This window comes from Netta rufina (genome assembly GCF_964035555.1).
Source record: "Netta rufina genome assembly, chromosome: 4".
Classification (NCBI taxonomy): Eukaryota; Metazoa; Chordata; class Aves; order Anseriformes; family Anatidae; genus Netta; species Netta rufina.
The window spans coordinates 48261055-48404762 of NC_140127.1; the positions used below are offsets into that span (position 1 = coordinate 48261055).

Genomic DNA, 143708 nt, shown 5'->3' on the forward strand with positions numbered 1-143708 from the left:
CATCTAACACAGACTCATGCTCATGTCCAGGACTGCCCCAACCCAGGTGCAGCACCTTGCACTTAGACTTGCTGAACCTCATTAGGTTCACATGGGCCCACTTCTCAAGCTTGGCCAGGTCCCTTTGGACGGCATCCCTTCCTTCTGCACCACTCAGCTGGGTGTCACCTGCAAACTTGCTGACCAAAACATATCCTCACAGCAGAACCCCTGCATTGCATTCCTTCAGAGTATCTGATGGATGTCAGTGTCACATGAACACTAGTAATTTATCACAACTAAACATATTCCCAACATCCCTTCCTGTCCCTCTGTTGGTGACTGATTCAAACAAAGGCCATATAGTGGAGCTGAATGCCATATGACAGCTCTTTAGGTCACTTCTTTGCAAAAGGCAGCTCTATCTTTGGCCACTACATGAGGGAATGCCTGGAAAGGACTTCTGTTACGGTTCTACAGGACCTTTTAGGACTTTATAATGTGTTTTTACATCACGTCCACTCTGTATCACCCGAGAAAGGATTTCACAGGCACTATCATAAAATATAAAGCTGTCTTTACAGCTCTTTATAACATCTTGTGGGTTTGTACCTAATTTCCCTCCACTGTTCTTCTAATAAGGGAAACATGTGTCTTGGAAACTCTGCCAAAGCACATTTCTTTAGAAAGAGCCCAAAGTAATTTATAGTGTATGCAAAACATGTTGAATGTTTCTTATGCCAAGGCAAGATAGTTGTACTTAAAGGATGTGACAATTGCTTAACTTCACAAGCATCAGTACAGGCCAACTGAATAGCAAAGACATTTTAGGTTTGTAGTATTTAACTCTCCAGGTATGAACATAGTCAGCAGACCCAGATTTGAACATTTTAACTTAAACATATCTACTTATAATTCTGCACATTTCACTACTTATTTTCCACACTTTTACTACGTATAATTCCACACATACCAAACAGGTCATCCAAATTAAAACTCCTATTACTCTTCACTAATTATTAAGTTTCCAAGTGACCACAGTATTTCACCATAAAAAAAACAGTACTAATGAATTCTCTCAGGTTAAAATATGTTTTATATGTGGAAGTATATCAGTTTATTGTCATATAGATTTTTTTTCCAAATTACACAGTAACTCCTGATATTTCATACATCATTCTCTCTTTCGAACTTTACAGAGCTTCTTCAGAAATAGTTTTGTGATTGTATTTGTTGTCTGTTGAAGACATTGTCCAGTTTTTAATAGATGGACTGAGATAGCATTGACAACATGACATCTGAAATTAGCAAAGAATTGTAAATCTGAACTACATTATGAAAGACATGGGAGTTGCAGATATAGGAAGTATGGATAAGCTGGGCAAATAATTAATAATTAAATAGGAGAATAATGAAATTGTCCTCAGGGACTCAGACTATTTAGCTGTCAGTGAAACTTATGGTACTAACGGAGACATCACTACCAATGAAATTATCTGATCATTTTTGATTAATCAGACAGAGCATCACTAAACTGCTGAAATAAAAAGTGAATAGTTCTTAAAATTGATATTAAAAAGTTATGCCTGCTATGCGGTATGCCTGTCACACAGCATTCTAAGTGTTTTCTGTAATAGGCAGGAAAATTCAGTTTAATTTAGTAGGGTAGCATGCCCTGAGGGGAGCAAAAGTATTTTCAACAAAGAGAAAACAGCTGCAAAGACACTTATTTATAGAGGCATGTGAGAAACAGACTCATGTGCTCATGAAGTTAAAAAGGAATAACATTCTTTCCTGATGAATTAACAAAGTTACCATGTATCAAGATTTAATTAATCTCAGTTTTAGGATTTCTTATTTATATATTTGTTCTTTTTTTTTTTTTTTTTTTTTTTTTTTTTTTTTTTTTTACTTCTGTATGTCAACTTTCTCAGTGCTGTAACACAATTCAGGCTGCTTTTTGCATTTCCAGGACAAGTAAACTAAGTTTCATTAACAAGGAGACTTTCTTCAGTGTAGCACTTTTCAATCAAATGTTACAAAGGTTATCGTTAGAATAATCTAGGCTGTCAGAGGAATGAAAATCAACAAATTGCTTTTTTTTTTATTTATTTTTCTTATGTAAGTATGATGGCTGAGATCCAGTTCTCCAACTCTGAAAGCTACTCCAAGTCAACAAAGCAGTAGACAGCAGAAGTTACAACAAACTACAAATATAAATTCTTATTGATGCTTTTTCTGCCTCACAAGAAGGTTCTGGTTTAAAATTTTTTCACCAAAATTACTGCAGAAAACGACTTGTGAAACTAGAATATGAATGAAACATGCTTTTTCCTTTGACCTTTTTGGACATCAAATATGCTGTCAGAAGGCAACTGACTAAGCAACTAGCAGGGTCAGAAATGTTTGCAGAGAGAACATTTAGAATTGTAGGTAGGAAAATAAGAATTCAGTAAAAAGAAGATTAATAATTCTTAGTCTCAAAAAACATTTATTTTCATATGTTTTTGGACTTTGGCTAAGGGATGTTTCTCAAGGAAACTGCAACCCTCATACTGGTATATTTAAAACTCAAAAGTTGAACTCCAGCTCAGTGCCTTGCACTGGTACAGACGCTGAGCCTGAAAAGGGGCATCTGTCCCCCATGACTGTATAGCAGAGAGTTACTGGATATGAACTCCCACTCATCTTCCAAGTTTAACAATGAATTCAAACTGACTCTTATGCAATCACTAAAAGCTCTTTTAGTCATGTTTTTTCAGCCATATTTTAGTTATGCTACAGCATTGGTGAACACAAATCACTCGACAGGTAAATAAGGTGAGGTTTGTTGGACAAGTACTATTTCTGCAAGACCACCTGATGTAGCTGGGGAAAAAAGAGCACACAATTATTTGTTCAGCTTTAGAATAGAAACAAACTTCAGGATTTGAACAAATTGTTCCCAGTTTATCTTACTTTGGTTTATTTCATTTTATTTTATTATATTTGTTTTAATTAGGTGATTTGAAAGAAAAAGAAGTTCCCCTTTGGCAAGGCAGAGCCATTGTCGTTAACAGGGCAAAGAATGACACAGAGACAGTACTGCTACTGGTAATATAGCTGTTCTTGTGAAAGACTGTGATGATGTCAAAATGATTAAAGATCTTAAAAAAAATAATAAAGCATTATTATTATGCATGGAATTCAAATGTCATCAGGGGAAAAAAAAAGGAAAAAAAGATTACTGATTCCAAACAAAAAACAAAAACTACCAAGAGAAATAATTTTCTTGATAATTCCAGATGAAAAAGTGATACACTAATACTAAAGAACTGTACAATAGTAAAGCCCTGAAACCACTCAGTAAATCAGTCAACAGTTTGACAGATAGCATCAGGAAGTATTTGTAAAAAGTTCCTCCACCCCAAGACTCAGTCTGAGATAATAAAAAATGTCTGCAAGCTTTATTTGTTGTAAATATGATTAAATCTCAAATTGTTCAAACTTTTTATACATTTTAACTTTACAGCTTGTAATCTTATTTTCTTACTTATTTTTCCCAGACTTCAGTAGTAGATTGTACAGCCAACTAAAGGACCAGGCACGTGAAGAAAAGTGTGCAGTAAGGGACATAAGTAATTCATGAGGTAATCTCTGATCCTCTCCTCAATTAGCATCAGAGTGATATTTCTATTAGAATACTGTTTCAGAAAGCAGCATTCTTCATATGAAAAATTCTTGCTCTAACTTCCATGAGTTTTAATGAGTTTTTGGAAGAGGTGTCCGTTGCAATGCCAAGAATTGAATCTCATGTCAAGATTTTTTTTTTTTTTGCCTCTCAAGGCATTGCACTGGAATACCGATTAGACTTGTTCTTCCTGTCCTAACAAGTCACACTGTGGCAGGTTTTTTCCATCCAAGAGTGGGGGCAAAAAACCTCCTGTGCTTCACAAATTATTTACTAAGTATATTTGAGATGAAAGGTACATACAAAATGCAAGATGAATATACATCTCAAAGGAATAATAAAAAGAAGTGCAACTTCAAGAGAGTAACGTCAAGAGTTTCCAATATGTACTGATATGATACAAGCATAACCAAAGTCCTAGCAATGTCTTCAAAGACTGAGGTCATACCAACACAATTCCAGAAAGTCCTTTTGCCCTATTGCTGAAAGGTGTACAATGGGATTCTTTACAGCAAATAACGTATGAGTTGAACAGGGAGATTTCTTATTTGAAGGAATGTGCCTCAGATATTTTGAGATACAGAGATTTATGATCCAAACATTATCAAAGTCAACAGAAATCTCTCTGGTCTTTTTATAAGAACCATTCTACCTATTATGTGATATAATTTAAATACATTTTGCAACAGATATTCTGCATGGTAAATATTACTTTTATTACTCTGTAACGGCAGAATTGTTTAATGTTGCTCTTCCCAATGTTATGAAGAGGGAATATGCTAATGCCATTTGATATCTTCTGGTTTTGAAAGCATTTAGTACTAACAAGTGCTGTGCTAAAGCAGCAAGCAACAGCAAAACAGCACAAAAATCAGGAAGGACTCTTGCCCAACATCTCACTTTGTTTCCACCGTGTACTCATCTTATAATGCAAACTGTGACTGCAGATATATTTTGTTGTCATAAACAACTTTCATTTAATTGACATGAAATTTTTTTCTGTAATTATTCTCTTCCCACAGAGCTTCTCTGACAGCCATTGGTCTAGTACTAAAATTATTCCACTGAAACCACATTATCGAGGCATAAGCAAAAGGGCCAGAAAGTGTACCTTTGCACAGAGGCTTTGGACTTCTGGATAATGCATTCTAGCTTTCTACAGCCCTTAGGGAAATTTGTGAATAGGCTTTTTTTTATATGGGAAGCCATTGCACAAAGGAGCTCACTCAGTGAGCCAAAACTTACGAGCTCCTACATCTGAGGATGTAGGATCATCCTACATCTGAATGCTTTTTGAGAATACCTAGCTCTAGGCTTTACTCATATGAGCAAAGCTAATAGTAAATTAGATAAAATAGCTTTGCTCATTTACTTTGCCTTCTTTGAGGGATAGCTTAACTATGATAACTATTTTATCGTGATAAAATATGTTTATGCTTTATAGATTATATATTAATAAGATTTCTTACTACAAGTATAGAATACATATTCATATTATTTAAACACTACACAAATCAGATTATTTCCCTTACTGAAAGCAGGTTAGATGTACTGTAAGGTTTTCATAAAACACCAGGGATATACCTCAACATCTTAATTCTTCTCTTTATTCTCTTCCAATTCTTCTCTGAAATGCTCTTGCATAATATTCTTCTACTTGCCATCATTCTTTTTTTTTTTCTTAATTATACATTTTCAGCTTGTACATCTCTGTGTAATTGACATACTGGTTGCTAATACATACTTACTAATTTGGCAGGGATGGACAGAGTTGCATTTTATAAGCTCCTTGAAAGCTGTGGGTGAATGACCCAGTCATTCGTCAAAGACCTATACTTCTTTTGGCATCAGCTCTAATCATAACTTGCTGGATAGGTTTCCAACAGGCAGAATGAATTCACATTGCAGAGATCACCCTGAAATTTGCACTTAGTAGTTTCCATATAATACATGCTGGAGTAGACATGAGTAGACGTGGTGAAAATAGCTTACTCATTTGGCACTAAAAGATATGATAACACCATTCATCAGAAAAACGTACAGATGGCTTTGGATTGTCTCGGCAAGGGTTCATATTGTGTATTCTTTCCTTCAGGAAGAGTTGTCTTGATTGTTTTTCATGGTGATTCACCTGATGCTGCCTAGTGGGCAACTACAGTGCTAAAAGCCTAGCGAGGACAGTGAATAAAGCTTAGCAAGCATTCCAGTACTTCTCTGATGTCCAAGTTTTTACTTTGAGTTAAGGCTAACACATTTCCAAATATATTCTTGCCTATTCTTTCTTTCCTGAGACCTCTGTGACATCTTTCAATCTACTGTCATCTGGAAACATTTTATGCTTCTGTTTGAACATCAGTTCATGAATCTCTTTTGAAAGAAGGATCATTCTGAAAGCAATCCTTGAATTCACTATATCCAGTCTCTGGCTTTGTGTATGTTCGGTATGTGATCTGTAAGACTGACTGACTGACAAATTCTACCTAATTAGTACTCACCACATTTAGCCAGGCTTCTTCAGCACTTCAAGCAATGTTCTACTAACGTATTATCTTTCTTGCTTTTCTAATTATAAATACCTGAAGATTTGCATGAGTCAAAGAGAATTATTCAATAGTATTATGTATCTCACCAAGTTTAAAGTTTCAAGCCTGCAATGAAAAAGGAATGTGATATAAACTGTAAAAAAAACTAAGCATGAGGTAAGAAAGAATGGATGTGCAAGAATATTATGGAATATAGTTTTCATTCCAGATGTTACCTCGGAAGAAAAACAGTCTTTGAAAGATTATTACCCATTAAAAAAAAATCTACCACACCATACAAATAAATGTCCTATTTAAGAGGTATTCACTTCAAAAGTGGCATTGGAGAAATTCTACAAACAAACAAACACATTTACAGAGACTTTTTCCCAGTGAGTTCCACCAAGAGACTTCCTCCATAAAACAGAGATACTTGCAAACAAAAATATTTTAATACACTACATCTCCAAGTTATGCAGCAAATACAAGATGTACCTGTACCTACTAACGACCCCTCCAATGTAGTATTGCTTATCAAACATACATAACCACATTGTATTTGTTATGGTTAAGACAAACTGAGCCACAAAAATGGCTTGTCCCATACAGTATAGGAGACCTACAGGAAAGGCAGGAATAAAACCATTTTCTTGTAGGCCCCCGTTTTAACCGTATCATCCCACATAGGAATTCCCTGCAGTAATTTGTTCTGATACAGATCTTTTTTTCTTTTCCAAAAGAAGCTCTGAAGTGAGACCAACACTGCTCTCTGATTTTTTTTTTTTTTTTTTTTTAAGTGTTTTCATATTTATGCTGGCCTGAATGTGAGCAGAAGTTGCCCTATAAGTTTTAGAAATACTTGGCTAGACACCAAACACTGCACTTATATAAGGCCATACAATCACCTGACACTTGTAGCTGCCTTGCCTATTCTCCAAGAATTTTAATCCTCTTTTCTTGAAACTATCCCTTTAGTGAGCAAATATTTTTAATCTCTTATTTAAATGGTTATTTTGGAAACAAATTGTTTGATTTATCAAACAAGATAATATTTTCCACTCCCAAACATCAGAAGTCAAAAGAAATTTATTTGTACAGCAAAGTACAAAGTGCAGCTTGTCACATAAGAGGGCCCATTCCTCAAGTGAGCACTCCCAGGCTGCTTCTACGCATTTAAAAGCCTTTCTACAGAATAATAATGAAGCTTCACAGCTCTTCCTTACTGCCAAACAGATGGATCATCATGCCAGCGAGTAATGCACATAGTTGGTGCACAGCAATTACTACACCATGCAAAAAGCAGATCAGAGATAGATGCTTGATGTTTGGAGGTAGCAGTAATGTGAACTTCCCATTATCACAGGTTTCGCTTTTATAACGTGCTTAAATATACAACTAGCCTATTCAATTTGCTTTAGTTCATATTTTGTAGCAGATAGAAAATTAAATGGTTCAAATCCCTACCCTCCTGAAGTAAATGGAAGTTTTAACTACAGACTTCAAAGAAACAAAAATCTGTCTCATCGGTACTCAAAATTGATCTATTCACTGACTACACAACTGGAGCTATTTATTAGTAATGATTTTTGGTGTCTGTTTTTTTTGCATGTGTAATTTACACTTACAACCCTTGTAATAATTAAGGGTCACTAATGTGACAACAGAGTATATTAAGAAGGCTGTGAACCACACACTGCAGGAGGTCAGAACAATACACTACAGAATTACCACTTTGTGTGCAGTCTTCCGCTTTAAAAACGATTACTGCATGCTCCTCTTACAATAACAGAATTGTTGAGATTGGAAGGTGCCACTGGAGGTCTCTGGTCCTCCCCCTGCTCAAAGCATCAGCTACATCAGGTTGCTCAGGGCCATGCCCTCTCAGGTTTTTATTAGTTTCAAGGATGGAGACTACACAACCTCTCTGGGCAACCTGTCCCAAGGTATGAGCACCCTTACAAGTAAAAGATTTTTCTTATATTTAAGTATTTCAGTTTGTGCCTATTGCCTCTTGTCCTGTCACTTCTTTGCAGTGCTGTTACATGCATTGTGGGAATATCTGGAGATCTCCACTGTTGCAAATCCACCAGTCTAACTCTACTTCAGCTGTACAGAAGATCATTCAAAACATCATTCACTATCAATCACTAGCATGTCAAAGCAAATTTAAATTCCTACTATACTCCTACATAAGCACTTCCTACTACTAATTGTGCAAGCATTTTTTTTTTCTCTCAAAACCAGCATTATTGTCTCTATACCTTTTGAGGTTCCAGAAAGGGCTTGTCATACAGAAGGGATGGAGGCTGGGTGAGGAAATTAGCTATGCACAGAAAGCAAGTGCAAATTTTTTAGAAAAAAGTTTTATTTGTGTAGCAGCATGATCCATTAAGTAGGATGAAAACAGATAAAAGTATGAAATTAGTGTTTGGGAAGTCACACATGAGTCTTCTAGCAACTATTGGTTTGTGCTCTCCGACGCTTTCCTGCCTTATCATCAGCAAAGCAGCAAGAGGAGGGGGCAGCACGGTGCACACAGTCTTGCAACTCCAGCACAGATCACAGAACCATAGAATCATCTAGGTTGGAAAAGTCCTTCAAGACCACCAAGTCCAACCTGACCTACCAAGTCCCATCACTCAACTGTGTCCTTTAGTGCAATGTCCACAGCTCTCTAACACCTGCAGGGATGGGGACTCCGGCACTTCCCTGAGCAGCCTATTCCAATGCTTGACCACCCTCTCCGTGAAGAAATTCTTCTTAATGCCCAATCTAAACCTCCCCTGGCACAACTTGAGGTTGTTTGCTTGTTTCCTATCACTTGTCACCAGAGGAAGGAAACTGACACCCACTTTGCTGCAACCTCCTTTCAGGGAGTTGTAGAGAGCGGGGAGGTCTCCCCCCAGCCTCCTCTTCTCCAGACCAAACAACCCCAGTTCCCTCAGCCACTCCCCATAACTCATTTTCAATTCCCTTTACCAGCTTCATTGCTCTTCTCTGCATACACTCGAGCAACTCAGTATCCTGTAGTGATGGGCCCCAAACTGAACACAGTAGTCAAGGTGTGGTCTCACCAGTGGATGAACAACAGGACAATCTCTTACCCAGTCCTGCTGGCCACACTCCTGCTGATGCAGGCCAGGATGCTGTCAGCCATCCTGACCACCTGGCCACTGCTGGCTTACATTCAGCTGCCTGCTGACCAGCACCCCAAGGTCCTTTTCTGCTGGGCAGCTTTCCAGCCACTTTTTCCCAAGCCTACATTGCTGCATGGGGTTCTCATGACCCAAGTGACAGCAACTGCTCCTAGCAGGCTCATACATATCCTTGGCATCTGCTTACTTTGCCTATGCCCAAAGACAGCCTTCAGTGGCAATTTCTCTAGTATAAAACCCACTGGGAGTTTGTGGCTATACCAGGCACTGCCTTGTTCTAGCACTGGTGCAGATATACCAGCTGAGGTAAGAGGAAAGCAAAAAGATCTAAACAAAGCAAAGGGACTCCTGTTGCTACCTCATTCCATGTGTTCCCAACACAACACTACTGTAGGCTCCCAAAGGATGGAACATGTAAGGACAAAAGTCAATCACTAAAAAGCAAGTACAACCCCAGGTACGCTCCTCTGGATGAGCGCAGAAGTATCTATACTCTTGCCTATTGGCTGACATGTCCACACCAACAAACCTTTGGTGACCCACAACTCAGCTGCCTTCCATGGGGATTATGCAGCTTAAGAAGGGGAACGATCCTGTGGTACGCATGAAATTCAAACTCTGACAACAGACCAAAAGGAATGAACTTATAGCTGCAGTTACTTGTTAAAATTTGTGATGGAATGAAAGGTTTAAAATTATTTTCCGTTATTAAATTATTTTTTGGTATTTTCAATAACTACACTGTTCCACTGAAAACCAAATCCCATCAATAAAAAAATGTAGTTGTTAAGAACATTACTATTGAACTTATGGTAAATTATTTGAATTGTTGGCAGTAGTCTCCATATTTGTCTTGATCTTCATTTTCCTAAAAGTGCAGTTCTTTTACATCCAAACATATATTGCTTATGGGATGCATTAAGTATGATAGGAAGTAATTAGAAAACTGCTTAAGATCTTAGACCATCAGTTTCATGAAAATAGAGCTGACTTCAGTTCCTTGCTTGAAAGAGTTTTTGACATATAATGCAGTTTGTTAAATGTCAGTTTTCTAATGGGAAAACTAAATAATTTTAAACTATATTTTGATTTCTTCATCTCAACTGAAACATTTCAAACTAATTTATTAACCATTGAATGTATGCATCTCCATGTCAGCACAGTTACTAATTTAAATTGGAATTCAAACCTCCATTCCTTCTAAGAGCCAAGTCTGCAGGAAAACATCTGCCTGGAGATCTGTGAATTTTCCTCAGCATCGTGGGAAGTAATTTCTGGCCAGAGAATGCAGCCTGTACAGCAGAATGGGCACATCGAGCCCCTCTAAAATTCCCATGTGGTACTGACCCAAAATGGAAAATGCTGAGAGATAAATTTACAGGAAAATAAAGTATGATTGTTTAAAAAAAAAAATAATATATATATATATATATATACAATTTTATGGATAGGTGTGTGTCTATTTGTATCCATCTCCACTGAGTGGGGAAAAATTAAACTTTAAAAGTAAAATAAAAAACACTTTTATCCTATTTAGGATGAAAGAAAAAAAAAAAAAAACAACTTTGGATATTGCTTTAGGAAAAAAAAATCCTTCTATTTAGGAAAAAAAAAAAAAAGCCTCCTATTTTCACTTAAGACTACCTGCCACCTTCCATCAATTTATTTCTATCACAAAATTTGCTTCACAATTTTAGCTGCTCTTGAACATCTTCAGAGACTTCAGCCTGCTCCCAACTCAAAGGTGTAAGCAGAATTTAGTAGTTCCACTACAGCACCGTGTTTCTACTATAGTAGAAATAGCAGTTTCTCAAAGCAATACACAAGATTTGATAGAGCAGTGCTGGCAGTTTACAGTACGGAGTAAAGCAGAAATACAGGCATGCACGGTAAGGCTTAGAAATGAAACTAATGCTGATTTCTTTGGAGGGAAGCTCAAACATGTTATAAACAGTTTTAAAGACCTATTTATTTCCTTTAGCATGTATTAAGCTGCAGTGATCCTGACCAGATGACCACTGTGCAGTGAGGAGCTGGCGATTCGCACAGCAGTTCCCCTGTGCTGCAGTCTGGCCTTCAGGCCTGTGCTGTGCTGCACGTATGCCTTGGCCGCGGGACAAGCTTAGCCAGCTCACTGCAACAGGCAGCTCCCACTGGTACCAGCGATTACACCACCTGTGTGGCCTTGCCTTTATCTAAAAGTGCAGCAAGGCACTCTCATGCGAACATCCTTCCTGCTTGACAGTAGAAATGATTAATTGAGCTGTTTACATGTAAGAAAAGCCCGTAATAGCTCAAATGACCAAATGAGCTAACTTTTTCTGAGACAGGACCCGCGCAGCACATTGATCACAGGGAAGATAAACTAGTGAAATTTTTGGAATGCGGAAAAGCACACTACCACTTTTACAGACAGAATTAGGAACAGGGACAAAAGTAGTGATTTTTTTTTTTTTTAAACATTCAGTAATATGCATTACTCTTTATTTAAAACTACCTCTACGTGTTTCAGCAAACACCAAGCCTTACAAAAGCTAATGCAAAACTGTTTTTAAAAGGGCTGTGAATACTTTGTTCACAGGTGTGTATATACGTATTCACAATTAAATATTTAATTTTAGTGGTTATGCTAATGATATAGGAATTGTAGGAATGAAGCATGCAGTAGAAACAACAGTGGAGCCTAAGGTAAAACCCAGTATTCTGGAAAACAAACTTTTCAAACAAATCAACTGACTAGACAGTCTAGACAATGACATTGTACAAATGCTTATTAAAAACAATGAGCAATCATTCTGTAGTCATTATTTATTACATGAAGCGAGATTTTTAAAAATAGTCATTCTGGGGAGAAACTGTGATTTGCAGTAAGAACTGATAAAAGCATCGTGACTTTGTATTGAGATCTGTGGAAATCTATCATCAGCTTAAAATGAAGAATTATCACGACTGGAGACCTGCTTCAGATTTACTACAGCACATTTTTATTCATATTCCTCTGTTTGGAGCAGGAGAGGAAGGATCAGAAATTCCTTCCCCGTTCCGCTGTGCTCCCAAAACTCTGTGGACACAGGGAAATCTGAGCTTTGGTACAATCTGAATACAGCCTGTATTTTGCTTCAGGTGACACCAGTAAGTGGGGAAGTAGCCACTTTATGCCATCTGGAAAGAGGTGATTTCAGTGAGAAGAGGCCACCTCAGACCCACTGGTATATTTAGGAAATCCTCTTATCATGTAACATAAAACACAACTATCGTTCCCTTTTGCTTCCATCCTCTTCCCAATAAGATTTATTCTACCTAAACTTCACTCTTAAAATACCTGATATTTCTCTCAAAACCTAAGCTTTTTTTCCAGTAAGAAAGCCATCCAGATAAAAGACAGCAGGTTACCGCCTTCTCTGCTCACATTTCACCACTCTTGACATGCGAACTCTGATATACTGTTATACATCAGCATAAAGCTTTTTCAGAAACCTTTCATTCTGATGTGTTATGGTTTACATAACCAAAATGATCTACTTAATTCAGGTATTCTGCCTGAGATAAGAATCAGCCCTAGAATCAGCATAAGCTGCTTTTGTGCCTGGAATCAATTAATGACCTGACTATTAATTTTGTTAACAATGCAGAACTTATGAATTCTGAAAGTCTGTTAGGCCCCAGGCATTAGAAATGTATATATCAGAGTATTCTGTTCACAACTTTTATCAAGGTGATAATGGCATCACCTCAGAAAATATTTTAAAATAAATATTTAAATAAAGAAAATGTTGCACCTTTTATTTATACAATTAAGAATTAGTACTTACATCTAGTCTACATAGTTGACGTTTGGCTTAGATTTGTGGCTGTGTGTTAAAGCAGTACCAGTGGGAAGAAGAAATATTACAGGAATGATGAAAGCTGACACAGTGCACCCTACATCAAGTCTTCACAACTGAGAGCCGCAAAACACAACCCAGTACTTCATAATAAGTACTTCATAATAAGATGACACGGCAATGTGTCACAAAGGAAAACGATGACAACAGCTTGTCAGGTTTTCACCTCTTCAGTGAAGAACAGGAACAAACTGGACATGAGGTAGTGCACTCAGGTGATCTAACACCACCCGCCCTAGCTGGCTTAGTCTCTCCCTCAGCTGAGGAATCAGAGCATGCAGTAAGATCCTGCGTCAGCACAGTTCCGCTGCCAGACGTGAGATTCTACCTTTTAATGCATATGTCAGCAGTTCAAATCAAATGTTATTGCTAAATTTACTGTGTAGCATCAAAAATAAAAATCAGCTGATCTCTACAAACTTCAGTTTATCCATTTATGAAACGTACAACAATTGGTAACTTACCTAAGTGCTGAGAAAACTAATGTGCTTTTTGATATTCTAATAAAGAATCTAATGTAGAACAAGGAACAGATTCAATGATCAAATGCGAGAACTTGGCTGTATTTAACTGCTTTAATTGAAAACAGTTTTTACAGGAGGACTGAAACCTCAGTCCTGTTCCTACATTCATCACTACGGTACTATATTTATGTATTGTCAATTCCTTGTTGTCTAGGCATCAACCATAGTACATTTTAAATGAGATGGAAAATTCTTTTATTTTCTGTGTATCCTGGTCCTCAGAAGGCATAGAGAGAACACCAGTGTGCTACAATTAAGTCTTACAAAGACTGCCTTGTTTAAACCATCACTACCTGAGATATTTCTATGCCACTTTGCCATCTAAGCCCTTGCTCTTCGCTCTCCTGCTGGCATGCACCAATAGTCTAGCATATAGTTAGTTTGCATACTACGTGTTTTTGCATTTCCTGAATTATCCCACTATTTCCAGATAACTGAAACCTGAATATATTTGCTATTAAACATGTAGTTAATTTAATGAAACCAGAATGACAATATGTTAGAGACATTAAATACTATCAGCCAGATATTACCCTTCTTATGACCTACAGCAAAGATAACCTGATTGCATGTCATATTAGGAGAGGTACATTAGAAATACTGAGTGATGGAAGAGCTGCATAGAGATAACATACTATTTGGTTTTAAATTGCTTCAATAGACAAAACGAGTATCTCACCTCTCATTCAAAAATACAAAACTATTCATATCTTGGGGATACTGTTTTAATTCAGTTACTTTAACACACAATTAATTCTATGAAATATAAGCCAAGTAACTAACTGGCATTCAAATATTTTAAGAAGGATCTTCAAATCCTTTTGAATTACCATTTGCATAGACACATTGCTGCTAATTAGTGTTGCCTGGATAGAGTGTGAGACCTTCTTTGAAATCCATATATACAAGGATGAAAAAGATTCTGAAAATTGTTTTTCATTCAGGCAGTACTTACCTGTGCAAACTGATCTGAACTTCCCATGTGTCAACTAAAAGTACTTAAATGATCCAAGCTTTTCTGACTGGACTCCCAAAACTTTAGAAGAATAAGAATATAACTTTTAAAATTCCTATTAAAAAAAAAAAAAAACACCTTTCTTGCTTTCTCTCCTTTTCTCCATTCATATATGGCATACAAAATCAACTGTCCAAAAGAAACATCGCAAAAGCACACAAAGAAAACAGAAATTTTACTTCTGCAGGGGAGCAGGGAGAAAAACCACAGTCCTGTTCAATTTTAGGCATTTGAAAACCTGTAATGTAACTCTTCATTCTTTTTACTGCTGCACTTCTCTCCTTTATGATCTAGTACTCTGCTGAAAAAAAAAAAACACTAATGATCTCTGAATTCCAACCTGCCACCAGCTGTCTTTGGCAGAAGTGATATAAAAGTGCACTTTCCCTGCATTGTGCTTGTAGGAAAAGGCTGAAAAGATGTGGGTGTGATAACCCACAGTGCACAGTGTGCTGTATGATGCTTCTCATCTTCGAGAAGGAAGGAGGACATAAGTAACAGCAAAGGGCTACAAGCCAAAGTAGAAAGGGGATATTGAACAACCAAAATAAACTACAAAATTCATCTTGCCATTAAGAGGTAAACTGCTGCCAGCTAGGCCATTTAATTGAATAAATGTTTTCTGCCACTATAATTAAGGTCAAAGTAATCCCTTTTCATCCAGCTCATTTTCTTCACATAACACTACATTTAGTAACAACTACTGCTCATAGTCTTTGAAGAGGATTCACATATTGTCTGTTCTCATTGACCGGAAATAGTTGCCCAGTGTTACAAAACCTCTGAAGGAGGGGCACTCATTAGATAAAGAAAAAGCAGATATACATGCAAATTCTATAAACTTCTATGCTTGAGAAATACCTGTCAAGGAGCAATTGCTCCTCTGATCCTAAAGAGTTAATCTAAGAAGAGTAAGTAAATCCAAGTTTTGTAACTGTGTCAACTCCTTTTCAGTTTTTCAGACTAGTAGCTTTATCATTAAACACCTGGAAACTCAATAACTTTTGTAGTACTAGGAGCACTGATGTACACTGTCTGATTGTAGGCATAGGTATTGACAGTCCAAGTTGATAGTATTATACCTCATTCCAGCCTGAATACAGTAGTAACAAATCAAAAATGTGTTGTTTTTTTTTTCACCACTTACTACTGTGAGTAGGTTGCAAAGTATTTTCTGATTTCTATTGTAGTATATAATAAAATTGATTTTAGGAATTTTTTAGATTAACTGACAAACTCTGAGTTTAATTCCGTATTTATTATTGACTACCCAAAAATGAAAGATTATTTTCTAGAGCTGGTTATCAAGTATATCAACCTTTCTTTTTTCCTTTTCCTTTAAGATTTTTTTTTTTTTACCATATTGGCTTATTTTTAATGCAAATATGATATAATGACTAAGTTGTTTTTTCTTTAATTGTGTAAGAATGAACAGCGATAATCATTAGAAATTAAAACAGTACTCTCCTATTTGAGAGAATATACTCAAAAATAAATACATGCAATATAATTTATCTCATGGGATGATCATAAGTAGATGCAAAACACCCATCTTGATACCAAGGGATATTACAAAGAGAGAACAAGGAACATATTAGAGTATTTAAACAGACACCAGAATAAACTGTTGTTTAAGTATCAAATTGTAGCACAGAACAAAAAATCCTAATCGTTATCTACAGCTTTGCTCTACATTCTTTTTACAAATAACCGTCTTGTCCTTTTTCTTTGATGTGAACTCCTAACATCCAGAAAACAAAAAATCTATAGTATATGCAATCCAGTCATTAGCCAGCAACTTTCACCTAAAAGGAAGCACCCTGATAAACTGAAAATAAATGCCGTCTGACTTGCTTTTCTTGAACTCTCTTAGTGAGCAATTTTTATTAAATGCATTCCTTTGTTAATGTAAAACCTTTTTTAGTACTACTTTAACTATTCTGCCTTTTGCTCATTCTTTAGTTACAGTTCTGCGTTACAGCAATTTAACTTCAAGAATCAATATACCTGATTATTCAATGCTCTGCATCTCTCTAAATTTAGTATTTAAAGCTATAAGTGCATTGATATTTGAATCATTGCAACATACATTGATAGGAACAAAAATGAGCTTTTCCACTGATATTTAGTTATTTTGTAAATCTGTTGATTTTGTGCGACTCTCCTACCGGACAACAATGGCAGAAGGAAGAAGTCCCATCAGTCCAAGGATTCTCTTCCTAAAGAGAAGACAAAGATGACTCATCACATCTGGAGCTAAATTAGTTCTTTAAACTGGAGAAGCTTAAAATAAAACCTTCTTGATCACATTTAGAAGTGTGCTGTCCTGCACATTCAGCTATCTTTTGGAATGCGCAACCTTACATAATCAAATATGGGGAAAAACAAACAAACAGGAGAACAGGGCAATGAGTGACTCAGATTGGTATCTTCAGGACAGACAATGTATTTTCACAATTCCAAAGTATATTCATCAGATTACTGAACCCCACTCATTAACAGCAGTTAATATCAATATACACATAAACTAATATATATATAGCTGAACACATCAGTATTAAGCGTGACAACTGTATCATTTTCAAATGAGATACATTTAACACTGGTACAAGCAAAGGAATGAGTTACCTTGGCACACAAAAAGTATGCGATTGCAAACTGTTTTTCCATTTTCTCTTCCCAGCAAAGGATCTAGGAGACCACATGAGACACCCAGCTATGCTACGCAGTTATGTACGATGAGGTTTGGTACCACCCTGAGGCATCACAGCATCTAATGCTAGTCTGCAGGAGATGCAGCAGGATTGTTACAAATCCTTAGAAATTTAGGCCAAGACAGTGATGCCTCAGAGTGCTTGTAATTCACAGCCCACAGCCCTCTCTTAAAAGCATGATCCAACTACCAGCCTGTTTAAGAAATGTAGCAGGACTTGCTGTATTCTGTTAAATCATAGCCAGGGTAACAGAAGGAAGCAAGAAAACAAACACCTCATAGAGCAACCTATTGTTGTTCTGTGTCCCCGTTAAACCAAAAAGATTCAAATCAGTGTGTGGCAGAAAAGCGATCCTACCCAACAAGAGACAGGGCTACCGAAAACAAAGATGACTGCTCCGTTTCTGTTAAAGCTGTTGCTACTGTGAAGAAAATAACTCAGTCTGTAGGGACAGAAATGATGTGTGAGGTTTACCCCAAGGAATACGGCATTCAGCAAGGAGTGACATCCTCATCTCTAATTCATGCTCCCAAGACAACTTAAACTCATGCAGTCACCCTTTAAGAGAAGTTGCTTGAAGAGATGATTTTTAATATTCTTGGACAGAATCAAACTGAATCTTCCATTCACGTCAGTAATCTAAAAGGTTGTTAAATAAAAGGTTTTTCCGTTCCCCCAACGTTCAGGTGCATCCTAAAAGCAATCAGGTACACCAAACTAAGAATCTCCGCGTACGATTGAGTGCTTGGCATGGCCTGAAAATACTGACAGAGCAGAGCCACTTGGACACAACTGGGAGCCTGCAATGGGCTGGATGGTAAATAGGTGCTACACTGCTCAAGCTGCTGCACATGGTGCACAGAAGTAAAATCCCTACACTGCAGAGATGCATATTAAAATCAAGTCTTCTGATTTTAAGCATCTTCTGGATTAGGCAGGAGCTGTGGGATATTTCTTATATCACGTTTTTGGACTTTGGAACCTGAATTCTTCCTACATCTCACTTTGGGTATGCAAGTCTTTCCTTGGCTTTTGCCAATAAACAGGCTTTCTCTCTGTCTTTATCTGGTATTTTAGATCCTTTAATGTTTTGACTCCCTTTTATTTTTAATGAGATCTTTATCTCTCTAACATGTAGTTAACCATTTATCCCATGTGTAGTTGCTTTTCTGTATTCACTACTGCATATGTAATTAAATAATTTAGTAAGGGACCTATTGCAGCTGTACAGAGAACCCCAGCTCCTTTCCTCAAAGGGAGTTAAGATTCCTCGACAAACCCACAGCCGAGCCACATGCAGCTCACCTTTGCTAACTTTTGAGACCAAGCTGAGAATCTTTATGGCATCTCATGCCTAAAAAAGGTGTTCAAGAGCAACTTTTGTCCAACACTATTACCCAAAGGCTTCTGGATTTGTTTTCCTGCAGTGATGCTGAACATTTTTCCAATGCAAGTCTGCCTGCTGGAGCTACCTCACTAAAGCCCCCAAAAGTCTACCGAGCACAAAGAATAGACTGAAACAAAACCAACCCAACTGGACTCTGAGGTTTCGTTACTCCTTAGCCACAGTAAAGTGACTCAGACATCACTGGCTAAGATCTTCAAAAGCTATGCCATTCAATACTTTTCTTTTTACAAAGATAGTCTGAGATACTCATTACCTTTTTTTTTTCTTTTTCTTAAGAAAAGGCATTAATAGTTGCTTAGAACATTTAGTTCTTAGGAACAGTAAGTTTTAAAAATAAAGTACAAATATTATTTGCCTAATCTAATTTCTCCAATGTATTTTATTTTCCCTTTGCTGCATGTATCTTGGCAAAAAAACAACAGCTGGACAGCTCACTAGCTACCTTTAAAGAAACAGAAGGGAAAACAGCCAGAAAGCCATTACACATTTCTCAAGGAATATGACTGCTTTCCCTTGGGATGTGTGCCAAGACAGGCTGTAAAAATGGGGCTCAGCTCCAGATTTCCAGTATGCAGGTATTAGTTTTTAGGTTCACTGCCTGCCACTCCCTGTTCCCTGAGCCTGGATTGCTTTTGCTTCATTTTGTTTATACTGCTGTTTATTTCTGAATGTTTTGAATCAGGATAATTTTGTATAATTTACCTGAAGCACAGTCAAATACAATTTGAAACACTATTTCTTTGTCAATTTGTGTTTAACTGGGTTGCACACAGTGTTTGTACAAGGAATTGCTTACAGAAACATCAGATCACCAACTTACAAAGCATAAGGAACTGCTACCTGACCATACAGAGGTCACAATGCTTTGTCTGAATGAGGACTACCAAGACTTGCCCAAGGAGTTTTAAAATACTACAGACAGAAGGGGAAGGACAATCCCTGGAGTTTTCCTTAGAAAGACCCAGGCAAACTGCAGGGATTGGTGGTGGTAGTGTTTTAACGTAGCGTTCATCTGGCCCTACAACAGGAAAAAACTTTTTTGTGTGTGTGTTATTTATAATCAAGCAGTGGTGGAGCTGTGTGTTATCTAAGCTCTTACATAACTATCATATCCTGATGGTAACCCAGCAAAATACTAGAAAATTGAGTTTTTTCTTGTTTAGTTAAATATGCCAGGAGTCAAATACTGCACCAAAACCCAAGCTTGATGAAATAACCATAGCTTAAAGATAAAAGAATGACCACACTGGGCAATACCAAGGTTCAACTAGGCCCAGTATCCTGCTTCCAACAGTGATCAAAAATGAATGTGTAAAAAATTAGGACAAGGTGAACATACAGTCAAATTTGTCCTCAATCTGTCAGGTTCCAGAGCCTTGTGTCTCAGGCATTTCCTGCTACAAAAGTGATTAATTTTACATAAGGGATTCTTTCCTATGAACTTCTCCTAACATATCTTGAGCCCATCCCAAGCGTGCCACGCTCTGAAATTACTCGATATCCAGAGGATTCCCTACCTCCATATGCCCACAGCATACCACTGCCATAGTTAAGAACATTATTTGAAGTCTTTATCTTTAATCTAATGAAATGCTTCAGTGTCTTTCTACAACCACACAGAGCATACATTAAAAAACACATTGTCTAAACCTACAGTATTTTTGGATGCCTGAAGTCCTGAGTTTCCAAGAGAAACAAGGACAGCTATGAACGTGGAGAACAGCACATGTCACAAGCATTAGCAGACAGTAGATGCTTACAGTGACAGTGAGCACTGCTCACACAAAGAGCAAGCTCTGAAGAAAGGTACTAAAGAGATTTCTAAAACTGGTGGGAATAGTATAAAATGTCAGGCTCCCTACCCAACCAGTCATCCACCCTATCAAAACTCTCTTCTTTCACTGTTTTCAATTGTTTTGAAATGAAGGATAATGGGAAAAACCTCAACTCTTCTGCTCCAAGACACCCCAGTTGGGAAAGCCACGAGTACTTCATTCCTGTACACTCAGAGTTCTGAAAAAATAGCTGGTTGCATCTGACAATGTTGTTTGAAGCATCAGTATGAATGTTAACGTGTGAACTTTTAAAAGGTTCATTGGACATGGCAGTTTTGGAAAGGAAGGGGTTCTCATTTCTACTCATTTCTAATTGTTCCTGCAGAGGACAATCTCATCATCCTAGCTGCAGTTTTTCAAGGAAGTTCCACAACCCCCTGAACATCACCCTGCTTTTATTTCCTTTTCTGCAGATAATCTAATCTGAAAGGAAAAACAAACTACTGCTCTCTTTGGTGATGGTCACAATACTTTGAGTTTTACTTCTGTCCAAAACCTCTGCTCATCTCCGTGGCACTTTGTCAGCTCATACTTGCCATGCCTAAAATAGAATCTGTAACCTACCGAAACCATTTGTAACAATTCAAACCCTTTTACCTTATCCCACCACCATTCAAGTTCATGGTACAAGCCTCTTTCACTTTGCTTCTTCCTTAGCTGTTGCTTCCTAACTGATGCTGACTATTTTTAATGAATAACTTCTCAGACTCATCTCTTCACATTTAACATATATGCATGTTCTCCCCTGCTATATCAATTACCATCTTTTTTTTTTATTTATTTGGCTTTAGGAAGTTGAAAGGCACTGTAAGTGCAAAGGATGAGTTCTAGAGGGGATGAGTTCAGACAAAACGCCTGGGAGTAATTCCAGATGCGTTTGGTTGTTTGTGATCACGGCATCTTTGCCTCTAGACTTAACAGCCCTCAGTATCCTCCTCCAGCCCGTAACACATGAAATACAGCAGAAGACAAGCGCAGCTTTGTGCCTTTCACAATTCCTTATCCTGATGTGAGAGTCTTGCCTGGGAGGTTTTAGAGGAACTGCTACATTTCTCTGAGATTCTTTTTTTAATTAGAGGACTGTCATAAATTGAGAAAGAAAAAAGCATTGTAGCTACCGTGAACGGATAGCAGCTATGCAACGGACTTCAGGCTTTCTTTAGAGAAAGATGTGTGATTGGAAAAGCTAACCATTCCCCCATGAAAGTGCGGTGATGACTTCCCCAAAGCCCCGGACTTACTATTCCACGCTCCCGGCGAGCCTGCCGCCCGCTGCCCCGCCAGGCTGTCAGGGCACAGCGCTGCCACCACCGGGAGCAGCAGCCCCATCCCGCCGGGCGTTACCCCGTGAGGCGGCGGCACTCGATTAAAGGCACAAACAAGTTTCTGCTAGCCCTGCGGCTCCCACCCTGACGAGAACTAACACCTGAGGGGACCACCGCGAGCAGCAGCCGCCGGGGGGCTGCGGGCAGAGCCCCGAGGACCCCCAGACCCCCGTCCCCAGCCCCCACGGGTGGCTCCGTGCCCCTCCAGCCCGGGGCTCCCCTCAGGGCAGGCGGGGGGGGGGGGGGGGGGGGGGGGGGGGCGGGGCGCTGAGGGGCGCTAACGGCCGCGCGCGCGCTCCCCAACCGCCGGCCGGGCCCTTCCCGCGCGAGCCCGCCCCCGCGTGACTCACGCCCTGGCCGCGCGCGGCGCCAGCCCCGCCCTCGTGGCGAACACACATACACACAGAGCGGGCGGGGCGCTTTTAACCCCTCCCCGCGCCCCTTTTCCACCAATAGCAAAGCGCCGGCAGGGTCAGCTGATCGGCGGCGCTTTATGTAAAGGAGGGCGGGGCGGGGCGGCGGGAGATCACGTGCCCCGCCCTGTCAGGTGCCGTGCGCAGAGCCCGGCCGGGCGCCGCCACAGCCACACCCCCTCGGCGCGGCCGGGCAGCCCATGGCGTCCTCCGCTCCCCAGGGCTCCTCCGGGGCGCTGCCGCCGGAGCCGGGAGGCAGCGGGTGGCCGGCCGGGCAGGAGGGGAAGGAGGAGGGGAAGGAGAAGGAGAAGGGCGAGGCGGCGCCGGCCCGGCTGAAGGAAGCGGCGGGCGCCTCGCTGGCGTCGCTGTGCCTCGGCCCGCCGGGCGGCCGCCTGCTGGAGTGCCTGCTGCTCAACTACCGCCTGCGCCTGGGGCTGGCCCGCGGCCGCGCCGCCACCGCGGAGGGCTCGGGGGCTGCCGAGGGGCCGCTGCGCTGCTGCGGCTGCCGCCGCTTCCTGGGCGAGCCGGTGACGGTGCCGTGCGGGCACACCTACTGCCGCCGCTGCCTGCGCAGGGAGCTGCGGGCGCGCTGCCGCCGCTGCCGGGCTCGGCTGGTGCCGGGGGCCCCGGCGCGGCCCAGCGTGGTGCTGAGCCAGCTGGCCGAGAAGTGGTTCCCGGCGGAGTGCGAGCGGGCCCGGGCCGGCAGGCGGCTGGAGGAGCTGCTGGCGCAGGGCCGCTTCCGAGAGGCGCTGGGCGCCGCCGGGCAGGCGCTGCGGGCAGGTAAGGCCGGGGCACGGCTCGGGGCGGAGGACGGAGCCCCCCCCCCTTCCCCTGCTCTCCCCGGGGCTCGGCGAGGCGTGCCGGGGGCCGGTTGCATAACGGGCGGGCGCGGAGGGGCCGCGTTGTGTAACGGGGCTGACATCACGCGGGCGCGGCTCGGCACCACCTGCGGCAGCGGGGAGCGGCGGCACCGGGACGCTGGGGATGGGGGGGGGGGTGGTGGTGGTGGTGGTGGTGCCCCGGTCGGCTGTGGGGTGGGGACGGGGCGAGGAAGCTTGCGTAAGGCTAATCCTTCCGATCCGGCTCTCGGTCTAGCTCCTGAATAAGCTGTTTCGGCACGGTGGGGTGACATCTCCCGGCCCTTCTGCCTTTGGGGAGCTTCCTCTGTGCGCTTCGGTGCGCTCAGCCGTGGTCTTCAGTGCTGTGTTGGTGGCCAGAGCGTTGGCAAAGCGTAGGGATGTGGCCAAGCAGAGCCCGAACTGTTCTGAGTATCAGAACTATCAGGAAGACTTCTGTTTGCTCTGTGTATTCTGAAGTACAGCACTGGCTCGTGCGGCTCATAAAGAAATAGAGCTCAGAATACAAACCAAGGACTCCGGTATTAATCACAAATGCTTATAGTGATCTCTCTTCAATAGATCAAGACCCATTTTTGAAAAAATAAAAGATAACAATAACTAACACTAATTCTCTAGGCTCTAGTTAATCTTCTGTGCGTTTAGCGACACCATAGGACTTTGTATAGCTACGCTGAAAGAATTTTGATTCCTTTTTTTATTGTGAAGCTACATCTTAAAGTTTGGTTTTCAGAACGGTATTAGAATCTGAGGATAGTTACGAGCTGTGATGCTTATCCATAACTATTACCCGAATTCAGTGCGTGTATTAGAAGCTCCATGTAAGATCTTTATGTAACTATTTCCTGTCCTTCCAGTCCTGAGAACGAGCGACATTCCAAGTATATCCGAAGCATTCTGCTAATGTTAGTAAAGAGCTTCATGAATCAGAGGGCAGAGACACATGAAATGTGAATTTAGAGAGCTGACTCGCAGCTACAGATTGAAGGTGCTTTCAGGCCAGTAGAGAAATGGTTAATAGCTGCCGGTACAGTTTCTGGTTCTCTCCAGAATGAGAGATTTTGCAAACATTTAAAGAGGTGAAGAAGACACAGTGTAAGAAATGTACTCTTAGTCAAAATCATTATGGCTCTGTTTTAGCTTCCTCACTGCTAGTTCATCTCTTTCTTTTCTCACTAGTCCAGATACAGAGTTAAAAATTGTGATAAACATAGACCTAATGCCCTAAATAAAAGTGTTTGACACTAAAGCTTTACTCAAACAGCATTTCGTCATAACCTTCTTACACTTCTTGTAAAATAAATTACTGCTGTTTGTCACGGTGTAGAAGTTACTTTTGAAAGACAGGAGGAATGTTAACATTCACATGGATAATACGTGCCTTGCAGGGGTTGGAATGAAATAGCTTATTTAAAGGAAGTCTGTTGAATTAAAATCCAAGTACAGCATGTCATTAATCCCGAAACATGCGGCTGATAGACATGGTTGGGTGCAATCGGACTCCCCCCTGCTGGAGGGGGCCTGAGGAAGTCTGCTGACCAGTCTTCGGTTTGGAGCAGAATAAACAACAAGCTCAGAGCAGTTTGCTTAAGGCTTTTGTCCAGCTGGGTAATGAAAACGTGCAGGGATGAAGATTCCACTGCCTCTCAGGGCAACCTGTTCAAAGGTTAATTGCCCTCATAGTGATTAATTTTCTACTTAAAGGCAAAACTACGCTTGTTTCAGTTTATAACCACTGTCTCTTGTTTGTTCCCTGAGCACTTAAGTATGGAGTCTGTTTGTCTGCTGGGTAGCTGCTTCTTGAATTCTGGAAGGCCGTAAGGTTCTCTTGATGCCTTTGGTGTTTTCTCATTAAACGAGACCAGTTATCTCAGCCTCTTCCCTTATGTTCCAACCCCTGATGATCAGAATGCCCCTGTATTACTGCATTCACAAATACTGTGCAATACAGTTTTTCTGCACACTAGTACAGAAAAGGTGTACGAACTACATTTTTTTTTTTTTAGAAGAACTTGATGTATTTTAAATAACCAAGTAAAAAGGTTCTTAAACCTTTTTAAGGACTGGGCCAAGGATGGTCCATTTGTTGGTATGCTCATGCTGAGAGTAGCCAGGAGCAGATGCTTTGAAAGTACATTAAAAAAAAATAAAAGCGTACTAAGTGCTTTTTGCATAAATCTTTGTACAGTTCCCAGTTAATGATACCTGATACACACGGTTCTGCACTGAAAGTATTCAGTATGTTTTTTATTAAAACAATTTCTCTTTGAATATGTTAGAACTGAGTGATTTCAGTATGTAACAGGTTGTTAAAATTGAAAACTCAAGCACAAATTACTTCTGCTTTGTTTAGCCTGGGGTCTAAGGAATTGAAACAGTTTTACATCCTCCTGCTAGGTGGCAAACAAAATGCGTTCTGAAATGTTGCAAAACAGAGTTAGCATAATTACAAAACCCAGCAACTAAATTCATGCTACTAAATTGCATATGTAAATTTGCGTCTTCCTGTCTTGAAAATAGAGACAGTTTATAATCTGTATTGATCATTCAGGCACTGGAACAGGCTCCCCAGGGCAGTGGTTATGGCACCGAGCCTGCCAGAATTCAAGCAGCATTTGGACAACGCTCTCAGGCACACGTCTGTTTTTTGGGTGGTCCTGTGTGGAGCCAGGAGTTGGATTCGATGATCCTTGAGTCCTCCTTCCTACTTGGGATATTCAGGGATCTTGTGATTCATTGGTGGTGCTGGTGTAGCAGCACAACACAGTCAGGAGTTGGGGTCCTAATTAAGCTGTTTAGTTTAGCTCTTTGTTTGGTACCAGTTCCATTGAAACCATACTTTTCTTCTTTGTAAAACAACCAAACTGTCCACCTGCTCTAGACTTGAACACACATCTTCATCTTCAAACTGTCTGTCACCACCACTCCTAGAAAAGAAGCTCGGAGCTCCTCAGGTCATTGCTTGACATTTGAAAGTCTGAAAAAGCTGAGCTCACTCTGATCATGTGCATATGGGTGGCTTCTTGTAGATCAAAGACCTACACTCACTGCTGTCCACAAGGAAAAGAATTTGGGTTGGTATTGACTCTGCTGGACATTGGAGTAAAATACAGCAGAGAACTGATCTGAGCTCCTGCCTTACTGGGCTGTAGTAGTCACATAACTCCAAGCCCCAGGAAAGCAGATGTTAGAAGACTTACACTTGCAGAATTCCATGTTTAAGTTAGACAAAGACAGTTTCACAGACTTCTGCTAAACATCTGAAATAGAAGAGAAGATGTGGGAGTATTTGGTTTTGAAGGGAAACTGTCAAAACGTAAACAAATCAGAAAGAGCTTCAGTTACAGCCATGAAATCCATTGTGGGTTTTGATTTCCTTAACCTTTTCTGTTAAGGTCTTCTACCTGTAGTGTTGCCTAAACACAAAGCAGTTGGTACTTAGAGAGGTCTGGCTTTCTGCTGAAGTAGATTTGAATGTAAAACAAGCTAATGCTGGAAATAATGAAAATGTAAACAAGGCATTGAGGTAGAATATTCATTTAAAATGATTCCTCCACATCCCTCCAAGGAGATCCTGTTGAAGCAAGCTTAGAGAACTTAATTTGAAAGTTGTTTACAATAGACCAATGTTTAACTTGTTTATTTCTTTCAGTGAAAAGCACAGGTGTATTTAAAAAAGTCAACAACAAAGCCATGTACTGGCACTTTTCCAAGTAATGACTGCAATTATTTGCATTATGAAAATCACAGGTTAAATGGCACGGAGATGGGTGTGCTTCCGATTCAGAGGTTACTCTGCTGAGAATCCAAAGTGCTGTATTTTGGAGACGAAAGCTTGTCTTTACACAGTTCTCCCTTTACAGAGGTTTTTCTAGTACAGCTCCTTACAGCAGTGCTGCCAGCTGGTGTTACTGGCTTTCTGGTAGCAGCCATCTCTTCACTCCACGTGGGGAGAAAGAGTACTTCTGGTACCAGATGGTACTGTCATGGGCGTGCTGGGACTGTATCTCTAGCTATAGCTGGTGGTGGGTGGATGTTACAAAAACAAAGGACAGGCTAAATAAACACTTGAATGTTTGAAAGCAGACGTCTTATTGCTTAGACTTTTTTAATCCTTGGAATTTACCGCACTTGTAAAAATCTCAGATTTGTGTGTTTTTGAATGGGTGTACTGTGAAACTAAAATCTACATAGTCCTCTACTTCTGTTGTCACAGCAGTACTGAACAATACTTTGTTTTCAGTATCAGTGGTAGGTCTCTTTAAAATGTATTTTCTTGTTGCTGCATGATGCATTAGAGGGTTCGAAAGTTAATCTTTATCTTGAAAGGTGTAAGCTCGGAATTATTGCTGCTTTTATTTTTTTTAACCGAATACTGGGAGGAAGGTGGGAGGAAATCTACTCCAGGTATTTTAAAATTTACAGAAGTGTATTTTCAACTAGTGTGGTTTAGACATACCTCTATAAGAACATCTATTTAAAAAAGTAAAAATTATTAAAAATGCTATTTGATTTTGTTTTCAGATTCCAGTAACCTGATGCTAAGAATTTATAGAGCTGAGTCGTATGCTGGCCTCCAAGAGTATAAAACAGCCATAGAAGATCTAAATTTTGTTATTTCTAAAATGCCAAGTTGGCCAGAGGTATGTTGATATAAACTCTGTATCTTTCAAAGTCTGTGTTTATCTATAAAATCCATGTGTTCTGCATTATACTTGCATCAAATTCTGAACTGAGATCAGATGCCTGAAACACTTGATTTCCTTGTCTTACCTCACTGGACATGCAAACTGCTAAAAGGTATCTTTAAGAAGTTATTTATATGAGACTGCAGTGCTCACCCATAGCCAGGTTAGAATAGGCTGAAGAATCCAGTCAGAACTGTTAATTTAGCCTTCATCAAAACCTTTGGATATTTTTACTTCCTCTCGCAATATGAGAGAGTGATTCTGGATGAAGGGTTAAATGGAGCAGAACTGACTTCTTGGCATGTATTGTGAAGAACTTCTGTGCTGTTTACAGTTACTTGTTAGAACAACACTTCTATGTGTTCTCTTAAGAAATTTTTTTCTTTTTTTTTTTTTTTAATGAACTTAACTTCAGCTGAATGTTATGTGACTGGGTGGCTGGCTGAAATTGTGCAGTCAGGTTTAATTGCTTAAAAGCAGAACTAATGCCTGTACGTTTGGTTCATTGAGGTAATTGGCATTTGAAATTTCTTACACTATGTGACGGCTGGTCCTATTAAAGCTCCCCTGAAGTGTTTATACTTACACCATTGTCCAAATTGAAAGCATTTTAAGCGTTATCTGTTACTTGAACATCATGTGAGTAAGATGAGCAAGCATTGTTGCCAGTCAGGACTAGGATCTTTGGCTCTGTTAAATCAACTTTTTTTTTTTTTTTTGTTTCATTGGTAAAACATTTTGCTATGTGAACAGGGCAGTTTTCTTTCCCAAATGATGCCAAAGAATCAAAAGTGTGAGCAATAAATCCTTTTGCAATAGTATTTGCAATAGTAAAAATAAATAAATAAGCATTTGAGGCCTTTTTTACTGGCTCCAGTACTTGGACTTGGAATAGTTTGTGGTGATGTAACCTTTAATGGCTGCCTTTTTTTTTTTTTTTTTTGAGAAGCATAATTTGCTAGTTTAGCTGGGAAAGTTTTTTTTGGAAAAGCCTGGAGAAACTCGGTGGAAACTGAGCTTTGCAAACACTGCAGGCAGCTGAGGAGTCACTGGCTTTCAGAACTGTTACAGCTTATTGCAGTAATGTTACTGCAACACCATCTGAACTCTGAGCACAGCACGAGCAGTAAGATCTTGCTGCACCTGGGAGGACTGATAACTGCTTCTGTCTTGATCTCTCCTGCAATCAGCAATATTGTGGCTGCTGCAAATTCAGACAGCACTTTTGTCTTTGTTTCTCAGCGTTGCTGGTAGTTCTTTCTATATGTTTGGAAAGAAACTTTGCTTAACTGAGCTTGTTTTGATAGATATTCCAACAATTCTTATCTCAGTAGGAATATGAATTTATCTGTAAGAGGAGGATTAGCATAGTTTATCTTCAGGATCTATTTTAATGAATCTGCCCAAATCCATCAAGAAAGATGCACACCCCATCTGACAGCCTTGTTTAACAGACTACTCCTTAGTACTGGCAATCAATCCACAGAAAATGCATTCAGTGTTTTGGTGGTGGTGGTGTTTTTTTCCAGTTCAATCTTCTGGTCCATTATTTAAAATCTAGCATATAAACTATACATGTATTTTGCTGTTTTACTGAACTTCTGTTTATATTACTGCAAATATGGGTTCTTTAAATTGAGATGTGTTGTATAAGGGACTTCTAAATAGTCTTTTTTTCTTCCTCCCACCCCAGTTAAAAAAAAGTTATTTTTCCTGGCTACTGTCTAGTATTCGAGAATAAATTACAGTTAGAGGAAACAATTCCAAAAGTGTGTTGTTTTCAATGAAGAATATATATTAAAATGCATGTAAGGGATGCATGGTTGTGTGGATTGTTTTGTTTATAGTTAGTCTTCCCCTGCAGGCTGGAACCATGAGACTTTTCATGAAACTGAGGGCAAAAAGGGTGTCCTGTGAAAACTGTTTTACCATGATGTGTCCCTCTTCTCACCCTCACAAGAAGGGTGAAATTAAGGCATTGTGTGATTTCAGCACTAGTCTGGATTTTAACCTTTTGTGTAAACCAAAACAAATTAACTGGAAAGAGACTAACACCAACCTACCCCATGGTTATTTTCAGCATAGGGAATTAGGTGAAACAAGGCATATAGATCATACATGCTATGCACAGCGCAAGTTTGCTGAAGAGGTGCATTCTTTTATCACTGAGGGCTCTAATTCTAACTCAGTTGTAATGCCTGTGAGATGAATACTACAGTTCTACGTACTCACTAGAGGTGTCTTCATGTTATCTGTTTCTCAGGTCTACTTCCGGAAAGGAAAAGTGCTGCATGACTCTGGCTTTGTAGGTGATGCCTTACAACTGTTTCTACAGTGCTTAGCCCTTGATGAGGACTTTCTTCCAGCCAAGCTTGAAGTAGAAAGGGTAACTTGATCTATCAAATTGGATTACTACCTCTGTCTTGATTGCTTTATCAAGTTCTTATTATGGTAGACATTAACCACCTAAAAAGCTTTAATGCGTACAGAGATGATTCAAGTGACAGACACTTTGATTGCTTCCTGTCAAGATGTATCATGCTGTCTCAAAGACAGTGCTAATCTACAGGTCTTAAGAACACATGCTTCAAAGTATTTATGCTTCTGAAGTAGCTACTAAATGAAAACCTAGATGACTGGAAAGCAACAGCAACATGAATATTGTAAATTGAACTCTTTCACATCCCTATCACAACAGTTTTTCTTCAATAATAAAAAAACACATCGAAAAAGCTGTGATACTGAATCAATAATGGCTAACTGAAGAAGTCACTTCTAGTGAAAAAAATTCTAGGTAAATTTACAATAATAAAAAATTATCAATTCATCATCATACAGCTTTTTCAGTGTAATGTCTAACTGTTTGAAGAGGTCACCTGCTTGTAGCGGAAATGATTTCTAGATAAATTCTGCTTAGTTATACAGGTATGTGGGTTTCTCCTCGTTCTCAACTGTTGTTTCTCAGATACTGCTTAAATAAAGCCCTGTTATGGGGATAACTTCATATAGATTGAATTCTTGGTTCTGGTATCTAGGTTTATAATAAAGCTATACAAGCTATACCCCGTTTCTTTTACAGTATTATGAACACTTGGCTGTTTGTTTTCTAGACACTGTGTGATGTGCTGTCACCTGAGAAGTTAGGAGAAAGCCTGAAGGAGTCTGCTTGGAATTCACCACATATTCGAAATAAACCTTTTATACTTGGTTCTGAGGTGGCAGAGTCTCAATGCAATTTGCAACTTTGTCCTGAGCAGGTAACAAAAACTATAAGATAGTTTTTCTTCTTTGGCTAATGTGCAAATATCTGACATTCTCATACACTGTTTGGCATAATTATCCTCCAGTCTAAATGCTGCCTTTCTGGAACTGGCTAAATTTGAAGAATTGTGATTTGGGACTAATGTGTTTTCATTTTGAATGTAAGACATCTCATTCTGGTGAACTACCAATTAGGAAGTGCTGAGGTTTGATATTAGTAACATAAAGAATTAATAAATATAAAAATACAATTGTTCTCTTTGAAGCAAATCAAGACTTCTAAGTTGTTCATGCTAAGCAAACTTGAGTACTGTCTTGGCTTACCAAATTCCTGTAGCTAACTGATGAACTAACTGTGGGAACCTTTGCGTGTTCACATCTTATATACCTCGATTTGTTATGCTTTAAGTACAGTTAATTTGTCTTTTGTAGAGTTTAGGAGGATCAGAAGTACTGGAGCCTGTCAGTGGAAGCCTAAATCGGGCACAATCTGCCCATGCTCTTAACTCACCGAAAGACCTCGCCAAGGAAGATGTCTTAAAGAGAGTATCTTCTGAACCCCTTCTTTCTGGCCAAGAAAAAGGTGCTTTGTTGAAAAGAAAGCTTTCCTTTTCAGAACAGGATACGGTTGTAAGTGAAGATGGAAGAAACAAGCACAAAAAGCAAGGAGGTAAACAATCACTTAGTTTGAAAATTTTAAAGTATTTACTCTCCTGTGCCTTTCTTTGAAAGGAGTATTTTGTCTTGCTTTTCCCTAGAAAGTACAAAAAGGGATACGACACTGGCTTATGGAACAATTCCAGGGAATTTGATTGATGTATCAGATTTTGAGTGCTCTCTGTGTATGAGGTAAGACTTATCTCTCTGGTTCATTATTTCTATTATAGGTGTTTGGCCACATATCTTTTGCACATGCGTAAAACTGAGATATATGTTGTAATGAGTTCCAGTGCTAGTGAAGAGTAATTTTCAGACTTCCTGTATCCCTGCAGTTAAATACAATGCTACAGCAAGTAACAATTAAATAAGTATACTACGTTATCAGTTTAATCAGATTGTCTTTTAAATTAGATTTGATGGTGTTAACAGGACAGGATCTTTTGTAGTTAAATATTAGGGTTGTAGTTAAATATTAGGGTATGTGTTTTTTTAGTTTTTCTGTTTTTTAGACAAAATGAGTTTTTGCTGTGGGAAAGCTAATGCTTAGAATATTGCCTGTGTGTCTCAGATTTGTCTAGGAAATGACTGCAGAATGTAGATTACTAGTTGTAGTTGATGTATTTGAGAGTTTTTATTGAGTTGTCCTGGTTTTCAGAATAAGAATCTTAAAGCATGTTGTATATGCTAAGTTGTCCATCGTTATGTCAATAGAATGTAAACTGCTTTTAAAGCAACCTAGCTCTTTAAACTCTCACTTAATTTGTGTATTCTGAATCTCTGTAGTAAGATCAAAATCTTAGTGTATTAGGATAAATGTTTAAATACTTAGAGTTGAAATGTGCTCAGATTGATCAGAAAGTACAAAGATACTGGGGGTGTGGTGGTAGATGTAAACAAACTGCATTATAGGGGAAAAAGAAGTGTAAGGGCCATAGGATTAATTTTTTCTACTGTAGGATTAGTTTTAAAAATTAGAAGTCGATCGCTGACTTTTTTTTTTTTTTAGCAAGACGAAAACTTTACATGGTATCTAACTTTTTCAATAACTTTGTTTCAGGCTGTTCTTTGAGCCAGTGACAACCCCTTGTGGGCACACTTTTTGCAAAGGCTGCTTGGAACGGTGCTTAGACCATGCTCCTCAGTGTCCACTCTGTAAGGAGAGTTTGAAAGAGGTACTGTTTCTCAGTAGAGCTCCTATAAACACACACTTTATCATTTTAAAGGCTGCTTAACTACAACAACTTGGATTCATTTGGGTTATGGTTTGCTTCTGGAAAGAAAAAATCTTGATGTAAACATCAATACAAAACAAGTTGACTATGTTTGTCTCAGGACATAAAAGGTTTTTATGTTTCTGTGATTGCCTACTTTATTTATTGGTATAATTTCATCCGGAGTGTTTGTAAACTTGGGTAACTTTTCAGTAAGGCTTGCCTGTGATTTCTGTATACTTTCCTAATTTATATGGCTGTATAATCTGGGAAGTCAATTCCGTATGCGTTAAGTATAGAAGTATAAACTGAATCGGATACTGGAGTTGTCAGGCAGAACTAAAAGAGAATTTTCAAATATTAGAGTAATGTTAGATGCTAAGAAGTAAGAACTTGAGCTCTAAAATCTCCTTTGAGATCTCTCTTGTATCTTGGTATTAAATAACAGCTGAGTTTTCTCACGTCCTCTGCTAATACATATGATTATTTCTTTCCTTACAGTACCTGGCAAGCAGAAAATATTGCATCACAGAACTGCTGGAGGAATTAATAATGAAATATTTGTCTGATGAATTATATGAGAGAAAAAGAATTCATGCTGAAGAAACTGCTGAACACTCAAAGTAAGCTTGCTGTCTTCTATCTAGAAAACTTGAGAGATTAGTATTGAAATCCTTTTTAGAGATGTCTTACCATATTTGCGGTTATTAATAATGGCATATCACAGACGTGGAGGAATATAAAGCCATCTTAAATAAGTATTTCAATACATAAGCATTTTTCAATACCGTGGAAATAAATCCACACTTTGATAGTAGCAATGTATAAATTCTCTCTTAGTAGTAACTTGAGACTCTTAAGTCCTCTACAAAATACATTTGCCTTTCTTTTTCTGAGTGCACTCTTGTGGAACTTCAGTTTTAGCTTTGCTGCTGTTAATGGAACTGTCCTCTTAAGTTAGCTGCAGAGTCTCAGATACTAGAATTGCTTTCAAAGCCGTTCATGATAGAGATCAATAGTATAAAGAAAGGTATGATGAAAAATCTTTTAATCTTGCTGTTCATCTGTAGTAGAGTTCTTTAGATATATAGAGAATCATGTATTGTAGATGTGTTAGAAAACCAAAACTGGTTCATGCAAATTACAGAATTATATTTTTATAGTCTGAAAGGTACTAAAACTGAAAACCTGTTAATGCTACCTGATTTGTGTCAACTATGTATACTTCACAAAATAGCTTGAAGAAAAGGAATTTTTTTTCAGCCTTAGTGAGACATTGCAAAGGTAAAAATCGTATGCCACGTTGTGTCATTGAACATAGTCTAAATGGTGACCTAGTTACTGTGTAGATACTGCTGCATCTTTTTAGCGTCAGGAAAATAGCGCATTTAAGGGCGTAGTGCCTCTCTGTCATGGTTTATAGGGCTCAAATTAAACCAAAAAGGGAAACAAACAAAAAAAACCCCACCCTATTCTCAAAGACAAGCCCTATATTTACTGACTTAAATAACTTAGCTCATTAACTAGACTACTGTCCATTATGTATTGCAATCAATATATAAATGTTCACTCACTGTTCTTACTGTTTATGGAAATTGTTATTATGTGGTTATTACTAAAGTTTATAATAAGTGCTTTATGACCTCAAATACCTACTGTGGAAAAAAAAAAAAGTATTGTCATGGAATACTTCAATTATTAGATTTGAAGCCATGTATTTCTTTTGTCTTTCTTTTGAAGCTTGACCAAGAATGTTCCAATGTTTGTTTGCACTATGGCATATCCTACTGTGCCTTGCCCTCTACACGTATTTGAGCCAAGATATCGACTAATGATTCGCAGAAGTATGGAAACTGGGACAAAACAGTTTGGGATGTGTATAAGTGATTCTCAAAACGGGTGGGTCTACGTTCTAATATCTTCTGTCTTCTCTTTCTCATTCTAATATCAAGCTTCTCTGTCCTGTCTTTTTCTAGTCAAGTGTCATCATAGAATTGTGTAATTACCTTACTGACAAAGGTCTGTTTTTTAGTTTTGCAGATTATGGATGCATGCTGCAAATTAGGAATGTTCATTTTCTACCTGATGGGCGGTCTGTTGTCGATACTGTTGGTGGAAAGAGATTTCGAGTTTTACGGAGAGGGATGAAAGATGGTTATTGCACTGCAGACATTGAGTATTTGGAAGATGTTAAGGTATCGAGAACGCTGTCCAAATATTTCTACTACTGGCTAGTATCTTAATTTTAGTTCGTTTGTTTTGAGGGCTCTGTCAATTTTTTAGGTCCATAGATTGCCTGGAGGATACAGCGCCAGCATGCAGAAGAAATGGAAGCTAGCTTAGTCTTTCATTATTATGAAATAACAAATACTGTGCTTTCTATTAAAACAACAGTTCATGATGCTGTAACTCTTCTTAAATATCACAGGATTTCTTTACTATTCAGCCATTAGGAATCAGGGCTTAGGAGAATGCAAGAAATGTAACTAATGACTTAAACAGAGTTAGAATCAAGTAAGTTTGTTTATGCTAGCTTAACAACTGTAGTGATTCTTTATCTGTAATGATGTTAATGTTCTTCCACTAGGTTGTTGATGAAAAAGAACTAAAGAAACTGAGAGAACTTCATAATTTTGTTTACAATCAGGCCTGTAATTGGTTCCAAAACCTAAGAAATAAATTCCGCACTCAAATTCTTCAGCACTTTGGGCCAATGCCTGACAGGGAGGAAAATATACAGGTGAGACATCATTTAGTATCAATTAAGTGTTTATTATGGCAGGGGGTGGGGGAACAACAAATTATCAACTGCTAAATATGAAAAGGAAAATGTTCTCAATTTGAAAGAAAGCTGGGCTACGTCTTGTTTCTCTTATGAAGAGCAACAAAAAGCAATTCTGTCACTAATAAACTTTTTCCTCGAGAAAGGATGATATGCTGCTCTGTAGATTAAACTACTAAACTGAGAACACTAAGTTACAGTAACATTTTACACTGTTAGTTTGTGTAAACCGGTTAGAATTCAAATGGAAAAAAATGATAAATCTTTCGGTATTTCCTTTCTTGTGATGTGTGTAGGCAGTAACCTGTGATAAAAAGGTAATCATAAATAACACTTCCTTTCTGAGCTAGTGCTGTACACTGCTGCAGCTCTGAGGACTTGACAAATGTTTACTTTAAGTCTAAGAAAGTAGCTGCAGCCATCTGCTTCGTTGTTGTAAGCAATTGATGAAGGGCAGAGAGATCCTGAAAGAGTGGAGACTGGAGAAAGCCATCACTTATCTGCTATGTATTTTTGAGACCATACTAACTGATCTGGGAGGACTGTAGATGCTTTGGAGGCCAGGGTATTAATTCAGAAGTGATTTTAGAACACTTTAAAAAAAAAAAAGTTTAAAACAACGTCTTAGGAAAGAAGACTAAGTGCACTCATTGCGCTAGGGTAACTGGGCAGCAAGACTTGAGGGTATGTACTTAAGACTTAAGTGTGACATGGCCTCCATTGAGGAGTGTTGTGTCTTGGGCATGACAGCTCAGGTTTGATGTAGGAAATTGAATAAAGTACAGGGAAAAGCTACAGAATGTTTTATAAACTTAAAAGAAACAGATGAAGTTGTCCTGCTCTGTCTAGGAGGTAATAAGATGAGTGGAATGGGGCAGTGATAGAAGAGTCCTTTAAATACAGCAAAGATGAGTACAGTGAATGTGCTAGGCATCAAGAATACTCAAGCTTCAAGAATAGCATGGCAGGTAATGGATTTAGTGTGCGTTACAGAAGTCTGTTATTATATGACTGTCCTATATTTAGCCATTTTTTCCTGAGGAATCTGAGCTTCCTTTGTCTGTATTAGAAATAATCCATTGCTTTATGAACTTTAACTTAAGTGTACTTTGACTTCCAAGTTGAGGGTAGATCAGAAGAGATCCATTCAGAACCCTCTTGATCTTATGAATTAGAAATTCTCTAGTTGGTAGCAAACTTTAAACAAGACTTTGTCAGTTTTCTTCTATGTCTTTGTCATATTATTTGTCATATTAGTTAACTATACTACATTGTTCCCATCTTTTTTTCTTTTTTTTTTTTAGTCAATGCCCAATGGTCCTGCTTGGTGTTGGTGGCTTCTAGCGGTTCTCCCAGTAGACCCCAGATATCAGCTGTCAGTTCTCTCTATGATGTCTTTAAAAGACCGTCTGATAAAAATCCAGCATATACTCACCTATTTTTCTAGAGACCAGTCCAAGTGACTAACCGCCTGGGTCTTCCTGAAAAGATACTCCGTTCTGGTTGTAGTTGCAGCTGGAATTTTTGCTGCCTTTGCACATCTAGCACTGGTTTGAGAAGTGTAACGGAACTGCTTTTTCTCTCCTTCCTGCCCTCCCAACGTCCTGAACCATGTGGTTCTTTGAATGCACACTTCAACTATGAGAGAAGACCACTGATGATTGCACAAAGTCAATCCAGCTAGATATGTTTTTCACGTTGTCTATGTTACAATTTGCACTATGTAGAGGAGAACATTTTTGAGACTTGATAATTTTAGCCACTGACTTTTTAAAGCTGTGGTAAGTGCAGGACTTAAGGCTGACAGTCCAAGTTTACAACATTGAAGAGGTATTAAAGGTTTTGCAAATAAGTTTGCCTCATACAACTGTTCTTTTGCTGTTTGCACAAAGATTTGAAATATAGTATTGAATGTCACTGTTGGATATTAACTACTCTTGGTGATTTATCTTGACTACGAACATGGCACAGACTTCTAAGTTATCCTGTAAATGTATGCATCACAAAACAGGTGACATTATGAACTGTATGCTGAACTGAGAGCCAATTTTAAGGAACAAATGCAAAAAAAAGGTACTTGTCTAAAAATACTTAAACTGTGAATATGGTTTACATACCTAGGCCTGTACATGTTAAAGAAGAACTGAAAACTAAATGCTAGTACCAGTTACATTTCTACTGGGCTTTTCAGGCTGGCTGTTCTTCCAGAGCACACACTTAGTTTATAGAGCTTACAAGAAGAAATCTTAGAGTGTGTGTGTGTGTGTATTGGGGATTGTGTGTCCAGGATTTAAAAGCTTAAAGTTTTATTTGAACTTTAGTTGGTGCAAATGTGAGTTCTATGCCTTATATCAACAGTAGAGCACACTGCAGTGGCAAGGTAAGCATCATGCTGCCAATAGGTACTTTTTGTAATTAAAGGTTTGCATATTTGTGAATATGTCTGATACTGGCTTTCTTGTATGTAAATGATTTGTAAAATATTTCTTAAATCTTGCTTTTGCTAATATATTTAATTTTCAATAAAAGCTAAAAGTTTGTAATATTTTAACTTTATCAGAAACTAAAAATCACTTTAATTTTCCATGTGCTTCTATTCTGGGAAGCTTCTACTGGGGCAGTTGTTTAACCTAGACCAAGGTTGTGGGCACTTTAAGTGGTATGTACATAATCTTTATGCTCATAGTACCTCTCGCAGACTGGTTATCAGTCAGACAAGTTTGTTGCTGGTGTCCTGCTTTTGTAGCTACTGTGCTTAATTAAGGTGGCTTGAAATAGGAAATTTTCATTTCACAGAATTTGAAAGCTGAAATTACAGTTAAACAGATGGGTGTTTCACAAGCTTGTTAGTCAGGTCCTCTGTCTCTTCTGACACATAAGGCTTGAGATATTACAGGCAAACCAGAATCTGCTGGATCAGTTTTAATGTGGGCTTCTATCCAGGATAAATTTTCTTTGTTGTGTGAGTAAAGAACTGGGTTAGTATTTGGGAATACTACTTCATTTGTGTAATAGAAGAAAGAGGATCCTCCCTTTCTCTGCTTCAGTATGTTAACAACCTTAAAAGCTTAATCTTTGTATTACTGTGATCTTAGGAATGCAGATGACAGGATTTTATTTTTTCTTGAGAGGAAAATAACCAATTTCATGGAAGACTTTTTTTTTTCCCTTTCAGGGACCTTTAATTTTGAAATTGAGTATTCCCTAGTCTGCTGGAAGATGTGGTTTCTAGCTGTTCTTACACATTCCCATGAGTTTTAAACAAAATAAAATGTGATGAGAACAGATGAGGAAGTGTTAGATGGCTGGCACTGTTCTGTGCTTATGTAAGCTCCATGTCTGGAACTGGGGAAAAAGCTAAGAACTTCAAAGAACAGCAACAAAAAAGCAAAGTTACTGTGATTGTCTTAATGCATCATGTATTAGTCAAAGTATTACTGACTAATAGCTATTTCACAAACCTGATGATTGAAGATGCCATTGGGAATGAGATAAAATTGAGAATGAGGAGGAAAAAGACTTTTAAGAGGCCTCATAAATTGGGATTTTCTCAGGTGCTAGGTTGTGGATCAGATTTTGTCACTTCATGCAGTTGGGATGGGACAGAACATCAAGACAGACTGAATGTTGGCACAGGTCTTTCAGTTTATATCTTGAAGACATACCATGCTATCCTTGGTACATAATGTTCTGAATTAGGGAAGTCCTTTCATATTCTTTTGGTATTTTTTTGCCACTCTGCACTGGAAGTATGGGAAAAAGGTTGTTTGTTAGTGAGTAGACATGAGGTATTTTTTAAAGGATCACTATAATCATACTGCTTGATCATCTTATTGAAATCTCTCTATAACCTCGTTATTTAGTGCCTTTCTACAATTAAAAAAAAGCTGCAAAATGTTTAATGCTAGTATTTAAGTTATTCTAAGGCCTTTACCCAAAACAAAGCAAAATAGTGTCCCATGAGATTTGAGCCTTGATTTTTATTGAAGATACACTTTTGTGGATGCTATTGACTGCAACTGCTTTCATGAATAAAGGTCTATAAAAAGTATTTCACTATGAATTTGAAAATATAATAGCATTAGTGATACTATGAGTGTAGTTCAAGTGTAGTCAGACATGCCTGTGAGGTTGTGGCAAGCTCACCAGGCAGGAGAAAGACAGGAAAAAGTAGGTGAAGCCTTTACACTTCCAGTTGAAGACTTATGTTTTGCTAAAGAACAGTTTGGTGAAAGAACGTTTTGTATTGGAAACAATTTTCAGAACAGGCTGAATATGAACCTGTAGCTAGGAAGCTAACCACGTACTAGATGTTTAGATACAACAGAAATTGATGTAATGGGAAACAGAACCATGGAGCTGTACTGTATTAAGACAAATATAGTCACTGCCCGATCAAAGCAGAACTTCTCTGGAACTTGGCATCTTGAAAAAATTCTTAATTAAATCTGTTTGAGCGTTGGTTCCATGTATTCAAGAGCTTTCTAATCTGTCAGCTAGGAAAACTTCTATCAGCATGGAGCTATATTGTGTGCTTGGCAAAGTGGGCTAGCTTTTCCCTGACAACACTGTACATTTTATTTTGTTCCATTATCCCCTTTTCCCCCTCTTTTTCCTCCTCTTCCTCCTTATATCAGACCATACTTCATTATGACTGCTTGTTGGGACTACCAGTCCATCTTCTTTCATATGTCGGTCAACATCTGTTCAGCAGATGCTTCAACCTACTGTCCTCTGCTGGGTGGAATTCTGGCATTTTATAGAAGCTTAGGGTTCCTGTAAGTGACAAATTAATCCTTCCCATGAAAAACTCAGTCCTTGAAAATACTCAGACTTAATATTCTCAAGTGTCTGTTGTGGTTTGGCAATATATTTGCTGTTCTGTTTTTCTATGAAGACATCATCCTACTTGTGATGACATCTGTCATCAGGAGGGGGGGGGGAGATAAGATGTTATTGTTGGTTCTTCTACTGAGTTCCACACAAATGCAACTTAATTCCTTCTTCAAGAACTTCTGAATTTTACCTTCCACAGGGAATGAGAAATCTTTTGTCTTCTTCAAGTTTTAAGATCTTTACACTGAAGGCACACTCTTCCAGTTAAATCCTTCAGAGAATTCACACTATAACTGAACTGATATTTTGAAGTCATAATCAGCTGCAGCCTTGTGATGATCTAGCACCTGTTGCAGTCATTTAAGGAAACAAATTGAAATAGCCCTAAAAGGGGATTTTCACCTCCTATAAACTTTCTAAAATGCCCATGGTAGTTAAAGCACCCTTCTAAGGGAAAACTTGAGTTTTGTCCCTTTTTCCCAGTAGAGAAGGGATTAATTTGCTTATAACCTGGGTGACTGTTCTAACTTGGAGGGCATCTCATGTTTTGAGTGAGTGGGTAAGCTTTGTGATTCTGGCTGTAATACTGATTTTGTGTATCCTGATGGGACTTGGATGAGTAAGAGGCTTAGCTGTTGCGGTCTGTCAAGACCTAAGATGGTTCTGCACAAGGACAACAGCAGATGCTTAAGGGGTAGGGAAATGGAATTTCTGAAAATAAAGCTAGAGGCTTCAGGTCTCTCCGATCATGCAGCAAGCAGTTGCATGGTTCTGAAGATTTTGAGTTTCAAATGCACATACTTAGATCTGAAATTGAATAGGGATTGGGACTGCAACCCAATTGTAGAGGTACTTAAGCTCTGCAGGAACTTCAGGTGTGGAGTTTCTGCTGTTTGATTTTTATTTTTTTTTTAATCAACCTTTCATGCTTTCTCTAGTGTGCATAAAGGTGTGCTTTTTCTTTAGGTAGGAATTATTTCAGCAGCTTGCAAAAAAAACCCACATCAATAACATAGTGCCTTTACGCTATTATCCCCATAAAAGTAAGATCATTGTGCCTTGGACTTCAATTCACTTCTTACAACTCTGCATGTTCAGGATATTGACTATTATGTTCAAAGCTCTGGGGAATGTTTTTTAAACTCGAGTTAAAGATGGAGGGTATCAATGGAAACTTAGGTTTTTATACTTGATTTGAGTTTTTATAGAATGGGGTTTAGTGTTTTTTTTTTTTTTTATGATTGAAGACAATTTATTAAAGGCTGAACATCAGCTTCCATTTACCTTTACTTAAAGCAGTTGAGGATGTAAAATGAGTCCTACCCTGAGTACTTCCTTCTGTTAATTCTAAACAGCTGCTTGCTGATACCTTCTAAGAACTTCTGCAGTTAAGCAGGTAACTACTAATTAGGACACGATCTAATCTAGGGTCCTAGGTTCCACAGTAGCTGCTTAAAACTGTATTTTTATTACAGGTATTCCCCTCAATTTAAAAAATACAAATAGATGTCACTAACCTTTCTACACTGTAATTTTGGGGAAGATAAGTGCACTTCAGAATTTTTTGGGATAGTTTTTTAATACTGGACAAAACCACAACTGCCACAGCAGCAAGTGCTGGCTGAAGAACTATTCAGGTTATTGCCTCAGTACAATAAATAGAACGCTGAAAAATGAGGGAAGCACTTGCATTTCACAGCACAAACTTTGGGAAGAACTTGCTGTTAAGAGTTGTCCTAGAGGCAGAAGTGTTAACATCCTTGCAGTAATAAGCCACTCCAAGTTTCATCTGCTCATCACAGCAATGTACCATTAATGCTAACTGCCCTCTCTTAGTACTTCTGTCTCTTCTTTGCAAGACAACGTCACAAACATGGCTTTGCTTCTGATGAGTTAGTACAGACTACAAAAAAAAACACCCAAAAGCTTAAGCATGATCTTCTCTGTGGCAACTGAAGCACTTAACATGCTCATGCCTAACATAGCTTGGCATTTTTTTTTTTTTTTTTTTTTTTTACAAATGAAGTTAGTATCATCAGGGAGCAAGCAACTTGAGAAAAGAAACTAGCACCAGTACAGACCATGCCAGGTTTTAACATTCAACCTATGGAGTATTACTATTTTTTGTTGCATAGGTGGAAGATTATGCAGACAGCACTACGCATACCCCTACCATGGGGATGAGGGGGATGCAAAGGGCTGGCTGCAGGTATATCATGATGGTTCTGTGATAGGTGGGTGACTGATAAGCTCATCAGGTTGATTACCCATCACAGCTAGTAGCCTGTCCAGGTGTGTTGGGTAGGGAGAAAAGAAATAAATGCCATACATGCATTCAGCTTGTAAATAGCCTCATTCTTCTGCTGGTAGGGGGTGAAGTGCTACACTCCCCCTTGCTTGCTCTGGTGCTTGTCTGAGCACAAGATGAGAATTGATCAATTTAAAAAGACTGCACTGCAGAAGACAGCACTATTTAGAGTGCTGCCATATAGTTAAGAGAGAAGCCGTGATCCCTTCCTGTGACCAAGAAAGCTAGAAGAAAGTAATCCAGTTTTCCTCACTAAGGGGTGTGACCCATTACACAATAACAGAAGGGTATATTTTATGAACAAAGCAACACAGCTTCCTGTAACAGGGAGCAATGTTGTTTACTACTTCACCTTGCAAAAGCCACCCTTGTGCAAATTTAGCACATAAACTTCAACAAGTGTTTCACCTAATTTCAGATCATGAAGTTATACACAACAGCTGATGACTAATTTGTGTTTATCAAGTCTCCATGAACAGCTTTGAATTCAATAGTTTATTTAATTATAAAAAGCATGAATGTTACATACATTGAATAATTGCATATTTCTCAGAATCAGTACCTATTTAGAAGAATGGTATGTGCAAAGACGAGACAATCATGCTTAGATTTCCCCCAGTAGTTTGGTGCTTTATCATTTGTTCCCACCTTCAGTTCAGTACAATTCCCATAGAAACAATGAGTGAGGGAATATAGATACATACAGCTAGAGTTACTGAAGTGTATGAGGATAGTCTGACAACACCACATAGGTCCTAGAGATTGGCCTAGTATTTAAAGGGCAAACACTTGACTAGTCCAGGGTTACAGCAAGTAGGCAACAAGCCTAGTTACAATTCCATTCAGATCTATAACTTGTGAAAAACAGAACTGGTGTTAACTTCATCACAGCATTTGAGATGATAGTGACGGGATGTATATGTGCATACATACACACATGAGAAAATATAATGGATATTTGTGATTTTTAAATAAGGCAGATATTTCTTTCAGGCTGTTACATTTTTCCAGATTATTTTCTTATTAATACAGCATATGTTGCCATTTTATTGCTAAAGGAAAGCATACCATCATTGCAAGCAGAACAGTATCAGTACTAGTTTTAGTTAGTCCTGTTGAGTTAATAAAGTTCAGGACATACATTATTACTATGGAAGAATATTACTGTTACAGAAACAGAAAACAAGGGGATTTCTATTTGAATCACCAAATCATTATCTTGACATGAACATCAGCTGTAGTCTACACTGAAAAGCAGAACAGCACTATTTTGGAGCAGCAGAAAGGTAACTAAAATACTATTTTCCCCATCTTTTACTAAGTTATATTAAAAAACTTAAAACCAAAAAAAAAAAAAAAATACAGAAGAGAGGGACGAGGACACAGCAGACTCCATCTACTGCTCTAAAGATTCTTTCTTCTGTCAGAAAAGATACAGAATTTCTCAGCTCATCCAACTGAGAACCCTAATGAATGTACACGCCATTAGTTCTGTGTAGCTAGAAAAGTTACTCGTTAGTTTGACTTACAAGGTGCACTCTCGAAGCTTTTTGTCAGCCTGCTTCAAGGAGATCCATGTGTTTAACATGCTTGATCGCAGTTTGGCCCACACCAAGTGGTTGTTTAACCCAAATATCTGGGCAGCAAACTGAGCAGCTCCTTCAGGTGACAGAGTAGTAGGACAGCCGAGGCCTGCAAAGAAAGGAAAACGTCACCTACACCTACCAAAGCATGTTTTCTAGGCACAAGCAAAACACTGCCTCTAAATAACAACTTAAAACAATGCTTGTTTCAGCACTCAGGAGCTGCATGATCTAGTTTTGAAACTCCTGAAGTGTCCCATGTTCATTACTTCTCTTTGTGGCATTTGAAACCAGAAGCCAGCATAACAAATGACTCTCCTCATTCAGAGGTAACAGACTTCTGGGCCTTTGTGCTGTCAAACATCCATTCTAGTCGCTAACAAAAATTAAAATCCATGCAGGCAATAATGCACTGTTATAAGCCAATTGTAGAAAGGCTTTTCTTTTTTGATCATAGTAAAATGCAGCTCTATAAGTAGAACAAAAAAAGTTCCCATTCATACCAATTCCAGCTTCAAATTCAGATGTTTAGTAAGGATAAGCAAAGGATTGTATCTTTCAAAGGGTATTTGTATGTAATCTTTGCTCTACTGATTTGATTGCAAAAAGCCCAGGAAAAAAAGAGAATGTGTGCAAGAGATTTCTACAGACTTTGTTCAGTACTGATCTACTGTTCCAAACAGTGTGCGCGCACACACACATAGGCTAGAACAAGTAGAGCTATATCAGTACAACAGCACTGGTTGAAGATTGTCTTACCACTGGGTAGTCTGAGAGAAGACCACACATCCTGGGCACCCCAGTCAGCAGAAAGTGGAGGACAGTTGACAACTGGGTAAGCAGTGTTACCCGACATCACTGGCCCCAAACCATTGCTTCTGCCAGCCACTGCAACAAACACAGTTGGGATTCCATCTCCTTAGGAGGGGGAAGAAAAGCAAAGAAGAACATCAGATAAGCAATCCACCTTGTTTCCTCCCACTTGCTTTTGTAGGCTCTTTATCAGAGTATACAGCTCTTCTGCCTGCAGTTAGTTTTGTTGATTCTGCTACATAGCACTAAAGTTTTATCTTGAATTTCTCCTTTGCAAAACTAAGTCAAATCTTGGAGCCTTAAAACCCAGATATTGCCTACTGTAAACTGAAGTTAGCATGCCTTACTCTGCCTCTGAGGAAAAGTACCATTATCAGATGACTAAGTGCTGCTTAGCTTTTGAAAAAAGCAGCATTTAAAGATACTGGAGACTTAGTTGGCTGTATTCTTGCTCAAATGTTAAGCTATGTTTCTATTCTATAAGGTCTTAACCAATTCACCTTTTAACAAGTGCCTTTTAACTGTAGTTACCACACCTGTACTGTCATTGAGTCTTTAACTGCTTCCCCTCATAGCTCATCTGTCAGTTTTTCCTCTGTAGGAAGTACACTACTCCTATAAGCATAAATAGTTAATTCTTCGCTCTTCTCTGGTAGCATATACACCTTTTTAAAGAGATGTCAAGTTTTCTTGGTAGAAATACAGATTTAAATCACATTTTTCTCATGGCATCTAAAATTAAGTGTATTTTCAATAAACAGGTAGGATGATGGCGGCAACATCTGCCCTGTAAGTAACATATAAAAACATTTAGTCGCTAGAGAAATCATCACTTCCCCATTTCAGAAATACACTTCCTGTAGCATCTTGCCACTGATGCTGGTATAAATATTATCAAGGCCTGGGCAAAGCAGTTCAGGTACTGGGTTAAAAGCAGAGTTCAGGCTTTAGAGTAATGGAAGTTGTGTCTGGGCTGTGGGACAATGCATTATTCCATAATTGCTTAGTGCAGCCTATAACCTATCATTATGTAATTAGCAAATGAAGAAGTACATTGTAACAGCTTAGTCGTGTTTAACAAAATTTGGAAGAGACACCCACACAACTCCTTAAAATGACAAATAATTTTTGTTAGATTGAGAGTTAGATTGAAACAATATCATGTACAATCTGAAACTCAATCTAACTAATTTCTTTGGCATTTACCTTCGTATTCTGCTTTGATCCTCAGAGTTTCATCTGGCCCTTTGTGGGCAGAGGTTACTCTTAACTCACAAGGAATTCCAAAGGTTGCACATGCCTTCTTTATTTTTTCACAGTGACTGAGGTCAGAAGGGGATCCCATCAATACCACAACTCTACCTTGGCTCTTTGTTTTCAGAAGCAGCTATGGAGGAGAAGGGGGTAGGGGCAGGAGAAGGAAAAAGAGTCAGCAGGATTCTAGATACATTGTTCATTAGAGGAGAAAACCAACTGACCAACCCGAAACCAAACACGAAAACCCCACACATACATACCTCTACTCTTTCTGCAACCCATTCAAAGTTTCTCTTAACCATTTGCAGTGCTTCAGGAGTCACTTCTTTCAGGTCTCGATAGGACTGAAAAAGAAAAAAAAGAACAAAAACAAATGTGAAAATTGATGTTGTGCTTTGGGTACAAAAAGCACTCATTTTGCTATCGTAATTAAGAATACCCCAGCTGAAATATTGATGCCATTTCTAACAAGGAAGGAGAGACAATAATGGTAGTTACTTTAGAAGCTCTCTTCTGTAAGTCCTTTTCTTTGCATAGAATATGAAGTGGAAAGAGCCAAGTTTTTAATCATACCAAAGTAAGGGCTGAAATGGATGCAATTACTTCTTTTATACATGAACATGAAAGATGAAAGCAAGGAAGAACTAATGAACAACTACCTCAGTAAACAACCATCTATGTTATAATTCATAGCCATTTGTTAACATGGAAGGCTTTTAGCCACACCAAGTATCAAGGTTTTGCTAACTTCCCAACGGGTAAGCTTAAGAAAACATCCAACTAATTTATTTTTTAATTGGAATTAATTAATTTAAATAATGTAAAGTTGGAACTTGTAGTGACACGACAGCCTGCAGCAGCATTGCACTAGCCAGCCTAGGTTCTGCATGACATTACGGTGTACCTCACTTTAAGTAGATGAACAAAAAGCACAGAGCAATTCACTCTGACATGCTACTACATGATTCAGGTAAAGTAAACAACTGAGTAGTTCTGTTTCCTGATTTAAGTTCAACAATAGAGTAATAACCCTGCTTCCTGCTATCCGGGAAAAAAAAAGCACTCCGAAAGCAGGTATTTAAGTGACTGTTTTACTTTTTTCTTTCTCCTTTCCAAATGACTTAGAAGATAAAAAGACTAAACATTACCTGTTTGTCCTTCTGCTGGCTTCTGTCTCCTGATGGCCACAGTCTCCATGAATCATTATCAATAACATCAGCAAGAACGATTTCTTTTGTCAAAATATTAACACCAAATTCAATCTAAAAAGACAACAAGAATCCTATCTTAGGAACTACTCAGTGATATCTTTCCTGTCAGAACAAGGATCGTGAGAAGTCGTACTTGCATACCTTCAGGTCTACCAGAGTGCAGTTTTGGGGCTGCCATGATTTTTCCAGGATCTCAAAAATAGCTTGAGTAGAACGAGCCATAATATCCACTTCCGTCTGGCCAATAGTAAGTCCAGCAAAAGAGAATTTTGCTTCAATTAGCTGCTCTTCAGACCACTGTGGATCATTGTTGGCATCATCCTATTAAGAAAACCAAAACAGGTAAGAGCATGTAAGTTAAGTTTACTATAATGGAAAAATAACCATTAGAAGATAGTACATTTGGGCTTAAAATAAAAAAGATATTGGCTCGTAACTAGAATTTTGTAATTAGTGCTTAAAAACAGAGAGCAGCATTAAACACACTTGTAACACTTTAACATTTTTCAAAACACTTCAAGTTTGGACAGCATTCCAAGAGCAAAAAAAACAAGAAAACAAAACAAAACAAAAAAAAAAAAAAAAAAAACACAACAACAAACAAACCACAAAACACAAGCACTTTAGGCCATAGTTCACAAGACACAGCTCTTCCTGGGATATATCAGAAAGCGTCTCCTTTCTATCCCATTTGGCTTGTTACTCTTTCATGCCCCCGTGAGCCAGTATTGCACTGTATATGCTTTGGACCAAACAGCTCTTGGATGAGAATATGAGAAAGTTTCAAGATAGCGAGTGATACCACCAACCCTAAAAGAAGGTCAATTGCTAGTGCAACCTGCTATCCACCAGCATTTTTAGAAAGATGCTACAGAGTTTTTCTAGCTCTAAGTTTGATTAACACCGCAGGAGAGGAAACTTACCTTGAAAAACATCTCAATTTTGGGTGGGTAAAACTTATAGCCTTCTTTGACACCAGGGTTTCTTTTGAGGAAGGAGCCAGTAGCAATTCTTCTGCACACCCATTCGATCGGGATCATTTCACAGTGAGCTGCTATGAATGCTGTGTCACTGTGTTTTCTGACAAAAGCCGTTTTGATTCCTAAATATAAAGATTAGTTCCATTACTACGCAAACTCCACAACTGAAACAAGACTCAAAAGCATCTTTAAGTTTAAGCACAAACAAATCTTATTTTTCTCTGGACTTCAGGGATACACTGAATCTCTTCAAGGTATTTTAAGCCTAACAAGAAGGCTTCATTTTTGTCTTGCAAAAGGCCTTCACTGCCATTATTTTCCTACAGGTCAGTAGTTTGCCAGTTTTATCATGCCATGTTCACCTGTTGCTCAGGTCCTTCTGCTCTGGTCAGAAATCCAATTGCTGCAAATCCTTCCCTCATGATGGTTTGTTTTTAAAGCAAAAGTTAGCAGCAACAGTACCCAAATATACCCTCTGGTGGAAGATCTATGGACTGGAACATCGTACGGTGAAGGGCAATTGGAGTTAGCAAAAGACAACAAAATAGAAGGTAATTTTTGCTACTTCATTCACAAAAGAGGATGGGGCAAGGGAAAGAACGACTTAGTTTTTTTAATGAAAGGAAGGTCTAACATTTATGTGGGGCACTAGATCATTGTGATTTGTTGGACAACAGACATTAAGACTCAGCAATACATATAAATAAGAATCTCCTCCAGCATATCTTACATGATTTTAAGATACAAGAACATATTAAACATTGACAGCCAATTGGTGCCAATAGTCATTTTAAGTGTAACACAGCTCTTTTCTCATCTCACTCCTAGGGAAAGACAAATGTCAAACCCAACTGCATCTGCCAGAAAAAGAGAACAAAGGATCTGCAAACAATCACTTCAAGAAGTAGCTCTGTTCCATTCCACTTCCAGTGACAGTGGAAGAACCTAAAAATACAGTACTGCAATCACATCTTTATAGTTTATTGTAAGGCCCTCAAGGACAATGATTAAAAGAAAGGAACTGCCTACAAAGTAACTTCTAAATCTAGGCATTAAATCCCCCTCATAGCTTTTTTTTTATTTACTACAGTTTTCAATTACTGCAGATGTGTGCTTTTGAAAGGCTGATGTTTGCTCTGCTCTAAGTGGGAGAGAAACTTTAACAGAAGCCTTTGTAAATCACTACCTTTGATAAAGTAGGTCAAGAAGAGTTGTGAAAAAAGCAAACAAACTATTTCTACAATAAGGCATGCATGTTATCTGAAATTTATGCCTGTCATATAACCAAACCAGGGCAGAACCCTACTTCTTTTGTTGCTTTAAACTGCAGCTACAATTTACTCTGTATACTTTTCCATAGCACCTGAAGCTACTGAGTGAAAGCCATTTAAGGGTCTTTGAGGCAGCTCCTTAGCATTTTGATTTCATGCTGCATATGTAGGGTATTAAAATTAGTAGCTTAATTATTGGCCATATAGAATTAGGCAAAGCCAAGTAATTCATTCCTTCTAAATTAGAACCGATACCTAGAGACTTCTTTGTACCATATCAACAACAAGCTTGCTAGGAAAGCCAGTGATTGAGGATCATACTGAACAACTTGATCAAGTCTTCTTTCTCCACCAATCCATTCACAAAAGGCCTTCACCTCCACCTGTCCTTGAAGAAATACTTGCATAGAAACAGAGGTAGATACAACTATACAGAAAGCTCCCTTCTCTCCCTCACATCTGAAACACACTGATTTTACTGTTTGACCGAGATCTATCAATTTATAACAGATAATACAGCTTTTAGAGCAACTGCTACTCAGCCGGGGCTTTGTAGCAGAGGGGAGGGTTAAGGGTATGTCCAGACAAACACGAGGAACTATAGTGGTGGATTAGGTTACTTCACATACTCTCATGGTCTAAACGACCAAGTCACCTACCCAGGTCTGTAGCACTAGAAGGAAAAAAGCCGAACTATGAAGTAACAAAAAAGAAAGACAAAACCGAAAGCATCACAGCCTCGAGGCAGGATAAATCAGTACAGAAGCATCAATGGCTTGCAACACCATCTCAATACGCAGGCATTTGTTCTGCCTTCAGAACACTTACCAGCTTCTTGGAGCAGCTGAAACACACAGCTCGTGGTTGTGTTGGAAATGGCAGCCTTCCCCTCCATTCGGTCCTTCCTGGCCGCGTTTCCCGCTGTTATTTGGTCTTTCGACTGCATCAGAACACATCCCGGGATATCTGGCAGCTCGTACACTTCTTTTGTTTTACCTTCGTTCACTTTTTTGCCAAGTTTCAGCTCTACAGAACAACAGAAAGAAAGATTTGAGATCGAAAGAGCCTTCTTGTTCCTCACACCCGATCAGCTCCGTGCCCAGCAGCATCCCCGCTCCCACTGCAGGAGGCGCGGGCTAACTTTCCTCAGCCACTTTCCACACGCGGCCGCTGCAAGCGCGTGGTGGCTACTTCTGCTACTTTTACTACTTTTTACCTAGTTATTTCTCTTTAAAACTACTTTTAAACCACGGGACTCGCGCTCTGAGGGGGAGCTCTCGCGCCTCGCCTCAGGGGCGCGGCGATCAGCGTGCACCCCCCCCCCCCAATCAAAATAAATAAAATAAAGTAAAATAAAAATATATATTAAGAAAAAAAATAAGTTTTGTGACGAAAAACTTTTACTTCACGCCGCCAGAGCCCACAGGCGGCAGCGCTACTCCCTCTCTCCCCAAACCACCACGACCACCAGCAGCCCCCAGCCGTTACCGGCCCCCTCAGCGCCCCAACGGTTACCTGAGCCGGCGGGGGCCATGGCGATGGCGATGGCGGCGGGAGCGGCGGCGGCAGGCACCTAGGGCACAGGACAGAGCCTTCAGCGCGCCCCGCCGGGCCTCGGCGCCGCGGTAAGAAGGGCCGCGAGAAGGGGCGGGCAGGCGGGGGGGCGGGCAGCGCTAATGGCCGCCACCCCGCGCCTCCTCTTGCTGCCCACCCCCCCCTCAATCCCCAGCCGCCCCCCAGCCCTCCGCCCCCGTTCCCCCCCCGGCACCCCCCGAGCCCCCCGGCGGGGCAGGGGGCGGCGTGCGGGGCCGCAGCCCCTCCGCATGTAAATGAGGCAGGCGACGGCGGCCCCGCGCGGCGCTGTTGGCTGCGTGAGGCAGGGAGGGAGGAAGGGAGAGAGGAGAGCGGGAGGGGAGCCGCCGCCGCCACACGCCGCTGCCCGGGGCTGGGTGCCCGGTTCCCCGCTGCCGCCATGGAGCTGGAGGAGCTGGGCATCCGCGAGGAGTGCGGCGTGTTCGGCTGCATCGCCTCCGGCGTGTGGCCCACCGAGCTGGACGTGCCCCATGTCATCACGCTGGGGCTGGTGGGGCTGCAGCACAGGTAAGGGGGCAGCGGGAGGAGGGGAGAAGGCGTGTGGGGAGAGATGGGGGACGGGGGGGTCCCTTCCTTCATCGGCGGCGGCCGGGCACAAGGAGCGGCGTGGCCGGGGCCCGTTCCCGCTCCGAGCCCCGCTGCCGTCCCGCGCTGGCGGCGAGGCCCTGCCGGAGATGCTGCTCGCACGCAGCCCCGCCGAGGGCCAGGGGAGGCTGCGAACGGAGCAGGGCGCTCAGAGCTGCGGGGCTCCCTCCTCGCAGCCACAAGTGGTGCGGGCTGGGAAAACTCGCCTGCCAGCCGGGAGCTTTAAGGCCCCGTCAACATCCGTGAGCGACTGTGGCGGCTGCGAAGTGGAGTTTTGGTTCTGCCCTCGCTTGGCGTTTCGGAGTTGAGCGCACGCTGTTGAGCGTACACCCATCGTACACCCATCGCTATCTCGGCGCCAGCGAGGTCTGGCTGCCGCGTGGGAGCACATGCACGGCCACACGCACGTGGGGGCTTGGGCTCTGCACCCCAAACGCCTGTGTGGGAAGCCTCGCTTCACTTCACGTTGGAGGAAAGTGGGTGAAAACAGGCACATGCGTGAGTCTGGGGAGGTGGGCTGCTCTAGGCACACATGCACTGAAGAAGGGGGAAAAAAGAAAGTGGGGTTGGTCACTGTATTTTTGAGGTCACAGACATGTGAGGGTTACTCCGAAGTTGTTTTGGACCAAGAGTATAAAATTGCTTACATTCAGGTTTTCTGCTTGTTACAGCCAAGTTTTAGGTACTTTACCTGGCTAAATGGTGCATCCCTACATCACACTCAGGTACTAATGTCTCTTTGGATTGCAGCTGTATCATTCGTAAGCTACATATATTTGCCAGTGTCCGTCAAAATCACTTTTATTGGAAATGATAAAGCTACAGAATCCAAGGAATGAAGCCGGGTAATCAATTAAGGGTCTTATTTTAGGTTGAGCCACTTCTCTGTAAAGAGGCTGGAAAAAAAATCTGATCCCATTTATGCCTGCACAGTTACACTAGTGGACCTGGATGGAGTTCCTTAGCTGGAAATAAAATGACTGCTGTGTTTTTCATCATTTTGCAGCTTACTGTCTCAACTTTCACTGCAACCTGATTTCATGATTTTCAATACACAGTTTTTTTTCTCCTTTTTTTTTTTTTTTTTTTTCTGATGGGCACTTGACAAGTATATTTGATATCCATGAGTTCTTTAGTATCAAATGCCCCCTGAGGAGCCTTATTTGAGACAACTGTAGCCAGTAATGCTAATGTTGTGACTAAAGTGGAAGCAATTGGCAAGTTCTAAAAAATCACAGAATAAGTACCTAAAGGCATACATACACTACCTCTGATTTTGATTTCTTTAGTAACTCAGTAACTAAAAAAATCTAAGGGATGCTTAGAGACATAAACCTTATTGCATCTGTAAAATCAAACTTGTTTACTTTCACTGTGAAGTTAAACAGTCCGTTCAATTAGGTATACCTTTCAAACAGGCAATAAAATTCTACTAAATAGCTGAGATTTAAATGTTCCCATTTCCTTTAATGTTTCTCTCTAACCTCTTTGAATTTTCCCTTAGTGTAGTAAAAGGCGGTGGCATCCCTATCAGGAGGTAATACGGTAGCACCTGTTCTTGTTGGAACATCTCTTGAAAACCAGGATTAAGTTTTAGCATCAACTGTATCAGTAAATTACACTAAGCACATTCTTTTAAACTGAAAAGGTAAGAAGCATCTCTTTAACAGTATTCCTTTCAAGGTATGTAAATATGGGAGAGAAGCATGGTAGGTAAATAACAATGGATAGTCCCAAGCAGGCCCTGAGTGACCATCAGAAGTTTGGTTGTCCGCTAGAAAATAAAGTCCTTAGACCTCCCATTGAAATTAATAAGGATTTGTAGATAATGACTACTGGCCTTAGATAGTCATAGTCATGATTCTTCTGTTGCTAATTAGTCCTGTGCAGTAAGTCAAATGTCAGAATTTGGCCCTTAATTCACCTCAGATTTTAGAAATTAGAATATTCAAGCATGGCAGTGCATTGAGCTGCATTCTTGAGATGACTGATCCACACAAAGTGGAGCAAGCTGTTATGAACACAACATAATTTCTAATCCTTGAAATCCTATCTGTATGCATAAACATAGAGTGCTTGTTACAAGCCACAAAAACATATGGCATGAATTCCTTGTGCTCTGTGTTCTGATACAGGCATTTGCAGCAATGTAAAAGGCTTTGCTTTTTGTGATAAATGTCCTGAAGAGCTGATAGGTTTTTTACAGCGTTAGAAAGATATTCAGGCGCTTTGGAGAGCTTTACTTCAGTGAGGATGTTTGCAACTGAAAGCTTGAAACTCAGTACACTGCATCAATCAAACAGAATATTTTAGCATGTATTTGAGTGGTTTTGTTTGTATCACTGAAACTATTCTGCATGAAGCCAGGTGTATTTGTAAGCTGGGTTCTGCAGTGGGCCCACAAGCAGACACACCAGGAAAGGCTGACTTAGAATCTCACTTTATTGTCATGCAAGTGACAACTTCTTAAAGCTTTTTCGTTTTTTTTTTTTCTTTTTTCTTTTTTTTTTAATTAAAAAACAGCTGCTCAGATGTCAAAGCCTAAATTCACACTCCTTTGTAGCAGAAGGCAGAATATGGCTTTTCATTGGCTTTTACTTAATAGTGGTGAACTGTGAATTAAAACAAAAAAAAATATGTGTGTATTCCTACTAACAGTCCTTCCATGCACTAAGAACATTGTACCAATTTAACTTAAGGCCATTTGTTAGTGATTTTCATCTGGTTTTGACGCATTTTTATAGTTATGTTAGCAGTGAATTTCATTATGTTTGAAACTTTAAAGCCTTTAAAGCTAAAACCGTTACTCTGGGTTTAACATTAACGAAGTGGGTATTCTAAGTCATTTTACAAACTGTAAGCCGGGGAACAAAATCACTATAAAATCTACTGCCTGCCAAAATAAAGTCAAGGGATATTGGTAAGGAGAGGACTTTCTTGGGGGCGGTGAGGGAGGGAGGAGGAGTACTGCGAGTTACAAATCTATTAAACGTCATTTGAGTCCTTGACCAGGACAAATTTGCAACCTTAATCTTGGAACAAGTGTGACTCTTGTTAACTTTTTGCAAAATTCTTTGGAAAATATTTTTGGCAGTAATGCCATGTACTGAAACCTGCAATTCAGCTTTGTGCTGATTTTTTAATAAGATCTTTAAAAGGCCCTTTCTGTGCAGGTGGAATTCTGGTTAAAACAGGGATTATTTCTCATCCCAGCTCAGCTGGGTCTATGTATGGGATTGGTGATGAGAAGCAAAGTAAAAGGAAAGGACACTTGGCAGGCATGCTTTTTTGATACCTTCCCTATGACTGTCCGCTATTAAAACTCACACAACCATGCCAAAATAACCACCACTGTTGTAAGCTAGGCTTTTTACTTTGCTCTCTATCCAGTAGAATTGCTAGTTGTTCCCAATTAGCCACTCTTCTAAATATCTCCAGTCAGCATAGCATATTGAATAGGATTATCTACCTTTTATATACAACCTCTTGGCTGCAAGACAGATTTTATAACGCTTTTTAGTAAGTTATTGGTATCCTGTCTCACCTGAGCAAATTAGACCAAATGGATGGAAATTTTCTGAGGATCATGGATATGCTGCAGGTAATGATCCTTATAATTTGGTGTGTAACCTTTTCTTTTCATCTTAAGAACCCAGTATGGGTTTAGCAAATCCTCCATCCCCAGATGCAAAAGCAGCAGTTAATGTTTTAACTGTCTAAACGCCAAATGTTGTAATTAATCATACTTGTATATACATTCCCTATGGAATATACTGGGTAAAATGTTTGTGCAGCTAATAACTTGAGCCTGTATGGGGTTTTACCAGCACATTTGTGCTGTACATGCTGGTAAAAGATTCTCCAGTACTTTCAGAGACTCTTACTGCATGTAGCTAATAGTAACACTTTATAGTACTGATATAGTACAGGTAGTACTGGTTTAAGTTTATAGGCTGTTCTGTGCTGCTAGGTGCTGACAGCCCAGTTTAAGTAGACACCACACCGCTCACTACTGCAGGAAGGGAAATGAGTGAGGCATTTGGCTCACTTTCGACTGCGCTGAGCTCTTAACATCCGTTACAGCTGTTACAGCTTTTACGTACTTTCCTGCATGGTGATTTCCTGAAAGTGAAGACAAACCAGACTTACATTCTAACCAAGTTCCAATCCCTGGAGTATAATGTGTATTTCACAAAATGCAGTCCAGCCTTAGCTCTTATCTCTGGATGTGGAATTACGAATTGGAATAAGATAACATAAGGAGGGGGAAAACCAGCAGAGAAGTGGTACTAAAAGGTGTATTTAAAGAGGATGTTTCAGAGATAATAGCTATTACATTTATTGTGGCCAACAGAGTTTAATTCTGTCTTGTTAACCTAGCTGTGGAGTGGGGATTAGACTTAATTTTTCTTCAAATTGACTTCAGTTAAGTCATCCATGTAGGCATGATACAGCTCTTGAGTTATTTTCACAGGATTGCTTTTTGTTGCCTTGCCTGCCCATCCCTTAAATTTGAGCCTGATGCATGGCGTGAGGGTTGTACACAGCACAGGAGGTTGGTTCCTGATGGGTGCTGTAGGCCAAATAAACTGTCCTGGCTGCTCTTTTTGCCATGTCTCTCACTCCCTTTTCTTGAACTTTAAAATAAACAAAAAAAAACAGGGGTGTTCTAACTTGTTATTAAGTTAGAACTTAAATAAGTTGTGGATAACCATTTGAGCACCTGAGTGCTGGTGCCAATGCAACAGACACCATCTGCAGAAGAGTGGGAGTGTGGAGGGAGTGCTTTTAAGCCAACAGTGATGACTGCATTCCTGGACTCCAGGAATGCAAGTACCTCTCTGCTCAGTGAAGCCCATTCTCCAGGCATTTGGCCCAAATACAGTTTGGGCTACCAGGAAATAAACTAAATAAGGCATTCAGGGGACTTTTCAGGGTAATAGCCCTATCAAAGACGTGTAAAGGGACCCATTCATCTCAGTGAATAAGTGTGCTTCAGAGGTGAATGGACTGTAGATCAGAGTGGTGATTTTTCCATTTATCTGCTACACCTCAAAAATGTCAGTATCCTCCTTGGCAAACTGGGGAGGAGACAGATATGTCCTTAATCTGAATGGTCCCCTGCTAATAGTGCAGATATTTGTGGAGGAGGGAGTAAAACAAAGGCTTTTTCATAGGATCGCTGCTGTTCCCATCATTACTTGATGTTGGTTTGGATTTTTAGCTGGATCATTTCCATGATGTAATTTATACTAGATTCTCAGGAACAGTTGTATGGAAACAACCTAGTTTGGCTTAACTGCTTAAAAGGAACCATATTGTGGTTCTTTTCAGATTCTTTGAGTCTTACTGTAGTGTTCTCACACATAACAGTGTCAGATATGTCCCAAGTTGCATTTACCTTGCCTTTGTGCATGCCTAGGCTAAATATTGTGTGACTGTAACACGTTTATAGAGTAGAGCCTCAGCACAAGTTCAAGTAAATGTAAAAATACTCTGGAAGGATGAGTTGGCTTAACTAAATGCTGTATTTGAAGGGACTTTTTTTGAGAAATCCTTTATTTTAGTGATACTAGATTTAGCCCATTGGCACCACCCCAAAAGATACTGTCAAAGGCAGCAGACAATAGCTCTAGACAACTGGAATTCTGAATGCAACCTTCATGTTATTTTGTCCCTAAGCAGTAAGTGATGTTGTATCATAGCCACAACTGCAATGAAGAAAGGTTGTCCTGATGCCACTTTGATTTATCTGTCTCAGCTTCCTAAACATTCAAGTAAAATACTTCTTACAAAGAAGTGTGAGTAGTGTATAAGTATTAGATAGTGCCAAATGCTCCCCTACACTTGACTTATCACTATTGGCCAAAAATAAATGTGAATGGTAGAAAAGAAGGGGATATTTTTCTGTCAAAATAATTTTTAAAAGCATGCTATACTTTCTAGCCACAAAGCAGAATAGAAGTGGAATCTCACACAAAGGGAAGTCCACCTTCTTTGCACATTGTTAGGTAAATCCTGCTCTCTGCTAAGTGCAGGCATGTTTTCTGAGGAAAACAAACAACAACAACAAAAAAGTAGAAGCCATGCGTGCTTTTTTTTTTTTGTCTGTCAGTTCTTGCTTCATGCCTACCCTCTAGTGTCGATATGAACAGTTTCCAAATAGAGATTGCATGCATGCTCTGCAATTGCGTGTGTGCTCTGACCTTCTAAGAATTTAGACAGTCCTTTGTCTGAGTACTGCTGTACAGTTTTCACCTGGACAGCAGCATTTAATACAGATGCATACTTCTTGAGGTTGTTCTAATTAATAAAATAAGTCTTTTTTTTTGTATTCTGAGAGAAGATTTTTTTGGGGGGTGGGGGGAGCAGGCAGGGGCATTGTAATGAGTGACAGCAAAGCTTTGGAGAGACCTCAATCCTCATGCATCATTCAGAATTTTAAGTGAAGTTTGTCTTTGCAATGCTAACTGCCTTCCTCAAGTTAGCCTTCCTTCTGTGAGGGCAGTCACACTGCAACAAAGCACCTTTGAGCTGCTCCAAGTTAGGGCTAGCACACCTGAGGACTTGCTGGGCTGCTTCAACTCACTAACTGCACAGAAAATCATTTGCTTTTTTTTTTTTTTTTAACTGGGTTAGTCTGGTGTCAAACTATCAAAATGAGCTGGTTTGTGAGGGATCCAGCAGGAATAAAGAGATTTTCATGTTGCAATGAGTTATCAAGTGGCAGCTCGTTTATGCAACTTCAGCCTTGCACTCAGGGAATGGAGTACAGTTATCTTAAAAGCTTCATTTAAATCTGAATTGATCTCAACTGTTTACATAACCTGGAGTGAATTAGAATGGGAACACATTTTTTTCTGGCCCCTTCCACAGAAGGACTAACCTGTGATTTTAGTGCTGCTAGGAATGGGAAGCTCTTCAGCTAGCTCAGCATATTCTAGGACACCTGATCACGAAGCAGGGACAGGGACAGATTCCTTGTCCTGCCAAAGGTTGCAGTTCTATATGCAAGTAATATAATAGATGTAAGTTCAAGGATGTGTCTTTAAACCAATGCAATTGTAAAGGAAAGAAAAAAGGAAAGGTTTTTGTTGTTGTTTTTTAGCTAACTGTGATTAGTATTACAATTGTCTCATTATAAGCTAAAGATTTTTACATTTACATTGGTTTACACTAAGAAACCAATGTAAATGTGAAAAATGGTCACTAAGTATACACTGGCACGACTTAGACATGTGATCACTTAGACATTTGATCACTTTCATTTATACAGTGACTTGTCTGTCACTGTATAAATGAAAGTGATCAAAAATTATGATTTTCTAGGGATATATCTCTGACTTCTCGGAATTGTTTTTGAAGTGTTAGTCAAATAACAGATCAAGTCTACCATTGTAGAAAGGTAATCAGTATAATTTGAAGATAACTAATACCTTCATATAATCTCTCATAAAAGAATTAACAAGAAAATAAGTAACCACAGAACGGGAAACAAAGCACTAGATCCACTAAGATCTTTGTGTAAAATTTAGTGAAGAGGGATTGGGTGGAATTTAGGCCCCTGGGTATTTAAAAAACAGAACACAACTGGTTGCTGCTGCTTCTGCAATGAGAACTTGACTGTTTGACTTCACTTGAGTCTGTGTGTGTGCCCAGAACTAACCTAGCTTTGGCAGGGCTATGCAGGTCTATGCACAAACATGACAGATCCACAAATGAGTTGTTCTTCTGCTTGAATACACTCAGAGGAAAGCCTTGCAAATGCATGCCTTGCAGGCAGAATAGGCTGTAAAGTACTCGCTTACGCAACCACAAAGTATTGGTTAGTAGGTTTCTGCAGGGTTACTTAATGGTGTTTGTCATTTATCATCTCCCTGCACAGTGTCTATGTTTTTTCTGCTTCATTTGGTTGGTTACTGGACAGGGCAGATCCCTTACAATAAGGACCAGAACCCATATCTGCCCCTTCTAGGTGGGTACCAACTTTCTGGCTCACTGAATTCTCCAGTTCATTACTGCACAGCATCATACCCTCTGCAGGCAGATAGGGATGGTTCCCTACCTTAGCAGGTGATAAGATTAGCAGGGTAAAAGGAATTAAGGGTTATTTTTTTCCCCACCTAGCCTTGCCTAACCAAAAAGAAAATCTTTGTTCACTTAACAGTTCACTTAATTGCAGAGGACTAATTTGCTAGAATGGTTAGACATAGTAATTGAACATGATAGGTTGAAATTTTAAGTGTAGATGTTTTCTTTGATCAGTCAAAGTGAATTTTTCTTTCAATTAACCCTGTCATTTGTGTAATGTAGGTGACCCAAGGCATTAGGAAGAAGTTACATAATTTATTAGACTAACTGATGCCACTTCTAAAAGTTCATTGTTAAAGATTATGATGGAAACTCATACCTTTTTTTTAGTTCAGATGACTGAAGGTGAATAAATTAAAGGGGAGCAACCATGTACTCATGTGGGTGACCTACTCTCATAAATAAGTCTATTTAATTTCTTACCATCTGAGAGAATCGTTTTGCATGCTAATTTGTTAGAAAGTTCATTAAACCAACCTGTTGTATGGCTGATGGATCAGCATACAGCTGAGTTCTGTTGAGGTCTTGCATTTCTTCCTGCTTACAAAGCCTTTCTAACAGTAACTTTTTGCCTTCTGTGTGCACTCTCTCTGTTAACAGTTTTTGAAACTGGAGTATGGTGTTTTCAGAAGCACTTTTCTTAAGTGGAACAGGTGACATCTCTGTGAACAAAGCAAAGTATGTACTTAGAGTGTACAAGTCAATGAACCGCTGACTGAAGTCTAGCACATGCTACATTTCCCTAATGCTGTCCTTCTATTACCCTCTTTTGGCAGGCATTGTCTGGTGTTGTGTAAGGGGTCACTGTATAATGACCAGTAGGAATGAAGTAGACCTTGTAAAAATCATTCTGGCTGCTCTCTCATATTTGAACTCTCAAGCTTTGCCTAACTACCGCCTTCTGCAAGACACAGCTAATTGACAATAGAAGAAATAATACTTAATTACATAGAGTTAGTGCTGTTAATGCAATTTCTAACAATGTAATGAACAGAAATGGTGTAGTGTTTGGATCTGTTTGTGTTCATCTGTCTACAGACAAGATGTAATTTTAGTATTAAAAGTAAGGGGGAGTCTCCTAAAAACTAACTTTGTTATCCATCATTTTTGGACTTTTGATTATTTAGGGCCTGCCAATTGTATTAGGAACAAGAGTAGTTCATGACCTTTCCTCTCAAACTGCATACATATTTCTGTCCATTCCTTCATTTTTCTTTCAGTGATTCTTTAACATACCATTGCTTTGATAATAGATCTTAACGTATTTTTCTCTTCTGCAGTTTTAAGGACATAATTTCTATCATTTACTGACACATGGTATAATATGAAGAAATCACAACCATGACTGTGATACTGTCCATATTTTCCTCTGAGTAACACAGATTATTAAACAGCGTCTTCCTTTTAAAATCTGTTAATGTTTTTCTTACGTTTGACTCTCATAAATTAAAGAATTATTTCTTTAATATATATCCATATATATAATGGATATATAATACTTATCCAGGTTGAATGGGGCCTTGGCCAACCTGATCTAGTGGGTGGCATCCCTGCCTATGGCAGGGGGTTTGGAACTAGGTGATCTTTGAGGTTCCTTCCAACCCGAGCCGTTCTATGATTTCCCGATGCCTTCCTCATTTTTATTTATTTTTTATCAGGAATGAGGATTCAAATAAACAAATTGCCTTAGGCCCACATTTTAATCTGGAGGTCTCTTTTGCAGATTGTTAATAGTGCAAGAACAATGTTAGTTTGGAGGCTAGTGTTAAGTTATAGGATTTTTTTAAACTGTAAACTAGTGTATGGCATCCAATTTAACAGTAATGTGTAGATGCTTTAAAAAGTCAGAGGCTCTTACCATCATTCCATGTTTTTCTCTTGATACCCAAGGATCCTGTGTTTGCTGTAACATCTCCAACTGAAACTTAAAAGAGAGAGGCAAGGTGACTAAGTATCTTGCAGAGATTCTAAAAGCATAGTCAGTCACAAACCAAAATGCTTTATCCTGCAAAAGCAAATGCATTGCAACAACTGACTTGGAGCAGTAGGAATCTTCTAGAGAAGTTAGGTGCTGGACTGGCATGCAGTCAGGGTGGAGACTCATACGTTTGCTTGACAGATGCCTCAGGCAAGCTAATAATTAAAGCCTCTTTTATGAAAGGTTATTGTTTTCCCATATCCTGCCTGCATCAGCATTCACAGCACAGATAGCACAGCCCTTTTCTGGCATGCTAAAATGTAAAGCAGCCATGTCAGCTCAAATACTCTTGGTGTTGAAAAATTCCATTTACAGGGAGAAATGAGCACTAATATCTTGTTTCTGGATTTGGAAGAAAAGGGATGTCTTAAGAATGTCATCTAGCATAAGAATGAGGTAGGTGGGAAGCAGCAGTGTCATCTCATGGCCACCAGCCTCACCCAATGGCACTACTGTAGGGTGCTGCTGGACACTGTGTTATGGCTCTGATTCACAAGTAAGGACAGCTGCCTCAAGGATTGCTCCAGCAGCTTCTGCTCAAGCTGTCCATCTGACCTCTGCTGCCGAACTGGTTCAAGTCCTCAACTACTGTTTGTGGCATTGGTAATTATTATCTGGTGTGTTTAGAAAAACCAGAATTAGACCTGGTTTACCATAATTCACTGAGCTGTATGCTGCATTATGCTGCATATATATGCTGCAGTGGTACAGTTGCTTCTACACGAGTGTCTGATCCACCTGACGACTCCTCTGGCTCTCAGGAGCAGCTGCCTCTGCTCCAGGCAGATTATAATTACAAGTGCTCAAATACACATCACAGCCATGGATTTTTTCCTCTATTGACTGTGGTGTGAATTTAATTAATGAACTTTGCTTTTTTGAAGTCCTTGCACTTGGCTTGACTGTTACACAGTTCTAATTGGTATGAGCTTGCAGCTCTCTATCAGTCATGCTTTACATGCCTGTTGGATCACCTCTAAGGCCTGTCTTGTTTCTCTAGCACCATTTCACCGTATTTCACTTAGTCTTCCAAAAGCACAAAGACTTCCTAATAACATCGAGCATGTTGCGTGTTTTTACTTTTTGTTATTTTTCTCACTTCTAAACTCCTCCAAAGACCGCTGCTGTCCTCTGAGCATTGCCTGTCTGACCATGCAGATAGAGGTTCTGCAGTTATTTTCCCTCCCTCCTCATTTCAGCCTTGTATTTCACCCCAGGACCACGGGTCATCCAGGCAACTTTAAATTTTGTTTTAATCGCTTTATCTCATTACTGAGATTTTAGTACCTGATAAGAGGCTTGAACTTTCATATCGCCAGCTTGATGGTACTAGAGGCTGTCTTTTTAAGATATCATCAATTTCTTCATAAAATCTCATTTTTCTCCTGGGATTACCAAGGTGCTCATTTTCTTTCTGTAGTGCACGGTATTCATATTTTAGGTTCTTGTACTTTGTGCGACATTGTTTCCAGTCTCTGTCTATTCCACGTTTCATTAACCTTCTGGCAATTTCCTCAAATATTTCTTTATTTCTCGTGGCCCCTTCAAGCATTTGCTGTATCTTTTCATCTGACCATATGTTTATCAGAGCTCTGACTTCATTATCGCTCCAGTGTCTTCCTGCTCCAGTATCATTAATTGTAATAACTTTAAAGTGATTTCGTGCTTCTTCCAAGGGAATATGATTATCTGAAAATATAATGAAACAACTGAGTATTGCTGAGTATACATATATTAAAGTGTAATTGTAGCTAATGATTAAGTAACAAGCTGAAGGATTAATTTATGTTTATAATAATCTCTAGTTACAAAAATCTTCTAATTTTACAATATTAATATCCACTTGTGCTTACATTTCTCTTAAGTATGCAAAATACATAATCTCCTGTCTCCTGAAGCCATCTAAAATTCCACATTTTATCAGCGTAACTTTTCTTGCTGTAACTTTCTTCAAATTCAAGACATGTCAGGGTGCTACATACAGGACAGCAATAGGCTTTAAGCATTAGAAGCAACGTTGTATCAGCAGTAATAAGAAATGGCTTTCCAGGGTTAAATTAGAATGACAAGAAGAAATAGCATGCAAATGAAAATGTTTCCATGGTTTTGATACAAGAAAAAATCCTAAAATCTACTATCTAAGTATTTAGAAGGAGGCTGATGCTGCTCTTAGTCAGTCTGAAATTAATTTTTAGGTTTAGTGGTAACGCCATACTGGAGTCAAAAGCAGATAAAGTTAGAGCCATGTTTACAGCAGAGATTTGGTTGCTCCAGCTTTGTACAGAAATTCCAGTGCAACTTGCTTTCAGAATAAATGCATGGAAGTGAATACTCACCTGTCCCAACTATCCGTTTTGCTACTGGCGTACAAGATCTGTCTTCTGAGGTAGTGCTTATAGAATCATCATCTATAGAAACATGCATGTTTAAATAAAAGGGATTCGGGGAAATAAATTGTTAATATTATTCCCATCTTCTGCAGGTAACACCTATCTTTGATTAAAAATGTCATAATCCATTACTCAGAGGGTTGCAAGTTTTCTGCCACTTGCCTCTCTATTTATTAGCATACCTCATAAGCTTTATCTTTCTTCCTGCCCCCACATTCCTCAAAGGTAGCTGTGGATGCTGCACAGAAGATTAAAATACCTGACTGAGCACGTAGGCGTACGTGGCAGGTTTGCATCTCACATGTAAGTAGATTTGCATAACATGTTTGTGCACATTGACTGGCACGGGTGTGCCGTCCATCGATGGGGTGCCATTTGTACGGGCACGCTCCTGGGGATTCCCTCACACCCAGCAGGGCTCAAACTGCCGCGCCTTCCCTGGCAGAGTCATTCATGCTCCCTGGCTGTTGCCACAAAATGAGCAGGGACTGCTCCAGAAGTCCTGCTCCCAAGTTTGGGAACTGCAGATTCAATTGTGATTTGGAGCATCAGGCACAGGCACCTACAGACCTGCATGCAATGGCATTGTCAAAGCTTCATTTCATACTGCTGAGCGGGGGGCTTCTGCCACAGAAAAGTGGTTTTGAGTCCATTTTACTAAGCTACAGTGGTGGGTTTCAAGTCTGAGGTGTATCTATCCCTGATTCCAGAAAGGAGACAAGGAATTGATGCACCGTTTTGTGGGGCAGGTTGCAAGCTTTTGCGCCCAGTTAGGAGGTAACCATGTTTGTTTATTTTGAAGTGAAAGGCTAGCCTCTGATAGGGAGCTGATGTGATGGAGATAACAGAAGCAGTAGAAAAACTGGAAAGTAAACAATTTGTTAAAACTTTTGTGGAAATCTTATTGCCTAAATTGCACTTTCTACATGCAGGGATGGCTCAATCGGAAACTATTCTATACAGCTTAAATGACAAAGCAGGGAATACAGGAGAAGTATTTATTATTCTACCCACATCAGAGCTCTCTTCAAAATTCCATTGCTAACAGGATAGAGACATCATTCTGTTCTTTTTCTACATGTCTACATGCCATTTTTGTCCTCCTTGGCAAAACTGAGGCTACAAGAGCTTTGCACTTTCACAGCATAAAAACTACAGATTCAAAAATAAAACTGGTTGGACAGGAGCCCTCCGAGTTCTTGAAGCCATCTATGGACATCAAAACCTATCTCTGCTGACTCTGGGCTTGCTTTCTCATGCTTGGACTTCTTTGAGGCTGCAAGTTCAATTTGTGAGCTATTACTTGTTGTGTTGGGAGGGGGAGAAAGATTAGTTCTTATAGTTTCAGTGGGGGATATCACAGACCTAGTATGTTCAACAAAGTTTTCAGGAAATGGTAGAAGTAAATATTCCTTATATGTTTGAAAAACTGAGTGGATGGTTTAGATACTTAGAAATAAGAGATAGTTGGTAAATTAGTGTTCATTTGATGTACTTTCTATAATGGTGCTTGCTAATATATGCAGAATAGTATTTGGAAATCATATTTTCTTTATGACGTCCTTTATCTTAAATATTTGGTACATATTTTTCACAAACCATATGCAGGAATTAATGTCACACCTATGGAAAACTTAGAATCAGAAATTACATTTTTATAATCGTAAAATCGTCAGGGTGCTAACAGAAAAAAAGTTTTCATAAAGATCTATTTCATAATTAGTTTTCCCCATAACTCTTAACAAAGTTCTTGCATCTGCAGCTTTTGGAAATACAGCTTTGAACTAGAAGGGAGCAATAGTTCTGATCCTAGGCTCTCGAGTGATTTGTTTGTTTGTTTTGTTTTTTTGAATTATGGTCCAAAAATCATGGCTTTCCCTTCATCAGGTGTTCATTCTCTCAATCATGTTTCTTCTCTGATCTTTCTGCCTTTGGCAGTGGCATTTGTGTACTGCTGACCAGGGTGACTGCTATCCTCAGATGGATATTATGTGACAAAACCAGGGAAAATTTGGATGTGTAAGGCAGTCAGTTGATTTGCATGACATTTATTCTGTCACTGTGTATGAACTCTTCTATGCATTGGTGTGACCTTGCTATGTCTCTGAGCTTTCAGGGACACAGTCTCACTTTATCCTGAATGGAATTTGTGTTTTCTGTGTCATTGCTGTGATTACTCTGATATTGTCCTCAGTGTCATACTCCTTTACAGTTATCTTCCATAATCAAAACCAGCCTATGTAAACAGTTCTAAAAGCTGTGCTGGATAGGGAGTCTGAACACCCAACTTTAAATAACACAATTGCCAAAAAGATAGCACCTTGCCTGCATCACAGAAATACTGATGCAAACAATAGAGATATTCTTATGGTAGAAACTTTAAGGGTAAAAGGGCAAAGAATTTGTCATTCACAGAATCATTATAGTAGAATTTTTTATTCCTTCCACTAACTTCTGAGTATAAACAGTAATACCATAAGAGTATAATTTGATCCAGGATGTAAGGCCAATAGATTTCAACGTCATTGTTATTTCCTCTAATGCCTTTTTTTCATGACCATCCACGGTTTCTATGTTCAGTTATTCCAGAAGATTATTATCCCTAGTGTATTCTAATGTCAATTCTAAACGATTTTAGTAAAACAAATTTCCTGAATACTTGTCATTGAACGTACAACTTCTGCATATTGCTGAGGCTCTGATTTCAGTTTTACATGTAAAATAATGCAGAATATTTATGGTAATTGTTGGATAGTGAATAGTCTGAAATTAAATGGACTGTCATGAAATAGTTTGAAAGACAGACAAGGCATAAAGTGTTCAGCGTTTACAAGACAGCTATTTAGTCTTCCAGTTCATCCTCTCTAGTAGATTTGTATGAAAAAGAACAGTATTTTTGTCACAATGAAATGCATATTTATCACATCTAGCAAAATAGGAAGTATGTTGTCAGGAGAAATAAGATCTTTTTATCAATAAGGGGAAGGAGAGGCTTACACATTCTTTACACTATGAAATCAAACAAAACCAGATTTTATAACCTAGAACTAGCTTAAGTATAATGTGTGAGAGTAAGATAAAAATCTTAGGAATCTGCAGTTCCCAGTAAAGTAGAGTGTGCTGTTATAACCATCAGGCTACAATCTTCACCTACCTATGTCAATTGTCTCCTTCTTTATTTGTGTAGCTTCCAGAGCTGCCAAGGAGGAATTGTTGAAGTCCTCATCTTCAAGGATTTCTGCACCAAAAGAATTAGAACTCTTATTAAGTAAATAGGCCTTAAGTTCATAGTATCATAGAATGGTTTGTATTGGATGGGACCTAAAGGATTATCTAATTCCAGTCCCGCTGCCATGGGCAGGGATGCCACCCACTCGATCAGGTTGCTCAAAGCCCCAGCCAGCTTGGCCTTAAACATTTCCAGGGATGGGGCATCTACAACATTCCTAAGTTGTATCCGTAGGATCACTGACTTGAGAATGTCCGTAACAATAACGATCGTTAGAGATTTCACCTCCAAATAAATGAAAACTGTCACTTTCTGCAACAGTGGGCTTACGAGCCTAGTGTAAGCAATTATAAAATAAATCCAGAAGACCATGTAACAACTGCTCAGCATAAGGTTATGGATGGAAAGTGCACACTCCTTAAGGTATTAAAACCTGGATTAGAATTAGCTGAATTGTTCTCTGATCATGGTTGTAAGATGGTTCACGTAGTAAGAGGTGAACCTGTTTGCATTAGAACAGGGAAGATGGTGACTTTCACAAGGGCTTCAATGCACACTGAAATAATTGCAGGGCTCTCAGGTGACTGACGTTAGGAGTCATGGAATTAGCCCCAGCTGGAGCACAAGGGGCCTTTCACTGACATCACGGTGCTCTGCCTGGATGATTGATCTGCAGGACTGCTTGCTTGCTTGATAGAGACAAAGTACTAAATTCTTGTCATCCAAGCATCACCCCTAGTGCAGCTTACGGCAGGGTTTACATCAACGCTGCCCGAGCTCTGGGCACCCTGACAGCCGTGACAGCAGGAGAGTCACGGGGAGGAGAGCTCAGCACCTCGGCCATTGGTCCTCTCTTGTTTGACAGAGAACACCACCCCTGTGCCCTGGGACAGGCTGGCAGATGATGCAAGTGGTCTCTGCAGCCCTCATTTCCAGGTGAGGAAACCGCTGTACAGAGGTTACAGGCTGAAGGCCACGCTGGATCAATGGCAGCAGTTTCTGGCTCCCAGCCTGTTCTCAGTCCATTCAAGAATATTGCCCCAAAACATTGAGCAAGAACGCATAATCTATAGCCATTTTATTAAAAATTACCACCGAATCAATATGGACTTGTTTGCATCAGATGTTCTTTATGATGTGACCAGCATCATGTGCTTTTTTTCCCCCCCCTTTTTTTTTTTTTTTTTTCTGGTGAGCCAAGAATGCGGGTAGATAGCCTGGCTTTTTTTCTAAGCTACTTGTCTGAGTGTTTTGGGGGAGGGCATGAGGAGAGCAAGAGGGAGCCAAACAGAACAAACCATTGACAGTTTCTGGCATGGATAAAAGAAATTGGCTCCAGCCACATTGTTTAGTCAAGCTATAGACAGTTGCCAGCAAATATGCTTAATCTCTACTTTGTATTTGAAGCATTGTTCACAAGGCCACCAGAGCAATGCTGTAGCAATACTTTTCCTTTACTCCCTGGGAATGATAGGAGCTATGTTCTTGTTTGGCATCGTGCTCACTATTGCTATTAATCTCGTATTCTGGATCACAAAGCAAGATCAGTAATTTGTCTCCTAATCCTTACTCTTATGTGTGTCATGTATAGTATGAAAGGGGAGGGGGGAGGAGGATTTTTCAATGCGTGGCCTATGTTAACTCTCCAACAGGCTGCAAAGTTGCTGCCATGCAGCCTGGCATGTTGCTCTGCCACGCAGAGCTGTGAAACTGGATGTAGACAACTCTGAACTTAGTGACTGCAGACTCAGTATGACTTGGGCTAAGCCAGCAAATAATCAAGAACCATTGCTTTTGCACTTCTCTGAAACATCTACTTCATACCTGGAGCATGTGTATTAAAACATTCTCTTTTCATTTTATATCTGTACCTTTAAAAATTCCATGCACACAGCAGCCAACATTCAAAAGAAGCCAACATAAGTGCCTGAGTATGTACTGACTTCAGATCCTAACTTTAAACAACCATTTAAAAAAAAACAAAAACCTTTGCCTAGCAATGCACCTTGGCAGTGTCACAACTTATTCTGAATTTCTCCTGAGACAGACATATAGTAAAGTATGCAGGGCACCAAAAAATGTAAAGAATAATGACAAGAGAAGTAATTTGATGGGAACAAAACACTTGCTGTAGATGTTTTTAAGAACTTTGGGCTACTAGCATTCCTTAGAGTTTTGGTTTTGTCTCCACTATCATTTCCCACAGTACCTCAGATTTAATCAGATACCTCAAACTTAATTAAATACCTGTGCACAGTCTGTGGTGATGCTGCAAAGTCTGACATGTTTGGAACATACACGTGTGGAGTTTGAATGGACTGATCACCATGTATGCAAACTGAAGCAATTAGGCTCTTCTAAAAAGATTTCCAGAAAGATGCCCTTAAAAACGATCCCATGAAATATAAAACAACAGTCAGAATGACTAAATAAGGTTTTATTTCCAGATTGATTTAATCTAGATAGGTGTTAGCAGGAAAGAGAAGATTTAGTGACCTTAGGCTTTCTCTAGCTGCTTTTGCCAAGAACTAACTGGTTTTGATACGATACTCTTGCCCCCTCTGCTGGCCAGTCTGTTGAGAAAGTTTCTCCAGTACAATGCTGTGAGAGAAACTTTTAATAAAATTGCAGTCTGTATGAGAACGTGTTAAGATTTATTTACGTTATTTATTAATCTTTATTTTTTTAAGATTTATTTACCTCTTTCTGTTCCCTCTCAGATGCACATTGCCTACTCTTTAAGTAGTGAGTACATTTGTGCAGAGGTGAAAAAATGCAATGACATCAAAGATCCCACATAACATGGTATCTCTGCCTGATTGCCTTTTTCACTATTTATCATCAAATGAATTTATGAATACAAAGGTACATACAATCTCTTAACAATTTTCTTTCTTTAAATTAATTTGAATTATCAGAGAAAGGCATGTACCACATTAGAGAATAAAGGGTGTCCATGATACTGCAATGTAAAAAGTGTGCACCTGTTCTCTGCTTTATATAATACCCAATTATGTTACTATAAAAACCACAGAAGTCTAAGTGTTCTTTACCACCTGTGGTACAATGATTTGAGCCTGTACTGTTCATTTGGGAATGAGGGAAATAATTTTGGAAGCTGAAACTGCATCTTATTAAGAAGGAGTGCTGGTTTTTGCCCTTTTTTTTTTCCCCACAGAAATTTAAACAGTAGTCTTCTGAGTGAGCAGGCTGAGCCAGAGAAACTTCATGAAACACTTGCTATTTTAATCCTTGCCCACAATATCGTACTGCAATTGCAATTACCCAGAAACAAACAAACAATGCTGTTAAATACATATATTTGAAAAGGGAAATGGTAACCACTGTAAACTACAGATATTGAACAGCTAGGCATATTCTGACATAATGTTAAAATTGTAAAAACTGAGTACTCAAAACTGTACTGGAAGTATACAGCTAACTTTTTCTTCGGTAACTGATTTGGAAGCTTGTGATCCAAAACACTTACAGTACTGCATAGCTGCAAGCAGCTGATAACTATGCCAGATGACAGTTTAGTGTCACTGCTGAATCTGTGTATTATTACAGTGTCTTGCTATTGCTCATATACATGTAGTATTATATTACTTGTTGATGGGAGGAAGTGGAATTTGATGCATTTTACAAATTGTCTTAACTGGATCCCACAGAGTGCAGGTTATGATTTCTTACCTATTTTGTCTCTTTCAAAATGAAGTCCCTGTAGGAAATGCTCTTTCCATGACAACCTATTTTTCCCTAATGAATGCCTCTGTGCTCATGGTGATCTGCTAAAAGGCCAGTTATGTATTTCTTTGTGAGTAAATTTAAATTAATAAATGTAATTATACTTGAGTGGTGAGGCAAGAACACTACTGTCCAGTCTACCTCAGATTACCTCTCATCATCAACCAGGTCTTTACTTACTGGTCATAGCTGTTTCTTTCCTTATATGCAGAGCTGCCAGATTCTCTGCAGAAGTATTTACAGTAACATCGTGTCAGAAGATTTTTAATTTGACATTAAAACCTTTCAGGTTCACATTTGACCATTTAAAATTCTGTCAGTACTCCTTTACACCTAATTTACGAGCACAAGCAACCTCACGCTACAGAAGGAGACCGTGAGGTGCTCTTTACTATGGAGAGAAACATCTGTCAGTCTTCCAGGCTTTCATACATGCTTTTAGCTGAACGTTGAATTCCCACTTCTCCCAAAAGTTACGCTTTCAGACATAAGCCATAACATTTCTTTGTAAAGAGCATATGACCTTCATTTTTTAGCAGCCACCAAGAAATGGGGAGTGATACTCTGAAATGAAATTTCTACCTTAACATGAGTGTTTACAGAATTATATTAAGTACTGATCTAATTATGTTGTGAAAAAGAGAATGCTGTGTTAACCTTTGCACAGGAGACTGAACAGTTCTGTTCCTTGGGGACCTACAGCTTAAGTAAAAGTAAATGCAATAATACATTACACTCCACTTGCTTAAATCAGTAGTTTCTTCTTTATGTCTTGGACCCTGAATCTTCAAAAATGTTATTTACAAGACTGTTTTTACCAAATTTAGCAGAGCACTGAGAATGTGCACATGTATGCCTGTATTTATTTAAAGTATGGTTACCATTATTATGTTATTTCCTCCTTAGAAGTTTTTAGGCCTCTGCATTTTCTGTCATTACAATGCATGCTCGTTTTGGAAATCCATCTGAGCTTACTAAATTTAGGAATTTGTATAAAATAGAAGACTTCAGTTTACCTGAGTCAGAAACTTTCTTTATATCTGCAATCTGTAGATCTTCTGACATATTACTAACAGAGTCCTCTTCACCTGTGTCTCCAGGCATCTCTGCATAAATAATGCTATGTTAACCAGGGCACTGCATTTGTGTACTACATAACAACAGCTGTGCTGTGTCAAATCAAATGAGCCATCCAACCTAGGATCCTCCTTATGCCAGCAGTCAGTAGTAGATGCATAAGTAAAGAGTCTGCAAACAGCTACTGAAGAGTGAAACTTCCCCCAAAACACTTTCATAATTTTTGGGCAGAGAAAAACTCATCTTTGTGTTACATTTTTCTTCATTGACTTCATTCATTAACCTACTGGCTTCTAGACTTACACTTGGCCACCATAATACCCACTGTGTAGGATTCTTACTGTGTAACAATCACTTTAAAGTTTAATTTTGTTATTAAACAACAGGCCTGTTCCTGGCTGTACATAAAGAAATAAATAAACAGTAACTCTTATGCAGTGCAGGTTGGGGACTATAAGAGAAAGACAAATTAAAATGTTAATTTTTAACTAATGTCTATAAGTACAGACTTCTTTTGCTCAGTGTCTTCATTTTTCTAGTAACAGTCTGACCATCTCTCAGATCCATTTTTTATCTAGGCTAGGAACAGTCCCTTCAGATATGACTTTGATTGGAATGGTCTCTCTGTATCTTTGTCTTACCCTACATCTCCCTCTTATCTTTCTCTTTTTGTTTTCTAGTTCTATTAAAAAAAAAAAAAAGTCTGGGGCAATCACACAACAATATTCATTAAACTACTAGACAAAACAATAAATTTTCGTTCTGGGTTCCCCACCCACCCCACCCAGCAAACTGGTTAATCTAGCTGCTTGGTTTCTTTGGTTCTTTTAAGGTCTCGGTAATGCTGAAAAAAACAAAACTTGTAAATGATGTATGGGTAGCTGAAGTACTTACCTATGCAGTCCTTCTCTGATTTTGCTTCTGTCCATTCTGGAGGCCTCCCACTTTCCTCATTATCTGATTTACTTTCTTGTTCCATGGTGCTGTGCCCCAGAATAGCATCCAGTTCATTAAAAAACTTCATACTTTTACTTGTACTCCCTGAGCCTTGGGCATTTTTTACACTCCTGTATTCATGTTTCAGATTTTTATATTTTGTCCTGCACTGCTTCCAGTCCCTGACAATCCCGAACTTCCGAAGTCTGGCAGCAACATGTTCAAATATTCTTTTATTTCTCACTGTCCCCTCCAGTTGTTGCTGGATATTTTTGTCTGACCATATGTGTATCAGAGCTCTGACTTCATCAACAGTCCAGTGTTTTCCTCCTTCATTTGCTACTGTTGGAATAAAAGCCGGAGTTTTAGAAGCCTCTACTGCTGACGGTGGATTACCTGCATCGTGTGGGGTAGGGGAGAGAGACAGACACGGGTTTCCTGCATTAGGTAGGTGGGGTGGGGAAAGGAAAGGAAAGGAAAGGACAGAGAGAATGAGAATGAAGCATGTTGGTTCCTAACAAGTTTTCTCTCCAAAGATGGAGCAGAGGTGACATTAAAATCAAGGTATTGGGTATTAATTTGCCAACTTTCTGTTGTATTTCTGCTGTATTATTAGCACAATAACAAGTTGGCCACTAGCATAAAGACTTAACTTTCTTCATTCATCTCATGCTTCTGGTTTTGCACACATGCAGAACATCAAACTGTAAGGAGCTGAAGAATCTGATTCTTAACTCTGAACAAAGCACCCCTTTTGGGGGGAGCAGAGGAATGGAGGCTTCTGCCTTGAGTTACACAAGAACATTTGTGTGATACTGAGGCCAGCTCTCCTGAACCTCTCCCTTTCTCAGTATGGACCACTATAAACATTAAGGTTTCAATGATCAAAAGGTTGTGTTTTTTTTTTTTGTTGTTGTTGCTGTTTGTTTGTTTTTTAATACAAATTAAAAATTGAGTTATCTTACTCCGCAGTAAGATTATTTTTTTTTTACTTTTTCCAGTCTCCAACCTTTTTTTTTTTAATATTAAGAGATAAAAGGAGATGCCATGCAATTACTGAAACCACTGAAATACAATCTCTTGCAGTTTTTAAAAAGTTATTTATAATTAAGAATTTGCTTAAGGACTTAATTTTGATTATCAAATTAGTTTGCAAAGTTGTTTCTAACGTATTTTCCAAATCTTTACCAAAATAAATAAATAAATAAATAAATAAATAAATAAATAAATAAAACTCTTTTAAAACCAGCCCCAGTGCTTTATCAAAGAGAACAAACAGGAAAGTGCACAGTAACTGGCTCTGTTTTCTGCAGCTATGCTGAAGTGATAAAAGCCGTTGCAAGTGTCTTATTCTAAAAGGGCAAGCCAAGCTATGGGGGTGGGTACTTTATAGTCACTGGGCTTTGTTTGACGGCAAAAATATCTGACCTTTGCTTGCACATACAGCTGCAGTAGAGCATGCTTGTGTATAATAACCTGTCTGGGGACAAACTTGTCCTAGATACAGGAATTCTTTGCTCATCTCATTCTAGTGGTAAAAACTGTGCTGAGATACCAATATTTTTCCTGTTGGTCCTGTGTTAATTGGAACTCTCCAGCAGTCAGCCGACTGACGTGTTGCTGAGAGGGGTAATTTTCAGGTGACATCAATTATGCTTTCTTCACTTCTTTCTGAGGGATAGTGCTTGTTTACAGGTGAATGCAACCGTAGGAATCACCATGGTTGACAACTGCCAGCATCAGATAAGCTTGATGTAGTCTCTGCTCAGTAGTACTGGGAGCATTTCAACTGTCTGTGTTTCCACATGGGTTCATTCTTCACTACTGGAGAGCACCATGGAGACTGGGGAGAAAGACCCCAGAGGAAGAATAAAAGGTGCTTCCTCCACTGGCTCTGCATTTCTCAGTCAAAGCCATACCGTAGTATGTGTAGTCTGAGAGGGAAACAGTTTCTGTAGTTCTTGTGTAAGTCATTAATAAATTCATTAACTACCGAGTTCACTTTCAGTTGTGAACATCAGTTTGGATTGCTCATTCATTCTTCTACATGCAAAGCAAGTAGAGCAGAGTGGATAATGGTTGCTAGGTTTGTTCCTCCATCCCTTTAAAAATCTTGTGAATCAAAATATTTTACCCACAAGCACAGCTTTAAGACAGGGTGGTTATAGTCACTGTACAATTTTATGTCTCAACTGTATTTTAGCTCAAGTTTGTTTAAAATGACTGACAAAATCATTAAGACAGGGTACCAGAATTTTCTGATCCAAGAGATGTCTTTGTGCCATATTTGACATTTTTCTAAGTTTCTTCAACATGAAAAAAGCGAGCAATCTGCTAAAATGAAACCAAAATACTAAGCAATATAGGTGTGAAGGGCTCAATATTTTTTTCAGTGCTGTTTGAAATAGTACCTGAAATCTAAAAACTAAGAGAAGCGCTAGAGAAGACTTCTCTGTATCAATACATACTTGAGAGCCCATGCAATTTAAGTTATTTTGCTGGCTTTGTAGAAAGCAGCTTTCCCAGAATTAAAGTGTTTTAGCAGGTCAAACAAATCTGTTTGGCAGTGTGTTTCAAGAGCACTGATGAGTAACACAGACAATTCCTGTAAACTTTGATTCAGATACAGCAGGAAAAGTTTTGTTTTTATATATATGTATGCAGTTGCGTGTAAATTCCTTGTCTCTTCCTTAATTTCTTGTTAGGCTGGACAAAAGGAGTGTAGTTTGCACTCTAAAACCTGTAAGTTTAGCTGGGGCTTTATTTTCTCTCTGAATATCGCACCTTGGAGTTTATTCTCTAGTGAAAGTTGTGACTGGATTGGGGGACTGGGATGTACGCTGGGGCACAGAGAGCATGGCAGAAATGGGAGGAGCAAAACTGCTCCTAGAGTAGGGCAGTTTCCAGATGAGTTGTTGTAGCCTTGGTTGGGCTGAAGCTTGGCTCACCACCCCTGGGTTGGAGAGAGCACACATTTGCTGTGAAGCCCATTGCAAATTGGGATTACTCAGTGGGAGAGGTCTGACCCTGGCATCTCTCTCCTGGCTCAGGCCATTCACTCATGCTGCCTTAAGCAGAAATTTACATGAGTTGAAGAGAAATTACAAGTTGAGTTGTGTATCACACGCTACCATTTGGCACTGAACAAAATGAATGTGGTTAATTTGATTATACTATAGCAAGAGATGCATTTCGAGTGTGAACAGTGGTCAAGCAGGAGGCACATCGTGTGTGGTGGACAGTATCTAGTGAAGCACGGGACTGCTGAGCACTAAAACTGGGAATGAAATGGTGCACAAGTGTGGCTGTTTTATAGCTATGCTGATGAGAAATGGAACAATGTCGCATTCAAGCTATCAGAAAGTACTTTGACAGCAATGCTGCTTTTTAGTTTGTGGTCTCTGCACCATCATACTATACCTAGTTGAACTGGTCTGACACGTGACATAAAAAGTAGTGGATCTCCTGGAGCATCCTCGTCGTCTTCTAAAGAAACTGATATTTCACCTGGGAAGGAAAGAGTTGTCAGATAAAAACAGGTATGGACAAAATTAGCTTATATTTGTTTTAGTGGAAATGTCCATACGCGATGAGATTATTAACTTGGCATTTTCCACACTCAATTTAAAGAGCCAGGAGTTATGGGAGGCAAATTAAATTATTTTACATATTAAATGTGAAGCTTGTCAGAAATATTCTTTATTTTAAAATTCTTGTAGAAACTGACCAGATTCTAGTGACTTGTCTGCTTCTCTGACTCTCAGCATTTAGAGTGGATAGCACATGTATAGTTGGAAAGTAGAGAATGTAAAGCAATAGATGGTAAAAAAGAGCAGACTTTGCACATAGATTCAGATAAACACACACCCATTTATATAACCAATTTCCAGGAAGAGTATTTAAAGAGTAGGAAAAAAATAAGAACGTTCTACAAAGGGCTCTGGAAATCTCTGAGATTCATTAGCAGCACAGAGAAAGCAGGAAACCACTTTGGCTGGAGATCAAACGTACTTGTAGCCGACTGGATTCAATCTAGCGTTTTTACAGTATTGCATTCCTTACAGTTCTTTAAACAGCAGCATTATAGCAATTGCTGTGTAAGTTTGGAGAGCAGCATATGCAAGTCAGGTTATGAATCAGCTTAATGTTCACAGAGCACTTTTAAATTGCGCTGTGTTCAACACATCTTGATGACAGGAGCTATGCAATGCTGATTTCATCAGCATGCTGAGTGAGCTGCTGCCGTGTGCAGCCCGGTGGGTGACGGGGAGCGAAGCTACCTGTTCAGCGGTACCGCACGCCCTCGTACCACGGGGCCGTAACGAGGCGCGGTCATAGAGGTGGAATGGGGCGTCCCTGACACTGCTCAAATCGAGAACTGTGTCTACAGTCATTTGAAAACACCATCCTAAATCCTTCCGACTTTCAGGTAGACTCAGCAAAATGAGTCATATTCACCTTGGCCTGATCTCACGCTGCTCCCAGCTGGCCGCCTTGTTTCATGGCAGAAGCTGCCACCCCCTGTGATGGGTGGGCAGAGGGCAAGGTGTGCTCCTGCCTCCATCGCTAGTGCCAGAGCTCAGCTCTGGCTGCCTGAGAGCTGCCCAGCAAACTACAGAGAGGGGAGAGAAATTCTTTGTCGGGATGCTGCTGAGTGGGGCATCTGTGGGCATGGGGATGAGAAAGCTTTCTTTACACTCTGCTGTTTGAAAAGAAACCATTTAATGTCATAAGTAAATAAGAACAGTTAACACAAAGTGTTATATTTGAAAGAAATAATACTTGATGGAAGAAAAAAGTATTTGTTAAGCAAAAACATTCACATGCATGTATTGCATGTCCTTATCAAAAAACCCATATATAAAAAGTATTTGTAAATGACGTGTTTAATGTTGAAAACCAGACACGGAAAACTACGTATGACTTCCATTTTCAAGTCATCATTTACAAAGGATCTTTTTGCATTTCTAGTAGCTCCGTAAATTTAGAACCTAGAATAATAATTTCATTGCTGGTGCAACTTCTGTTCTGACTTGATAATTTTTCTATAGATGCTGTTGTAAAGCGAAGGGCAGTATTAACTATGTTAATATTTCAACATAAAGCAAGAAATACAAGAGATCGTAAATCACCGAAATTACTAGGTGAGCTTTGCTTTTGTAAATCGAGTGCTCCATTTGTTAATACTTGTTCTAACTTGAAACAATCCAAACTGGTTAACAAAATGAAAAGGTCTTTTTAATCATTACTTAACCTATAGCAATGTCTTTGCCCTGAAACAGTGTATTTTGGGAAGACAACATGAACATCACTGGCCTTCACTGCTGTATGTGCTTTGTGGAAAGCGTCATCTTTCCATGAATGAGCTGGGATTTGGGGTGTTTTGCTAGTGAGTTTGGCCTCAGACACCTTTCTCTTAAATTTGATTGTGATTTTAATTATTACTTTCTTCAATTACACTTCCAATAGAAAACTGCTTTTACAAGATACCAAAAACACCTCAGGGAAATGCTATAGAAATACCACTCAGTCCCATAAAAGTAGTCTCTTTTTTTTCCTCCTTCTCCTTCCTCCTCTTCCCCCAGCAGTCTCCCAGTCTGAGAGAATCAAAGAAATCAAACACCAAAACTTGATTTCTAGCTTTACATGAAGGATGAGTATGAGAATTTAGACTGAGGCTAAGTACAATGGTTAAAAATAAAGCATTTTCTTTGGGAGCATGCACTGTCCTGCACCATGCATTTTAAAGAATGAATTAGTACAGCTACTCTGTTCTCCAAATAAAATAAGAAACGCATACCAAACATTGTTATTTGGCACAGGTTTTAATTTGCTGATAGCCTTTTGTTCTTCCTGCACTTCGTATCCAAGGCAGAAGCCTAAGTAAGCATCCTTGGTTCCTCCAGCACTGCCAAAATAAGGCTTCTCAGCCCCTTTTGAAAGAGGGGAGGGAACATACCTCCCTCCTCTCCTGTGCTTGAACAGGAGAAACTCAGGAGGACATCTGCAAGGACACAGATGTACTTTGGTATTTTTTGCCTTACAGAGGGCACCCGCAGTCCCTCCCATTCCTCCCCAAGGCAGCAGAGGAGCTGTAAGGCTCATTGCTGGGTAAGCACATGGGCTGTGCCAAGTCCCATTTCAACCTGTGCGAGTGGTACCCTCAGATTTGCCCCCACGAAAAGGCTTCTGACCATCACAGAGCCACAAATGCCACTTCAGCCTCACAACTGCCCTTCAACATACTGAGCTTGGCAGCTCCTCCTTTCAGACACCACAACTCTGACTGTGATGGGAAAGGACTGGGCCCCCAAGCAGCATCACTTGCTTGACTTTGTGTCCTTAAATTAAGTTGATGTTCTCAGGGGTATGCTCTCTGTCCTTTCATACAGGTGTACATACGGGGTATGACCCCCCAGGAAAGGATAGCTAAAGCATGCTATATGCTTAATTTTTTTTGATCTGTGGACAGAAGTAATTGATCCTTAAACATACTCTGGTGTTCGTGTAGTTACTACACCACACAGCTGCAGGATGCTTTATACCTTAGGATGTTGCCATTCTGGCTGAATTACAGTTGTGGGAAGCTTTGCATTTAAATTCTTAGTGTTATTACAGTTAGTTGCATTTAATTTGTGTTTATCCATAAAATAATTGGCTTTTTTTTTCCCCTAAAGCAAGTAACAGAAATGCTTGGACACTTAAGAGGGTATTTAAACATATCGCCTTTAAAACCAGATTGTGCCAATGCTTGAAAATGAGCTGTGTCTCACCCAGGGGGCAAAGATGTTTGTTTGTGTTTTGTTTTATTCCAGTTTGGGATTCACAACTGCTATTAACCTTTTCTGGTTTAAACTTCCTAGAGGCCTAAAGCAGGTGAGAATTAGGATTAACAATTGGTACAAACTGTATCAAAATACAGAGGATAATCTAAGTCCAGATCCTGAGCAGAAGGACCCTCACTATCTTAGCTTCACATAGTCCTCAGGAGCTAACAGTTTGTATTAGCCAAAGATTTGGCTCTCAGTTCTGCATGTTTAAAAATAAAAATGGAATGTAGGAGCAATATATAGTGCAGAGAACACGTTAAAATAGTCTGAAATTGCTGCTTCATTTTAAGTGACTTGTGAAAGATTAGAGGCTTTCTGCTAACGATGACAAATTAAGGTCAAGCTTTTACCTAAGGTAAAGAACGGCAAGAGAAATGTTGATTCCTTTTTCTTAGACCTGTACCACAACAGAATAGAGTGAGCCTTTGAAGAGTACAAGGGCAAGCTCAATGTCCAGCACCTTTAGCAGTCTCCTCTGATACTAATTCTGTGTTGTTTTTCTTGAGAAAAGATTCACAGTCTTAGGTAACATAAACAGTTACATACTGTGGGCACAAATGGAGCTAAGCTTTGTATTTCTCTTTTTAGCCATATTATTTTGATACTCGGAACTATTATTGGGGCTTGTGCTTTGGTGACATTTAGAATGCGATGAGGAGATTTGAGTGCTGTCAAATAGCAGATTGACCCTATTGAAATGTTAAGCACAGCTTAAATGCATATGAGCGAGGGCTGAATAAAACAAGAGATGCAACTAATTCGGTAAGAAACTCTTCAGAATAAAAGCAGTGGGATTTACTTGTTTTGCCTCTGAATATTCTGATAAACACAAGCATTTTTACTTTCCCCACTATATTGCAATTTTTCATGAGAAGTTATTAAACATCCTGTGTTTCTCAAAAAAATAAGTTAATTGCTTACAAAATAATTTAATTTACCTTTAGTTGTCCTCTCTGTAAATGAAATTTCAGATATAGGTAGGGGTAAAAATCAAGAATTTTAGTTCTACCACAGAAAACAGTTCATGACATTTTCCACATTAGCTTTCATTTCTCTTTAAGTTTATGTCTGAGCTGGAGCTCCACTGAACCCGACTCCAAAGTATTGCGAATAAATGTCAAAGGGAAAAAGAAAACCCAAACCAGCCAGTTTTCCTTAATTTAGGGTTTGAACTCGGTGCAGGAGCCTTAACACCAGCGAGTATTTGCCGAGGCTTTAATGTTAGGATGATTTGGTGAGAATTAGGCTGTATTTACAGGCTTTGACACTGGTGGGTGCTAACATTTTTCTGCCCTGCGCCAGAAGCGCATCCAGTCAGTCGCTGTTCGCAGCGCTGCCGGGGCTGGGCAGCCTCAGCCACAAACTTGGGCTTTGGCTCTGTTTGCCCTGGCTGGTTCGTGCGTTTGTTTGGTTTGAAGCAAAGAGAGGAAATAGCAAGAGTTTTTTTTTTTTTTTTTTTTTTTTTTTTTTTTACCTTGGGTGCTGTCTGTGGTGGGGCTGGCGTTCAGACGCGCCTCGGTCGCGGAGCACCTGCCGTTCTCTTCGGCGCCTAACTGCAGGACAGGTTCATATCGCAATATGGCATCCAGGTCGTGGAAAAACTTCATGGTTTTAGTGGCATCCCCGGAGTTGTGGGCGTATTTAACCGTTCTGTATTCATACTTGAGGTTTTTGTACTTTGCCCGGCACTGCTTCCAATCCCTGCAAACTCCCAACTCCTGCAGCCTTTTGGCAATGTAGATGAAAATCCCTTTATTCCTCAGCGTGCCGCGGAGCTGCTTCCTGATGCTTTTCTCGGACCAGACGCTTAGCAAGGCTTTAACCTCCTCCTCAGTCCAGTGCTTCCCCACTCCACACTCCATGTTGAAAGTGACCTGGAAATGATTCACTATTTCTAGCCAAGATCTGGTTCCCTAGGCAACCAGGCGCCTGGTTGTCAGCGCCGCGCTCCGCCGCGCCGCCCCGAGCCGCTGCGGGCCCCGAGCACGGGCGGCCCCAAGGCCTGCGGGTGGCCGGAGCCCTGCGGAGCCCACCCGAGCCCTGGGCGGCCATCTCGCCTCAGGAGCCCGCGGGTCTCCCCGGCCTCACGCGAGAAACCGTGGCGGCATCGCCACTGTGGCGAAAAACACGGGTGTTTCTGGCGTCCTCTGAGAAGGAGCAGCACCTGTGTGGAAAAATGGGCTGGGGACGGGCTTGTGTGGGTGTCCTGCGTGGGCACCGCCGCAGCTCCTCATGAGGCTGCAGTGCGGGTGGGTGGCAGCAGCGTGGGCATGACTCGAGCCTTCCTGCCAGGGGGGTGTTTTAAAGCCGGGGGCCGCCTACGCGCGTTGTTAATGCTTATTAATTACTGAGCGATGATTTAATAAAACGCTCGCCTGTGGAGGATTCGCCAAAGTGTCGAAATTGCATAAGCTTTTTGCGCTTCCCTTCCGCTTGTGCTTACTTTTTGCCATTAGCGCTACAAGGAAGATGTAAGCTGCCTACTTGCAAAGGCCTTTCACTCAGGATGCCTGCTTCTCTCACCGTTTCCTTGTGGAGGTGTTTAAAGGGACAGCATCGATACTGAAATGGGAATCGTCTGCAATACTGAATTGAAAGTCACCAGATGAAGCAAATCAGTTAGTTTTAACACCAGTCTTTGTGTTTATAGACGGGGCAATCTTCCTGAGTTAAAATAAACGTGTTTAGGAATGTCCTCGTTGTGGCGAAACAACCAGGGTATGTGTAGGGATCAGTAACTGCAACCTCCTTTATTGAGGGCAGGCTCCCTTCTTATACATCACCCCTACAAGCGGAGCTTTCCCAGCAGCTATTCATCGGTTAACAACTTTGCCCAGCAACAGCAAACATTTAGCAACTCCCATGTCTTCAGGGTTGGAGAACAAGCAGTTGGAGACAGCAAGGCGTCTCTTGAATCACCCTGCTTTGTTCTTTCTAACTTCTTCGCATTCCTCAGGGCCTCATCGTCACCAGCCCGATGTTATCGCCAGCCACGGGGCTCGTCGACCCCCATGGCGATCCTCCCACAAGCTAGCTGTGCAAATGCCTGCTTGATTGCTTTAGTGCGAGAGTTCAAAAGCTTTCACACAGGTGATCAGTGACAGAGACAATGCATTCCCTTAAGCAAAAGCAGCAGTTTTAAGACAAAGCGCCCCAAACCCCGACAGAAATGCAGTAATGCTGGAGAGCCTACTGCTGGAGCCCGGAGTACCAGCACTGCAAAGTGGCTTTGCAGATTAAGCATCTGCTGTTATTTTATGCCCACACTGAAATCGGACTGCAGTAAGAGGCTGAGCCAGTGCTTATTAATGGAAAGATTCCCACTGAATTCAGTGGGCTTAGGCACAAACCTTATGTGACTGTTTCCAAATAAAGCGTATCACGGGCAAGAAACCAGTTTTGATTACAAGCATGTGAAATGAAACAATAAATAAACATACATTAAAATTTCATCTTGTGAAGAATGGGAAAACCCACCAATCTATAGTATGGTACAGCGTTTCATTCTAAGCATTTCATGTTTAATTGTATTTTGTCCATAGGGGCCAGGAGAGTGCTGGAATTGTGACAAGTGATGGAGAGTCATCCCAGGCATTCAAAGTGCACAAGGTAAAATGTAAATGCTTTGTAGATGCCCAACTGAGATGCACAGTTTGTTTCAGTGAGGAAACTGAATAGCTAAAAAGAGGGGAAGCATCATGTTTTGATTATTTTTTTTTTTTGCTTTGTCAGAGTGCTAATACCTAATTCTGTTATTTGTGCAATTTCTGACTTAAGTACACGTTTAAAACAGATATGCCAACATTATCCCTGCTGGTTGTATACATGCACACAGCAGCAGACACACAGGTGTCTATCAGATCAGGCTATTGTTTTCCTATAAAAGTAGTTACCAAAGTCAACCTGCAGCTAAAGTGTTAACTCCAGAGATTTGGAAGAGTTCATCACAGCTTGAGAAAGAGAAGAGGAAAATAGTTACAGGTTCTGCACAAGCAAGTGGATGACATTCTTAGCTTAGTGAGAATCAAGGAAGTGAAAGCTACTGTACCCATAGGTGAAAATGAACAAAATAAATGATTGAATGGAGACCTGAGAAGGTCACCCAGTCTTTCTCAAGCTGAGAGAATCCCCAGGGATGTAAAACAAACAAACAAAAAACCATAAAATGGCCACAGCCTCTGAAGTATTATGCCTGGAGAATCCCTGCATTTTCTGAGACTGGTTTTGCTCATTCTGTTTTGAATAGTGATCAGGAAAAAATGATCATCAGCCTATTAAACACTGAAAGAGCAGCATATAGGAAATAAAACTATTTCAGCAGACAAAACCACAGGGCAGTTCTTGAGGCCAGTGCACTCTCTAACCACAGTCTGAAAGCAATTTGTTTTCATGTTCAGGGGTCTCTGAGGAAGATTAATTAAAGCTGTTCAAATCAGTGTAAGAGTAAGAACCATTTTGTTGCAGCAGCATGTGTATAAATGTGTGACTGCTGAATGCCTCGTGCACAGTCTTGTCTCTTGAGCGTCAAGTTTGTCGCCTCTTCTGGAATTTCCCCCCCTCCTATCCGTTACTTGCAGCCTGATCCTCCCCCCTACACACTTTTAAATGCCAGTTTTCTGAACTACTGCACCGTGTTGTCTGTTTTTCATTCTTGCTCCTGCTTGGGTTTCGGCTTTCCTTAAGGTTTACAGAAATTGCAACTTCCTTTTAAAATGAGCTTTAAAAGATAAATCCTGTAGTAAAAGATATTTCTCAGAATGAACTTGTAGCAGCCAATACAATAAGCAGTAGAGTTTCCATGTTAGTGAGCTGACATACTTGGCTGTCATCTAAGAATTTAATTGACTATCATTGTATCAGCTTTGATATTTTAAGAGTTGCAAAGCGTGTGATGGTTTCTCATATCCTTGAAATACCTTTCTCAGCTACATCACTTTTAAAAACCATAATAACCACAGTGCAATAAAGAGCCTGTGGAGTACAATAGATGTGATGTGTAGTCCTAGAAGTAATGCCAATGTAACAAGCATTTGGGTCTGTTACACCACTGGAAATATGTTTACAAGTCTGACTTGTAAACTAGATCATAAAAAAAAAAAAAAAATAGTAAACAGTTAAGATGCTAGTGTGTCCTCCAACCCCCAGCTGACTATTCTTAGCAGAGACAACAGAATGGAAAAGGTGCCTGCCACTCACTGCATTGATTTACAACCCAGTGCGTTACTGCAAACTCACCTTTGTCAACAGCTTAAGCCAATGCACGTATTAGAGTACGAACTGTACTGCCTATGGCACGGTTATGTGCTCCTTTCTGATTGTTACCAGCCTTTGACAACAGATTTATAGCCCTTGACAAAGGCTATTAATCCATTGTTTTAAACTCTCCCAGAAGACTCATCCAGATTTGTCTGTTGGAGCCTTTCAGCTAGACTTGTGCAAGAAAACATTAGTGTCATAGCTGCACTGGCTCAGGATGTGGAAAAACTTAAATCTCTTGTATAGATGTAGTGATGTCAATAGTAGAAAGGCTTTGTCTTACTTTTGCATGCTTGAATAAGCAGAAAAATCTATATTGAAGTAGCTATATTATCATGTTCTGGTATGTACCAGGCTTCATGTAATACAGATGTCAGATCGTCTTCACTGGGAACTCTTTATACTGGTGCAATTCACGTTCACTGTCCCGCACCAGCACAATCTAAATCAGCAAAATATTTCAAGCTGCATTTTAAAGATTATGTATTTGTGTCAGCAATTCTGTTTTAAAATAGCATTGCTTGTTTAAGCTATAGCAATGCTTCAAATAGCCACATCCATTGACATTGGACCTGTGAAATGCCAGATCTGTCAGGATAAAACTGGCCAAAGTAAAAAAAGAACGTGACTGTATTTCTGTACATGATACAGACTCTAGGCAAGCTTCATGTCATCTGTGAGACAACAGATGACACTTGATCTGGCACAAAGTTTGCTGAACCATTCAAGTAAACTTATACCAGTTTGGCTGTTTGAGGCAATAACTTTTTAACAATGCAGTTAATATCCTAAAACCACATGCAAACACAGCCTTTCGGTATTCTGACTCTATACCAGTTGCAGAAGAAAATACCCTAAAGCTTGGCTTTCTTTAAGCTGCTTTAACTGAGCTCTGAAAACATATTTCCTTCCTTTCTGTCTCATCCCACTGTCTTGTTGTACCCACAGCATAGGCTATGAACCATTCATGACTTTCCAGTCTCTCCTGTATATCTGTGCAGATTCTAGGAGTGTTGTTACCATGTGTGATTTCATGTATATCACAATTACTATGCATGATAGGGAAACTGAGGCTTAGAAGGATGTAAATACTTTCCACAGGCAGCCGAAAAAGCAGGGGTTGTAGGAGGGTTTGGAATCCAGTCTTGATTTCCTTTCTGTGTGCAGGTTGGTTTTTTTTTCAGACTGTTCTTGCTGCTAAGTTGTGTTTGTTGCCAAAAGCAGCTCCTGATGGCTCACTAAAAAGCCTTGACGCATTTCTGCTTTAGACAGAAGGCAACCTGGATGTATGAAAATTTTGTTTCAAGTAAACAGAAAAAAAAGCTCTCGAAAAAAAGCTTTATTCCTAATATTGGCAGCTCTAGAAAAAAGCTTTATTCCTAATATTGGCAGGAATGACTGCAATCTGATAAATGTTGTCATAGACTCAGTATAAAAGTAAATCAAATATACTGCTAACTTGTGAATAGTATTCCCTAAGTAGAATTTCCTTCTTGCAACTTTTTTTTTCTTCTTTTCTACAACTGTTCAGTAGTGTTTTTCAGAAAGTGTATTTTTAGTTAGGGAATAGATCGTTCTGTGAAAACCCTCAGCACAACAATGTGTAATGCTTTGTTTAAAAACAGCAGTAATGGGATCTGACACAGCACTATGATACCTACTCAGCTTCTTTCTTTCCTGTGGCTTTCAGGTTACTTCCCCTTCTTGCAGGGTTTTAGTGCAGTACCAAAAAGAAACACAAGAAGCAATGAGCCAGTTGCCAGAAAAACAAAACAGAACAATTTTCTTTTCTTTTTCTCCCAAAGGGAATGGGTCTTATAAATCACGTGTTCAATGCAGACAGCCTGAAGAAGCTGTATGTGTCAAACCTTGGTATTGGGCACACCAGGTACTCTACCTCCGGGATCTCCGAGCTGCAGAACTGCCAGCCTTTTGTTGTAGAAACTCTTCATGGCAAGATCGCAGTGGCACACAACGGTGAGCTAACAAATGCCGTGCGACTGAGGAGGAAGGTCAGTATCTCCCTTGGGAAGCTCCAGCATCATTTATGTCTGAGTATGAGGCAGCAATGAGCAAAAACTTCGCTATGACATGTACTTAATCCCAAACTGCTTGGTGTAGTGAAGGAGCACCATAATCAAAATAGATAATTTTGGGGGAAAAAACTCCTGGAGAGAGGAGGCATTTGTAACCATCACAGGGGAAAACTCACCAGTCCTCTGGACTGATGGTCACATTGCTGTTTGACAAGTGAGAAAACTATCTCAGCCATAACAGGGGATCTTGGCTTGAAGCTCTCCTCATTTGTTATGGCTGACAGAAGCAGAAAATCATATGCTTACAGTTAGGAGAGGCATAATAATAAGGTGAAGTAATTGTAATATGAAATGTTCTGGTTTGGAATATTGTCTTTATTTGTATTTCTGGCTTGCAAAATTCATCATGAGCACTGTCAGGACATAAACACATAAGGAGATCATCAAACACCAGATTTTGTAGTGTGTTTGGCTGCAAGGGTATGTGTTAAAGAACCTGTTTAAAATCTAGCAGATGTTTCATTGTGAAATCTGTTCTATCATAAGTTCCATCCAAAAGCTAGAAGACATACTTTTGCTTTGCAGCAAGGCAAACATATGACATGCCTAAAGTAATTTACCCCATCTTTAATCAGATTAACAAGCGTACTTAATGGATGAGAGAAAAAAACACTGGGGAGGAAATGTAGACGGAAAGTGGAGAATCTAGGTTACTTGAGATTTAGAATGACTTCTAAAGATAAAATCTAGTAACTGTAGTGCATGCAGCACTGAATGGCTTGTTAATAGTTGGCTGAATACACTGCAGATTCTCATCTTCCTTAGAAGCATAAATATACCAGGATAGAACAATTTGACTGACCTGGTCTAGCAAACCCTAGGAAAAAATGTGGGATTTCAGCTTTTTAATTCCACTCCGCTTTCCTTCACACCTCTTTTATTTTTGCTTTGTGCCCTGACTACCCTTCTGTCTTGATGTCTCTCTTCTCTTTCTGTATCTTCTATAGGTAATTTCATATTTTCCCCCATGCATATTTTACCTCTCTTCCCAGAGCAAGCAGAACAAGTTGATTAAATGGCCCAAACATGACTTTATGTCCTTAATACTTTTGGCTGCACATGAAGTGAAAGAATGAGATAGAAAGGGAGAAATGCAGTTCCAGACATAGATGATTGTACCAGTTCTTTTTAAATATTGAAAGTTGACTTTATGATGATCTAATCGTCTAAAGCACTGATATGTTTGAAAACATTTGTTCACTGTACAAAGGTATTGTTAAACTAAAATCCAAGCAGTGTTATGTGAGATCTTTTTTTTAGTACTGGTAACACTTTTGTTTTGTGTCTTAAAAGCTTATGCGGCATGGTGTAGGACTGTCGACCAGTTCTGACAGTGAATTGATCACCCAGCTGCTGGCTTTCACACCTCCTCTAGAAAATGATGACACTGCCGATTGGGTAGCAAGGTGAGGAGGACAGGGTTCAGAATCAAGAACAGCAATCTGTTCTCAGCATGGCGTACAACACTTGAGTATGTTCACTTATGTCTCCTTGCAGAATAAAAAATTTAATGAATGAAACTCCAACTTCTTATTCGTTGCTAATTATGCATAAAGACATAATTTATGCAGTACGTGATCCGTATGGAAATCGTCCACTCTGCATTGGTCGCCTTATTCCAGTGGGGGACATGAATGGAAAAGGTAAACTATACATATATATTCATACACATATATATATATACACATTTAAATATATGCATAGTTTGTGCATTAAGTCATCAATATAAATAATTACAGCTGCATTTACTGAGGTGGAAGTAGGAATATTGGATGCAAAAGTCAGTTTTTAAAATTCAAAACAAAAGTGGTGTAAGGAAAAGATAATTTGTAGGAAGTTGGCAAATGTCTTTTCTGCTCCCAGCAAAAGTGAATCCGTGTTGCCTGCTGACAGTGTCAGAATTAGGCAGGCCAACTGTAATAGAATATTTGTGAAAGTCTAACTAAACTCTTACCATCTCAATGGGAAAGCAAGGATAAACAAAATCATAGCTGGGGTTGGAAGGCACCTTGGAGGTGACCTGCTCCAGCCTGCCTGCTCATGCAGAGCCAACTGGAGCTACTTGCCCAGGACTATATCCAGCCCAGAAACAAATTTGTTTTCCTCCTTTCTGCTGTGATAAGATGGTGAAAAAGTGTCAAATTACTGGCAATGTATTTCTAACTTCCAAGCACTCCTAGTCACACTTAGTTTGGTAATGGAACACTATAAAATCAATTGATGGGAAAAAGTCCTTGGAGCTCTTGTTTAGCCTGCAAATCAATATGTTCCCTGAAGTGAGATTAAAATCTGTTCATTTGTTTGAAAATAAAATAATTCAAAGGCAAACAAGTAAATGCTTTCATAGCTTCAGAAAACCTGGTAAATTAAAACAAAAGAAAAATTATCAAGATTATTATCAAACACCAATACCATGTTTTGTGGTTTAATTTGTCCTGTACTTTTTTTTTTTTAATTATTTGTCTATACTCTTCTTTTTGGAGTTCAATTCAGTATCCATTGTAGTCAAATGATCTATCCGTTGATGCATTTAACATAGGAAAAGAAAGGAATTTCTTGTCCAAATAAACGTAATTATGTATATCTAAAGCAATTGACCTAGAATTGGGCAAGTCTGAAATACTGCAGAAATAACATCTGAACTGTCTCTCTTTGTGAACCATGGATATGATGCTGTTACTTCCTATTCTGCCTAGAACAAGTCTATGATGCTTTCATTTTCTTAAATAATATTAAAGAAACTTTGGAATGCTAAACCTTATTGTTAAAACTCACAACAATTTGCAGTTGTGCACTTGGCAAGCCAGATACTGCATTAAGATATGCAATGTGTGTAGTGGTAATGGTAGCAAGAATTGTGGAATCTAACTATAACTGAAATCTTTTATTTCAGGAAAGGATAACAGTGAAACAGAAGGATGGGTAGTCTCCTCTGAATCCTGTAGCTTTTTATCTATTGGTGCAGAGTAAGTGCTCCAATTCTCACTTTATCTGAAAGCTCTCCTCAAGCAGCAATTCAACATTAAATCTCAAACTGCCAAATATCATAATCTTTAACAAGGTGAAAGACATGAAGGATTAGGTTGCTGAGCTGTTTGGAGGTTTTTTGCCAATTGTCTTTTGTCAGGTTATTTTCTTGATTGGATTAATGTAAAGGAAGCTAAGTAATTATGTGTTCAGAAAGTAATGGTAAAGACAACTTCAAGGATGCTTCTTACTTGTTGCATTAAATCTAATTATCTGTATACTTCTTAATTTTAGCCTAGTTAGCAGCAGAATTCTTGTATTATAAAATAATCTTTCAGCTACAGAAAAGGCTGCACTGGTAGCTCACAGGTTGCACTCACCTGAGATGCAGCATATGCTGCCTGACAGGCTTCATTTTAAAAAAGTGACAGGCACTTGAAATTATTTCCATGTGTGGAAAGTCATGTTAGAGCCAACACAAGAGATGACATTCACATTACTTCCCTAGCTAAGACACTGAAAAGAAAGGTGGGATACTCACTGGGAGATGTCAAACAAGTCTTAGTAAGTTTGGAATAGAAGACAGTCGTGAAATAAACAGAAGTAAAGGAAAAATGATTATGAGGAAGGATATTTCATTTCCTAATCAAACATTATAAAGAAGTGCATTTGGGTACAACACTAATATGTACATTTGGATCCTCTAAATAAAAAGCTTTGAAAAACTGCATTAAGACCACAAGCACTGAATAAAAAGAGATGTAAAGCAAAACCAGGAAACAATGTGACTGCGCTTTACTAGTCTTATTCCATTCTGTGATGTTTTATTGTAGGCATGTTGTTCTGTGTTCTTTGCACTAGCCTACATCTCACATATGGGAATAATACCATAATGCTGTTGTACTAGTTAAAATATTAATTTACTGTTGTCTGATATTTATTCAGGCTGTTTTGTCTTAGCATGTTGGTCTAGATCAGATCCTAAGATAGAAGCAAAATGCCATATTAGCATGTTCAAAAGCAATTTTCCCGTCAATAGAGTTTATATTTTAAAACTACCATTGAGGTTCAGGACATTTCTAAATGCTGTATTTCTCTTTCAAGGTACTACCGTGAAGTCCTTCCTGGAGAGATTGTTAAAATATCCAGGTATGATGTCCAAACACTGGATGTGGTACCACGACCTGAAGGAGATCCATCAGCATTCTGCATCTTTGAATATGTTTATTTTGCAAGACCAGACAGTATCTTTGAAGGTAAGAAGATGTAACATACAAAGCCACTGCGTCCCAAATAATGGGAGATTGCATTTTCAAGGACAATTGATTCTACAAAGCGTCTGGGATCATAGCAGGGTGACACTGAACATGAATTTCCAGAGCAGGGCTGGGATCGGGTAGGCTTGCACAGTTCTTGAGGACATAAAACTCTTCTGTTCCTGTCTGTGTATACAGCTTCAGTCAGGCCTGCCTGTATAGCCTTATGGAAAGGATGAAAAGAGCCACAAACATGGCTAAGGTAGAGGAAATAACCCTTAACATCGAGAGACTTAAGGAAGGAACTGTATTCTTGGAAAACCTTTTAAAAATCAGACCTGTGAAATAAAATCTGCAGAACAACTTCATCTTAGTGTTTTCTTTGCAAGAAAGGGTTATTTCAGGAAGATGCTTTTAATATAACTGAAATCTATGCTTTATCCAAGTACTTGAGGCTGTCAGCCTAATGCCTTTATTACTACTTCAGTAGAAGCCCCTGAAAATTGCCTTAGTGACAAGATACTAGCAAAGATGCTCATACCTAGCACTGTCCTCACTTCTCTCATATTCCCTAGTAATGTCCTCTGTAATCTTTACCTTGCCCTCATCTCACAATGCCTTCAGTTCCCTCTCCTGGTCCCAGACTTTTAGGACCTTAAAAGCTCCTGAGGCCTCTTCTGGGAGTGTTGCCATGGGGGTCGAGGAGCCCCATGGTTGGTGATAGCATCGGGCTGGTGATGATGAAGCCACAAGGAATGTAAACAAGTTAGAAGGAACAAAGAAGGTTATTCAGGAGACGCCTTGCTGTCTCCAACTGCTTGTTCTCCATCTCTTAAAAACATGGAAGTTTCTAAATGTTTGCTGTTGCTGAGCAAAGTTGTTGACTGATGAATAGCTAGTGGGAAAGTACTGCTGTAGAGCTAATGGTATGAGGGAGCCTGTCCTCAATAAAGGAGGCTGAAGTTATTGATCCTTACACATACCCTGGTGTCCGTGTGGTCATTACACCACAAATGGCACCCAAACAGGGACCTGAAGAACAGGGACCAGAAGGACAGGGACCGGCTAACAGAACAGGAACGGAACTAGGTAACAGAACAGGGACAAAAACAAAAAACCAATTAACAGGGATAGGCTACCAGAACAGGAACAGGCTAGCAGAACAGGAACAGGGACACTAATCGCCTCACAAAGATAGGTTCAGCCGAACCCAGCAAGCTGAAAGGAAACGCACCTGAGCTGAGAGGAAGGTCAAGCTGAAAGAAGCATCGAGCTGAGAGAAAAATACCCACATACACAATCACCTCACAGCTGGTCCAAGATGGGTGTCAGCACAATGGGTCCGTCTGTCTGTCTCAACTTCTGCCTCAACATGATCACAGCAGTCTCCTCAGAGCTTTAGCTTCCAGCTCAACCAAAAAACGAAGTATGGGAGGGTCCTGCTGGCATATGCAGCACCCACAAACTGGGGCTTCAGGAGCTGGAGGGGCAGCCGGAGCTCCCCACTGGGCAGCACTCAGTGCCTGCCTCTCCCAGGGATGTGGTTACAAAGTTTGTTAAAGATAGGATTAGTATGGCTGATAGTTTTTCTCTGTGTCTTAATTTGTGCTAATCGTGCTCCCTTTGTTAATAAAAAAGGGGGAGATGTGGGAGTATTGCCACAGGGGTCGACAAGCTCCTTGGCTGGTGATAACATCGGACTCCTGACTATGAAGTCCTGAGGGATGTAAACAACTTAGGAGGAACAAAGAAGGGTGATTCAGGAGACGCCTTGCTGTCTCAAACTGCCTGTTCTCCAGCCGTTAAGATTGCTGAAGCTATTGATCCCTAAACATACCCTGGCGTCCATGTGGTCATTACACCACAGCCTCTCCCCGCCTTCCTGAATGTGGGGTGAAGTTCACCGACTGGCTCAAAGTTGTAACAGTACAGGCAGACAGCATGATTGCACAAACTTTGCTTAAGAAAACGGCTAAAAATAGGATATGCACACTGTGAACGTCGCAGGAATAATTTTCTTTTTCTTTCCTCCTGTAACATCCACAGGTCTTTTAGTTACCTGATAAGGGCAAAATAGATTTTAACTCTATGTAGTGGTATGAATGTGAATGTTAGAATAGAATATGACATTATGGGAAGAACTAAAAAACTACCTCATGTGAATGACTGCTTCATATTTCTGGAGCTTTTCTCACTGACTTCTATGCCCGCAACTTGCCACAGAAATGTATACAGCAAACAAAAGTAATCTGAATTATGAATACTAGGAAAAACTGTTCTTGCTGTTCTTAGGTCAAATGGTGTATTCAGTCAGGAGGAGATGCGGTCAGCAACTTGCTATTGAAGCACCTGTGGAAGCAGACCTGGTCAGCACTGTTCCAGAGTCTGCAACCCCAGCAGCTCTGGGCTATGCTCAAAAGGTTTGTGTTTGCATTTTTTTCAAGCACATTTACACATATCTCTTTTTGTAATGGAGTATTTCAGTATGGGCCACTGGAGTTTGGTACTGATAAAGCTTTGTATCTACTGAGTCATGTGCACTTGTTTTTTTGTCATTCCACTATATTAAGGTATTCCAAAGTGTTTTGGTTACTGTGAAGTCCTTATTAAATCCAAAGGTTGCTTTAAAATATAATAACTGAGAATAACCAGTTTTATAGATAATCATTCTTTTTAACTGTCTCCTCTTTATAGTGTGGACTACCATACGTTGAAGTACTCTGTAAAAATCGGTATGTAGGAAGAACGTTTATCCAGCCAAATATGAGGTTACGGCAGCTTGGTGTGGCAAAGAAGTTTGGTGTTCTGTCTGACAATTTTAAAGGCAAGAGAGTTGTTATCATTGACGATTCGATTGTGAGGGGCAATACCATTTCACCCATCATAAAACTACTACGGGAATCAGGAGCTAAAGAGGTAAGTTTGTTTTTAGTCAGTAAAAAAAAAAACACTGACTGTTTTTAGTCAGTACAGTACAGATGTAAATACAAGATTGATGGGAGGGTCTCATATTTTTTAACTGAAATAGACTGTGCAAGTCTGTTAGTGGAGCAAAAATATTTTGTGTGATGTTTGATTTTGTAAATTGAAACATCTGCATCAAGGATTGAACGCCACAGAAAAGCAAAATCTTATCCTAATATTAGGAAATATTGTAACAATACAATCTAAAATGATCTTTATCTCTCTTCCTGCATTGGCATCTAAAAAAAAAGTTATCTTATTTTAACTCTTCCATGACTTCAGTCTAGTGCTGTGTTCCTTCATAATTATTTTGTAGAAATTGGACTTATATTTAGTTATGATCTGCTGACCTTCACTTCATAGAACTGTTTTGAAACTTTATTTTTATTCAGGTACACATCCGTGTGGCTTCACCTCCCATAAGATTTCCTTGTTACATGGGAATAAACATTCCAACAAAAGAAGAACTGATTGCCAACAGACCTGAGTTTCACGATCTTGCAAACTATATAGGTAAAGGTTTTTTTGTTTGTTTTTTTTTCTTTGTTTTGAGAGTTTTCACTTTTAGGCATTTATTGACTGAATCAAAATAAAATACAACACATAAAGGGGAGAGTGGCAAAACTGGACAAAAAAATCGTAACAGTTGGCACGTTAAATCTGCATTGTATGTTCCCTACGGATCAAACCAAGTTAGTTGTGTATTTTTTAACACAGTTAGTATGTTATATTTCTTTGAACAATATAAAGCATTAGAATAATTTCATAAGTTACAAATAAAGTATAACACAGCTTTCCGATATGTATTGCTCCTCCTGGGAAAATTTACAACACAGAGCTACTGTAGGGAAAATATCAGAAAGAAAATAAATGGTGAAAATCTGTTGCATAATGAAAAACTAATGTAGTTTCACTTCTATGACATTCATAAAAATTTGTTCTGAATTTGTAAATGCCCACTGGTGTTTTTACAAATTTAAATTTATGTAAATAATTTTAACTGCATTACATGATACTTTGAAAGTAATCATTCGAAACTAATCAAAGAATGTTAATTAAATACATTCTCAAATCTCTAGAATGAGTCATGTTTACAGCAGAACAAAGAAACAACAGCTTATATTCTTGTGATGTGGTAAATAATGTGCCTTCATGGGGATATCAGTAATAGAAATCATGTGAAGGTCTGCGAGTGAGAAGATCTGCTCTATAGCTTCTTGTGCTGCAAAATATTTTTAAAATGTTTTAAGAATATACCTGTTGTTGGAAACTTTAAACTAAGAGTTCTTGTGTACATACTTTGTCTAATCTTGCAATGAGTTCTTTTCCACAAAATTCTTGTCATGAAAGCATGTTGAAATACTTCAAGTTTGTAGTATCTCATATTTAAGAAGTATTCATTCACAAAACAGTGAGTGTAACTGGTAAGGTAATGATCTGAGTAGGGTGTCATCTATCTTTCCTACTGCTATATGAGCTGCATATCTTTCCTACTGCTATATGAGCTGCATGCTGTTTTTTTGTTTTGTTTTTTGTTTTTTGTTGTTTTTTTTAACATGATGCTCTTCTGCTCCTCCAAGTTCCAAGAAGAGTATATAAGTCCTAGGTGTTTAGATTGGGAAGCATGAGCCACACGATCACCATAGGGAGTTCAGAGGGTCTTAAGACATGCTCTGGATTCTGTTTGAATTTTTGCAGTATGTTTGGCTAACAGACCCCAACTCAGCACCTTCTGTCTACATTTCAATGAATCTGCTCCCTGTGCAAATAATTTCAGAGGGGAAGGCTTGTTACGATCTTAGAATTTTTCATAACCATTTTCTAGGTGAGGTTATGCACCTTGCATCGTAATCCATACAACAATGCGACTGCATTTCCTAGGAGCATCACATTTGGTACATTATCACAGCTTTTAACAGACGAATTCTTTATTTCCTCTAGGGGCAGACAGTGTTGTCTACCTTTCCGTGGAAGGGCTGGTATCATCTGTGCAAGAAAGCATCAGAGCAAGACAAGAGAATGAGAACAGCCATAAAACCCAGAAATCACGTGTTGGAAAGATTGGTCATTGCACTGCATGTCTCACTGGAGAATATCCCGTAGAGCTAGAATGGTGAATTTTTAGTGGATGCACTTGGGTTCATCATTGCTGAATGTACTTTTTGCAAAGATGCCTTCTTGCTAATAGCCTTCTTACATTTAGGTAATATGTAAAGCTTATTATAGTTGACTGATTACTGTTAGTAAAATACATCTTTATTGGTAAAGACTTAAAGAAAGTCTGTGCTGAAGAAAACTATGTAAGCAGATTGAAATACAAAATCATATAGTTTTGATGTACGGTCGTGCCTTCTATTTTCTCATAAAATATTGTAAAAACCAAAGTGTTTATAATTATGTAACAATGCCAGAGCTTTTTGTTTCAGTCTCACCTCAAATGTGAGATATCCCTGTCAGACTTGTTCACAGAGTACAAATTATCAGACATGTGGTGTAATTTCAAATTAATCTAAATCTTTAAGCAAAAAGGATGTGAAGCTTGCTTTCCTGTTTTGGAAAAAAATACCAGATTCTGAAGAGTCTTCTTGTTTCCTCAGCAGTTCTTGCTTAGATTTCTTAAAAATAGAAGTACCTGACTTTTGCATATATAACTAAATGACTATTATTAATCAAGCCCTTTGTAACTAAGTTTCCAGATTTTATAAATGTAAGGTCTAGCACATGATTTGAAAAAATGAATACTCAGGGAAATGCTCAGCCAAAAGCTTTTTTAGATTTATAACTTCAAAATTCTTTTTTTGAATTCCACTCTAAATCACAGAACTGTAGAATGGATTGGGTTGGAAGTGACCTTAAAGACCATCTAATTTCAACCCCCCACCATGGGCAGGGACACCTCCCACCAGACCAGACTGCCCAAAGCCCCAGGCTGGCCTTGAGCACCTCCAGGGATGGGGCATCCACGGCTTCTCTGGGCAGCCTGTGCCAGGGCCTCACCACCTTTACAATAAAGAATTTCCTTGTAAAATCTAATCTAAATCTACCCTTTTAGTTTTATAAAGCATTCCGCCTTTGTCCTATCAATATGTGCCTATGTAAAAAGTCACTATAATTTTTATCACCTTCTTTTTTAAGACCCCTGGTAGGTTGCTGTAAGGTCTCCCCAGAACCAGGCTCACAGCCCCAGCCCTCTGCCTGTCTTCATAGGAGAGGTGCCTCCAGCCCTTTCATCATCTTCGTGGCCCTCCTCTGGACTTACTCCAACAGGTCCATGTCCTTTTTCTGCTGGGGGCCCCAAAGCTCTGTGCAGCACTCCAGCTGGGGTCTCACAAGGGCAGAGCAGAGAGGCTCAATCCCGTCCTTCCCCCTGCTGGCTGTGCTGCTGCCCAGAATGCAGCAGCACAGCTCATTTCCAGGTTTTTTCCACCTATCTTCAGGTGCTTTCACCAGATGGCAATAGGATGTGGAAGGAGAAAAATATTTGGCAGTGCCATTTGTTTTATTTTCTGTTTCACATCTTGTGTTCTCCAGGACAAATCCTGACAACTTCTGAAGTCTGAGCTATATGTGCTTTATAGATGTCAGTGTCCAAACTTAACTCAAAAATAAAGTCGCTTTCTTAACAGTGAGAATGATAGATCAACTGAAGGTTATCAGTTGTTCTGGGTATACTCTTATTTTCCTACATTATTGCTGTTATTATAAATGTAATGTTTTTTTAAAAAAAAGTTTTGAAGAACCATTAGGTATTGAATGCCTTGTATGTTTTAATCAGTAACAATTATGGTTACTTGTATACATAAAGATCACTTCACAGCTAACCACTACCTGAAAGGGAAGAGCACCTTTCAAAAATATTGCAAATTTACGCACAATTGTAAAAATATTTTGTATACCTCGTTTTTTTCACTGAATACCAGAAATTTAATTTTAGGTTTTCTATTTAATGTTGTATATTTTGGCCTTACAATTGTTTGTGACACTGTTGCAGCAAGAAAGAAAAATAAAAGTTTAAGAGATTCTTCCTTCCCAATCTTACATATAGTGGAGAATTACAGCACTCGACATTAAATTCAGAAGAGAGCTTTTTTACGTGGGATCTGTAGCAACGGTGCCTGATACACAATCACAAAACAACAAAAGTCCCAATTCAAGAAAGCATTTAAGCACATTTTGTGGTAGTCAAGACTGAACTTTGTGCAGGTTCTCGTGCAATCAGAACCTACATGCAGTCAAGTTTATGGGAAAATCTCTTTCATTGTGGGAATCACGCCCTTCACCAAAGCCCAGATCCACATATTAGGAGAGGTATTTAGCTCTTACCTAATTTGCAAGCTTGTTAGTTTTAGCTTGTTTGTTTTTTAACAGTCCTATAATCTGGACAGTAAATGGAGAAAACAGAACTGTGTGCAGTCACTCTGACCTCCCCTCTTCTACATTAGAAGGGAGAAGTGTGAGAAAACAGAAAAACTTAACATTTATCACCTTTCTTCTTTCTTGCCCTCAAAAAAACAAACATTTTCAAAAGAAGGGGTAAGTTGAGGTCTTGTGTTAGATGTGAGGAGCCCTTCCCACCCGGACATACACGTAGGTGAACAGTTTAACAAGGTTGGAAGCAGAATTCAATCAGCATCTCTGAAGCTGTCTGTAGAACAGATTGTAAATGAAACTTGCGCAAATCAGTTTCATTTATTTTGGACTTATTTTAAAACGCCATTTAAGACATTAAGAAAAAAGTATTTTTACATGTGGAAATAACTGCTTAAGTGTGATCTGAGTTAGGTGCCGTAATTCTGATTTCATTGAGTCCCAATACCTTTTTTTCCTCCCAATAACACATGTGAACTTACAAGGAAGGTCTGCTACTGCAAGCACTGTGATGTTTAGTAATGATACACGCCTAATCTTTAAGACCTTAAAGTGGAGAAACTTTTCAAGTGTCACTTTATTCATGCACAACTGGAAGTATGCTTCAGGATACCATTTATTTTAAATCCCATACTGTGAGATATACACATGCATTGAGTGCAAAACAAAACAAAACAAAACTTCAGTTCCAGGTGTTGCCATTTGTATTATTTCAGTGTTTTACTGTGAAACTCTACTACCAACGCGCTGTTATTTTAAAAATAGGACAAAACGGTCGAGCACTGACGCACTAACTCCTCCCATGCACGACATTAAAAACGGCGACGAACTGCTTTTCTCGTCATCTTCCTGCGCTGCCTTTGCCGGCAGCACGCCTCGATTTTGTCCTTAATAAACTCCCCGTGAAACAAATTATCTGGGGTCAGCCGCTGAAGCCCCTGCCGGCCCCGCCGCCCAGCACGCGCCGCCCCGCCCCCCAGCAGCCCGCTCCCCGCGGCCGCCCCTGGACAAAATGGCGTCCGCCCCCTTCCCGTCGCCATAGCGCCCCCAGCCGCCCGTACCATCTTCTGCATGGACGGGGGGGGACACAAGCAGCGTGCGAATGGCGAGGCCGGGCCACTCCGCACCCCTCAGCCCACCCTCCGCCCCGAGGGTCTCTCATTGTGTTTTTGCCCCTTTCTCATCGCTGAGGAGGCGCTGCCGGGGAGGGCCAGCAGGGCTGAACGCACTCACCGGTGTACCCCCCCCCTCACATGACAAAATGGCGCCGCCCCGCGCTGGCCGGGCGCCGCTTTCGGATGCCTGAAGCGTGCGACAGAAACTGACCAATGAAAGCGCGCGTTACTGGGGAGTCGTCCAGAGATATAAGAGTTCCACCAATCAGAAGCGCTGTCATTCGGTTGCTAGGAGGTGGCGAGCGGCGGCTGCTGCCTGAGGTGGGAGTTGGGGGCCGCGGGGCTGGGGCTGGGGCTGGGGCTGTGGGCGCCCGATCCGCGCCGGCCGCGGGGCTGGGGGCGGGCTGGGGACAGCGGGGGGCGGGGGGACACAGCGGGGGGGACACAGCGGGGGGCTTAGGGCGGAGCTGGCCGCTCCGCCACTGGGGCGGGCCGGGCGGGAGGGCCCCGCGGTGCAGGGACGCGCTCCTGAGGGAGCAGCGCTGGTAGAGGCTTAGGGGTCGCCTGTTGGGATCGCTGCGTGAGCGACGTTTCCCTGTGCTGGTAAAGCTGGTGGTCAGCTTACGGCGTTGAGGCCCTGGAGCGTGTCCGGAGCAGGGCTACGAGGCTGGGGCAGGGCTTAGAGCGCAAGTCCTGTGAGGAGCGGCTGAGGGAGCTGGGGGTGTTTAGTCTGGGGAAGAGGAGGCTCAGGGGAGATCTCAGTGCTCGCTGCAGCTGCCTGAAAGGAAGGTGTGCGGAGCTGGGGGTCGGCCTCTTCTCACAGGTAACTAGTGATAGGACCAGAGGGAATGGCCTCAAGTTGTGCCAGGGGAGTTTCAGGTTGGAAATGGGGAGACGTTTATTCTCAGAAATTGGAACGGGTTGCTCAGGGAAGTGGTGGAGTCCCTGGGAGTGTTTAGGGAGAGGTTGGACATAGTGCTTAGGGACATGGTTTAGTGGGTGACATTGGAAGGGGGATGATTGGACCAGATGATCTAGGAAGTGTTTTACAGCCTTAACGATTCTGTGAACTACTAAAATTAATACTTCAGTTGTGCCTAGCTTTATTTATAAATATGTGATGATGAGGAGCAAACTACATCTGTAATTAAATCTAAGTGAATTACTATGCTCCTAAGCACGAGACCCATGGTGTATGATTAAAATGTTAATCTTTATGTTCTAGCAGTATAAGGTGTTGTGATGAAGCACTGTGTTTTCAGTTAAATGAGAAGTTGTTTTTTTTCTTTTTTCTGTTTGGTACTGTTTTGTGTATTTATGTAATTTGATTAATATACCATTGTGTGTGTGTGTGTGTATATATATATGAAATAGGAGATGACAATGTAGTCTGCTTTGTTAATCTTCCAGGGCTCCTGAAGAAATGCAGCTGGGATGACTCTTCAGGAGATGGTGAACCAGGCAGCTAGCCAGTACTCGGATAGAAAAGCAGTTTGGTTTGATCAATGCAATGATGAGCCTCCAATTTTCTACACGTACACGACAGTGGTTAAACTTGCCACGGAGTTAACAGCTTTCCTTCAAAAGCACTGCAGTCACCAAGGAAAATGTGAAATAGGCCTTTACTGCTATCCAGGAATAAACTTACCCTCTTGGATCTTAGGGTAATGTTTTGAATTCTGTATTATATTTCTAGTGGTCAACTCTATCAAGTAAATTTTCAGTCTGTTTATGTTTTTAATATCAACAAAAATGTAGTAATACCATAAGCAGTACCTACTAGTTGGTTTTGCTGCAGATGAAATGCTTGCTTTTTTGTTTCTTTTTAGCATTCCTTAACAGTCCAGAGGCACTGGGGTCTTGCAATCTTAAAGGAAAAAGATTGCAGTATTACATTTAGTCTTTGAAAAGTCTATGTCAAGGTTTATTGAATCTTAAGTTCATTGATCTAAAGTGTATGTAATTCTTTTTAATGTATGGTTAAGTATATTTATAGAAATATCAGCTATTATTGACTATCTTTGTACTTGTTTAAAAATGGACTTAACACAATAAATTCCTATTCAAAAACAGGTATACATTTTTTTTTAAGGCATTTTTGTCTTGCTAGCCAAAAATAAAGTCTTGAAAACAATTGTCACGTTTTAAGCTAAATGAGTCTGTAGGTACAGTTCCATTACAGGAGTGTTGCAGGAGAAGTTAATTGGCAATGCAGCTCTAAAGAGACATTGATTACTTAATGGCTAGGAAATTGAAATGTTTCATAGTAATTGAAATGTAGCATAGTATCTTAGCATCCCAAGGATATTTTCTTCAGCTGATGTGTACTGCAGCAGCTTTGCTTCTGAGATGTATGTTGGTATTTTCCTGCTGTCACACTGCACCTAAAATACACAGTAGCATAAGAAGATCAACCACAATTGACTATGAAGATCTCAATCAACTGAGTGCTGTAATCGTAAACCTTCCAGAAGTGCCAAGGATCTTCCTCACTAACAAGGAAACACTTTTTTCCTGGTCCAGCAGTGGAGTGGGTTGCTCAGAGAGGCTGGGCAGGCGCTGTCCTCAGAGATGTTCAAGATCTGACTGGACAAAGTCCTGCACAAGGGCCTCAGGGCTGACCCCACTGGAGTAGCAGGTTGTACTGGGCAGCCTGTAGCCCCATCCATCCTGGCTTATTCTGTGCCCCAATGCACTGGGCAGCAACACACATTTCCTTTGTCATATGCTTGGGAACTGGCAGAGTATTTTGATTTTTTTTAAAGCGATCCTCACGGAGTAATTAACTGCTATATATAATGCAGGGCAGGCTCAAATGGATATTGATTCCAATAGGCAGAGCACTGCAGTTTCCAAGCCTTTCTTCAGGATCTTGTCATTATTACAGTGATAAATCACTTGCACAATGAGGTAGTATACCTAATTGGACATGGGAACCCAGCCTAAGATGAAATTAGAAGATTTATGGAAACTTCATATTTTAGTTACTAATTTTTATTTTTAATCCCGTGGAGTTAATAAACTCAAGTATGAGCCACTAGAGGGAGTGCTTGCAGTAAACAACAGTTGAAACTATAACGTGGATGAGAGCAGAATGACACTTAAGTGTTCCTCTATTTATTAGGGAAAAAAGTTCTGATGTGTTCACAGAATTTTCTTCAACCGGACTGTTTACTGAGAATAGGAGCTGTATTCAGTGTGTACACCTTTTTTTTAAAAAAAGTTTGTTGCAGGTGTATAAATGAATGCTTGTACTTCTGTCCAGAGTCTATAGCAGAAGTTCCAAAATCATGGTGCTGTTACGTCACTGTTACCCTTGTCATCACCAACCTGCTTGGCCAAGAAGAATTTAGCATTTTTTTTCTCTCTCTCTAATATTTTTCCTTGCTGTAAAATGCCAAAAGGCAACACTGATTATAATTTGTTTCATACTTTGTTTCTAATAAAATATTTAAAAGTCAGGTTATAACTAAATTTTCTGACTCTGGGTACAAATTACAGTTACAAAAAAATCTTAGTTAAATTCAGATGGATTTTGCTAGAATTTTCATTTCTCCGTGGATTTTTACTTATTTATTTACAATGTTTTTGTCTTGTTAGAATCCTGCAGGTTCCAGCTGCTTACTCTCCTATTGATCCAGATGCACCACCAGTATTATCCACATACTTCATAAGGAAAAGCAATCTTCGATATATTCTTGTTGAGAATGACAAAATAAAGGTAAGTGTTCAGGCTTCTGCAGAAGCATCAAATGCGATTTAAAAATGTGTAGCTCTTCATTTTGTATTCTGTTTCTATAAGCTTGGTTGGGCTTGTTTTGTTTTTTTTTTCCATGACAAGAGGCTTTCATTCAGAAAAGTACATCTTTAAAATTAGAAGTACAAAGTGCTTCTCCCCATTCAAAAAAAAAAATTTGTCCTCTGTGGAATTCTTTAGTATGTTTTTCCTTTTCACTATTTGCCCAGGTAATTGTTTTTTCTCATTTATAAAGTCTGGGTTTACTCATAGTTAATATACAAACATATAAGCTTAAACTGTCAGGTGCAAGTCCTCCAAAACAAAGGGGTGAAAAATCACAGGTTATTTGTGAAAAATGTTTCATATTTCATTATACACGATAGAACAACAGCACATCCTGAGTTCTGCTGTCTAAATTGTTCGTTTTATTTTATAGAAATTCCAGATGTCCCACGCTGGTTGGTTTTTCTGCAATTCTTCTGCAGTAGAACATATGGGTTTAACTCTCTTCCAAACGAGCTGGAGCAATACTGATGTAAATTCACAAGCAGACAATGTGAACAGTAAATATGAACCTTTCAAGGCTATGGGTAACTCACAGCCAGGAAATACTGTTTGCCCAGAGCAGCTCAAAGTAAAAACATCAGAAGGAGGATACGTGGATGTTGGCCAGAACTGCTCTTTAGCCTACGTCTTGCATACATCAGGAACTACTGGGACCCCCAAGATTGTCAGAGTACCTCATAAATGTATAGTGCCAAATATTCAGCATCTTAAGTACGTGTGGTTTCCATTTTTTCCTTTAAAAGCTTTTACAAATTTGTTATTTAGGGACTCTCTAAGCACTTCAGAGGAATGTGTATTGGGTCTTTGCTAACACTGTTTCACTTCCTCCTCCTTCCCTTGCTTTTCAGATTTCTCAGTGGGTGTTTCTGTTTCAAAATAGTTTTCAAAGTTTTATTTCTCTTGGTGTTATTTAAACTTTTTAAAATTATTATTATTAAAGTAAGTTTATATTTTTATATAAAGTAAGTTTAAATTATTATTAAAGTAAGTTTATAATGATTTTTTAATATATTTGTTTTTAAATATGTTTTACTTATTTTTATGGGTGTACTTAAAATAATATGCTGTTGGAAATATCGTATTGCTGGTTTGCTGCTTAAAAGAAATAGATAACAAAGTTAATTATTCATTCACAATTATATATATATATTTTTTTTTTATATTTTTTTTTTTTGTAGTTTTTAAATTCTAATTCCTTTTTAGTCCCCTTGGGTTCCTCTCTGTTCTATTTAATAATTTCTAGAAAATCTATTTATGGGAAATAACATTTTGTTTGTTTGTTTGTTTGTTTTTTAAATGAGCACCCATTAGTTGAAACAGATCTTTCAGCATGCTGTATTGGTGTGTAATGTGGTGGATAAACTTGTAAAAGGACCTTATTAGTTTATATCAATAGTTACGTTCTTGATACAGGAGCTCTTGCTGAAATTGTCTGGCCTAAATATTCAGGCAGCATGCCTACATATTCAGAGTAATCTGTAGCCCCTTGGCATTGCTAAAGTCAGGAATCTCTTTCGTGCTGCTCTTCTAGTTGATTTTATAGCAACTCTCATCAGGTTTGTAATTCCTGGCTTTCTTGTTTCAGATCCATATTTGAGATCACACCGGACGACGTGCTATTCCTGGCTTCTCCTCTAACGTTTGACCCCTCTGTGGTTGAATTGTTCATTGCGCTGACCAGTGGAGCCTCGATTCTCATAGTCCCAAACACCATTAAAATGATGCCTTTGGACCTGTCTGCTGCTCTGTTTCGCCATCACCATGTGACAGTGCTGCAGGTAGGCAACACCTAAGATGACTGTTTTCAGTGTTTGACTTCTCACCTTTCTTAGTGTGTGTTACTTTTTCATCAATCTAAACAGTAACAGTAGTAGTGTTCTTCCTGGAGAGAGGAGGTCATCCTTTTTCTGTAAAATGTTAGCTCTTTGGCAAATTACCATTTGAAGGAAGCATCACATAGTTTGCAACAGAAAGCAATGAACTGAAGATAAAACCAACATCCATCTTAAGAATCCATTAATTCTTAAGAATTAATTAAATTATGATGTAAGCTGTTAGAAACATGTTAGCACCGTGTAATAGACTTGATCTTGGAGGCTTTCCTCAAAAAATTTTTTAATTTTAGTGGTAGTCTCTGTACTGAAAATACAACAGAAATAGTGCATTGATAAGATGATAAAATATTAGTAATTTATTATTTATTTATTTGTTTTACAATAATGAGAGAAATAGAATGATTCCCCAGCAACATTTCTTGTTTTCAGGCCGCCTGCTTATATGAGGCTTCATTTGTCCCTTCTGTGTTGGGTCATCTCATTTTTAATAGCTTTAAAATTCATTTTTGGGATATTTACTTGAAGTTGTGAGTATCAAGCGTGGTTGAATAATCTTGGCCTTTTACCTGGTGGTGTAATAAAGTATTTCGTAAAGCTAGGTAAAGCAGAAACTCTGCAGAAGAATGTAAATTGGTGCTGATAGTACTCATTAAGGGCTTCACACAATATACAAAACCTTGCACAACAGCAGCACAGTCAATACTGACATCTGATGGCTGATGCCATCTACTGTACAGAGATTAAGGTTAAATAGATGCACAACATAAATGTGGTAGTAAATATAAAGCAAGAAGAGGTACACATATGGAAAAAAAAAGTGATAGGTGTTTCTCATTTTTTTTTTTTTTAACATGAATCATTCAGGCAACACCAACGCTTCTCAGAAGGTTTGGAGCTCACATTATTAAATCAACAGTGCTGGCTGCAGATACTTCACTCAGAGTCCTAGCCCTTGGTGGTGAAGCCTTTCCCATCCTGAGTCTCTTGAAAACTTGGAAGCACCAGGAGAACAGAACAAGTATTTTTAATCTGTACGGTATCACTGAAGTGTCAAGCTGGGCCACTTGCTACAAGATTCCTGAAGAGGTTTTTAGCGCTGATTTTAGGTAGGACATTTCATTGTTTTCATGGCTTGGTGTGTGAATAATAAAATCAGTAGAAATGAAACCCAGATCTCCTGTTTCCAGGGCTACTTGAGTCCTCATCAGTGTTTATGCTGGTAGAAGTTGCATATGTTTTTAATGTTGAAATAGGCAAATCTGACCATTTCTTACATCGTTACAGCCCCCTCAAGTAAAAGTAGTTGTTGAGTTGATGTTTGAACCGTAAAACTTCAGCCTGAAATCCTGCATACTTGTAGCACTGCTTCACACAGCGTGTTGTGATGGTCTCTGTTGTGGTCGTCTCTCTGTCTAGACTTCTTCCTCATCCCAGCCTGTGTTCCCACTGGTGGACCTGGACTGGCCTAGGCCAGGGTGTGCTCTCTGGTGGTACTGGCTTGGTGTTGCACCTCTGCAGGCAAATAGCTCCCACCCAATCTGTTAGCAACTTCAGTTAGCCCTACTCTCGCTCCTCGTGAAGCCTTTCCAGTGGGATCTTGCATATTCAAACAGAAGCCTAATCGAGCTGTCAGTGGGAGTAGAAAAATGAGGCTCTTTAAGTCTTAATCATAGCCTCTGAACAAAGATACGTTCATGGCTTAGTTCTGTCAAGTTTAGAAAGTTGCTTCTGAGATTTACTTATCTGAAGCAAAAATACTCAGAGATGACTTTCAAGTGTAATCAATAGATATGAGTAGTTCATACTGCTACAGTGCTTTTACCCACAGTTTTAAAACTCCACAAACGAAGAAGTGGAGACTAGTAACTTTTTTTCTGACATGGGATAATACACTGTTCAGCAAATGATCCCACTGATGTTACTTGACAAGTACGGATGGCAGAAATTTGTACAAAGTGGTTCACCCAAGGTTTCAGTCATTTTAGTTGGACTTCCAGAAGTACTTTCTTTTCATCATTTAGCACTTTACTATTTTCACTCAATTAAAGACTTTTTTTGTTCATTGTATTTCATGAAGAGAGTTGCAGAAGTGTCAAGGCCATGAGAGGTTCTTTGAGTTAGCTCGGTGTTTTGTTTGCTCTCTGAAATGTGTAATTATTCCCTGGCTTGGTGTTAACATGTGACTTCAGTTAGACACGTCTAGGAAATCGATGTTTCAGACAAATGCTGTGATATATTAACCTGGTGCTTTAACAACGGAAGACTGAAAATGGTGGATGGTCATAAACTGTTGTCAAGTTCTCCTGCAAAACTCCTACTGAATAAGCAAGGAGTCTTAAAAACAATGAAATGTGGCCTGTTATTAGATACCTGTTCTGCAGAAAACGTGAGATCTTTTACAGCACTGAAATTTTCTGATTCTAGTGTTTCATTCTGGTTTCTCTGAGTTCAAACATTGCCTTCTCCTCAGTGAAACTGTTTTTCTTACTCAAAGTTTGTTCTCCAGAGATAGATAATCTGTCATTTTTCAGTTCAAACTAAAGTGCAGGTGCATTGCTGAAAATTTTTATAGTCTGTGACTGTTGTCTCTCACTCTTCACATTGCAGCGTGTTCCCTCTAAGTGTCACTGCCAAGGGAATTACAGTTCCTTTGCAGTAAACATGTAAGCAGCCCAGGACCAAAAACAGGACAGATGGTTTTATGTCTTCTTCACTTCTTAGTATTGGTAGGACAATTGGAGTGCAGTGGTCTGTTACTTTTTCTAGCTAAATGATAAAACCTGGCACAGTTTCTAGAGAATGCTAGAATATCAAAAAATCATTATTGGTCTGTCTCCCCTGTTTTTTAGATATGTTTGGCAAAACTAAACATCTAATTTCAAGTCTCTTAAAAATAATGAATTTATTTTTAATTTTGCTGTTTTATATATACGTAGTAATCTTGTTTTGTTTGTTTGTAGTTGCTATATTTTACTTTGTTTTGGTTTTTTATTTTCATTGGGACTTTCCCATGGTGTGGGGTAACCATGCTGAATATCAGGGATGCTTTCTCTTGCCTATTTGCCAAGTCTTTGTATTTTGAAGCTGAGCAGAGCAAGGAAAAAAGATCCCCACTTGGCAAAAAAAATAAAAAATTTGAGTGCTTTTTGGCTAACACACAATAAAGCATTCGTTGACTGATCAGAAAAAAGGAGACGTTTCAACAGCCTAAATAGCAGGAATTGTACAAGAGTATTAGGTTCAAATATGAGACTTTAACTCAAAGTTGAGCTGAACCACGTGCCTAACTTGATATATTACCAAAATTATTTCAAGTTACTCTTTTTTTTTTTAATTTTACTGAAAAAAAAATATATTATTCTCTATTTTCACTCAGAAGTAGTGTCTGTGTTCAATGAATGAGGTTTTGGAAAGTGCTTGAGCTGGAGAATGAAGGGAAAGGAATGAATTGGTCTGCAGTTCAGTGGAAGAATTCTGTACTAAGATACATGATATTGAAATTACTGTTCCTTTTATTTCAGGTTTTTCTGGAAGAGTCATCTGTATTCATTGACACAATATCAGTAACCAACAAGAACAAAAGCTCAAACTAGGGTAGGGAAAGAATGAATTAGAAAGTGCTTGTTCATAATGGTTGAACGTGATAGAGGTTCAACCAGGGGGACTTAAGAGCTGGCAGAAACTCAAGGTACTCTCAAGGGATTTCATGATCCATTAAGCCTTATTTTCTATCATTCTTTGGGTGTTTTTTTGAATATGATAATGAAACCCATGCACATTGATGAAGTTTTTAATTTTGAACAAATAAAGCAGTTTTTTAAGAATAAATATTTGTAGAAAGAAGCCCCAACTATCTACTTTTGCCCTGATACCAAACATTTAAAAGACTGTGTGTTACATAATTCCTGGAATGGTTGTTTTGTGTTCAGAAAGGAAAAGATTTTTACTGCTTCTCTCTTCAATATATTTAGGACTGATTTCTCTGTACCTTTGGGATCACCACTCCTTGGAACAACAGTTGAGGTCAGAGACGACAACGGTTCTGCAGTTCTAGAAGGCGAGGGACAAGTATTTATAGGTTATTTTATATTTTTTGTTCTTCTAAGATACTTTTCCTAATTGGGTTTTAGTAATATGTTGATTTTTTTTTTTTTTTTTACTTGGTGTCTATCTCTAATAAACAGATTAATGTAACACTGTAAATTCCACCTGGGCTGGGAACCTTGATGGCATTTTAGGTTGTTGGAATGATGGACAGGAAATTATCACCATTTTATCTGCATGCTGCTTTCATTATACTGATTATCTTTTTTTCCTGCTTGCAATTTTGATGCTCAGCTGTAATAATTTACATGTTGTAACTGAATTAACTGTATAGGCCAATTGGTACAGTGTAGAAGTTTAGACATTGATGATAAACTTTTGCTATTTGTAATGCTTGCTAGCATTTAGGATAATTTAATAAAACACTCAGTATTTTCATAATAATTTCATTTACAGTTAGCCATTTAATAATGACCACAGTCTTTTCTTGTGTAGGTGGTGAAGAGCGAATCTGCTTTCTTGATGATGAGATAACTGTACCCCCGGGAACAATGAGAGAAACAGGGGATTTTGTAAGAGTGCAGAACGCACAGATGGTCTTCTTGGGTCGGAAAGACAATCAGATTAAACGTCATGGCAAACGTTTTAATATTGAATGTTTGCAGCAGGTAATATAACATCTAATGTTATACAGAGTGGCTGAGGGAGCTGAGGTTGTTTAGCCTGGAGAAAAGGCTTGGGGAGACCTCATTGCTCTCTCCAATTACCTTAAAGGAGTCTATAGTGAGGTGGGGCTCTTCTCCTAAGCACTAAGTGATAAGAGGAAATAGCCTTTAGTTGTGCCAGAGGAGATTTAAGTTGGATATTAGGTAAAAATTATTCACTGAAAGGGTTGTGAAGTATTGGAACAGGCTGCCTGGGGAAGTGGTTGAGTTGCCATCCCTAGGAGTCTTCAGAAAACGTGTAGATGTGGAGCTTAGCCCCATGGTTCAGTGGTGGGCTTGGCAGTGCTAGCTTAAAGGTTGGACTGGGTGATCTTAGAGGTCTCTTCCAACCTAAATGGTTCTGTGGTTCTATGATTCTAATGAGTAGAGTATGCCAGTACAGAAGAGCAGGGATAATGCTCATGCATCATTACTACCAGAAATCTGTATGTACTCATTTTCAGATGATTTTTAGAAGTCTTGAAGAAATTAGGAGGATGTAGTATCAAAAACCTAGTCATGTAATAGAGGTACCTAGAAGGGAGGAGTTTGGTTTTGTATTCTTAGAAATCTATTTTATTGTATGTTTTATTCCAACAGAATTGAAAACTGTATATGCAGATGAAAAATTTCAAATGGTTTACTGCAGTGCTTGCATGGTCTTCTGATAAACTACATTTCAAAACAAAAATAATATTTTTTAATTACAGGCTGCTGAAGATCTTTGTCAGGTAGAAGCTTGTGCAGTGACCTGGTATCAGCAGGAAAAACTTATCCTATTTGTTGTGCCCAGTGGTGATTTAGAAGAGAGAGAAACCCTTCAAGAACTTCAGAAATGTCTGCCAGCTCACGCAATTCCGGATGAGCTTGTACGGATTAAATCTTTGCCCTTAACATCACATGGTAAGTGAAACTATAAGTACCCTTGCCACATACTTGAATGGTCTCCATTCTTTTTTTTTCCCTTTCTTTAATGACCACTGTCATACTTTTTAAACACACGGACCAGATAACACCTAACACCTAGTAGGAAATCTTGACCATGTATTATGTGTTCTTCATAATGTTTCATTCAAGATTCAAAAAGTAGCAGTAAAATCAATTTAGTACTAAAACTGCACTTTTTTTTTTTTTCTCAGTCACTTCTGTTGCAGTCTGTGACAGAACCCTGACTTCTCTCAGGGAAAGATCCGGCACTGAAAATGGGATTACGCGGGAGGCTACAGTAAATTTTCAAAAACCTTGTTGGGTTCTGTTGAGTGTAGTTAATTGACTGGATTAAAAAAAAAAAAAAAAAAAAAAAGTGCAGTTGAGTGTAAGCCTGTAAGACAGTAAGACAACTATTTGGGGAGAGCAAGCTTTGGAAGTGTAAATGCTGAAAAGCAATGAAAAAAATCATACTTTATTTTCTACAAAGGCAAAGTTGATATATCTGAACTGAACAAGATTTACCACAACCATCTAACCTCCAGAAGGCGTGACAGTAAGCTGAATGGCGCAGAGGAATTGTGGGAAAGATTGCAGTATTTATGGAAGGTAGTATTTTGAGCTGCCTTTTTATCTTTGCAAGTGGATCATTATACATGTGTCAGGAATTAAACAGTTTTAAGAAGTATGACTAATGCAGCCAGAACATTCTTGCTGCCTATACATTCAAGTATTACAGCTCTTTCTGTTCAGTTAATACTTAAATATAGTTGCTCTGTAATGGCCAGGAGGGATTCATTTATGTTTCTGTATCAGATAAAGCTGCAGACTGTGAAGGTATCAGCAATTAGCATAGGAAGGATGTAATCTGTCAGTAGCTTTTTGAATACTGCTTCACTTGCCAAGTAAGGTATCCCTAAGGGAAACAAGGAACTGGGACATGGAAATTTTGTACAAAATAGCTACTGTGTTAGTAGAGTTTCTTATTTCTAACGATAATTACGAACTGAAGAGTCTTTTTTTAAATAGGTGGCACAATTGTGTAATTATCTCTTGGACCGTCTCACTGTATTGTTCCTAAACTTCTTTGCTAAAGGCTTATTTTTCAAAGTACTCAAATGTGACACCAAACAGTATTAGATTTTTTTGAAAGGTATACGCCTAAGTTTCACCTGATCTGCTGTGGCTAGGACTTGAATACATACATGCAGAAGGAAGTTGGTGATGCAGTTTGCTGTGCCTGTGCTGATACTTAACTGTATTGGTGGCTATAGAAATATAACCATGGGGACGGGATGTGCCCTAGATCTAGTTTGAACAGTAGAATGCAGCCTCCAAAAACAGAGGTTTGGGACTTCATAACTAGACTTAGGAAGCAGGGAGTGCAGTGACGGAAGATGTAGTAATTGCTGCTTGTTGTAATAACAATGCTGAATCTATAATCCTTTGTGAATTGGAAGGAGCTATAGCTTCAAAAGAAGGTAGCTAAATAGGTTACTTAAATCGTTCAAAAGTAAAAGATATACTTGTTTATATAAATCTTACTAAAAACTGATTTTATCTAAAGGCATTTGTATTTTGTCTGAGAAATAGTGTAGGTGTCATTAGTAAATGGTATTGAGATTGAAAATAGCCAACAAAAATACAGCACGTTCTGCTTCAGTTCCTTATACTGTAGAATTGGAAATGAGCAAAAGAAAGTGTAGTATTGAACTAGTATCTCCCTGTTCCCACCTTCTCCTGTTCCTTCCCAGCTCGTATTCTGTCGGTATCTCTGCAAAGTTTCAGAGGAACTGACTTTCCTCAGTTCCTGTTAATTTTTAGTGGGACTTCTGGGTATTCAGTAGAATATTACCTGACTTAAGCTTTTCTTTGTGACGTGGTGGAAGATTCATGAACTGTTATCTTTTTCCTTCTTTTCTCTAGTCTGTTCTGGGTTTCCTAGGTGATTCCAGTGGAATTTCTAGAGACGCAGTATTTCTTCACAGTGGTGGAGACTCCTTAAAGGCTCTTCAATTTTATGATGAAATTGAGGTGCTCGTAGGCAGAGCTGTGCCTGGACTCCTGGAGGTTATTCTCAGCCGCACGATCGAACAGGTTTATACACATATTCTTAAAACTGTGTTTCCAGATGAAGACCAGCTAATAAATAATGACAATGTTTTGAAAAGAAAACTAAGTGAGAACAATGGAGAGGAAATCCATGGAAAATATGGTAAACTGAAATCTGAAAGATATCTTGAGGTTGTTCCAGGATTAATTTCATTTATTGCGCTAAGCAGAGGAAATCATTTTGTTTCTATGAATTTCACCAAGTCTTTAATGCAACCCAATAATACAGCACAGGTAGGAGTAGTGGAGCCATCCCTTCTGCATTTAGCGACTCCAAGTATAATGAACAGCCATGTGCAAGGGCATGACATGGAGAAAAATGGAATTTTAACAGTTGCCAACAAGGCAAATAAAACTGACTGTAGCTCTGTGCAGCAGCTCCATGCAGAATGTAGTCACATAACAACAGCAGAATTGACATTATGCACAAGGTGGAAGTCGAATACAAGAAAATGTGTTGATGCATCGCCGTTGGTTATAATGCCATTTAAAGATGAAGTGTCTGCCTCTGTATATGTCGGCTCTCACTCTCACACAATGCAGGCCATTGATCTAGATTTGGGAGACATAAAGTGGGAGAAGACCCTTGGAGATCGTATTGAATCTTCTGCCTGCATATCCAAGTGTGGGAATTTCATCATCGTCGGTATGTCTTTTATTTTAGCCTTTGTTTCAGTCATTTTTCTGCTAATTATGAAATGAGTAACGTAGAACCTTATTTCTTTCCTCTGAATGACGTCCATCTATACCTATCCATCAACTTGCATGTCTGCTTCAGGACTAGTTTACTGTAAAACAAAAATGGAAGGAATAAGTAATTCGGGTTAATACAGGGTGATAACCTGTTATGGAGGTTACTTAACATACTATGCAGTTCTGGGTGATTTTGTGTGAATTTATTAGAAAGGCCTTGTTAAGGAATAAACAGTAGGTTCAGTTTCTTTTCAGTGGTTGATTGAGGTGTGACCATTACACTGTTTTTTAAAAAAGTATGGAAAGGTGATACTGTCTTAAAGTGTCTTTGAATATTGATAGGTATAGAAGTTATTACATGGTGCCCCAGATAATTAAACTATGAAGAATAATCTCCTTTAACTATGTATCTGTAAATATAAGTGACATGGACGTGTTTGGGTAGCTTCTTGTTTTTAAACATGAGTTTGGAAAAGGAAGGTTTTAATCCATCATTGTGTGTGAATTTTAAGGACTGTTGGCTGTTGATGTGTAGCACTGACTTTATATAAACTTTGTCAGTTAGGACCAGTGTGCCCTATTTTTTATCAGATCTGTTGCCAACAGAGTTACCGTTATTCGTCTTAGCGTTATCTTTTTAGCTAGAGTGCATACATCACTGGTGAGCACAGACGTCCAGATGATGAAGTTTTTATGCAAAGCTAACATTGCCATTTTTTTCTACTATTTTGATTGTTTACTCTGACAACACAATTGAATGTTTCTTAAGATCAAAAGTTTCTATAAGTATAGTTTTCATTAGAAAACATACAAACTTTATTTTTTTAGCATCCTTGTTTTCATACAGGAAAATTAGAGAGAGAGGATCTTCTCCCTTTTCAGCAACTCTACTTTCTTCTAATATTATTATTGTAAAAATTGGTAGAAAGGCAATGAAATAACTATATTCTGAATGTCACCTGGAAGGAACACACAGAATGATCAACTTTGAGTGTAGCAGACTCATCTTCGAGTTTGAATGATCAACTTCGAGGAGCAGCTTTGGAAAAAATTTTGAAACTCTATCTCCTAACTCATCTTATTTCTTTCCAGTAATGATGCAGCTAAAAGCATAAATGACAGCATAAATACAAATATTTATTATGCTTTTTTTCCCTCCACGGTTGTGTTTTGTCGGATACAGGCTGTTATGACGGCTTAGTGTACGTGCTGCAGAGCAGCGATGGAGAAACCCACTGGGCTTTTGTCACAGAAGACACCGTGAAAAGCTCTGCAGTTGTAGATCCTTCCAGCGGACTGGTCTACATAGGATCGCATGACCAACATCTGTATGCTTTGGATATTTATGTGAGCACACTGGCTGGCTTTTCTGTATAGCAGAGCCAATATCCAAATTAGACCCTATCTGTAGCACACCAAATGAATACTCCACTAGTGTTCATCTTCTCACCACTCCAATCAAATTTTTGAGAAAGTTTTGCCTGCTGGAAGTGGGGTTAGGATTATGTGGTAGTAATAGTTTTAGTGATGTTCTCCTGCTCCTGGTTGAAGCCACATCTTGAGCTTCTCAGTTACTGAACGACCTGTGGATGTTTCAGAATAGGGTGCCCAGCTGGAAAAAAAAAAAAAAAGCCACACTGTGGCTTAGTGGTGGAAAGAGAATCTTAGGTTTTGAAAGAGCAGATTAGAGGAGAAGGAAAACAAGGGGGGGAGATACTACTGGTTGGTTAGCATGTTTTCTCGTATTTACTAGAAAAGAAAGTGGCCAATGACATATGAGTTGCTATAATAGCATGTGAATTATATCTTAAATTTCCTAATTAGTAAGTAAACACACTGTTTAATAAGCTTTGACTTTAGAAGGTCTTTGTAAACATTCCGAGCTTGAACTCCAATTGTAATTTTTTTTTCTTGTGCTTACAGAAAAAGGTGTGTATATGGAAATTGCATTGCGAAGGTGGAGCTGTGTTTTCCTCTCCCTGTCTAAGTTCTTCTCCACATCACATTTATGTTGCTACACTAGGAGGACTCTTACTGGCTGTAAACCCGGTATGTATGTTTGCCTGCTTGTCTTTGATCCCAATCTCAAATTTAGGTTAAACCAAAATGCATTTCTGAAGTTAAGAGCACTTTTCTGATGAAGGAAATCACATGATCTGATGTTACAATGAAATCTTTTTCACTTGAGAGCCTTATTATTATACACAAGGTCACTATAACAATTCCTGTATTGCAGAAAAGGATCCGGTAACAAAGGGAATTGAAGTGACTTGCTTGAATTTGCATGCTGACTGTAGGCTGAAGTTGGAATCAGTCTTCTGATCCCACACGCTATATTATTAGTTAAATCGGTATTTGTGGTGTTCAGCTCTCACAACCCCACATCAGTCCTGGCCATCTTTACCTTCCCTGCTCCACATTTCCTCAGTAGTACCTAAGTGGTTCCCGTCTGCCTCTAGTGTTAGTAGACAAGTGTGTGGTTTTGCAGCTCTAGTGGGCTGTGGATAAGAAAATATTTTTCTTCTTAATTCTGAGTAAGAGGTAGTTGAGAACTCCAGCTGTAATGCCAAGTGATTTATAACAATAGGAGATCATTGTGACAATCATGGATTGCGGGTTGCAGCATTTCCTGCAGTATTTATAGTTTATAATAATGCAAGTCATAATTCATACAGCTTATTTACAAGATATTCTCTCCTTCACTGACCCTTTTCACATACTGAGGAGCTGGGAGTGGAATTAAAAATGAATCTGTCATTCTTGAAACTGCTACTACTACTGCTTTGTTATTAATATTACTGTTTTGCCTAGGGGAAGAAAGAGAAAGGTGGAATAGGGAGCAATGAGTATCCCAGGGAATGTGCTAAACATTTTGTTTGAATAGTATTTTTAGAGGTTTGCTTCTGGTGTGCATTCTGGTTGGAAGAGGCCTTTTTTCTCTCTTGCTTAAGGGCTGGGTCAAGCTGTGAAGGAAGGGTCATTTTGTGCAGCTGCTTACAGTTGTCTTAAGCATCATACTGCACACTGCCATTTACAGGTGACGGGGAATAAGATTTGGAAAAGCTTTCTGGGAAAACCACTTTTCTCCTCTCCTCACTGCAACGAGAAGTGTGTTTGTATTGGATGCGTGGATGGAAACTTGTATTGTTACACTCACGCTGGAGAAAAGGTAAAAGCTGCTGCTGTTGGCCTTCTTGTGCTTTTTAAATGTTCATCACAAAACACTGCATGAGATGCTTTATTAATATTGCTTTCTGAGGTTTAATGAGTACCACATACCTTTTTGAGAACCAAATGCAAGAATGTATTTATTTTATAGAGTGGAGAAAGCAGAAAATCAGTACGACAGCCAGTCCATTACTGAGATAGAAATAGATAATTTAGAGCATACACCCAGAGCAAATGGTAGTGCCAGGGTAGTGCCAACAAATAAAAGGGTTTACTTTTGTTTTTGAAGTTTTTCAAGAATGTTTAAAGCATCTCTTTATAGGTGGTGGCTATTCAGAAGTTAAAGTTTCTTAGAATGTGTATTTATTTATCAAAAAATACTGGCATCATGGCAGAGATGCTGCAAATCATAATTCTGGCACGATATATCAGCCTTCACATTCAATTAAATGAGAATATTTTTTTAGTTCCTCCATGATGAGTGTGGTTTGGTACCATAATGTGGTTACAGTGTGGTAACAATTCATAACTTTCATTACTAATTTGGTTATGATGGGCCTAGAGTATTCTTTTCCCAAGTTGTCCATTTTATGTGTGCCTCACAGAAGGTAGCAACTCTTGCGTATCTGTTTAATGAGTCTTTTATCACTTACTGTGTGTAAAGCTTAACTTGTAATGTGACAAGTATTTACCAGCCCTCACCGAAACCTCTTATGCTCTTGAAATAACATGCTCTCCTGTCAACAATTAGTTACTAAAAAACCAGAGTTGCTGTCATACTGAAAATGTGACTGAACTGCGCTAATGGGTGGTTATGTCATTTCTGTAGGTTTGGCAGTTTCCCACTAATGGACCGGTGTTTTCATCTCCGTGCATCTCAGCTTTAACTAAGCAAGAAATATTTTTTGGCTCCCATGATCGCTTTATCTACTGTTGTAATACGGAGGGTAATTTACTGTGGAAATTTGAAGCCACTTCAAGTGTATACGCAACACCATTTGTTTTCCAAAGCGATGACTTAAAGAACAAAATCCTTTTGGCAGCAGTATCTACAGATGGCACGGTGTGGATCCTGAATGCCAAGAGCGGCACAGCAGAAGGAGTAGCTAAGCTTCCAGGAGAAGTTTTCTCTTCCCCTGTAGTATGGGGAACAAAGCTTGTTGTTGGCTGTAGAAACGATTATGTTTATTGCCTAGATTTGTGTATAACAGGAGAAAAGGAACAATGAGGATGTTAGGCTGCTACCTTTGTGTTGTTTACAGCTGTACATTAAGAACTCACAGGTGCTGTCTACCTCTCCGCCTGTTTTGCTGAAGACAAGAGATTCTCTTTGCAGACTTCTCAGGTAGCATTTTGCACCACGGCAACAGCCAGAGCAGGTAAGTGATGCTCCTTGACTTGCTGTACTGACCGAAAGCTGGCTGCTCAGCACCTAGCCCTGTCCCTTCCTCACTTCCCAGCTCAGGTTCATGAAAGAAATGGTTTCAAACGGTTTGGATACGAGTGTTGTGCTGTTTACAGGTATAGTAGGAAATTAATAGGTAGTAGTTGGGCTTCAAGCACTTAGACAATTGGGAGAAGCTAGGGTAAGGTGCAGTACCGTGCAAGTTGAATTAACGCGCTTGTCTTGGTGAGGGAGGAACACGTTCTTTCCTAGGAACCAGCCTCACTTCTCCCCCGGGCTGCTTTTGGCCCAGCCTGTGCCTGGCTCTTCCATATGTCAGGCTGGCGTTTATCTGGTTTGACTGGGTTTCTATTCCGTGGCAAGGTAACCAAAGTCCTTTGTTGATTCTAACTTTTCAGATGATTTCTAAGTACATATCCTGCATGCCGTGGACTTGGGAGTAATGACTTTTTGTTATAGTTTGTATAAGCTACATAATTAATCTTGTGCAAGCCTGAGCCCTCCCTGGCTTCAGTTCAGCCAGGCATATACTTTTAAACTCCATTAAAGTCAGCACAAGTTACTTCCTCTATTCTGAAGTGGACAGGTACTTTGCTGTGTGTATATATTACATGGCAGTGACAAGTTACTGTACGAGTTCCAAGGTGAAGTGTATAGTGTTCAAGTCAATGTTTGCCAAATCATTTTTGAAGAAATTTGAATTAATGGTCTTTACAATGTATTTACAGAGAACTATTAATAAAGGATTGTGTAGATTTTTTTGGTTGTCCTTAACCCCTTAAAAAGAATTAGTGCCAGTAATGCAGATCGAGTATTTGCAGACAAAAGTACACTTAAGCTCTGAGTGTCTTCCTGATTACAAGTCTTCTGCAAGAACTCTTGTGGAAGCTATTATTTCCTTCTCACGCGCCATCTCCTTTAAATTCTAACAGCCTGAGTTAACTTAGCCTCTTCAAATTCTCATTTACTTTTTACTTCATCATGTCTTGTTCCTCCATTTTATTGTTAACAGAAAAGCATCAGCAAGACACTTGTGGCACTACAAGGTCTGTTATAAAGCAAACCTGAAGTAGAGATACCAACAGGAAACACAGAATTGATACACCCTTGCTTAGATAATTTTGACTGGGTTATAGTTTAATAAGAATTAAAATGACATAAGTATAATAAACAATTGCACTTTAAAACATTTGAAAAATTAAAAAAGTACACAACAAATACCCCACAATTATACATCTTATAGTTTTTATACATTACTATATGAACATAGAGGTTAATCATATATAACCTTGTCAGAAGAAATGGTATTTCATGTGTTTAAGTTACAAAAAATCGAGACAATATACTACATAGTGGTTTGTTCGGTTCTTAAAACATTTTTGCTGTTTTAAAGTCAGTAGTAATGTTTTGGTGGTTTGTTGGTTTTTTTTTTGTTTCTTTTTTTTTTTTTTCTTCTTACAGATTTCCAACACTTTATCAGTAATGGTTGCAACAAAGATAAAGCAAAGTAACACTTCACTTCATTGGTATTTAGTGCAAATTTTTGTTAATTTAACATGAAATGTCACTGTTAAACATGTACACTTTAGAAATGTTTCCACCAAGTACTGTACAGAATACAGTTTCCATTATTACACTAGATACCTTTATAGTTGAAAACAACTTCTGCTTTGAAGCTTTAGATTAAGACCATCCTTAATGAAAGCTCTTTTCTATGTGCTATAAGTGTATTGTATTGGAAAATTGCATCATCATGTCATGCACAATAGCACCTAATTATGCTATGCTTTTTGGAATACTTCAATCCTGATTTACTTCACCTTCTCTGTATTTCTGCCTGGATTCCTGTCCCAAGAAATAATCCTGAAGATGGGTTTCAGGCAGTCTAGTTCTTGTAATTACAAATAGTGCAGGCTTATAAACTCAGAAAAAAAGTGTAAATCAGACTTAAGCAGCACTAATTCGTGGTGCTAGCAGAGCAAAGACATTAATGGGCCCAATTCTTTCTCAGATAAGCTTGCAGAGATTTTTACTTTGAAGATGTTAAGTATCTTTTTCCAAATATTTGAGAACAGCATTGCCCCATCTCTGTACAAAACATTTAAAATACTTATATTAAGAGAAAAAAAAGTTACTTTAGAGATTCTGGTTTTAAATATAAAACAGTAAAACTGATGGCTTAAAAGAGACACAAGAAAAAACGTCCTGCTGCTGCACAGCTACTCAATCTAATGCATCCTTTGTGTTTGTGCTGTTGTAACCATGATACTGAACCTTTGTTTTTTGCTTTGATAGGAAATAGAGTATTCAGTAATGACTTTGTGGACAAGCCCTTTTTGATTTTTGGAATGGGAGGCTATGGCAGGTTTCATTCTGTTTTCTGCATAATTTAAAGTGCTGCTACTCATGCTGCATGCAGCAGTTTGGCTAAAATACTTCCATGAAATGTGTGTGAATCTATGATGATGCAACTTATTCTCACGAAAATATCTCCCTTTAAAATGTTTTAGATTTAAAGGTTCCTTTGAGCCTTATCATTACAAGGAGATGTTCAAACTTAAAAACTTCCCTGAAAAACAAACTCGGGAGCGTTACAAGTATATTTACTAGAATTACTTTAAAAATGTAGACACAGCTATTTCTGTGGGATATTAAGGATAGTAAAACGATGGACTTTTTCCATTTTTGTAATAGGTTGGGAATGAACGCTTCTATTTTAGGTACAAAGAAGTAACAAAGAATCTGCCCCAGCAGGTACCCCAGATGGGGGTAAGTAAGCACTTACTTGGGAGAGGTACAAAAACACTTTCTGAAGTCTGCTGGCTGTCTTGGTCAAAGCATGGGAAGTTAGCTGCACATGAAGTAAAATCAGGAAGAATGCAGAGTTAAAACTTTAGAGATGTCACTGACTGAGCTTTCAGGTTTCAGTTAAATCCAGTCATGCAATCTTATTCCTGTGGGAACTTGATGAGACTAATTCTAGACGTACAGGAGCACAGGAATAGTTTTACTTACTTCAGTCCCAGATGATTGATTTCAAGTTTTAATCTGCAGTCGCTGTCTGTATGCATCTTAAACATGGCCAAGCACAGAACCAGTGATGCGCTTAGACGACCTGAATAAACACTGCCTCTGGCTTACAGTCAGCCAGGTTGGAAAAGACCCTGCAGGTCACCAAGTCCAGCCACCAACCTGACCTGCCAAGTCCCACCAGTAAACTGTGCCCCTTCGGGCCGTACCCACACATCTCTTAAATACCTCCAGGGATGACGACTCCACCAGTGCCCTGGGCAGCCCGTCCCAATGCTTGACCGCCCTCTCTGTGAAGGAAATCTTCCCTAACGTCCAATCTAAACCTCCCTGGCACAACGGAGACTGTGTCCTTGTGTCCTTTTGCTTGTCACCTGAGGAAAAAAGACCAACACCTTCCTCACTGCAGCCTCCTTTCAGGTAGTTGTAGAGAATAGAGGCTTCTTTCTGAAAACTTTCTGACTTCTGTTTAACTAGTAATTTTTATAAAGTTGGATAAATTGTTTTGTTTTCCTTCCTAGGAGTGAGAGAATATAGACATAATACGTTAATGCTATGATGAAAGAAATTACCTCAGCATTTGGATGGTCCTTATTTATCGTTTGCAGGTGGAAAAATGTTTCCCAAAGTTCATTAGGTAAGAAGCTTTCAAATAGCAGGTAGAACTGACAGTTCATACAGTTTAACATTTAAGAAAATTTAGGAATAAGAGAAGGGAACATGCATCTTGCATAAATTTTCAACAATGGAGTGTTGAAAAGCTTTTCTGAGATCTCCACTTAACAGCAGAGATCTAAAATTGCAGAACCAAATACTCAGAAAATTTAAGGAGCTTCTTAAGTTCTGCTCCTTCTGATGATACTGGCTAAAATTTACATCCAGTATCTGAGCATTCTTGAATTTTTGAGAGACTGGCTCTGAAATTTGCATGTGACCTCATTTAGCTATTTGTCAAAGCAATGGAATATACGACTTGAGTACACTTTACAGTGAGCTAGAGCAAAATGGTAATCAGTTCAGTTTTCAGTTCTTCAATACATGCATTTTCAGGTTTGTCATGTGTAAAAAGCTGAATAAATAAAAAGAAAGCAATTAATAGGCAGCAATAGGACGTAATTGGTTTACTTTATGATCTGTGGACAGTCACTCCAGGCTTTTGCTTTCCTTTTGGCTAACGCAAGCCAGGCTGGTTCTGTTGACACAGGGTTAGCATCAGGCGTGGAGAATCTCTTGGCCACCTCTTTTGCCAGCGGGTTTGATGGAACAGAATCAGAAATTTCCACTGTTTGTGACAGAGGGGGGAGGGAGAGACAAAACAAACGTTACTTAAACCCAGTATTTTGTCACAGTTACAGAGATTTCTTTTCTCTGGAAGATGTTCTGTTTTATCACACTGCTTTCCAACCTTCTAAATCATACTATTTACTATTACTAACTCATTAGTCTCTTATCCATTTCTTTTTTAAGCCAAAAATCTTTTTTTTTGTTAAATGTATTTAGTACAAATTACTTGAAGTTGTGTTCCACTGTCAGGTTTTGAATGTTTTAAAAAGCTGTAAAATTGCATGCATTGCAAAAATATTTTTTTTCTTCTTAGTGTAACTTTAATGATGTATTTTTAACTAACTACTACATGAACAGTAGCATACTGCTACTAACGTACTGCTGCAGACAGACACTTTGAAAAGCTAGTAATTTTAAAGGTTGTGGTAATTTATGCTATTTTAATGGCTATAAGAGTTCTTGTTGCACAAGATTTATGTGCAAGTCGGAAGCACACCAACCTTTTCAAAACTTTTTTAAAGGTCCTTACAGGAGATCTCAGCAAACTTACTCTAAACATGTTCCAGCCTGGTCTTCTGTTTTAAATGCTCTCCTAATTGTGGGAAACCTAAATCAGTTCTGTCATCCATAGTAAAGAAATATGACTTACGTTATACTTGTGCTATTGGTAATGGCTACCTAACTCCAAATGTAGACAGCATCACATGGGTACCCAGTCACTATTTCCCTTAGAGCCAACAGTTAGGCTTTCACTTTAACATAATTGGCAATTCCTCTTGAATTTCCTCATGAAATTCATATCCTAGTGCAGACAGACCTTCCAAGGCTATTTTTTTTCCTGGTCTTTCTTTAATCTAATTTTGGATCATCTAGCTAGAGTTTTCCTGCTCGAGCTGACACCATATTGCAGTACAACATACCTTACCCCCGCATCTTTCCAGGTAGGGCTGCAGTGGAGCCCTGTGGCAGCTTGTGGGAGGAATGCTCTAAAGCTTTTCCAGCTGCCTGCCTCCAAAGGCAGTTTGGGTGCTGGAAGCAAGCTAACAGGTAGCATGAACGTTTGGGGCAATCTGTGTAAGATGTTGCAAGCAAAACAAGTTCTCAGGCATATCTGCACAGGCACGCAGCTGCACTGTGGACATGCAGCATCTAAGCCAACAGAATACAGGTTTGCCTGGTGCCCCTTTGTGTCCTGCTTAGAACAGTCTGTGGCACGGGATGGTGCTGCTTTAGCCCTTACTGTTAGGAAGCTAAGGAAGCTGTAATACCTCACTGCTTTCAGAGTTACAGCCCATAATTCTTGGCTTGGAGGGGTACTGAATAGACACAGCTGATACACGTGTATTTAGAATCAGACAATCATCCAGGTTGGAGAAGACCTCTGGGATCATCTGGCCCAACCTTTAACCTGATACTAAAGTCCACTATTAAACCATGCTACTACGTTCCAAATCTACACGTTTCTTGAAGACACTGAGAGATGTCCTTTTTGGCCAACAAGCATCTTTACAAGCATTATTAAGCATGGTTACAGGCATTGTTGATGCTTAGCTAACAAGTATTAACACTTTACTTTCAAAGCAGCCCCCATTATTTACAGCCTAGCCTGTAAAAAGGTTTCTTCATTATTTATCCATAGTCTTCTTCAAAACCTTTTGCCTAGAACTAATGTTGGCTAGAGAAATATTACACAAATCTCAGATTTCAACAATCACTCCAAATGCCTTGACCTTTGGGGAAGCATTTGTTTTCATGTTTCTGCCTTTTGAATACATAAGGTATGAATATTATTTATGAATATTCACTTTATCCAAGTGACAAGTCCAGTAGTGGGTTCTGGTTCCAACTGTCCAAACTAGATACTAAATATATCCTAAATTCAAAGTGATAGGCTGTCTTCAATTTAATGTAGTTATTTTTTGTCTTTTTGAATGGCACAAGTCCTCATTCCAAATATTCTGGGAGATAATTTCTCCTCTCCAAAGAGAGAGGTGTGAGAACATAACATGCCCTGTTTCCCACACAGGTACACCATTTCTGCTCTGCTCTGACCCTCAGCCTAAAGGCAAATCAGCACTGCAGTTGTAATTTGCAGCAAAGCAAATGCCCTTAAATTCACTAGACTCATTCAAAAAATACTTGCTGGATATGACTTGGGGAGACAGCCTAATTTTTGTTTTGAGTTTTTAACTTGAACTGGGGCAATTCTGAGCAGACATAGTTCTGCAACTTTACTGATCTGGGGAACCTAGCAAAAGCTGATTAAAACAACGTACTTCCAGCATAACGGCCAGTACATGAGACTGGGCCAAGTTGTATTGCTTCTGCTAAAAGTAAACGCATTCTTAATTCTAGGGGTAATAAGAGAGAGAAAAGTCATTCACTTTCTCAAGATCATACAATACCACTTCTAAAAGTGCATTATTCTTAGAGGAAATGCAAATCTGTCATTGTACCTGTCACAGAAGTTGGAAGGGTATTAGATTTTTTCAGCTGCTCCCTTCTTTCTAGTCTTGACACAGCAGTCTCAATTTTCTTCTCCCCCTCTTGAGGCGTAGATTTCTGCAGTGTGCTTGTTTTGCTGCTGCTGCTTTTATTATCTGACTGGTTACTCACAGCCGCCTAGAACAGAGAAGAAAAATTGGTAAATTAGGACCGGCCTGTCCTGTAGCGGCTGCCAGTAAGAGATAGCATGCTTGATGCTTTTGGTCATCGCCTGTCCCTTCCTTAACCTTCCTTTTGGGCAAAGAATCCAAACACTCCAATTCTTCCAAAACTTAGAGTTAGTAAAGCTTGTAAAAGAAGACAGTAAAATTAAATTTGTCATTTCAGTCAAAATATTGAGCAGTTTGACCCAGCCCAACCTGTTACACACAGTACAGAACAGTGTGCGTCTGTGGGCAGCTTCACACCCACTGCTTTCTTCCACCAGTTACGTATGTCTGTACATATCTGTCCATCAGAAATTTGGGTCCCATAACAAACATCAAAATGGGCTTCATTATCCACACAACTTCCCTTTTTACCATCTGTGGTTCCTACATACAGCGTCACTGCTGTACTGTAAGGGGAAATGGTTTTCTTACTGATAGAAAAATACCTACTTAGAGAACAGGAGAGATGCGATACTTGAATTCATTGCCTGCTTTAAGTGTTTGCATGTTTTATATTACAGTCCATTTCTTTCACTCATCTACATTTTATCCAAGTAATATATGCTGATAAAAATAAATTCAAGCTTACTAATAACTAGTTACTAGTTTATTTACTAGTAAATTTGTTACTAGTAAGGAATCTTCCAGCTGTTACATCCCAAAGCACCGAGGTTCTCTCAAGCTCTGAAGGACAGACCTTCCATACAATTTTTCTGTTGTACAACCTGCATAGGGGTCCTGCTTATGATTGCTGTTAACTACCCTCTGATATTAAGACATCAGATTTTGTCACACTATTGCACATTATTTCCTTCTGGAGATTTGCAGAATGGAACTCTGGACTTTCAGACTACTTTTTACTCACCTTCATCTTGGCTTTTATGACATCTTATAGACCGACCACAACAACAACAAAAAATCCCTTCCACAAAATAAAACCAGCCAGTAGTTGCAATGATCACATCACTATTTCTAAGGATTGCTTACATTTTCTTTAGCCAGCTTCTCTGCTTGCTTTGCCTCTCTGGCTTGTCTCCTCTCTTCCCTAGTAGCTTGCTGTTCACGAAATCCCTTTTGTTTTTGTAGCGCCAATGTAATCCAAAGTGGTTGTGAAGTTTCAACTTTTTCCATTAATTTAGAGCCATCTAAAGAGTGCCTGCTCTGGAGGACTGGTTTTTCTGCAAGAAAACATGAAGAGAACTGGTTGAGTAATGCACATCCCTTGCTCAAGCAAATCAGTACAACTTACCCACCGTGTCCAACTCCGCAGCTAAGCTTATTGATTTCTGTGCCATGCACAGACCTTCATGAACTGTATGGCAAAACCTGAAACTGTTTGAATGCCTCAAGAATAAGACCCAATTCAGCGTTCTCGTACAGCAGTACAAATCTATCTTTTTGTTGTTGTTAGAAAGCCTGTCCACTAGAATTCTAACCTAATTTACTACATATACTTCCCCACTACCTAGGAGACATTTAAGTGAAAGTAAGTGATACATATTCAATGATTGTTTGTACCTTTGAGGGAAGGAAAGGGGTGCAGCCACTAGATACTGCAGCTTCCTGGTCTTCCAGCCACATTTAAGGGAACAGTGTCCAAACTCAGCTAATAAAGTGTGCTGAAAATTAATTGTAACTGCAGTCCCTCTTAAAAAGTTTTTTTTTTTTTTTTTTTTTTTTTTAATTGCCACTTGAGCATTGGTTGTTTTCTCATTCAGTGCAGTGATGCAAGAGCAATAAAATGTGGATGTAACTTTCTCTAACAGTTGGTGCCTTTGGCTACTCCCAGAAAGAAATCAGACTTTATTTGAGCAGTTATTTGAGAAGTCTCATTGGAGCTAGCCACCAAAACACCTATAATCTGATCTTACAAACCTTTAAATATCTGTACTGATGTTTGCAAGTTGTATTTGAGGCTAAAAGCATCTCTGACAACAAGCTAGAGACTTTCTGTATCTTGAACAACATTGGGGCTTGCAGCCAGCATAGAGCTGTGAGGGGCAGGGAGCAGCCCTGTGGGTGTAAAGGTTCCTGCAGAGCACAGAAAACCCTCAGCACCAGTCCCTGCTCTCCCAGGGTGGCAGCGATGCCTCCAACTATTTCCATAAATCCTCATTTAAAAGTGAAAGGGAAAGGGTATTTGTGCTCACAGACTGTGAAAATATGTAGTGGTTCTGCTGAGATATGACTTTAGAAGTGCCCTGATGCTTACAGAAACCAAGAATGAAAAAAGAAAAGGGGGGGATTTCCCAAATAAATGCTCTTGTGAGTGCCCTTATGCTGACAGGGGGCTTTTTCCATTTGTACAGAATGCTATTTCAGGACACAGGCACTTTCAGCCTTCCTCCAAAAAGCGACTATGACTACTCAGATTGCTTCTACTGCTGCAGAGTGCTTCTGAAATGTAGGCTCGTATGCCCATGTATAGGTAGGGAGAGAATTTGCCTAGGGCAGGCACCGTAAGGGCAGCTGCATCTTATTTTCTTTGTAAGTTAGATACCGTTCCCCTAAAAATATACATGACGTGATGTGAATTGTAAGAATGCCTCCCTCTGCTCCGATGATGCCGTTACACATGGAACACGAAGTCCATCATTTGACTAACTCAGAAAACACACACGCTTCAGTTCCCTCCTAGAAATTAATTTACTTTAGCAGGTCACACTGGCCACATTGATTTTGTGTGTATGTAAATCAAACTGCGGGAATGCGAAGTCTCCCTCAGACAACCCTAAGCAAAGTAGCGGCACTCCACAAATAGCGTGCCTTAGCTTAAGAGTTTTTCAAAGAACGTACCTTTCTTCAGCGGCTCAGGCTTTTTGTCATTCTTCTCTCTCCAGGGAATGCTTAGAGATGGGAAAAATGACTTCTTTTCTCTGATTTCTTCCTCTTCATTTTTGTTCTCACTCAGTGCCGTGGGGGGCACCGCTCTGTCTTCTCTCCTCCAGCTGCCGTCCGATTCAGCTTTAACAAACCTCTGCCCTAGCGTGTCAGCCAGGTTCGAGCGGTTCATTTTCAAGAGAGGAGAGGACGGCGGCGTCTGGCTGGCAGGCTTCGGGGCTAGCGCAGGCTTCTGCGGGGCCAGTGATTTGCACGCTGGTTTCTCGTGAGGAGGTAAAGAGCCCTGGCTGGGGGCTGGCAGTGGTGTGCCCGCAGGCTGTGAGAGCTCTACCACAGTAACTGCAGAGTCTTTGGAGTCTTTTAAATTCCCACGGACATTCGCTCTTCCCGTGCCAGGGGACGTGCTCTCCTGTGGAGCAAAAACAGTGGGATCCTTCTCACCTTCTGTCGTAAGCAGAGGGTCAGGCACACCATCAAAGCTATCTCCTGCACTGTATCTCTTCTTCTTCCTTTGCTCTGCCTGCTGATCGTAATGGAAACGTAAGGAATAGTTTGTCCTCCGTAACTTTATCCCAAAAGGAGAAACGTTTTCTTCTCCATTTGGTGCTGGTTTATCAGTTTTTTTGGTGCTGGCACCCTGCTGATTTTCCAGCGCACCTGGAGGTTCTGGCTGGGGTAATTCTTTACCCGGAGGATGAGGAAAGCTTGGAACCAGGAAAGATGGAAGATCTTTTGCAAACTTACAGCCTTCTGTGTTGTCTGTAATTTCACTGCGGGTTTCCAGTTTCTCTTTAGCCGTTTCAGCTAAGCTGTCCTTCAAAGCGGGCGCCACCTCCCCAGCCAGGTCAGCGGCTGAGCCCGTGGTTCTTCCCACAGCCACCGCTTCACTGCCCTTCGCTGCACTCACGTTCTCAGTGTCCAAATTGTTTTTTGAAGCTTCTGAAAACTTCTGCCACGCTGGTGTTATTGAGAACTTCGCATTTGCAGACAGGGTTTTCCTCAAGTTACCATGGGAAGCACCTCGCCCTCGGGGCGTCCAGTCGTCGCTGTGCCTGCAGCCGCTCACTCTGTCCTTCTCGTTGTATTTGCTGTTTTCTTTGTTCTTTAGGATTCTGGAGCGGATGGAGGCCCACTCAGCCAGCGTGGCTTGGTCCAGCGTCTCTTGTGCATATTTCATTTTACTGTTGGCGGGTTTGGTACCTGGCTTTTTTTCCTGGGCCTTCTCTGGTGAAGGAATATCCACGTTTTTTCTCTCTTCTGTCAAGCCCAGTAAGGACTTACAAGCCGTGTCCTTTATCTGGTTCAGGTTAACCGCGGTGCCACACAGCTGCGCTCCAGTAACCAAAATAGCCGTGTGGGGCACACACACAGACGAGGGCAGTGTGGGGGAGCTCTTGCTGGAGGTGTGCACCCTGCAGTCTTTGAGGGAAGGAGAAGCGAGCCCTGCTCCCTTGACAGGCATGACTGGACTCAGATTTACTTTCTGAAATATGATCTGTTTATCTCCAGAAGACACCTGGAACGTGAAGGGTCTGGATGCAGTTTGTCTTTCATCTACCTCCTGCCACCTGAGTTCTTCCCCTATTCGCTTTTGTTCCTGAGCATCGACTTCTCTCTTCAGTTTCTGGGCTAGGATTTCTTCTGCTGTTTTATTCCCTTTTTCTGTCTGTTTCAGTTTTGGGGGTCTTGGTCTTTCTTGGAGCTTGTCCTCCACCGGATGCCTGTCAGCCCCTCCAGAACGCAGCTGATCCTTGTCCTGTTGCTGCTCCAAGGATTTTTCTTGTTGCTTTTGCTGAAGATATTTTCCATCCAGTTCTGTCTTCTGCTCCTGCAGCTTGCTCCATTCTTGTTCATTTTGGTCCTTTTGCTGCTTCAGTTCGTCTTGTTGCATAATATCTGTACTTTCCAAGTGCATTTGTTTTGTGAGCTTATGTTTTCTCTGCTCTTCCCGCTTCTGTTTCTTCTCCAGTAATTGCTGGGGTTGTTCTTCCTCTGTCTTTTCTCCTTTCTCCTTCAAGTGCTGCCTTTGTTCCTCTTGTTTCTTTTGTTGCTTGAGGCTCTCCAGTTCCTTCTCCTGCTTCTGTTTTATTTCAGTTTCTTGAAGTTCTTTCTCTTCTAGCTCTTGTCTCTCTTTTTCTTCCTTATTTTGTTCCTTGAGTTCTTTTTGTTCCTCCAGCTGATTTCTTTCCTCTTCCTCTTGACACTGTATTTCAGTCTCATGTTGCCTTTGTGCTTCCAGCTCTAGCCTCTTCTGCTCCTCCAGCTCTCGTCTCTGTTGCTCCTTCAGCTCCTTGTGCCTCTGCTCTTCCCATTCCTGGTGCTCCTGCTCCTCTAGCTCTTGCCTCTTCTGCTCCTCCAACTCCTTGCATCTCTGCTCCTCCTGTTCCTGGAACTCCCGTTCCTCTAGGTCTTGGCTCTTCTCCTCCTGTTCCTGGTACTTCCGTTCCTCCAGCTCTCGTCTCTTTTGCTCCTCCTGTTCCTGGTGTTTGCGCTCCTCCAGCTCCTGTCTTTGTTGCTCGTCCCACTCCCTGTGCTTCTGCTGCTCCACCTCTTGTCTCTGTTGTTCTTCCAGCTCCTTCTTCCTCTGCTCCTCCAGCTCTTGCCTCTTTTCTGCCTCCAGCAGTCTTCTCTCCTCTTCCTGGCGTGCTTGCTCCTCTGTTTTCAAAGATGTCTCTCCTTCAAGGAGATTCTGCCTGCTCTCCTCTTCACGATCCCTCCTCTCCAGCTCTTTTTGGATCTGCTCACGCTCTTGGCACCTTTGTTCTTCCATTTCTCTTTGTTCTTCCATTTCCCTTTGTTCATCCATTTCCACAATCTGCCTTATCCTTTCAGCCTCAAGGATCCCCCAGTGATCAATTCTTTTCTGCTCTGCCAGTGGAAGCTGCTTTGGCTCATCTCTGCTCTGGATTAGCTTGTCTGCTGTGAAGTGGCCGTTGTAACCTGGGTATCTGTCTGCAAACAGCTCAGTTTCTAGATCCTCTGGCTCAAATTCTGTTATTGTTAAACTTTGTGATCCCTGAAATGGGAGACAAGCATGGAGTTACTTGATATTGCCTACTTGTTGGCTTGTTACTTACAGTGAAAAAACTATTACTTGCAAATGCAAAATTACTTTTTTTCTTTAAAAACAACGATTCGCATCCAGAGCCAACACACTACAGTTTATGGTTACCATCACTGTATATTCCCTGCCTCTCACCCGTACAGATGATAGCCCTTATAAGAAAGAAAACATCCCAACAGTGATAACAGTGTAATGCTAAATATTCAGTCACCCTTTGGTTATACGAGTTAATCCAGATTAAGACCTGGCATTTCAAATTTACAGTGGCCTGAGGAATAGAGAAAATGTGTTTTGTATCCCTCTTTTGTTACTTGGAGCTCCATTCTTAGAGTTTGCAATAATTAGCACCGGCCTAAGAGCAGTTGTTTTGCCAGTTTTTTGGTAGTAAATCTACATGTTAGCTGAGACAGAAGCTGTTACCCGCATGAAAGAGCTCTGCACTGCAATCCAGGAAAGGACTCTGCTCAGGGGAACAGCATGTGGTTGCTTTTCACAAATCCTGAGCCAGGATACCTTCACAGGCAGCCAAACCTCCAGCTCTACTGCCAGGCCACTGACAAAACCTAGAGCTCCCTCGCAAAGCCGTGCTGTACGGCACATGCAATGCCTGCAGCACAGCGAGGGCAGACCTCCTGCACAGCCTGCTCCTCGTCTCTGCAGCAACATGGTCTAAAGACGAGCTGCACCTGAACAGCCCTGTCCAGCTATCGTTTGTCATCATTTGGCTCCAGTTAAACAAAACCACTGCATAAAAAAAGGCTTGAATTTAATTTCTTCATCACCAGAGTGACATTGAAGTACAATGGTGGGGAAGTGGGCTGTCCTGTATGCTGTAGTACTTCAACAGTCCCATTTACAAAGGCTGTCAAGATAAAAACCATGCAGTAAGCACATGGAGCTAGGATTTGATAATTCACTTTAAAAGCTGTTGAAAGAGCTGTGTTACTCAAGTCTTGGTCTTTCATGTAAGACAGTGATACCACCACTCTCACAATCTGTGCCATTTTAAGAAAAGCTGTTTATTTTCCCCCCAGTTTGTACTACCTGATCGCCTATACAGGAGCAGCATTACCAGTGGCAGATATTCTTCAGACCATTATGACTTTTTTTTTTTTTTTAAACTAGAATAGCAAGAATCAGAAAGCTCTAGTTGAAATACCTCAGATTTAAGTAGCATTTGTTTCAACTACATATATTAGCTATTACTATAGCTATCATATTAGGTAGCATCCAGGTCTGCGGCCCCCAGCACAAGAATGACACGGACCTGTTGGAGCGGGTCCAGAGAAGGGCCATGGGGATGATCAGAGGGCTGGAGCACCTCTCCTGTGAAGACATGTTCAAATTCTTCACTCAGAGGGTGGTGAGGCCCTGGCACAGGCTGCCCAGAGAAGCTGTGGATGCCCCATCCCTGGCAGTGCTCAAGGCCAGGCTGGATAGGGCTTTGGGCAGCCTGGGCTGGTGGGAGGTGTCCCTGCCCATGGCAGGGGGCTGGAACTGGGTGGGCTTTAAGGCCCCTTCCACCCCAAGCCATTCTGTGGTTCTGTGATTAAAACTTTTTTGCATCATTTGGCCAGGCAGGGTTTTTTCTTTAGGTCTTTATCTTGATTTCAAGACAAAACAAAACAAGCACCCATTTTGTTTTGCCCTGGAGACACAAGATTTGTCCAAGAAGCTTCAGTATCTATCTCTAACGGTATTAATTACACATTGTGGCAGTCTTCTCTCTATTGCTACTCCTGGTGCACTCATTTGTGGTTACCCAGCTGAACAAGTACCCCCTCCCTCATTATTTCACCAGTGGTTCAATACCTTTGTTAATCTCTTGTGCTTTCTTGACATCCTCTGCTTTTTTGGCTTTACTGACAGCTTGTGTTTAGCTGCACTGTTGTCTAGACGAGCAACAGCCTGGGGAACTGCATCCAGATTGATTGTTTCAATTGTGCCAGAACAGGAGAATTGTCTTTTTGGCCGAGATGGTCTGACTGGAGTGACCTGTCCATATCACAAAGACAAGAAGCTTTTATTAAACTATTTGTTCAATTTAAAAATATTCATACAGCAAACAAACAAAAACACACAAAAACAACAACAGCAGAACAAAAAAACAATCCCCACAAAACTTTGCAGTTTTGAATTCAAAGCAATTATTAGTTTATAAACTAATTAGTTTATAACTATAACTAGTTTGTTTCAAACCCTGTTTTTCCACTACAGAAATTATGAACTTCACCCAGCTGTAACATTTTCCTTTTCCTGGTACCACACATTTGCATACTTTTCATTTAAAAATTACTTGGAATGTCCTAACTAACTTTGTTCACAATTTAGTTCCGTGCAGAAGCTGTTGGAAATGGGAGGGGCAGAGGCAGTTTTCAACAACATCCCTTAGAACATTTTAAAGTTTGCTTATTGAAAAATATGTGCGTCTTTAAATCATTTAGATGATAGACTTTAGGCAAGAGTAAATCAGAATGACTTATTTAAGCACTGTAACAGAACAGCAACACAGCTGTACTGTTTGCATGGGAGCTGACTGAGATATTGGGTCTCAGACCAGCTCAGTGCCTCTAGTGAAGTTTCCTGCCACATGCGGAGTTGCCCAAGCTAGCACCAAAGTACTGAGGAAAAAAAAAAAAAAAAAGAGAGAGAGAGAGAGAGAGAGAGAGAATAGTGGCTTTGGTGCTTTTCCTCTTGCATTTCAAATATTTAGGTTCAGAAACTGCAAATACAAACAAAGTGATTTAGTGAGACAACTTGTGTGAATAAATAGAGTGGAGCTGTACATCTAGACCTGTGAGAGTGCCCATAATCACAGCCTCTCCTGTACATCACTGCCCTATCATCCCGAGACTGGTATTTGGCTCAACCCCAGTGGAAAAAGAACACACACACACACACACAAAAAAAAAAAAAAAAAAAAAAAAAAAAAAGGAGAAAACATCTTCTGTAAGGGAAGAGTCCCATACATTGTTTTCCAGACAGCTCTGCAGTCTTCTGAGGTTAAACATATGCTAATGAGGGAACCAATTACTTAAGAGCTGATGGAACATTTTGCATACAGTTATTGAATTACGCGTAGACATAACAAAGTAGTAGAAGTACTTAGGAAAATTGTGTGTCTGTGATTAATGCATCGAATGCAGGAATGCTGCAGGACTGGCAGAGACTGAGTTCTGCCATCAGCTCTCAGTGTAGAAGCAGATTTCTCAGTCTCAGTGAGCGCTTAATTACAAAGTCGTGGATGGTCAAGAAACAAAGAAATGTGAATTAAAGCAAAAACTGACTGACAGTCTTCTAGTAACTAAAACCGGCAAAGTAATTGAGTACAAACTGAGTATAAAAGCTTTGGTACCTTTTCTTCCACTTCACGTCCTGCTCCGGGCAAATTCATTGTTCTCAACAGATCTGGAGCCTCAGTTGACTAGAAAACAAGAAGGTTACCACAGCTAGATAGTAGAACATAAAGGATCTAATAAATACGGGTGGAAGGAGTTGTGAAATCAGACAAGTTACAGTAGGCAATTTTTTTCATGTCGTGTCACTGCAGGATTGATAGATAAACAATTCTTGTTTCTAAATACTACATTTTTCTCTTTGTTGCTCCTTCGATCACACCGCTGTCTATAAGAAGCAGTCGCTGCTGCTACATACTACAAAGGGCAAAATTCCTTAAGGAGATAACTAGGCTCAAAATCAAAAGGAAGAGCACAGCTTTGCAGGATTTCAGGCAGCTCTTACTACCTTTGTTTTCTCCTGAGCTAGGCCTAAGCACAGCTACGAACCTGGTCCCTCCCCAGTGAGGCACTACCTCTGCTGCATCGAGCTGCAGCCCAAGACTCCTGACTCCTCACAAAACACATCAGTCCTGCAGCAACCCAAGCCTGTTGGCCACTAGGACTCCTTAGCTATCGTCCCCCTTGAAGCCATCTCACACAAGGGGATTTTAAGGCACAGGGGCTGAAGCAGCATTCATCGCATCCAGAAACATCTCTTTACTCCTTATTTCACATTATTAGTTCATAACCTAGTGAGTGCTGGCACCCCGTTGCACCAGGTGCATGTGAAAAAGTATAGCCTTACCTTCTAAACAGGTTATTAGCACAAAGTGTAAAGAACCAGCTTGACAAATACCCATTAAATGAAACCTAGAACTCCTGCTCGCGATCCAGCTTGCTAAGGAAAACCAGCAGTCACAAGGCAGCAGAGGACACGAAATAGCACAGTGCTTCGTGGGCCCAGCCACCAGCCCCTGCCAGAAGCCACCCCGTGCCCCCAGCCCATGCAGACGAACACAGAGCTGTTACATGGCCAGCAGCAGAGAGGAGCAGGAACCAAGCAAGCTGCCATGCGCCAGGAAAGCTCTGATAGAGCAGGCAGTGAGCAGTGCACAGTAAGAGAAAGGCAAAGTGCTGAGTGCTCTTGCATTTCAGCGTTGATTTGTTGGGATCTGCCTGGGCACTTTGAGCTGCAATCTCCTTGTCAAAGGGACGTTTACTCCTGCAGTATTCAGAAAAAGGAATTGTGCAAGGTAGCACTAATCCTGTTTTCAAAACACAGCGTTTGAAAGAGCAGCTGGTAAAGACTGAATCTCTCCCTCCTTAATACCCAGGGGTAATCCTGTGATTTAGTGACTGAATTACTTCTGCTTTCAAGCTGGAGGTCTGCGGTGTGCTGGGTGCTGAGGGGAGCTATGCTGCCCCTTGAAGACCGATGAAGAGTTTTGGCCACCTCAGCCATAAATCTCCCTTCTGTAGGTTTGGCATGATCTGCAGAGGACACTTGGTGTCGTTACCTTTCCTGCAGCCAGATACCCCTAGTGACCACGAACTCACGCCCTGGTCGCTCTCCAGGATCAGATGGGTGCATGTCCACAGTGGGGGTGCTGTGTGCCTCCCCCAGGGGAACCCAGGCACAAAGGCAGCCTCTTTGGGGCAGGGAAATTGATGTCCCTCGTGTTCCTGTCACCCACTGCAACTTCACACGGAGCCAGTCTCGCCTTAGAGGATTTCCAGAGAGCTCCCATCACTCGCTGTGCTTTCTCACTGTCCGAGCAAGCCCCTTCTAGTTACCTCAATGCCTCCAGTTCCTGTATCAAAGTCTCTATGAAGAATTAGGACAATTATTTGAATTGCACTGGACATTGGGCTTATGGACTGTTCTCAGAATGGTTCTCCACCACATCTGCCTTCATCTCCTGTCTGAGGAATATGGATATTTACCCCAAGACCAAGGGTTTTATGGATCTCATTTTGGATTTTCGTTTTTACCATAGTTGCTGTGCACAACTCTCTATGCAGGCAAAGCCATATGTCAAGATATTTTCTGTCTTAGAAAAAATCCGGTCCTACAGCTACACTGCGAGCAATGCCTGTTTTGCCGAGGTGCAGAGCAGACATTTGAGTTGGTGACGCTGTGGGACCTGGCTCGGGATGCCAAGAGCACACACTTCGCACCAGTCCCAGCAGCACAAGCTGAGAGATGCCACCCACGTACAACAGCCCGCTGAGCTCAGCGATGCCTCACTGGAGACATCTGTTACTCCCCAGTGAACTCCCCTGCTGTAGTACCACTGTAATGCCACAAACACGTCGATTTGAAGTGCTTACTTTATTGCCACTCTCTGAGAGCACTGTGTCCTGCTGAGTGTCAGTCTCCATGGGGCTACCGAGCAATACATCCTCTTCTACACTAGCACTTGCCTCCCCCATTGTCCTCCCAGAAATTGTCATTTGTGGAGGCTGCCCAAATTTTATATTCTTGGCCAACTGTTGCTGAAAAACAAAAAGAGGGGAAAAAAAAAAAAAAAAAAGGATATTTATATTATGAGCAAAACAAGTCAAGTCTAACACGTGCCTGTTCTCCACATGGAAGCTGCACAGAAATCAGGACAACAACAAAAACCAACTCGAGGCTCATGTTGCTGCGACACGCCAGCCATCCCATCTCCATTCTCCCCACAAAGTGACCAAGGTCAGGAACTCACTGCATCAGTTCTCGCTTTGGATGATCAGCTTGAGCTCTCATCAGTGCTGCCAGCTTTTGCAAAATTATTGTGAATTTTGCAACATTCCTTCTGGTTTCTTAATCTGTGTCCTAGATTAAGGCTTTGATTATAAAAGCTAATTACCAAGCCTTACTTCTTAAAGAAATGATAACATCATGATCCACGTGTACCCTGAGAAGTTAAAACTGCCCCAAAAAGCAGCTTCTTTCTCCTCCAACCCCCAAGCCCTGTATGCCATGCAACTGTAGTTTTTAAAGATATCCTAACTGTGAGGACCACTTTTAAGTTTTAATATCTTAAGGATCTGGCATAACTCTGTGCTAGAGGAGGCAAATTCTCAAAGGAGAGAAAACCCAGCTTGTTTTAGATGCTTGCTCTCAAGGAACAGTGCACAGACTCATGTAAGTTCATGCTCATATGCACTGCCCCATCACCAACCTTTACACGAGAAAAGTTTATGCACAGAAGATACAGTAAACCAAAAGATAAAGGAGCTTTTCCATCATTTACTTTCTTTTGAAGCGATCTCTCTAGGGTTATAAGAAAGCACTCTTGAATTATATCAAGGAGAAGGTATGTAAAACAAGTAGCAGTTATCATCTATCCTCTGGTGGGATGAATTGGGGAAGTTGCAGCTCTGGCTACTGCAAACACATGTACCATACAGTCTTTGAAAGCAAAGTTTTTAGTAACAGTGAATAATTTCTCTTGAAGAAAGAACAAATAGGAGTAAGGCACATTTAATGACAGATTTTCTTCCTGAAATATTTCAGCAAATTGTTTTCAGTTAGGAAGGAAGGGAGAAAGTAGTTATTTTCCTGCCTTACCATCTTTCAAAGACAGAAAATTCTCCAGAGACCTCCCATCTCTGGCTTTCATTACTGCAAACACAGCTCAGCGGTGCTCATTTCAACTTGCAACCTGTATTCAGTGTGAACGTCAGGTACCTGCACGGACCCCTGATACGAGTTTGACTGAGAAATATGAAAGATTAGAATAGGTATCACAAAAAACAAGGGCTTATCTTATTCCCATACCACAGAATCATCAACGTGGCTCAGGTGAACAGCTGCCAAGGGAAGACATCCTTTAACAGCAGCAGGTAGACCTCTGAAAGGATTCATGTCAGATCAGTCTTCCTTTCGTCATTGCGCTGTGGGCTTAAGTTTACCCATGCTAACCGCAAAACATTATCTTAGTATTTTGATACAGAAACCTGGTAAAATGCACACTGAGACTCCTTCAAATCAGGTTAGTGAATCAGAACAGTCTATGCCCTTTTGAATTTTGATGGAAAATAATTAAATTCCTCTAGCACAGCGTTCTGAAACAGCGGTTTATTCCAACCAGATTACTGCCAGAGCACCCATCGTCTAACTGCAAGGGTTTCACAAAATCCTTCAACGTTTTTGTTATAAATGCAGCTCTCTGACTTGAAGTCTTACAGGTTTCCACTGTGCAAATGGGAGCTGGAGGGAGCAAATGCCTGTGTTCAGTACTGTGAAGGCTGCGACTGTGCTCTGATCCTGCAGCTCCTCTGACACCAGCAGAAACCGGCTCCTGAACAGATTCTTAATTTGACAATGTACCGTATTAATTGAGGCTGCTCTTTGCTTCATCTCAAAGTCATATTCCTAAACAGGAAAAATGCTGTAAAGATGTACATTGGGTTTTAAATGCTATTTTCCTGTTATTTCCAGGAAATACCGTATTGCCAATATTTCTGGACTGTAGAAGTTTAAAGATTCATTTGCTCAGACTTGCATAAATCAGTTTGAAGACTGAAAAAAAAAAAAGAGTAGCCCTTGTATTCCTTATAGGACAGAAGGCTCTTTTTTTGCATTTATTTATTGACTACATGGAGAAAAAAAAAAAAAAAAAAAAGGAATAAACTCAATTAATAGTTTTCCATTGGCCAATTGCTTTCAGTACACTGCAACCTCCAAAGCTGATGCTGAATCCTGAATGTCTAAATCCCAAGTAGTTTGTTACCACTAAGCAAATTTATTCTGATTGCTTTCAAAGAATGACACAAAATGTACTCCTCATTATTTTTGAAAATGTGTTTGTAATGTAACTGCGGTGCAACTATCCTCTCAAATCCGTACACATACATTCTCTACCTGGTCAATTATAAAAACCCCGAACTGCATCGTCCTTGAAAGAAAAGAAAAAACACACAAATTTTACTTGAAAGAATAAACACAAATAGTGCAATCCAGAGATGGAGAGATGCATATATTTAGGCTTCAAAGCCATTGAAAAGAGATCACGTTCCCTGAAAAGAAGGGAATTGGAGATGTGTTCCTGGACACAGAAGAATCCTAAACCCTTCCTTACTTGAGAATTCCCTCTGCTGAGGGCAAGTGTGTGCCTGAGGAGGATTATTTGCAACTCAGTCACTGGCAGTTGCAGGCGTGACATTTTGTTCTACCATTGTGCAGTCACGCACAAGATGCTTAAACACTCCTTGGGAATGTCCACAGAGGCATACTGGTCTCAGTTAAACGTACCTGGTCTCTTCTGGTCTGTGCAAAAGGCAGCCAGGAATCACCATCCTGTTCCTCGGTCTCATTGTCAGTCAGGAACAGAAGGCAAGAGACAAACACCTCTTGTCTGTACCTTCCCCTTCGCCCCTTCCTACCAGCCCCAAGGCGGGTGGGTATTTCCACAGGACTTACAAACCGTTCTCAGTGCAGCTGCCACGCATGACCACAAAATGGGCTGGTGGGACCATGCACACACACATGAGAGCTTCTGAACTGAATCATCAAACTGCCTCAGTGCAGGCTCGCCTCATCCCCACGATTTCTGAGATTGAGGTGAGGGGCAGGGCTGCACACGGGAAGTCGCCGCTGCCACCAGCTCATGCCTGCAGGACGGGAACCCCCCAGCTGGGGCTGCTGGCCCCTGGACGCCTCCTCACTGGGCAGAGCTGCCACGACGGGTGAGAACAGACCAGCATGTAGCAAAGCCACAGCCCTGGGGTTAGGGCCTCACTGCTCTAAGATATTCACTGCTGTGGCTGTAAATAATGTATTCATCTAATAAAGGCAAAGAAATCCTGGGAATTTAGAAAAAAATTTAAACATTTGCACTCATCCCATTTAAAAAATCTTCAGTAACTGGACCATGACACAGCCCCACTTATTTCATGCCAAATAATTTGCTAGAACATGGCAATTTAACTGACATCTTTACACCAGCTTAACGTTAATGACTTCAGAAATAAAATTCCCAAGTGAAATTGCTCTGCATTACTTGGTGCCTGCAGAGAATTAAAAAGCTTCAACTTTCAAAGCACTCTTTGTGTTTGCATAGGAAATGCCACAGAACAAACCTTCCATATTAACCGGCAGCGAGCCCAGATTGGGCTGTGCATCTCCTCTTTCACTTGGATTTGGCTCCTCTTCTGTGTACATGCCGTGTTGGAGTCAGCCCCCCGAAACCACATCATGCTTGTTAAGGCTCTGTGCCTGGGGCGACTCCAAAACCAGATCCTGAGAGCTACTTTCTCCGTTCTGTTTAAAATCCATAAACCAGCACCATTTTAACTGGTTCTATTTGAACAATTCTTAGAAGTGCTGATGATATTTTGCCTTCAGCTTAAATACCTGTTCTTCATGTCTGTCTGCAATGCCCACAGATATAAATAAGTTATGGTTTGTAGCTATATGTTATTGTGAAATCATGAGTTCATCAATAGTTCTTGTCCTAGGAACAGTCCCAACACTGAGATACCTCTTGGCCCTCTACAGTCTCTAACAGCGACCCAAAAAATCAAATGACTCAGGAACAGGGTGAGCTCATACAAAGATTTCTCCTAAAAGCGCTCCAATGATTTGTGGCATCCAAGCACCTCTGGGTCAGTAGTAATTTGGGAACTTCTATGAATGTGTTGTTGCTTTTTGAGCTTCTATAAATATTTCACCAACAGTGCTGCATGACAATGAGCTGTACAGTCCAGCTATGCATAAAGAAATATTTGTTTTGGGTTGGAAATGGGACTAGCTTCAACTGATGCTCCTATGTTCTCACACTGAGACAGACTGAGTACTTGTCCTCTATTCACTTCCCAACTCCATTCATGAATTCATGCATCTCCATCATATTCTCTCCCTTGTCATTTCTCTTCTAGGCTGCAGAAACACTTTACCTAATTGTTCATTTTATGGAAATGAGCCCACCTCTTTATCCACACAAGAACATCTGCAGCACATCTGAACAGGCAAAACACCCTACATAAGCTTTTTTTAATTTATTTTTTTAAGAGAAAATAAAATGGAAAGCACCAAGTTATTTTGGTATACTGGGAGACTATAGAAAGTAGTGAAAGAAATGTATATAGAAAGAAATGGCAGAGGATCTGTTGAGATCCTATGTATTTGCAGCAAATCCAGATGTAAATGAATATTTCAGTACAAAGTAGCAATGGATCACTTATAGATGTGTGTGTGTTAAGAGCAAGTCCTTCTGGGGAAGCCTGAAGACACTTAGAGGATCTGTGGTATTCATCACCCGAGTCTCTCCTGGCAGTGCACCAGAACTATGGGGCTGCAGAAAGTGGGAGAGGGACTGTGTCAGGGAGTGAGTGATGGGACAAGGGGTAGTGGCTTCAGACTGAAAGAGGGAAGGGTTACATTAGGTATGAGGAAGCAATTCTTCACCCAGAGGGTGGTGAGGCCCTGGCACAGGCTGTCCAGAGAAGCTGTGGATGCCCCATCCCTGGCAGTGCTCAAGGCCAGGCTGGATGGGGCTTTGGGCAGCCTGGGCTGGTGGGAGGTGTCCCTGCCCATGGCAGGGGGCTGGAACTGGGTGGGCTTTAAGATCCCTTCCAACCCAAACCATCCTGGGATTCTGTGATCCTAAAAGCAAAGCAGATAAAAGGAAAATAGAAGCTAGTTTTCCACATAATAATTTGTAATATTATTTTCCACATAAAAATTTGTAATATAAGAAAAAGGGGGTGTGCCTCAGAAATAGAAGAATTATTAGGAAAAGGTGATAAATTCAGTTTATGAAGTGAAAACAATTGTCAAATTTGAAGAAAATAACTAGAATGCAGTGACACTAGAAAATATTGGCACCAATGAAATGAACTGCAAGAAATACAAAGCTGGGCAGTCACTCAGTGAAAACTGCTCCCAGTTCCATAAAATGAAGAGCATCAAGTTAAACGATAATAGCTCTGAGGTTTAACAACCAGCTTTGTAGCGTTGTTAAGATCTGGACAATATAAAACACAAAGAGCAAAGGGAACGTCTGGCAGAATGCAATGTGCAGTGCACAGCAGGGGAAGCACTGGCTTGATCATTAGCTATGATATGTTAATGGCTACGAGAAAGGGTTCCAAAAGTGAACAGCCATCAGGTCTGACAGCAAAAAGAAAAAAAAAAAAAAAAAAAAAAAAAGGCTTGGGGCATTCATCATTACAAAGCCAGTGAAATTTGCATATAAAAATTGGTTCTTCAGAAGTTGACCAAGAAGTCTGGATT

The 143708-nt window shown here is 39.9% G+C and overlaps 6 protein-coding genes across 8 annotated transcripts in view; 3 read left to right on the plus strand and 3 right to left on the minus strand.

Moving 5' to 3' along the window:
• Positions 1-22634: 22634 nt before the first annotated feature.
• LONRF1 (LON peptidase N-terminal domain and ring finger 1) lies at positions 22635-38419 on the plus strand. The gene is made up of 12 exons (XM_084286773.1): positions 22635-23224; positions 27826-27944; positions 30253-30375; positions 31100-31246; positions 31683-31920; positions 32009-32099; positions 32968-33082; positions 33623-33744; positions 34862-35020; positions 35154-35316; positions 35709-35861; positions 37208-38419. Exons 1-12 carry the CDS (start codon positions 22645-22647, stop codon positions 37364-37366), a joined length of 2169 nt encoding a protein of 722 aa, XP_084142899.1. The 5' UTR covers positions 22635-22644; the 3' UTR covers positions 37367-38419.
• Positions 38420-43607: 5188 nt separating this feature from the next.
• LOC311209483 (multifunctional protein ADE2) lies at positions 43608-51883 on the minus strand. Its single transcript, XM_084286857.1, has 9 exons — positions 51678-51883; positions 50991-51188; positions 48835-49013; positions 48053-48232; positions 47849-47962; positions 46961-47044; positions 46650-46830; positions 45390-45548; positions 43608-44739 (listed from the first exon to the last, which is right to left on the minus strand). Exons 1-9 carry the CDS (start codon positions 51694-51696, stop codon positions 44573-44575), a joined length of 1281 nt encoding a protein of 426 aa, XP_084142983.1. The 5' UTR covers positions 51697-51883; the 3' UTR covers positions 43608-44572.
• A 179-nt stretch (positions 51884-52062) lies between these two features.
• Positions 52063-99132, plus strand: PPAT (phosphoribosyl pyrophosphate amidotransferase). The gene is made up of 11 exons (XM_084286856.1): positions 52063-52262; positions 84161-84227; positions 87680-87886; positions 89264-89376; positions 89468-89613; positions 90864-90936; positions 92042-92193; positions 94486-94613; positions 94888-95109; positions 95550-95670; positions 97099-99132. Exons 1-11 carry the CDS (start codon positions 52135-52137, stop codon positions 97272-97274), a joined length of 1533 nt encoding a protein of 510 aa, XP_084142982.1. The 5' UTR covers positions 52063-52134; the 3' UTR covers positions 97275-99132.
• Positions 60229-82480, minus strand: LOC311208949 (uncharacterized protein; the record flags this gene model as incomplete). The annotated part of the gene is made up of 10 exons (XM_084285996.1): positions 60229-60405; positions 60909-61093; positions 62290-62355; positions 63697-64098; positions 64746-64817; positions 67954-68037; positions 72792-72881; positions 73747-74184; positions 77209-77295; positions 82093-82480. The coding sequence occupies 10 exons, from the start codon at positions 82478-82480 to the stop codon at positions 60229-60231; spliced, it is 1989 nt and encodes a 662-aa protein (XP_084142122.1).
• A 1798-nt stretch (positions 99133-100930) lies between the features above and the next one.
• On the plus strand, positions 100931-119911 carry AASDH (aminoadipate-semialdehyde dehydrogenase). Of its 3 annotated transcripts, XM_084285879.1 has the most exons (16): positions 100931-100961; positions 102051-102304; positions 104241-104361; positions 104816-105156; positions 106031-106223; positions 107145-107386; positions 110252-110358; positions 110820-110992; positions 111739-111931; positions 112446-112564; positions 113882-114052; positions 114611-114713; positions 115944-116107; positions 116684-116809; positions 117798-117929; positions 118758-119911. In XM_084285879.1, exons 2-16 carry the CDS (start codon positions 102075-102077, stop codon positions 119154-119156), a joined length of 2814 nt encoding a protein of 937 aa, XP_084142005.1. In that variant the 5' UTR covers positions 100931-100961; positions 102051-102074; the 3' UTR covers positions 119157-119911. The 3 variants fall into 3 exon arrangements, with proteins under 3 accessions (XP_084142005.1, XP_084142003.1, XP_084142004.1); XM_084285877.1 differs by having other exon boundaries at positions 113882-114713; XM_084285878.1 differs by lacking the exon at positions 100931-100961 and adding an exon at positions 101381-101463 and having other exon boundaries at positions 113882-114713.
• A 3573-nt stretch (positions 119912-123484) lies between these two features.
• Positions 123485-143708, minus strand: part of CRACD (capping protein inhibiting regulator of actin dynamics) — a gene marked incomplete at its 3' end in the record, with an annotated part of 23458 nt that continues 3234 nt past the window's right edge. The window contains exons 2-8 of the mRNA XM_084285738.1: positions 137816-137980; positions 135562-135630; positions 134019-134201; positions 129098-132158; positions 127289-127479; positions 126104-126269; positions 123485-123645 (exon numbers count right to left, since the gene is read on the minus strand). Of these exons, the coding sequence (XP_084141864.1) occupies positions 123485-123645; positions 126104-126269; positions 127289-127479; positions 129098-132158; positions 134019-134201; positions 135562-135630; positions 137816-137980 (3996 nt within the window). The remainder of the gene's footprint in view (positions 123646-126103; positions 126270-127288; positions 127480-129097; positions 132159-134018; positions 134202-135561; positions 135631-137815; positions 137981-143708) is intronic.

Bases quoted from the DNA above. Each gene is read 5' to 3' on its own strand.
- LONRF1 (XM_084286773.1), top strand. From the start codon at position 22,645: ATGGCGTCCTCCGCTCCCCAGGGCTCCTCCGGGGCGCTGCCGCCGGAG. The intron at 30,376-31,099 runs GTAACTTGATCT...TTTGTTTTCTAG, and splicing joins CCAAGCTTGAAGTAGAAAGG to ACACTGTGTGATGTGCTGTC. The intron at 35,317-35,708 runs GTATCGAGAACG...TTCTTCCACTAG, and splicing joins AGTATTTGGAAGATGTTAAG to GTTGTTGATGAAAAAGAACT.
- LOC311209483 (XM_084286857.1), bottom strand. The intron at 49,014-50,990 runs GTAAGTGTTCTG...CTTTATATTTAG, and splicing joins TCAGCTGCTCCAAGAAGCTG to GAATCAAAACGGCTTTTGTC. The intron at 48,233-48,834 runs GTAAGTTTCCTC...TTTTCTTAATAG, and splicing joins AAATTGAGATGTTTTTCAAG to GATGATGCCAACAATGATCC.
- PPAT (XM_084286856.1), top strand. From the start codon at position 52,135: ATGGAGCTGGAGGAGCTGGGCATCCGCGAGGAGTGCGGCGTGTTCGGC. The intron at 52,263-84,160 runs GTAAGGGGGCAG...TTTTGTCCATAG, and splicing joins CTGGTGGGGCTGCAGCACAG to GGGCCAGGAGAGTGCTGGAA. The intron at 89,614-90,863 runs GTAAACTATACA...CTTTTATTTCAG, and splicing joins GGGGGACATGAATGGAAAAG to GAAAGGATAACAGTGAAACA.
- AASDH (XM_084285877.1), top strand. From the start codon at position 102,075: ATGACTCTTCAGGAGATGGTGAACCAGGCAGCTAGCCAGTACTCGGAT. The intron at 102,305-104,240 runs GTAATGTTTTGA...TTGTCTTGTTAG, and splicing joins TTACCCTCTTGGATCTTAGG to AATCCTGCAGGTTCCAGCTG. The intron at 107,387-110,251 runs GTAGGACATTTC...CAATATATTTAG, and splicing joins GTTTTTAGCGCTGATTTTAG to GACTGATTTCTCTGTACCTT.